General features: G+C 42.3%; 8 protein-coding genes and 1 non-coding gene across 14 annotated transcripts; 2 read left to right on the top strand and 7 right to left on the bottom strand.

Annotated features, from left to right (window-relative positions):
- Positions 1-3,103: 3,103 nt before the first annotated feature.
- Positions 3,104-10,135, bottom strand: si:rp71-39b20.4 (potassium voltage-gated channel subfamily V member 2). Its single transcript, XM_024412343.2, has 2 exons — positions 8,506-10,135; positions 3,104-5,433 (listed from the first exon to the last, which is right to left on the bottom strand). The coding sequence occupies exons 1-2, from the start codon at positions 9,835-9,837 to the stop codon at positions 5,104-5,106; spliced, it is 1,662 nt and encodes a 553-aa protein (XP_024268111.1). The 5' UTR covers positions 9,838-10,135; the 3' UTR covers positions 3,104-5,103.
- A 5,545-nt stretch (positions 10,136-15,680) lies between these two features.
- Positions 15,681-22,115, top strand: LOC112244617 (40S ribosomal protein S28). Its single transcript, XM_024412345.2, has 4 exons — positions 15,681-15,793; positions 16,076-16,123; positions 19,946-20,068; positions 21,994-22,115. The coding sequence occupies exons 1-3, from the start codon at positions 15,755-15,757 to the stop codon at positions 20,066-20,068; spliced, it is 210 nt and encodes a 69-aa protein (XP_024268113.1). The 5' UTR covers positions 15,681-15,754; the 3' UTR covers positions 21,994-22,115.
- Positions 22,116-40,918: 18,803 nt separating this feature from the next.
- Positions 40,919-59,464, top strand: LOC112244615 (angiopoietin-related protein 4). Of its 2 annotated transcripts, none has more exons than XM_042308276.1 (7): positions 40,919-41,539; positions 42,553-42,663; positions 42,774-42,864; positions 45,709-45,822; positions 45,970-46,065; positions 46,548-46,826; positions 58,548-59,464. In XM_042308276.1, the coding sequence occupies exons 1-7, from the start codon at positions 41,018-41,020 to the stop codon at positions 58,730-58,732; spliced, it is 1,398 nt and encodes a 465-aa protein (XP_042164210.1). In that variant the 5' UTR covers positions 40,919-41,017; the 3' UTR covers positions 58,733-59,464. The 2 variants fall into 2 exon arrangements, with proteins under 2 accessions (XP_042164210.1, XP_024268112.1); XM_024412344.2 differs by lacking the exon at positions 58,548-59,464 and adding an exon at positions 46,998-48,403.
- Positions 59,465-63,423: 3,959 nt separating this feature from the next.
- LOC112244641 (dipeptidyl peptidase 9) lies at positions 63,424-86,111 on the bottom strand. 4 transcript variants are annotated; one of them, XM_042307623.1, is made up of 21 exons: positions 85,917-86,110; positions 83,274-83,364; positions 82,835-83,073; positions 82,566-82,678; positions 80,489-80,662; positions 79,928-80,099; positions 79,688-79,798; positions 79,308-79,436; positions 78,552-78,613; positions 78,351-78,451; positions 77,837-78,014; positions 77,193-77,352; positions 74,996-75,075; positions 74,690-74,842; positions 73,748-73,883; positions 71,759-71,904; positions 70,831-70,977; positions 68,901-69,053; positions 65,829-65,971; positions 65,311-65,422; positions 63,424-65,000 (listed from the first exon to the last, which is right to left on the bottom strand). In XM_042307623.1, exons 2-21 carry the CDS (start codon positions 83,327-83,329, stop codon positions 64,908-64,910), a joined length of 2,658 nt encoding a protein of 885 aa, XP_042163557.1. In that variant the 5' UTR covers positions 83,330-83,364; positions 85,917-86,110; the 3' UTR covers positions 63,424-64,907. The 4 variants fall into 4 exon arrangements, with proteins under 4 accessions (XP_042163557.1, XP_042163559.1, XP_042163558.1 ...); XM_042307625.1 differs by having other exon boundaries at positions 79,928-80,096; XM_042307624.1 differs by lacking the exon at positions 85,917-86,110 and adding an exon at positions 84,818-84,908.
- A 660-nt stretch (positions 86,112-86,771) lies between these two features.
- LOC112244642 (40S ribosomal protein S15) lies at positions 86,772-91,869 on the bottom strand. Its single transcript, XM_024412370.1, has 4 exons — positions 91,780-91,869; positions 89,139-89,224; positions 88,474-88,708; positions 86,772-86,927 (listed from the first exon to the last, which is right to left on the bottom strand). The coding sequence occupies exons 1-4, from the start codon at positions 91,780-91,782 to the stop codon at positions 86,814-86,816; spliced, it is 438 nt and encodes a 145-aa protein (XP_024268138.1). The 5' UTR covers positions 91,783-91,869; the 3' UTR covers positions 86,772-86,813.
- LOC112244660 lies at positions 88,951-89,083 on the bottom strand. Its single transcript, XR_002952620.1, has one exon. It is a non-coding gene; the product is annotated as a small nucleolar RNA SNORA35 (small nucleolar RNA).
- Positions 91,870-93,029: 1,160 nt separating the features above from the next.
- Positions 93,030-99,698, bottom strand: LOC112244596 (calponin-2). The gene is made up of 7 exons (XM_042307972.1): positions 99,485-99,698; positions 96,501-96,622; positions 96,138-96,204; positions 95,638-95,775; positions 95,237-95,353; positions 94,638-94,784; positions 93,030-94,451 (listed from the first exon to the last, which is right to left on the bottom strand). The coding sequence occupies exons 1-7, from the start codon at positions 99,545-99,547 to the stop codon at positions 94,155-94,157; spliced, it is 951 nt and encodes a 316-aa protein (XP_042163906.1). The 5' UTR covers positions 99,548-99,698; the 3' UTR covers positions 93,030-94,154.
- A 4,265-nt stretch (positions 99,699-103,963) lies between these two features.
- On the bottom strand, positions 103,964-110,292 carry LOC112244611 (mediator of RNA polymerase II transcription subunit 26). 2 transcript variants are annotated; one of them, XM_024412340.2, is made up of 3 exons: positions 109,923-110,292; positions 107,545-107,622; positions 103,964-107,444 (listed from the first exon to the last, which is right to left on the bottom strand). In XM_024412340.2, the coding sequence occupies exons 1-3, from the start codon at positions 109,992-109,994 to the stop codon at positions 105,777-105,779; spliced, it is 1,818 nt and encodes a 605-aa protein (XP_024268108.1). In that variant the 5' UTR covers positions 109,995-110,292; the 3' UTR covers positions 103,964-105,776. The 2 variants fall into 2 exon arrangements, with proteins under 2 accessions (XP_024268108.1, XP_024268109.1); XM_024412341.2 differs by having other exon boundaries at positions 107,545-107,619.
- Positions 110,293-121,376: 11,084 nt separating this feature from the next.
- On the bottom strand, positions 121,377-142,050 carry LOC112244623 (CREB-regulated transcription coactivator 1). Its single transcript, XM_024412353.2, has 10 exons — positions 141,917-142,050; positions 141,299-141,387; positions 139,967-140,052; positions 135,402-135,436; positions 134,631-134,842; positions 134,296-134,414; positions 133,769-133,951; positions 130,028-130,111; positions 129,377-129,545; positions 121,377-122,732 (listed from the first exon to the last, which is right to left on the bottom strand). Exons 1-10 carry the CDS (start codon positions 142,048-142,050, stop codon positions 122,524-122,526), a joined length of 1,320 nt encoding a protein of 439 aa, XP_024268121.2. The 3' UTR covers positions 121,377-122,523.
- Positions 142,051-144,179: the final 2,129 nt, after the last annotated feature.

The following is a 144,179-nucleotide window of genomic DNA, read 5'->3' as shown; positions in this document are numbered from 1 at the left end:
GGGTGGACACGTTGTACCTCAGAGGGACAGTGGAAAGCTACATTTCCCCCTGGACCTGTGGAGGTGTGCTGGGGAACCCTAGATGGTTCTGCTGGTCTTCTGTTACTCTCTCTGTGGATTCCTGGTTGTCTCTCTGCCTCACCACATCTCTGCCAGTCTCTGTCTCTGAAGTCTTTAGGTTGGCAAACTGGTCCCTTTTCAGCCAATTCAGAATTGCCCTTGTAGAAGGAGAACTGAATAAGGCATCATTTACAGTTTAGGCAAATGTCAGTTAGCTTGGTTGAGAAAAGGATTCCATTCACCATAACCTCCATTCTCGTGCTTTTCAGTATAAAAATACATGTATGCCTTTCGGATTCAACTAAATTGAACTCACAAATGTACATTGTGAAAGCACAAACAACAGCATCATAAAACATGTGAAACAAGCTATTAGAGCAGGGCTCCCCAACCCTGTTGCTAGAGAGCTACCATCCGGGAGGTTCACTCCAACCCTGTTCCTTGAGAGCTACCATCCGGGAGGTTTTCACTCCAACCCTGTTCCTTGAGAGCTACCATTCGGGAGGTTTTCACTCCAACCCTGTTCCTTGAGAGCTACCATTCGGGAGGTTTTCACTCCAACCCTGTTCCTTGAGAGCTACCATTCGGGAGGTTTTCACTCCAACCCTGTTCCTTGAGAGCTACCATTCGGGAGGTTTTCACTCCAACCCTGTTCCTTGAGAGCTACCATTCGGGAGGTTTTCACTCCAACCCTGTTCCTTGAGAGCTACCATTCGGGAGGTTTTCACTCCAACCCTGTTCCTTGAGAGCTACCATTCGGGAGGTTTTCACTCCAACCCTGTTCCTTGAGAGCTACCATTCGGGAGGTTTTCACTCCAACCCCAATCTAGCGCACCTGACTCTAATGATTGATAAGCTGAATCAGGTTACTTACAAAAGGGGTTGGAGTGAGAACCTACAGGAGGGTTGCACTCCAGGAACAGGGTTGGATTGAAAACCTACAGGAGGGTAGTGCTCCAGGAACAGGGTTGGATTGAAAACCTACAGGAGGGACCCTTGAGAGTTGTACTCACTGTGGTATTGTCCAAGGTCTGGAGCTCTCACACGATGTGACCACCATACGGCTTCACCCTGACGTCCTGCCCCTGGGTCACATACATCGCAAACATGGGGAACCACCATGAGAGACACTTAGCATCCATGATGTTGATGATGTTTGCTCCCAAGTCAATGACACAAACAGCCAATAGACAGAGCAGGTACTGTATGATGAGGTGAGGATGTGTGGCTACTTGTGAGAGCTTCCTAGGGTTTTATATAATGCTCTACTGTCTATGCCCGGCGGGGATTCTCACAAGGAGCCATTCGACCTTGGCCAAGGAAAAGGATGTCCTGATCTTGAGATCACCACTGTAGTGTCAAAAAGAGTTCCCATCAAGGCTAGAACTCTCGTATGAGAGAAATACATGTCAACTAGTGATTTTAAATGTTGTTTTTTACATTTTAGTACTTTAGTAGACTTATCCAGAGCGACTTACAGGAGCAATTAGGGTTAAGTGCCTTGCTCAAGAGCACATCAACAGATTTTTCATAGTCAGGCTCAGGGATTTAAACCAGCAACCTTTCGATTACTGGCCCAACGCTCTTAACTGCTAGGCTACTTGCCGCCCAGGCATGGGGTTTACGAACTAAGTTAGTGGTGCAAGTATAGGCAAAATGATACTTCTACTATGAAAATGTGACACAAAGCTTCAGAAATCTCCACATTTATGGACTTTCCATTTAAAATGATTTGAAAATGTGATATGTATTCTCTGTAATTAGTTGGCATATTTTCTTGGAGGTGTTATTTACCAATTGTGGCAATGTGTCAGGACAAGGGCCATGCTTTTTGGGGCATTTTGTTTCCAGCATGATCCACCATATTGTTGCAGGTTGAAAATCCTAGGAAATGTTATTTAATTGACTCAAGCTGTCTCCAATCAATCAATTGTCTGGTTCTGTGTGTTTGTGTGTTTTGTGTGTGGGGGGGGGGGTCGCCTAAGCCAGGGTTTCCCAAACTCTTTGTTGGGGCCCCCCCTGGGTGCACATTTAGGTTTTTGCCCTAGCACTACACAGCTGATTCAAATAATCAAAGCTTGATGAGGAGTTGGCTATTTGAATCAGCTGTGTAGTGCTCGTGCAAAAGCCAAAACGTGCACCAGGGGTGCCCCAGGACCGAGTTTGGGAAACCCTGGCCTAAGCCAGGGAAAGTGTAGCTCTGTGAATCTTAATCGCACAAAGCCTATTATTTGTCAGGGAATACTATTTGTATATCAGGGATTCTACATCTCACTTTGCTCTAGCTGATCCTTTTCAACAGACTCAGAAGTTGTTGCTAAAAATGGGTAAATTAGGGGCAGTTAAAGGGGAGAGTCAATGAAACCAACCATGGAAGTTTATTGGACTGTCAAGCCAACATCTTAAAGGAAAGCTCCACCCAAAAAGCATCTTTTGGTATTTCTTTCATTAGTCCATTGTTGATATAGTCCCAAAATGTTTTGCATGTCAGCAATCAAGTTAAAGATATGTAACGTTCGGGCCTCCCGGGTGGCGCAGTGCCAGCAGCGCAGCGCCAGCTGTGCCATCAGAGACTCTGGGTTCGCGCCCAGGCTCTGTCGTAACCGGCCGCAACCGGGAGGTCCGTGGGGCGATGCACAATTGGCCTAGCGTCGTCCGGGTTAGGGAGGGCTTAGCCGGTAGGGATGTCCTTGTCTCATCGCGCACCAGTGACTCCTGTGGCGGGCCGGGCGCAGTGCGCGCTAACCAAGGTTGCCAGGTGCACGGTGTTTCCTCCGACACATTGGTGCGGCTGGCTTCCGGGTTGGATGCGCGCTGTGTTAAGAAGCAGTGCGGCTTGGTTGGGTTGTGTATCGGAGGACGCATGACTTTCAACCTTCGTCTCTCCCGAGCCCGGAAGGGAGTTGTAGCGATGAGACAAGATAGTAGCTACTAAAACAATGGATACCACAAAATTGGGGAGAAAAAGGGGTCAAATTCAACAACAAAAAAACAAAAAAAAGATATGTAACATATGATGCCCAGATGTCTTACGTATGATGCCCAGATGTCTTACGTATGATGCCCAGATGTCTTACGTATGATGCCCAGATGTCTTACGTATGATGCCCAGATGTCTTACGTATGATGCCCAGATGTCTTACGCCAACAGCTACAACTTCTGAGTCCGTTGGAGAGAATCAGCTTGCACAAAGTACTACTGATAGTATTCCCTTTGTGTGATTTTAAGATTTGCAGAGCTAGGCAAGCCCCACCAAACAGACACGCACAACCAGACAATGATTGATTGGAGAGAGCTTTCCTACTGTATGATTTTCTATCTGCAGCAAACCTAGTGGATCATGCTGGAAATACCAGTAAAAGCAAAGTGCCAACAACCAAATAGCACTAGACTCAGAAAAGCTAACAAAATCAGGATGCAAGTTCAAAACGGAGTCACCATGAGCATTCATACCACAGATTCATGCCACAGACATTACGCAGAACTTAGCATTGGGCTATTGGGCTTCAGTAACATCTTGTTTTGTTTGCATTTCAAGAAAATATGCAGACAATAAAATTCGAAGTGCGTCATAGCGAGAATAGCGTTACCAAGGAGTCCCATTGTGGCGTCAGTGAATACTATTTGTACTGATATAGCGTCACACAATCTCTTTTCAAAGCATGAATGTGTGTGTGGATAGCCTTGGGTCCGTTTCCTCTCTGGCCCCTCTCACTCCTTACTGTTACTGTCGTAATACAGCGCCATGGCCCCAGGTTAACACTAGAGGTCACTGCCAGGCGACTGTCAAAAGCCACTGCTGCTATCCTTTCAGTCGCCTTATCCCTAAATACTATTAGACAGTCAGCCTATCTGTGTCGTATCAAACTACTGCAATGCCTGGTTGCTTGTGGTCTTGATTTCTGTTTCAATACTCGATCTGTAGTTATTTGAGCGCAAGCCACACATTTCAACCTTGAAAATAGATTTTATTACAATCAAATATTTTTTATCAATGGAGAGCAGAACTGTTTTTGTTTGTTGTTATTTATATCAAACACTTATTATTATTTCCCAGAAAGCTTTGCAGTTGACTTTAGTTCAATGTATTTGGCTTCATCCTTCCATTTCACTGACTTACTGGTTGTGGTAAAATGTTATTGTTAATAGGACATGAGACATTCAACAAAACAAGAAATAAAACAGTTCAGATGAAATAACTTTTATTCTTTGACACCCATCGCATGGTCTATTTCAAATGAGTCCTGTATACAGTACTATATAGTACTGTCTAACTGTATACATTTTAAGGATATAGTGTAACTTGAACTGACTATTGCCCATAACATGGACATTTGGGTAGAAACGGAGTACCATGTCAGAGTTGGATTCAGTTCTACTAATGAATTAAAGATACCGTTTTAAAACTGTTTTTATAATATAATTTTTTCAATTAATTAGTTGAATGTTCATTTTCTGACCAAAACTGAGAAGTAATTGCCTACTGGAAGTATCATCCAACTGCAATAGTATCTTTTATCATGGTATAATAAACTAATTGGGCCTAATTGCATGTATTGATTTGAACATTTACATCCTGCACATGTTATAGATCTGAGGCCCCCTCCAAAAAAAAATTATATTAGCACTTCATCCCACGGAGCAGTCAAAGGCCTACTGGCTACCATCCCTCAGCTTCTGAAGTGGTTTGTGCAATATAGTCTAATAAACGTTGGTCGTTACTCTGTTATAGGCATGAATGCCTGGTAGAAAGTTAGTTCCACTCAGCTTAACTGCATCAGGTGCTATTCTTAGAAACCGATCCCGATGGGGGGTAATTCCTGTCCATTTGACTGAGGAGTCACCCTTAGCGTGCCACGTCTAAAGCTGTAGCTTACGGTTTATCTCCCCTTGGCTCAGCCTCAATCCCCCACCCCCACCACCCCCTTTGCCCAATGTTTACTTTCCTACACCCCGGCTTAGAATATAGTCAGAGGCAGATGGGGTGTTAGTCTCCAGCATGAAGGCGAGAAAGGCATTTAAGGGGCGTTGGCATTAGGGTCTCACTCGGCGCCCGCATGGCTCTGACTCCTGTTTGGATGGTATGTGGTGTCATAATCGTCATCAGAGTCGTCTGAAGGCTGTGGTTCGAAGCAGCCATCGAACTTGCGCCGCAGACGTTTCTTGAGCTGGAAGGTGCGTACACCCGGGCCTATAGTCTGGGTGTATTCCTGGGCCTTGAGCTTGGCGTAGTAGTCTGAGAACTTGTTGAAGAGGATTGAGATGGGCATGCCGTTGAGGATAATGCCAAAGGAGATGCAGCCAAATGCCACACAGCGACCCAGATAGGAGATGGGCACCACGTCACCATAGCCCACAGTGGAGATGCTCACCTGTAGGACGAAGAAGGAAATGGTCTTGTTGTATTCATCTCAAAGAACATTTTAGTCAAAGCCACATACTATACAGAACACCAGGGGTACTCAACTACTATTAGAGAAGGTCTGGTCACACAGATTTCTGAGATGGCAAAGGTCCGGATGGATATTGTCATTTATCATCATCGTAACAAACCCCCACATCGCAACCCAAGCTGTTTAAACTGTTCACACCCCTCTTGTTGGCAGAGAGAAAAAAAATTGCCGGCAATTCAACACATATTTTCATGTCTTATGTGTGTTCATGTGATAAATAAATTACTCAACTAAATCAATGTGGCCCCCTGGGGGTCGAGGCCCCTGGTCACGTTATCTGGCCATGATAACTAAGATTTTGATAGCTGGATAGCCTAACTATACCCACTTAGCTAACATGGCCGGTAGTTAATCAAATGGACATTTCTGACAGGTTAAAAATGGCACTCTAAGGCCTGTCAATGAATAACATTACAAGAGGAAAAATTCCCATGCACTAACAAATTAATTCCACCTTGTGCAGCCATTCTACTATTACAACTCTCAACAGCAGTAAGTTGAAAGCCTGATTGAGTTCCTAAAAAAAAATATTTATACATATAAGTCAGCACCCGCTGTCCTTATTGACGCTGTTTTAGTCAGGTCTGCCAGGTGAGTATGGCTGCGCTACAGCCTGGTTTCTTTTGCTGACAACGAAAAGACAGAACATACTGTATATTTTCACTTGAATCAGAATCCAACCAAGTGAAGGAGACAGCTCTTGAGAATAAGCGTGATACTAATCTAGGTAATTATGGTAGTTGATCATGATGTTAGTTACAGCACTAGTCATGTACAGTATGTCAGGTCCAGAAATACTTCTGGGAATAACAAGGACCAATTCAACCTCCAGGGATCCAGGAACCAATCCAACTTTTCTAATCAGTCTGTAAACCATGGCTTGAAACGAAAGGCATTACATGGCATTAGACGAGATTAGACACGTAAAAGTTAACAGCTGCCGGGAGATAAAGTCAATAATGTCCTCCACCAAAGAGGAAGACACACAGACTATGATGCATGAACACAATGTCATTGCCCCATGTTTGGAGTAGCAAATAAATCCAATGAAATGTGGCAGATTACATTATTATACTCTGAAATTCTAAAAAGTCAACAAAGTGTATTTGTCATCACTCGCAGTTGAAAAGCCTTGTTGAACTTGTTTCCTCGTGATGAATGTGAACCACAAATGTATCCTTTTTTTATACCGCCACATCAATTGAGTTAATATGAGGTAAAAGGCTGAAAAAAGCCATACGCAAATACAGTGCCTCATACCCTTTAACCTATTCCACATTTTGTTTTGTTACAGCCTAGATTTCTTCTCCTTCATCTACACACAATACCCCGTAATGACAGTGAAAACATGTTTTTAGACATTTTTGCAAATTTAATGAAAAGGAAATACAAAAATATCTAATTTACTTTGTAGAATTACCTTTGGCAGCGATTACAGCTGTGTGTCTTTCTGGGTAAATCTCTAAGATCTTTCCACACCTGGATGGTGCAACATTTGGCCATTTGATTATTTTCAAAAATCTTGGTCAAGTTGGGTGTTGATCAATGCTAGACAACCATTTTCAGGTCTTGCAGATTTAAAGCCAAACTGTAACTCGGCCACTCAGGAACATTCACTCTTCTTGGTAAACAACTCTAGTGTAGTTTGGCCTTATGTTTTACGTTATTGTCCTGCTGAAAGGAGAATTCATCTCCCAGTGTCTTTTGGGAAGCAGACTGAACCAGGTTTTCTTCTATGAGTTTGACTGTGCTTAGCACCATTCCATAAATAAATAAAAATAATTTTAAAATGCATCTTAAACTCCCCAGTCCATAAAGATTACAAGCATACCCATAACATGATGCAGCTACCACTATTCTTGAAAATATGGAGAGTGGTACTCAGTAATGTGTTGTATTAGATTTTCCCCAAACATAACACTTTGTATTCAGGACAGAAATTTTATTGCTTTGTCACATTTTTTTGCAGTATTACTTTAGTCCCTTGTTGCAAAGAGGATGCATGTTTTTGAATATTTATTATTTGTACAGGCTTCCTTTTCACTCTGTCAATTAGGATAGTATTGTGGAGTAACTACAATGTTGTTGATCCATCCTCAGTTTTCTACTATCACAGCCATTAAACTATAAATTGTATGTGTGGGGTACGAGATGAGGTAGTCATTCAAAAATCATGTTATACACTATTATTGCACACAGTGTGAGTCGATGCAACTTATTATGTGATTTGTTAAGCACATTTTTACTACTGCACATATTTAGGCTTGCCATAACAAAGGGTTTGAATACTAATTGACTCAGGTTTTAAAAATAATTATGAACATTTTGAAAACAGAATTCCACGTTGACATTATGGGGTATTGTGTAGGCCTGGTGACAAATGCATTTCAATTGAATCCATTTTAAATTCAGGCTGTAACACAACTAAATTTGGAAAAAGTGAATGGGTGTGAATACTTTCTGAAGGCACTGTACATTATCCAACTCAGAAATGAAAAACAAAAGTCAGGGAAGTATTTTTGTCATCCTTCCCCATTGGTCATAAAGCCTTGTTGGGCCTGTTTCCTCATGATTAAAGTGAAACACAAACAGGAAATGGATCCTTTATGTATACTGCCATTGGCACCATCAATTGAGAGAGTTCAAATAAGAGTTAAAAGGATGGAAAATCTATACTAGTTGTGTCAATGAACAGGAATGACATATTATACCATAGAAAAATAACTGAAATTTAGGGCATATTATACAGAACACAAAACATATAGAGCCCTCAAACTCAACTCTGCACTTTGAAGACAATTCCACTGCTTTTTTTCCATTGTTCCCCTCTCATCAAGCATTGATTTAATCCTGGGATACCCGGTGGGTGTAATTAATTATCAGGTCGAACAGAAAACCAACAGGATCCGGACCTCGTAGGTTAAGAGTTGAATACCCCCTGATATAGAGTTTATAAGTTGTTAATATGGAGTTGATAAGTTGTTTACTCACTGCGGCCCACCACCAGGCATCAGGGATGCTGCTGAAAGGGGTGCCTGGCTGGTCCAGCTCCACAGAGTGCATGAGGGCCGAGAAGGTGAAGATGCCCATGATAATGAACAGGAATAAGCAGCACACCTGCTCTCTGCACTGCCGGATGGTGAAGCCAAACGCCCGCATTCCAGTGGAATGCTTTGCCAGCTTGAGGATGCGAAAGATGCGCATGAGTTTGACCACCTTGAGCACCTTGCTGACTTTGCTGACCCTGGCCATGGTCTTCAGGTCCTCCTGGGCACCAGCATCATCAACATCTGTGAAAATCTCAAAGATGATCTGGATGAAGTAGGGCATGACGGCCAACAGGTCCACAAAGTTGAGGCCGCTTTTCACAAAGTGTTTGATGTCGCAGGTGGTGAGTAGCCGCAGGAAGTACTCAAAGGTGAAGAAGACGATGGAGACGATCTCCACACACTCCATGTAGGTCTTGCCGTAGATAGTGTACTTCCTCAGCTCCTTCACCGTGTTGAGGGTCATGGCCACGATGGAGATGAGGACGAAGAGGCTGGAGAACACGGCGAAGCCCTTGGCCGCTAAAGAGGAGTAGGGGTTCTCCATCAGGTCCCAGAGGGCCTTGCGGAACCCTCCCAGGAACATGGTCTTGAACATGGCCTCCTCATCCCTGTGGGCCGGCTTGATTTCGTCGATCAGCTCCTGGTTGACCTTCAGGCCATCTTTGATCTCATCCACCTTCTCCTCAAACAGCATGCGGCAACACCTCGGAGTGTCCCTCATGCGGAGACCCCAGAAGTTCATCTCCTCCTCGAAATTGAGCGGACACAGACTCTCCATCACCCACATGACGTTGCTGCAGTAAAAGTGGAAGATGTAGTGGAAGAAAGTGGGGTCCCGGTCAAAGAAGAACTCATTTTTGCGGACGGAGTAGTCATCGCAGAGTGTCATCCTCTTCACAGGATCGGTACAGAGGGCCAGAGAGCCAATCCTGGTTTTGGGGTAGCGGAGAACCAGATGGATAGGTATGTGAAAGACTCTCCCACCGACATTGATGGTGACTATGTTGGATTGTCTGGCGACACGTTTTTCTTTCTCCTCCCTTTTCTTCTCGGGCCCGTTCTCCTTCAGGACCACTGTCTGAGTTGCAGGGTTGTCCAGGTTGTCCATGGACGTCCATGCTTTCACAGAGCTCTCCTGTGCAAAGGGGAAGGTAGCGTCTGGTTCTTCAATGCTCTTGGATAAGCTGGTGTTCAGCTTCACGCTGGCAAACAAACTGGAGCGCCGTTTTTTCAGCTTTTTTAGGTGATGAGGGTTTTTTGAAGGTTGTTCCATTGTACGACCCCTCAGAGGGCAGGAAATTTTGAGAATTATCAATCCTGCTCACCTAGTGAAAGTTAAATCAGTAAAGACCTTACCAACAAATCCAATATGTCACTCGTTTCACATTCCTTGACACAAAGAGCAACAACGGCAAGACTTCTTCCTTTTCCTTTCCTTACAAATTCAGCAGGGAGAGAAAAAGCTACACCGTGTTTGGTTCAACGTGCAAGAAGATCAAGAGCATGAGTTGGGGATTCATCCTCCTCACTGATTCTCTAATCCCATTGCTGTTCTTTCTGTCCTAATGGAAGTTAAAAATACTGTCCGGGAGGATTAGTGTTGTGATTTAAGGATTTGGTGCTGGGAGGAGGGAAAGGCAGAGCAGAGACAGCAGTCACCCATTTGTGACAAGGCTATTAAAGGCTTACAGGTACATGCAGTTCAAACTGAAAAGGAATCCCAGTAAACGACAACTTCATCTATGCCTTCTCCAACCTCCACTTTTTTCATGTGAATCACAGGAGAAACCAAATTTGGTTGCAGTTTTATCATACAGATCACTTATTCCCCCCTTATTACACTGGCCTAGACAGTATTTATACCTTAAAGCAGCAAGCTGCAGTTGCTATATACATTTTTGGACTTAAAGCCCCATGCAGTCTTTGTAATTGTATTTTTAAATCATCACTGTATGTCTAATAAATCACTATTTATTTTATGAAAATAACTCCACATACTGTATGTACTTTTAAAATAATTTATTTCCCTAAGCCTTGTTTGGTCCTTGAAATGCTCAGTCTGATGGCGTTAGAATTTACATACACAGGCCTGATTGGCTGATAGGATGGTCTAGAGCCCACCCCCTTACCCAAATGAACAGTCATTGGTCTATAATAATCAGATCACATTGTGATCATGATGTGGGCCAAAAGTTCCATCCCGGCTAAACAGGCTGAAATTCCTTCATTATTAATTTTTTTAAACAGCTCTTCCACAAAAATAACATTATCATAATTTTCACAATTTCAGTGTTTTTTTGACCTAATAGTGTGGAAATGTATACAAAAAAATGTCAACTGGAATATCACACTTAACTGCAGACTGCCAATTTAAAAACATAGTGGAGAATATCATTTCTCAGAACTATGGTCATGACTGAATTGCAAGAAGCACACAGTTTAAAAATAGAGTTATAGTCGTGTAGGCCTACATAGTATGTTCATTATAGTCCGGCACAGTCTGCAAGCTCCACTCTGACATCTAGCTGACATTTTAAATGTACTCTAGGGGAGAATATTACAATGGTTTTATAATTCAAAATGTCCAAACATTCAAAACTTGATTGGCTACTGTAAGAAAATGACAAGAAAGTTGGTAAAGGGAATTAATATTTTATCCACCACAGCAGAGAGAGACAAACAGTCAGGTAGAGGCAGACCCAGAAAGACCAATAGCTTAGGACAAGGAAAATGAACTAGATTCAGCTGAGGGACAATTTCTTTCATGAGTGGAGGGTCAGGTTGTTGTGGTCAATTTGCTTCAATATATCCACAAACACAATTGCATTTTTTTTGTTGAATTTTACCCCTTTTTCTCCCCAATTTCATGGTATCCAATTGTTTAGTAGCTACTATCTTGTCTCATCGCTACAACTCCCGTACGGGCTCGGGAGAGACAAAGGTTGAAAGTCATGCGTCCTCCGATACACAACCCAACCAAGCCGCCCTGCTTCTTAACACAGCGCCATCCAACCCGGAAGCCAGCCGCACCAATGTGTCGGAGGAAACACTGTGCACCTGGCAACCTTGGTTAGCGCACACTGCGCCCGGCCCGCCACAGGAGTCACTGGTGCGCGATGAGACCAGGACATCCCTACCGACCAAACCCTCCCTAACCCGGACGACGCTAGGCCAATTGTGCATCGCCCCACGGACCTCCCGGTCACGGCCGGTTACGACAGAGCCTGGGTGCGAACCCAGAGTCTCTGGTGGCACAGCTGGCGCTGCAGTACAGCACTCTTACCACTGCGCCACCCGGGAGGCCCACAATTGCATTTGATCGATACCGTGACGAGATCCCTAGGTCCATGGCCGTGCCATTCTTCCGCCGCCATCACATGTTTCAGCATGATAATGCACGGCCCCATGTCGCAAGGATCTGTACGCAATTCCTGAAATTGGAAAATATCCCATTTCTTCCATGGCCTGCATACTCACAAGACATGTCACCCATAGAGCATGTTTGGGATACTCTGGATCGACGTATGACAGCGTGTTCCATTTCCCAACAATATCCAGCAACTTCACACAGCCTTTGAAGAGTGGGAAAACGTTCCACAGGCCTCAATTAACAGCCTGAACAACTCACTGCAAAGGAGATGTGTCGCGCTGCAGAGGCATATGATGGTCACACCAGATACTGACTGGTTTTCTGATCCATGCCCCTAAGGAATCTGTCACGAACAGATACATGACTGTATTCCCAGTCATGTAAAATCCATAGATTTATGGCTTAATTTATTTAAATTGACTGATTTCTGTTTCAGTATGATATGTTAGATAAAGGAATAATGACAGACACCAATGTCAGGTTCAATAGCCTTGTTTGTGCCTTGTACGAATGGCTACAGTCCGGGGAACAGTCCGGCTAGTCGATTGCCTATCAACTAGACTCCGTAACATCATCCTTTTCAATAGAAAGTGCAAACATAAAGGCATAACATTAAATTCTTAACAGTCAGGTCATAACAATAGAAAAAGCATTACATTTTCTTTTTTACTTCAGTTGTCATCTTCCTTTTTTAATTTCAATTTAATTATTTAAGAACAAATATAGATTTTAATTAACCGAGGGCAAGTTAACAGTCCCTTGCTTACAGAGTAAGCCTGTCCGGTGGCTTGCACAGCCGACCCACCCACGAGTAAGTATTGGCTCTGACAGGGGTAGGATTAGGGGCACGAGCTGGAGAGCTTGGTGGGGTAGAAGCCTCACCTTCAGTTGGCGCTCTGAACTGTGCAGTGAATTGTGGGCCATTGTCCGTGATTACCTTGTCAGGCTGACCTTGCCTTGCAAACTGCGCCTTGCAGCGCGGTTTATGACCGTCTCTGCAGACAAGTCAGGGGAGCAGTTCAATTTCCCAAAAGTCAGAGTAGTGTTCAACGATGAGAAGATAGTCCTTTTGTCTGTGGCTGAATAAGTCCATGCTGATGATTTGCCAGGCCCTTGTGGGCAGTTCGTCTCTGCAGACAAGTGACATCATGGTTTCCCATGCTGACGATTTGCCAGGCCCTTGTGGGCAGTTCGTGTTTTGCTGTTCATGAGCGTACTCGTTGCATGTGGTACAGTTGCTGACAAAGTCTTTAATTTCTGCTTGCATGTTTGGCCAGTATGATGTTTCACGAGCCTGGCGGTAGCATGCATCACCTCCAACGTGACTGGAGTGTATGCGGGTAAGCATCTCTGGACGTAGTGATTTGGGAATAATGACCTTCTGACCTCTGAACAAGACGCCATTTTGCACGCTGATCTCATCTCGAAAGGTCCAGTATTCTCTCACTGTGAAAGGTGTCTCCTCTTTCAGGTATGGCCAACCTGCGAGAGCCATGGACTCCAGTGACTGTAGGCGTTCGTCCTTGTCAGTGTGTTGCCTTATCTGGGCTAGGCGGTGATCTGTGACGTTTAAGTAGTCTGCCTGATTGATCTGTTGAACATCTTGTTGTTCCTGCTGTAGCGAACAGATGGCCTGCCACTGATAGACAGTGCCTCTGCCTGTACATTGTGTTGTTGCCCTGCTCAGTGTGTCGCTGATGTACATCTCTGGTGCTGGCTTGTAAATGACCTTCAGGCTGTAGTTTTGCAGAGTCAGGAGCATGCTTTGAAGCCTCTTGGGCGCGTTGAGGAGAGGTTTACTGAATATGGCAATGAGTGGTTTGTGGTCAGTTTCAGCGATGACCAGGTCTCGCCCATATAAGTAGTGATGGAATCGCTGGCAGGAGAAGACGATGCTGAGGCACTCTTTCTCAATTTGTGCATAGTTTTGTTCGGTGGGGGTGAGCGCTCTCGAGGCAAACGCAATGGGCTGGCCTTCCTGCATAAGGCAGCATCCAAGTCCCCTTTGGCTGGAGTCGCTCTGGATTGTGACAGGCTTCATGACGTCGTAGTAGCGCAACACTGGCATGGATGAAGCCAGAGATTTCATCTCCTGCACTGCGGCCTCGTGCTTGGGTAGCCAGTGCCATGGTGTGTCTTTGTCCAGCAACCGGCGCAGAGGCTCACAGACTGCTGATAGGTGTGGCATGAACTTTGCAAGATAGTTTGCAAAGCCGATGAGACGCTGTACTCCTTTTGCATCAGACGGGTTTGGCATGTCGAGGATAGCGCTGACCTTGTCTGGGTCCGGCTTCAGGCCTTTTGCCGAGAGAATGTGGCCATGGAAGTGGACGTCTTTCACCTTGAACTGCAGCTTCTTCAGGCCAAGGCGAAGCTTAACTGATCGGCAGCGCTCCATCAGTGCCAGGAGCTTCACATCGTGGTCGCGTACTGCTTCTTTTCGTCTGTGTCACCACGGCCTATGATCAGGACATCATCTGCGATGGGTTCAATGCCCTTGAGCCCAGCCAGTAACTCGTGCTGCTTACGTTGGTATATCTCAGGCGCCACCGAGACACCAAACGGGAGCTTGAGCCAGCGTTTCCGACCCCAGGGGGTCCAGAAGGTAGTCATGAGGCTGCTTTCTTCATCCAGCTTGCATTGAAGGAATGCATCTCGGGCATCCACCAAGGTGAAAATCCTGGCCTTGGGAAGCTTATAGAGGACATCCTCTAGTGTCGGCATGATGTAGTGGGATCGTTTCAGTGCTTGGTTCAGATGCTTTGGGTCGATGCAGACCCTCAGCTTCTCTGTTTTTTTCACTATGACCATATTGCTGATCCAGTCAGTTGGTTCAGTCACAGATGTCATGTGGCCATCGGCCTCATACTTGTCCAGCTGGGCCTTCACAGCCACTTTCATTGCAATGGGCACATTGCGAGGAGCACACTGGACTGGAGTGATGCTCTCATCCACTTCAAAGTGTACCTCCCCAGTGTATTTTTGTTCAGTGTATTTTTGCTCAGAAAACTTGGGCCACATAAAATCACTTGTGGGACAAATTTGGCCTGCGGGCCATCAATTGGGGAACCCTGGTTTAGGGTAATAATGGGCTTATGTACCGATTTACATTAGCATAACACAAGCCAATATAGGCTACTACTGTTGTCCTGTAGTAGCCTAAACATTTTTATTGATGTACTGTATATTTGTGTCATTACAAATGCATTTGTTATGTCTAGTCCTTTTGAAGTTCTACTTTCTATCAATGTCAAATACTCCACACAATGCTTTAATTAGTTTATCAGGCTTTGCTATTTTAAAATATACCTATAATATAAAATTTTATTATACAACTATCATTAGAAATTAAAAGCAGCACATTGATCATTCATATAATCAGAGATTGTGCTTCTCAGTTCCCCCACCCCCTATTTTACGGAGTGGAATGAAACAGAGATAATAAAATATTTATGTTGCCGCTTTCAAGTGCTAGTCAAAACTCGGAAATGGCCGACATGCTAACTGGCTGAACGCAGCACATGTATTACTATAAACATTTAACATGTAGGAAATGTCAGGGTTTCCTAGTTCAGTTTCATAGTAGAGCATGTGAATGCGGCATGAATGAACCAGTTTACCGGAACTGGAAATGTACACTTATTTTACATAGGCGATGTTTTTAATTCAGGGAGATTTGTTTTAAAACGCAGGTCAGGTACAATATAAATAAAATATAAAGTGTGTCGATTTATTAAGAGGTTAAAATATTTTGTATCACAGCTTGAATATATACTGTACTGCGCACCACGTGACTTCCTTTCCGGTCTAACCTGACAATATGGATGCCAGCCGCGTGCAGCCGATCAAGCTTGCTAGAGTAAGAAAAACCCAATCCTTTGTGAAATATCTTAAATACATTAATATTTAAATTCGTAAATACTAATTGTTTCATTTGAGCTAATTTTTTATAAGTTACTACCACGTTTATACTTGAACGGAGCATCGGTCCTCATTGCTCGGTGGCCTGCGCGTGCTGGGAGTGCTACAGCAGCCATTTGCTAGTTACTGTAGCTAACAACTCGATAGTTAGAACAGGCTCTTTAGTTTCCCCCTCTCGTTACCTCGGTTGTGTAATTATCTGTTTCAATTTCTTCTCCAGGTCACCAAGGTGCTCGGGAGAACGGGTTCCCAGGGACAGTGTACCCAGGTATGTTACTACATTCTGAAAAAGCGAACTTTAAGGTTTTGGCTAAAGTTAGCTAATGGTGACGTATTGTGCAGACAACTAGTCCTTGAGCGCTCACATTCTGTAGTTCTTCTGGCTATGCTACATGCTAATGTCTAAGATTGTCATGTATAGGTAGACTGTTGGTGGCATTTGAGGTCACTAGTCGGCCAGCTAGTTATGTAGCATTTCATGGAAAATCCAAAGTAATGACAGACGTTGTGCGTCTCATCCCTGAGACACTACACTGAACAAAAATATAAACTCAACATGTAAAGTGTTGGTTCCATGTTTCATGAGCTGAAATAAAATATCCCAGAAATGTTCCATGAGCACGAAAAGCTTACTTCTCTCAAATGTTGCGCACGCATTTGTTTACATCCCTGTTAGGGAGCATTTCTCCTTTGTCAAGATAATCCATCCACCTCACAGGTGTAGCATATCTAGAGGCTGATTAAACAGTATGATAATTACACAGGTGCACTTTGTGCTGGGGACAAAAGTCCACTCTAAGCCTCACAACCGCAGTCCGTGTAACCACGATAGCCCAGGACCTCCACATCTGGCTTCTTCACCTGCAGCATGGTCTGAGACCAGTCACCCGGCAGCTGATGAAACTGTGGTTTTGCACAACTGAAAAACTGTCCCAGGGAAGGTCATCTGCATGTTCCTCAAGCTCACCAGGATCTTGACTTCACTGCAGTTTGGCGTCGTAACCGACTTGAGTGGGGTAATGATCACCTTCGATGTCCACTGGCGCTGGAAGTGTGCTCTTCACAGATGAGACCTGGTTTCAACTCTACCGGGCAGATGGCAGATGCTGTGTATGGCATTGTGTGGGCGAGTGGTTTGCAAATGTGACCAGTGTCCCATGGTGGGGTTATGGTATGGGTATTGGAAGCTACGGACAACTAACAGAATTGCATTTTATCGGTGGCAATTTTGAATGCACAGAGATACCGTGATGAGATCCTGAGGCCCGTTGTCATGCCATTAATCCGCCGCCATCATGTTTCATAATACACAACCCTATGTCGCAAGGATCTGTACACCATTTATGGAAGCTGAAAAGGTACCAGTTCTTCCATGGCCTGCATACTCACCAGGCAATGTCACCCGTTGAGCATGTTTGGAATTTTCTGGATTACAGGTCGGCCGATTATGATTTTTCAATGCCGATACTGATTTATTGGAGGACCGAAAAAAGACGATACCGATTAATCGGACTTTAAATATATGTGTGTGTGTGTGTGTGTGTGTATATATATGTATGTATATATGTGTGTATATGTATGTATATATGTGTGTATATATATGTGTGTATATATATGTAATAATGACAATTGCAAAAATACTGAATGAACACTTAACATAATACATAAATAAAAAATCTTAATGAAACCTGTTCAATTAGTTTTAAATAATGCAAAAACTGTTGGCGAAGAAAGTAAGTGCAATATGTGCCATGTAAATAAAAAAAGCTTACGTTTAAGTTCCTTTCTCAGAACATATGAAAGCTGGTGGTTCCTTTAACATGAGTCTTCAATATTCCCAGTTAATACGTTTTAGGTTGTAGTTGTTATAGGACTATTTCTCTCTACCATTTGTATTTCATATACCTTTGACTATTGGATGTTATTATACACTATAGTATTGCCAACCTAATCTCGGGAGTTGATAGGCTTGAAGTCATAAACATCGCTGTGATTCAAGCATTGCGAAGAGCTGCTGTCAAACGCAGGAAAGTGCTGTTTGAGAACCTCCTGATGCCTACCACCGCTCAGACTGCTCTACCAAATATTAAATCAGACTTAATTATAATATAATAAACACACAGAAATACACGCCTTAGTTTCCAGATTAGACCATATTAAAGACTTATCATTTTGAAAACAAAACTTTTATTCTTTCAGTGAAATACACAACTGTTTATTTTATCGAGCGGGTGTCATCCATAAGTCTAAATATTGCTGTTATATTGCACAACCTTCAATGTTGTCAGAATTACGTAAAATTCTGGCAAATTAATTGCGGTCTTTGTTAGGAAGAAATGGTCTTCACTCAGTTCGCAACAAGCCTGGTGGCCCAAACTGCTGCATATACCCTGACTCTGCTTGCACAGAACGCAAGGGAAGTGACACTATTTTCCTAGTTAATATTGCCTGCTAACATGGATTTCTCTTAACTAAATAGGCAGGTTTAAAAAAAATATACATGTGTATTGATTCTAAGAAAGGCATTGATGTTTATGGTTAGGTACAACGACAGTGCTTTTTTCGCGAATGCGCTTGTTAAATCTTCAATCTTCACCCATTTGGCGAAGTAGGCTGTGATTCGAGGATAAGGCACCGCTTTGATAACTTGCAACGTTGGGACAAGCTAGTTAAACTAGTAATATCATCAACCATGTGTGGTTAACTAGTGATTATGTTAAGGTTTTTATAAGGTAAGTTTAATGCTAGCTAGCAACTTACCTAGGCTCCTTGCTACACGTGCGTAACAGGTGGTCAGCCTGCCATGCAGTCTCCTCGTGGAGTGCAATGTATTCGGCGTCCAAAAATGAAGATTACCAATTTGTTATGAAAATATCAAATCGTCCCTAATTAATCGGCCATGCTGATTAATCGGTCGACTTGTACGACAGAGCGTTCCAGTTCCCGCCAATATCCAGAAACTTCAAACAGCCATTGAAGAGGAGTGGGACAACATTCCACAGGCCACAATCAACGGTATGATCAAGTCTATGCAAAGGCTACGTCGCACTGCATGAGGCAAGTGGTCACAAGGTACTGACTGGTTTTCTGATCCACGCCTCTACCATTTCCCCCTTTTAAGGTATCCGTGAGTAACAGATGCATATCTGTTTTACCAGTGATGTGAAATCCATAGATTGGGGTCTAAATTGTGTTCGGTCTAGTTGGCAACTGGATTGATGGATTGATACAAATGCACCAGTTCACTAAACACTTTTCAGATGGGGATCTGATTTAAATAGTATTTAGGTCCCTGTCAAAGGTTGCAGACAGGTCTTTATGAAAGAAATTAAATTAAGATATTATTCAAATTATGCGGTACAAATACATTACAGTAATTTAAGCCCGGTAAGCTGTTCATGCTTTACAGTTTGTAACAATTTATGTATTGCAATGCAAATTAGATGCTTCACACTCACAGCCTCGGCAAACGGCGTTGGGCACTCGTCGTGGAAATGGGGGGTGGCGAAACGTGAATTTGAAAACATGTAAACGATTTATCACAGGTGACGCGACAAACGGTGGATGCTAACACCCTAGTTATGGTTTGAACTGTAAATCATGGACCCCAATGTTAATTTGATTTAAAAGTAATCAACAGTCCATGTTTACTCTTTTTGAGAGCTATGAGTCAATTACAAATCAGTCTGGCAACAGTATGGTGTAAAGTGACTGAAATGCATCGACGGTATTGGTGTCGGGCAATGTTGTATGATCTTCTGTGTAGAAAATAACATCTTTGTTTTCCGCCAGTCTGCTTTAGTGCCTGGTCTTGTCCACTCGGTTCTAAGGTCTTGTGGGCATAGTAGAGGGAAACGTTATGCACTCGTTCCAAAGTCTTTCCGTGATGGGTCATATTTTGTAGCTTAAACCGTTCAAAAGATGGAGCCACATTTTGTAGGAATAAAACTAAAACCACTTATTACGACCGCATCTAGCAGCTACCGGAGGTTACTGACTTAACCTCTGTTCTACGAACCAAGCGCAGATTCTCTTGCAATCCCTAGTTTGGTGAAACACTGTTCTAATGTATCCTGCCTTTCTCTTTCAGGTCCGTGTGGAGTTCATGGATGACAGCAACCGGTCCATCATCAGGAATGTGAAGGGGCCCGTCAGAGAAGGCGATGTCTTGACACTTCTGGAGTCTGAAAGGGAAGCCAGGAGGCTACGATAGGTGTGTTCATACAAAGCTGGAGCAGGCAACTAGATTAAGCCATGGGCCGATTTGTCAGAGCAGATAGTCGGGCGGCCTAAACATAATTATAATAATTTTTACACTGCAAATTGACCTCAAGTAAGCCCAAAACAAAATTGTATTTGGAATAATTTCATACCTTTTTATGTAGAAACCCTATTAAGTATTTTTTAAATTGGGGGAATACTTGAAAAAGATTGCAAAAAATGTTAAACTGAATTTTTTTATATTTTTAACCTGAATTTAGATTAAGTATAGTAAGGGCCTTCAAATGTACTCCTAGAAAGCAGTTGTGTGCACATGGTTTTGCTTTAACCTTAACACCTGGTTCAGTTAACCTGTAGTGACACCACATCCCGTGAACAGGACCGTTGTCATCTGACACTAATTAGCATAACGCAACGGCCATAAATCTTCCTAGAAAATCTTCCTATTCATGAAAATCACAAGTGAAATATATTGGAACACAGCTTAGCCTTTTGTTAATCACCCTGTCATCTCAGATTTTCAAAATATGCTTTACAGCCAACGCTAGACAAGCATTTGTATAAGTTTATCATAGCCTAGCATAGCATTATGCCTTGCTAGCAGCAGGCAACCTTGTCACGGAAATCAGAAAAGCAATCAAATTAAATCGTTTACCTTTGAACTTCGGATGTTTTCACTCACAGGACTCCCAGGTAGACAGCCAAAGATCATTTTTTCCCAAAAATATTATTTTTGTAGGCGAAATAGCTCCGTTCTTCACGTTTGGCTGAGAAATCGCCCAGAATTGCGGTCACCACAACGCCGAAAAATATTCAAAATTAGCTCCATAATATCGACAGAAACATGGCAAACATGGTTTAGAATCCATCCTCAAGGCGTTTTTCTAATATCTATTCGATAATATATCCGTCGGGACAATTCGTTTTTCACTAGGACCGATTGGAATAATGGCTACCTCTATTTTACGCGAGAATCTCTCTCGGGGCCAACATGTGACCACTTACGCAATGTGGCCGCCTGTGGCTATTCAACAGAAATGCGTAAAACTACATCACAATGCTGTAGACACCTTGGGGAATACGTAGAAAGCGTAAGCTCGTTGATGGTACATTCACAGCTGAATAGGGAATCATTGGAACGCAGTGCTTTTAAAACCTGGGGCACTTCCGGATTGGATTTTTCTCAGGCTTTCAGTTTCAGGCTTTTCAGTTCTGTTATACTCACAGACAATGTCTTTACAGTTTTGGAAACGTTAGTGTTTTCTATCCAAAGCTGTCAATTATATGCATTTTCTAGCATCTTGTCCTGACAAAATATCCTGTTTAAAACGGGAACGTTTTTTTCCCAAAAATGAAAATACTGCCCCCTAACACCAAGAGGTTTTTAATCATGGCACTGAGGCGCAGTTGTTTAATTTATTTTTTATTTAACTGTGCAAGTCAGTTAAGAACAAATTCTTATTTACAATGAAGGCTTACACCAGCCAAACCCGGATGACGCTGGGACAATTGTGCGCTGACCCTATGGGACTCCCAATCACGGCCGGTTGTGATACAGCCTAGAATTGAACCAGGGTGTCTGTAGTGACGCCTCTAACACAGATGCAGTACCTTGGACCACTGCATCACTCAGGAGCCCAAGTAGGGCTTTTAGACTGCCACCAGTGCAAGTAATGTTCTTGGCACCATGGCCCTTGAGGGAACTCAGAACGACTCACTACAACCACTAAAATTACTGCTTCATAGTATGTATAATAATGGTGTAGGTGGACTGGGAAATCATTCAGCTCTACTTCCATGTGTATCATCCCAGGGACAAGTTGAGGTCATGTTAGTATTGTGTCCTTGGTTCTGTTATTTAGCTTTTTCAAAGTGGTAGCTATGTGCATTAATTAATTCCCACCTCTTTTCTTGCAGTGACCGGGGATGTGAGATGCCAAACGAAAGCCTGTGGAGATCACACCCCATCAGTACACCTGAAAATGGCCCCACATCTCACTTGTGCAAAGTTAATGAAATAAAATGTTGTTCAAGTCGAAGATTTGTCATTTCTGTTCAATGGCCAACATGTGTAGACGTGTTCTGAGATCTGTACTTGGTAGTTTATTTTAATGTACTCTTTTCCAGAATATAGTATTAATGCCAACATGTGGTTTGGATTATCCTATTACGACATTCAATTCACACCTAGTACTGCAAAAAAAAAAAATACAGGTGCTGAATTTGAAGTGCAGGGAATGAAGTAGAAGCTGTCATCACTGGAACCATGTGATGTACTTTAAATTGTCTCTGGAATGTTCTGCTGCATTTGAATTTCAAACTGAAACATGCCCCCTGGGTAGATTTCAAAGAATTGGATTGGATGAAATCTTCACCATGTTGCTTACACCTATTAAGTTTCAGATCTACAGGGGCGGGTAGGTGAGGCATGGGTGAACTTCAGCCTGTACTTGGACTATAGGAGTACGCAGTGGACCAGTGCCACTGTAGAAATATTGTATGGTCATTAGATTGAAATATTTATTAATTGGAATGTGATCAGTTTGTACATCATGGAACACTTTGCTGTTTCAGATAGGCTGGGTTTTGTTGCCTGACTGAATCTTAACGTCCTTACTGCTCCAATATCTAGAATGATTGTAGAGCATTGTAGCCTCGCAAACCACCATGATCTCACACAATTGTTTCACTGGTCTCGTGCAGCGACCCATTCATGTAAGCTCGTGAGATCAGGGTGGCTTGCAAGGGTTCAATGATAGACTTCACCTATCCTTTTACATCATCAGGGTTGACTTCAGGTAAGGAAGGCTGTATGATGCTGTGGTAACAGGGTATTGGCCATACTAAAGTATCGTGCTGACATTGATGTATCCAATTTTGTTAGACTATCCTCAGTCTGTTTAGCAATTGTATCATAGTGTTAATGGCAAGTGCCAAACATTTCCTAAATTCCCTTGTTCAGGGTTTTCCAAACTGTCCTGGGCCCCCTCCATGGGTGCATGTTTTGGTTTTTGCCCTAGCACTACACAGCTGTTTCAAATAACACTGTTTGAAGCAGTTGTGTAGTGTAAGGCAAAAACTAAAAACGTGCACCCAGGGGTGGCACCAGGACAGTGGTAAACCCTGCCCTAATGTGTTGCTGTGTGGACTAGCTTTCTTCAGGGTAGATGTGTTCTATATTTTTTAGCTTGTCCTTATAGCCCTTAGCCATACCCTAATGGTAGAGTTTCAGTGCTCCAGAATCTTAAATCAAATACTTTATGCTCAAATCTTATTTGCTATAATTTCTGCAAACATTTAGCCTACCCTTTTATTTTTGAATGTTTATTGATAAACTATCATTGCGGAAGTTTAAACCATTTTCTGTCTGAGTTGCCATAGTTCTAACATGTCACACAACTACCCTGTTACTGCTGTTGGAGTTATTTGTAATGATGAAATGTCAAGTTCGTGTTGAGTTAGCTCATGTCCAGTAGAGGGAAGCATCGTTCCTAGTTTAATTCCAGGAGGACTATTTTCGGTGTGGTCTCCAGATGGAATTTTGTTTACTGCCAGTTATTTTTACACCAATTTGTTACATGAAAAATCACTACCATACAGAACTCAAACTCCCTGTTTGCAATATTTAGGGCCAGATACAAGCAAACATTCAAAAGACTGCAAAAAAAATACAACTTTTCATCAAAATGCAAGTGTGTTTTGGATTGTTTCACACTAAACAGTGACTTAAGTTGTGAAGTGCACTAGCAGTATTTTTCTGCAGTGCTGGTTTGAATTCCGGTCTCAGTGGGCAGTTTGAGTGAAAAGTATTCCTTTCGCTGTGTACCTTTTCAACACCTCTGGTTGGTTGTTGGTGAAACCACTGTCTATTCTGTAGCCTAACTCTTACGTCTGACCTATTTCCAACAACTACTGTAGATGGACGTACTGATTGTGCTATCGTCTTTTGAGACCAAAATGGTCATTTATGAATGTCATCTAAATTGATCTTGAGTGACATTATTATGCTTCCGGATACTGTGACAAATGTCATATATTCCTTTAAATCATTTATGTCTGAACTCCGTTGTCTGTCATTGCCTTTCATGCTTTTGAATGTCTCATTCTTCTTATCCGATCAAATGTGATTTGTTGACTTCTGGTAAATAAATGATTATCTGATTCATTATTTTCACAATGTGAGCTCTTATGTAACTTTATCACAATGCTGTGTCTTGTTCAAGAGAGGGCATTTGGCGAATGTGGAAACCATTTTGAAAAGTAGGTTAAAAGGATGACAAAGGACTTGTCTAGACTAGTACAGCAACGCACCTGTTCTGTGGATCAACAGCTCGACACAAATAACAATGACCTACACTACCGGTCAAAAGTTTTAGAACACCTACTCATTCAAGGGTTTTTCTTTACTTTGACTATTTTCTACATTGTAGAATAATAGTGAAGACATCAAAACTATGAAATAACACATGTAATCATGTAACCAAAAAAAGTGTTAAACAAATCCAAATATATTTTACATTTGACATTCTTCAAATAGCCACACTTTGCCTTGATGACAGCTTTGTATATTCTTGGCATTCTCTCAACCAGCTTCATGAGGTAGTCACCTGGAATTTCAATTAACAGCTGTTGTGCCTTCTTAAAAGTTCATTTGTGGAATTTCTTTCCTTATTGCGTTTGAGCCAGTCAGTTGTGTTGTGACAAGGTAGGGGGCTACAGAGAAGATATCCCTATATGGTAAAAGACCAAGTCCATATTATGGCAAGAACAACTCAAATAAGAGAAACAATAGATTACTTTAAGACATGAAGGTCAGTGTAACTGACAATTAAACTGTAAGTCTGTTTTTTGTTTGAATTGTTTCCGTGTTCGCAATGCGGTGGAAATGATAAGACAAGCGGAACTATGTGGCTAAGAACCTTTGTAATGGGGATTATTATTGTAGCAACACACCTTTGGAGTGAAGGCAATCCCGTGCTGTGTTAGCTAAGTTTTCATGTCTTCGGATGTAGTTTGAAAAGGTTGAAGTGTGTATGTTAGGATGGTAACGTTATAATAATTAAGGATGAAGTGTGAATGCATGCCAGGAATAATAAGTGTGAAGTTTGATTTCCCCCCTTCTGTAATAAGCAGCCAATGTATTTTTCCGTTATTCATATGTTTAATCTGATACTGTTATAGCTCCGGCTAAACTGTTTTATGTATGTAAGCACTTCAGTTATTTATTTTTATTTCACCTTTATTTAACCAGGTAGGCAAGATGAGAACAAGTTCTCATTTACAATTGCGACCTGGCCAAGATAAAGCAGTTCGACACATACAACAACACATGGAGTAAAACAAACATACAGTCAATAATACAGTAGAAAAAAAGTCTATATACAATGTGAGTAAGTGAGGTGAGATAAGGGAGGTAATGGCATAAAAAGGCCATGGTGGCGAAGGAAATACAATATAGCAAGTAAAACACGGGAATGGTTGATTTGCAGTGGAAGAATGTGCAAAGTAGAGAGAAATAATGGGGTGCAAAGGAGCAAAATAAATAAATACAGTAGGGAAAGAGGTAGTTGTTTGGGCTAAATTATAGATGGGCTATGTACAGGTGCAGTAATCTGTGAGCTGCTCTGACAGCTGGTGCTTAAAGCTAGTGAGGGAGATTAATGTTTCCAGTTTGAGATTTTTGTAGTTTGTTCCAGTCTTTGGCAGCAGAGAACTGGAAGGAGAGGCGGCCAAAGGAAGAATTGGTTTTGGGGGTGACCAGAGAGATATACCTGCTGGAGCACGTGCTACAGGTGGGTGCTGCTATGGTGACCAGCGAGCTGAGATAAGGGGGGATTTTACCTAGCAGGGTCTTGTAGATGACCTGGAGCCAGTGGGTTTGGCGACGAGTATGAAGCGAGGGCCAGCCAACGAGAGCGCACAGGTCGCAGTTGTGGGTAGTATATGGGGCTTTGGTGACAAAACGGATGGCACTGTGATAGACTGCATCCAATTTATTGAGTAGGGTATTGGAGGCTATTTTGTAAATGACATTGCCGAAGTCCAGGATCGGTAGGCAGGTCAGTTTTATGGGGGTATGTTTGGCAGCATGAGTGAAGGATGCTTTGTTGTGAAATAGGAAGCCGATTCTAGATTTAACTTTGGATTGGAGATGTTTGATGTGAGTCTGGAAGGAGAGTTTACAGTCTAACCAGACACCTAGGTATTTGTAGTTGTCCACATATTCTAAGTCAGAGCCGTCCAGAGTAGTGATGTTGGACAGGCGGGCAGGTGCAAGCAGCGATCGGTTGAAGAGCATGCATTTAGTTTTCCTTGTATTTAAGAGCAATTGGAGGCCACGGAAGGAGAGTTGTATGGCATTGAAGCTTGCCTGGAGGGTTGTTAACACAGTGTCCAAAGAAGGGCCAGAGGTATACAGAATGGTGTCGTCTGTGTAGAGGTGGATCAGACACTCACCAGCAGCAAGAGCGACATCATTGATGTATACAGACAAGAGAGTCGGTCCAAGAATTGAACCCTGTGGCACCCCCATAGAGACTGCCAGAGGCCCGGACAACAGACCCTCCGATTTGACACTGAACTCTATCAGAGAAGTAGTTGGTGAACCAGGCGAGGCAATCATTTGAGTAACCAAGGCTGTCGAGTCTGCCAATAAGAATGTTGTGATTGACAGAGTCAAAAGCCTTGGCCAGGTCAATGAATATGGCTGCACAGTATTGTTTCTTATCGATGGCGGTTAAGATATCGTTTAGGACCTTGAGCGTGGCTGACGTGCACCCATGACCAGCTCTGAAACCAGATTGCATAGCGGAGAAGGTATGGTGGGATTCGAAATGGTCGGTAATCTGTTTGTTGACTTGTCTTTCGAAGACGTTAGAAAAGGTAGGGTAGGATAGATATAGGTCTGTAGCAGTTTGGGTCAAGAGTGTCCCCCCCTTTGAAGAGGGGGATGACCGCAGCTGCTTTCCAATCTTTGGGAATCTCAGACGACACGAAAGAGAGGTTGAACAGGCTAGTAATAGGGGTGGCAACAATTTCGGCAGATAATTTTTAGAAAGAAAGGGTCCAGATTGTCTAGCCCGGCTGATTTGTAGGGGTCTAGATTTTGCAGCTCTTTCAGAACATCAGCTGACTGGATTTGGGAGAAGGAGAAATGGGGAAGGCTTGGTCGAGTTGCTGTGGGAGGTGCAGTGCGGTTGACTGGGATAGGGGTAGCCAGTTGGAAAGCAAGGCCAGCCGTAGAAAAATGCTTATTGAAATTCTCAATTATAGTGGATTTATTGGTGGTGACAGTGTTTCCTATCTTCAGTGCAGTGGGCAGCTGGGAGGAGGTGTTCTTATTCTCCATGGACTTTACAGTGTCCCAGAACCTTTTTGAGTTTGTGTTGCAGGAAGCAAATTTCTGCTTGAAAAAGCTAGCCTTGGCTTTTCTAACTGCCTGTATATATTGGTTTCTAGCTTCCCTGAAAAGTTGCATATCACGGGGGCTGTTCGATGCTAATGCAGATCGCCATAGGATGTTTTTGTGTTGGTTAAGGGCAGTCAGGTCTGGAGACAACCAAGGGCTATATCTGTTCCTGGTTCTAAATTTCTTGAATGGGGCATGCTAATTTAAGATGGTGAGGAAGGCATTTAAAAACAATAACCAGGCATCCTCTACTGACGGGATGAGATCAATATCCTTCCAGGATACCCAGGTCGATTAGAAAGGCCTGCTCGCTGAAGTGTTTCAGGGAACGTTTGACAGTGATGAGTGGAGGTCGTTTGACCGCTGACCCATTACGGATGCAGGCAATGACAAAGGTATGGTAGGATGTGAATACAGTGGAGGTAAACCTAGGTATTAAGTGATGATGAGAGATAGTGTCTCTAGAAACATCATTGAAACCAGGTGATGTCATCGCATGTGTGGGTGGTGGAACTGAAAGGTTGGATAAGGTATAGTGAGCAGGGCTAGAGGCTCTACAGTGAAATAAGCCAATAAACACTAACCAGAACCAGAATTAACCAGAACCATATCAAGCTAATAAGTCACTCATAAGACAAGAAAGTTGTAAGAGTGTGCTTAACTGTATTTTCATTTACTTTATAGTTCTCACAGGTGACAATTCTGACTAAAACTACAGAATAAAGCCGCCAGTTAAAATCAAGGAACGGTTGTGCTCGTGGTTACTGGAGGGAGCTACAGTCAGTCAATGCGGAAAGCACAGTCGCAAAAACCATCAAGTGCTATGATGAAACTGGCTCTCATGAGGACTGCCACAAGAATGGAAGACCCAGAGTTACCTCTGCTGCAGAGGATAAGTTCATTAGAGTTACCAGCCTCAGAAATTGCAGCCCAAATAAATGCTTCAGAGTTCAAGTAACAGACACATCTCAACATCAACTGTTCAGAGGAGACTGTGTCAATCAGGAAACAAAAGCAATGGACATTAGACCGGTGTAAATTTGTCCTCTAGTCTGGATTCCAAATTGGATATTTTTGGTTCCAACCACCGTGTCATTGTGAGACGTGGTGTGGGTGAACAGATGATCTCCGCATGTGTATTTCCCACCGAAAAGCATGGAGGAGGAGGTTTTATGGTGTGGGGTTGCTTTGCTGGTGACGCTGTCTGTGATTTATTTACAATTCAAGGCACACTTAACCAGAATGGCTACCACAGCATTCTGCAGCGGTATGCCATCCCATCTGGTTTGGGCTTAGTAAGACTATCATTGGTTTTCAACAGGAGAATGACCCAACACACCTCCAGGCTGTGTAAGGGCTATTTTACCAAGAAGGAGAGTGATGGATTGCTGTATCAGATGACCTGGCCTCCACAATCCCCCGACCTCAACCAAATTGAGATGGTTTGGGAAGAGTCGGACCGCAGAGTGAAGGAAAAGCAGCCAACAAGTGCTCAGCGTATGTGGGAACTCCTTCAAGACTGTTGGAAAAGCATTCCTCATGTAGCTGGTTGAGAGAATGCCAAGAATGTGCAAAGCTGTCATCAAGGCAAAGGGTGGCTATTATTCAACAATGTATTCTACAAAGTTGAAACCCAAAGTGATTTACTATTACGGCCCTTCTCACTGGCATACATTTACAAATGGACCGGATCAACTTTTGCCAAGCTATGCATGGACTTCAAAAACCGGGTCCAATAACACATGGTATCATCTGGCATCCTGTGCATGGTCATTTCCCAGAAGGCAGGCGGGTGGAATACATAGTATCATCTGGCATCCTGTGCATGGTCATTTCTCAGAAGGCAGGCGGGTGGAAGGCATAGGGCTAAATATTTGGTGTTCATTCTGAAATAATATTTAAACTTACAAAACAACTGGGTTGCGTGAGTTTACCCCACTTTTTAGGTTCATGGGTCTTGACCAGGAAAAAGAGCCCAAAGTTTTCCTGATCAGGTTATGATCAATAAAAAGCAGAGATGCTCCCCATCCAACCTGAAGAATGGGAGAAAATCGCTGCCAAAGGTGCTTCAACAAAGTACTGAGAAAAGGGTCTGAATATTTACATAAATGTGATATCGAAGTTTTTTATTTTTAATACATTTGCAAACATTTCTAAAAACCTGTTTTTGCTTTGTCATTGTGTGATATTGTGTGAAGATTGATGAGAATTTTTTTTAAATCAATTTTAGAATGAGGCTGTTGTAACGAGTGCGCTGAGAGTCGGGAAGCAAATACAGGGAGTGTTTTAATAAATAAAATAAACAATGAACACGAAACACAAACAATGCACCGACATGAAACAGAGTCAATAACACCTGGGGGAAGAACCAAGGGGAGTGACAGATATAGAGAAGATAATCAAGGAGGTGGTGGAGTCCAGGTGAGTGTTTTGAGGCACACGAGACGATGGTGACAGGTGTGCGTCAGCAGCCCGGTTACCTAGAGGCCGGAGAGTGAGTATACGTGACAGCTGTAACGTAACAAAATGTAGAAAAAGTCAAGCGGTCTGAATACTTTCAGAATGCACTATATATAGCTTAGGCAGGCTATGGCTGGAAAATTTGAGGAATTCAGATTTTGAGAGAAAATACAACTGTTTATCATGGATTTTCAAGACAATTATGCTGGCATATGTTAAACAGTGTATGTAAATTAACGCTTGCTACTCTCGCAGGCAAATTTCATGATTTTGACCGATGTCTTCAGGTTTGATTTGGGATTCAGTCAACAACATCATTTCCAAAAGGGGTGAAAACAAAAAGGTGTCAGCTAACTTCTCATCACACCACACCACTCCTAAGTGAACCATCTCGATCAGTGGGTGGCAGGTGTTTTTTTCCTCTCTCCATCTCCCCACCCCCCAAACAGCTCCATACCAAGGCCACTCCCTCTTTGTCTACAGGCCTTCAAGGCATCTACTTGTACAGAGCAGGGGGAAAAAAACAGCTGGGTGACTTGTCTTCAGGGTGTCATACTCAACAATACAATGCCGACCGCTGGAGCTGATGTTCTTGTTGAGACAAGTTATCTCGTGAAGTAATGTTTACTGTGCTCTCTGCACATGAGGTTTGTACATTCAGAGGTACAACTCCTATTCTTTTGTCCTTGGCAATTCATTAGATTTAATAGCAGTCCACAAAACTGGTTGCCCAAGCTTCAACGTAATTATAAGGCAATAGCAAACAAAAACAGCATAGGCCCACACTCTGGTCCTTGATTAACCAATGTTGAACACCCTATGCTATATCTAACTATTGTATCACAGACCTTGGAGACTTAATTAAAAGTCATGATGTACAATGACGATTGTCTAATGAAGATTGTCAAATGGAGATTCATTACAAAGACTAGCTTCATCCGACCAATAGATGGCCACTACGCTAGGGGTGATTATAAAAAGTCTCCATCAGACACTTGGCACGACAAACAGGTTGGCTTAAGGATAGCCCCCCCCCATGCTGTGGTTGGGTCAGGGGACCTCGTGGGGAAGAGGGGCCTCTGATTTACTGCCCTGACAGTGACCACGGTCAAGGTGCTCACATTTACTAATGGGGCCCTTGGGACCACAGAGAAAGGCCTTCAGACAATCACCTCCGAGGAAACTAACGGACATTCACTGCTTCTCTAAACTGCAGTGCACCCTTAAGCACAGAGCATCCATTTCCTGCCACTAATTGCAGCACAACCTGTTTAAATTAAGCTCCAAAATGGGGTGCAAGTTCACACAGATTGGGGCATAAGCAAAGCACATTAATTAATTCGAAAGACAAAAAGAAACAAAAACAGAGGCAGGAACACTAATTTCCATTGACGCCATTTCATGCACAGGAAATTCCAAATTAGGATGTGGTGAACTTTTACTAGCCCAATAACCTGAAAATAACTTCAGCCTAAAGCAGCCAACTTCGATCCTGTGTGCATGAGAAGGACATTAACAATGGGGAAGAGAACGTGTGTATGTCCTCAACATGTGTGACCATAATCTCTAGTGGACAGACATAACATAAATGTTACCGTAGATCTGTCATGACACAACGTGATGCATCAGACAACTAGCACCATTAGTTCCGTTGCTTTGGACAAATCACGATTTCACAGGTGTTAGTATCTTTCGAATTTCGGAAGGGGAGGGGACATTTTGCCCATAGACTTGTCCCTACCTTGCAAAGAGAGAGGCTGGATCTCTTCGTTCTGGTTCCAATCCGTGTTCACCCTCTTCTCTTAACAAGTATGGACCCAGAAATTAATTGAGTGTCTGACCAATTATGCAAGACTTTAGATCTGGGTTAACCGAGATTACTGTGACCATAGACAGTGGGAATGAGAAAGAGCGCTTTTGGACTACAACACCAGCCACAGAAACAAATAATTTCCTCATAGCACTCAGACTTTTCACTTTTCACTAGCTCATACAAATAGCACGAGGATAGGTCAATGAAATCTAGAACCATTTATTTTCAAAGGTGCAGTCCCCCACATCGCATATGTTGGATCAGTTTCCCACAATTCCCACTACTCAAAAAAGTGGCAGTGCAAATAGCAGGTGCAAAGAGCGACTGCCTGTTGGAGCCACAAGGCAGGGTCAGACATGTTGCTGTTAGACCTGTTTTTGTGCTATGGGGAGTGTAAAAAAGAGCCTCTCTTCTTTAGTAAACACTGCTGTGATGAAGCCAATGAACTGTGTCCTCTGTGCTGCCTGAAACCTAAAACCCCAAACAGCAAGCAATGCAGATGTAGAAGCACAGTGGCTAGAAAAAACTCCCTAGATCATATTCCTGTCTATAATAATGTTCGGAACAGCGCAAATGGAATGGCATCAACCACATGAAAACCATGCCATTACCACGAGCCCGTTCTCCCCAATTAAGGTGCCACTAACCTACTGTGCTGTCTATGTATATGTATGCAACCAGCAGAATCTTCATCTCTGATCTCTTTCTAAGAAGCTGGAACATGAAAAGACACCAACATTTACATTTTACAGTACATTTTTGTAATTTAGCACAGGTTTTGGGTTTTTGCCCTAGCACTAATAAAGGCTAATAATCAAAAGGCTTGATGATGAGTTAGTTATTTGAATCAGCTGTGTAGTGTTAGAGGGAAAAAATAAATATGCACCCAGGGGGGGCCCCAGGACCAAGTTTGGGAAACCCTGATTTGGCCAACACTCTTATCCAGAGCAACTAGGGTTAAATGCCTTGCTCAATGGTACATCAACAGATTTTTCATTTAGTCAACTCAGGGATTCGAACCAGCAGCCTTTCAGTCACTGGCCCAAAGCGGTTGACCGTTAGGCAACCTCTGAGCATGCAGGGTGCATGCTGAATTGGCCCATGCCATGTTCAGGCATACCAAACCTGTGTCATCCCTTAATGAATCAGCCAGTGACATTAGAGGTGACCCTGGGACAGAGCATCGCTGCTGTGCACACACAGCCATTGCATCCATTTGGCAGTCAAACATGACCTGTGCAAATACCACCAAGAGGGTCCCAGGGCCTCCCGAGAGGCACTGTCTCGCAGTGCTAGCTGTGCCACTAGAGATCCTGGTTCGAGTCCAGACTCTGTTGCATCCAGCTGCAACCGGGAGACTGCTGCACAATTGACCCAGGGTCATCCGGGTTAGGGAAGGGTTTGGCTGGCAGGGATGTCCTTGTCCCATCGCACTCTAGCGAATTCCTGTGGAGGGCCGGGCGCAGTACATGCTGACATGGTTGCCAGGTGTACAGTGTTTCTTCTGACACATTGGTGCGGCTAACTTCTGGGTTAAGCGGTGCGATTGGGTTGTGCTTCAGAGAAAGCATGGCTTTTGACCTTTGCCTCTCCAGGGTCTGTACGGGAGTTGCAGTGATGGGACAAGACTGTAACTACCAATTGGATACCACGAAATTGGGGAGAGAAAAAATGACTTTACCAGAAAACGCACTGTCTTTTTTTCAAAACCCTCCATAGATGCATTGGGACAAAAAGACAGGTCACTCAAAATGCACATGCAATGATTTCAGACTTTGTATGGCTTTTATACAAAGAATTGTAATCACTTATGAATCCTAATTATTCTTAGCTAAGGTGTGTGAGGTGATTGCATGTAAGGACAGAGAAGGGCAGGCTGACAGGCACATTCTGCTGAGGCACATGGCATAGTAAGCTGTGTGAAAGAAGGGTGTATGGTACTATATTATCCATATTAAGATGTTGCACCGTCTTGATATTTTGTCTCATCACGCACCAGCGGCTCCTGTGGCGGGCCAGGCGCAGTGCACACTAACCAAGGTTGCCAGGTGCACGGTGTTTCCTCTGACACATTGGTGCGGCTGGCTTCCGGGTTGGATGGTGCTTGCTGTGTTAAGTGCGGCTTGGTTGGGTTGTGTATCGAAGCACGCATGACTTTCAACCTTTCAAGTGACATCAATAAGGATTCATAGCTTTCACCTGAATCCACCTGGTCAGTCTATGTCATTGAAAGAGCAGGTGTTCTTAATGTTTTGTCCACTCAGTGCATGTACTGTACATATTCTGTGACCTAGGTTACATTTTTAAAGAACGGAGCATGTTACATGCCTCACATATGGACTTTAGTAGGAGGAGCACAAGAGGTTACAAAAGCAAAGCTGAGAGGAAGTTTGGCACAATGAACTCATAAAGAAGCAGCGGTCAAACGTTGAAGAGCCTCTGAGGTGGGTTCCTATACACCAGAGACCGTTCCCGTCCAAGATAGACAGCATCTGCTGAGCCCTCACAGGAAATCCTTTCTCTATCCACTGCTGCTTGGGAGGTGCCGAGTACCCAGCAGTCATTAAATATTTCTCGTCTCTTGGGATGAGGGGAAAACCAGTCCTGGCTTGAATGTGATGTGGTATTTAGACTGAGGATAGAGCAGTGGGACAACCACAGATGCGGCTCCTCGGCCTCTTGTATAGATTGGCATGGATTACTGCTACAAGAGGGCGGGAATGTGCTTTTCCTTGCATGACCCTCCAACTTACACTATGCAAATAATCAATTTACCGGTACTAAAATATCCCCAATTAGCTCTGCACATTTGTATCAGTAATAATAATTGATTGCATTTATATAGCTCCTTTCCACCTACAGTAGGTTCTGCATTGTAAGGTAGGAAACTCACTTCTTCCAACACCAATGTCTAGCACCCATTTGGGTGATGCACGGCAACCATTTTGTGCCAGACCCCTCACCACACATCAGCTATCATGGTGGAGAGAAGAGGAGTGATATATGCCAATAACTACAGCTGCGTTTACACAGGCAGCCCAATTCAGATTTTTTTCTTTCACTAATTGGTATTTTGACCAATCAGATCAGCTCTGAAAAAGGACTTACGTGAAAAGATCTAATGTGCTTGGTCAAAAGACCAATTAGGGGGGAAATGATCAGAATTGGGCTGCCTGTGTAAATGTTTTTGTATTCCCAGCACCACAAAATGAGCACTGACTCACCAGAACGTCCTGTGCCATTTGAACCTGAACAACAGTTTTGTAATCTTAGGATGTTTTTCATTTACAAAATGAGTCAATTACATCATCCATCGATCCTATACTAGACAAAAATAATAAAATTATTGGGTAGTTATCCCATCAACAATTATGTGTAGCGTCATCCATGAAATACACAGACAAAAATATAAACGCAACATGTAAAGTGTCGGTTCCATGTTTCATGAGCTGAAATAAAAAATCCCAGACATTTTCCGTACGCACAAAAAGCTTATTTAGCTCAAATTTGGTGCACAAATTTGTTTATATCCCTGTTAGTGAGCATTTCTCACTAAGATCTTCTCACAAATGGCCAAGATAATCCATCCACCTGACAGGAGTGACATATCAAGAAGCTGGTGAAACAGCATGCTCATTACACAGGTGCACAAGGCCAATAAAAGGCCACTTTAAATTGTGCAGTTCTGTCACACAACACAATGCCACAGATGTCAGGTTTTGAGGGAGCGTGCAACTGACACGCTGACTGCAGGAATGTCCACTTTTAAACAAATAAAGACAATCTCGTATTCATGGAAACCGGGGTCCACCATTTCAACATTCATTCTGAGCATGTGGTATCCATCCTTCCCTATATGTGAATGACTGTTGGACTTCAGTGGGCCATACAGATGTTCTGCATTTAGAATCTAGGTAAAAGGTCGTCATGCTGAGAGAGCGGCCATTTTGGAATTGAATAAGCAGCTGTAGGTGTGGTTCGGGTGATGATCAGTCACAGACGGCTGGAAGGCGCCAGATTCCCATAGCCTCCAGCATCATTGACTTTTCTTAGTTAAAACCCCTGTTTAGCCAGTCTCCTAGGAATGTCCTGCATATAACTATTGACAGAGAATATTGAGTCCTTCCTTCCTTGGTTTATATTGTATATGCTGGTTCTCTTCCTTAATGTAAATAATACTGAAATCAATTGAATCTTGTTTGGTTAGGTACAACAATGTTAAAGAGTAAGGTGATTCTTCATGGAAACAACTTAATCATTACACTCTGACAGTCACTTATGATAAAAGCAGGGCTTGAGGTATTAATTCAAAGTACATGTTTCATTGTGGAATGGTAATTCCACTGTAGTAACAAACTGACATTTCCAAGACAGGAAAGGTTGGCTTATTGCAGCTGTCTTTTGTGTCTCAATCACTGCCAAAAATATATTGTACCCATGGGAATTAAACATCCCCAAATAAGAAACTATCTAAAAATAGGCAATATAGTAACATCTGTAAAACATATTTAAAGCCAACATTTAACATTGACTGAATGATTATGTGATTAGAACATGCTGTGGTTTGTGACACAGTCCGTCAGTCACACTATCAGTGAAACACTAGCATAACTACATGTTCAAACAGTAAGTTGTGGGCAACTTCGTCTCCCATCTGGCTTCCAGAAAACCTGCCGTTTCTCAGACATCAGCAGGCCCAGTCATGGCTTGGTTTGCGTGCTCCAGCAGGAAGGGAGTGGAAGGCTTGGGGACCCTTCCAGTCCCCTAAAGCAACACTGTCTTTTACACCCCCAAATTCCAAGGACCCCTCCTCACTCCATCGGTAATGTCCCCAGAAGCACATGCACATTCCTTCCATTTGTAATCAGTAACCAGTGAGTATGTTAGTTCAATTTGTGTTAACATTATTCAATATTACTAGTCCTGAGATACAGTATGACGGCACGTTTGTGGACAGGCTACAATGTTCTTTCTTGCATGTTCCTGCCACAGACAAATAATTGTCAGCTTTTCCGGCTCTTCAAAAGCCTTCAGCAACACATCTGTTTCCATTCAACTAGTCTCTGTCAGTTACTCTGACCTTATGAATGTTATTCGATAACTCATTTGGCTTAGGCTAAGTCGTACAAAAAATTGTTTTACAAAGGTTCTTATTTAGAGTAAATCTATATCCTTCCTAAGATTGGGCAACAAAATATTATTTTTTGTATAAAAATGATTGTTCTTTGACTGTCTTCATAAACTCCCTGATCCTTAATCAAACTAACGGATGTTTGTTACATTTCAGCAGCGTTAGTAATGATTTATAGTTCAACTGCAGTGATTTTCCCTGCCAAGCACAGTAAGAAGTCTGCTGGTTACCTTTCACCTACTTAGCCTCCGGTGCAGACAAGAGGGGGTTAACTCCTTTTCTTTGTGGTCTAGCCCCAGGTCATGAATCGCCTACGTGCTCCCCGTGCTCTCCGTGCTGGGGTGTTACATCTGAATGTTGGGAATTGCCTTAACTTGGACATTTTCTATGCGTGAACTTTCCCCTAATTCTCACACTGCTCCTACCTCACAGCAAGTCTAACAGAGGACTACCTCAGGCCAAATCATACAGCGCGTTCTTCCTGACGTCCAACACAGTGCCAGTGACCTCACACATCCACAACCGGCTTCAATTTATCCCAGCCATACAATTAGGCTGCCTCAAATAGCTGTTTCTCCGATTGGGTTTTCTCTGTACTGGCTTCAAAACAAATCTAGACTTGAAATGATATTCAGTTTATTAAGAAGTACAGTCAGGTACATAATTATTGGCAAAACCTTAACAAGGGCCCCAGGACCAGTGGAAGCAAAATAGCCCCATAACATCAATAATCCAACACCATATTTTACCATATGAGGTACGCTGCATATGCTTCTGTTTTTCAACACCAAACCCACCACTGGTGTGCGTGGCCAAAGTTATCTATTTTCATGTCATTTGAACACAGCACTGCCTGGAGTTTGATAAGCGGCATTGGCACCGGTACTATGGTCAGATTACATGAAAAAAAAATTTTATTTTTATATATATATATATATAGCATACAATATAGCTCAGTATTTTTATTATAAATGTTTTGTTCATCTTTATCAAGGGGCCAATAATTATAGACCTGGCTGGACTTCCTTTAACTAAGTATAATCAGTCATTTGTCTTTATGGAGGACGCAAGACAGAATGTTTATTCACACACTGGATATATTTTGTCAAATTATTATCTATGCACATTTATATGTAATGTAACATTTTGAGCTATTAAAGCCTTGTTTATCAAAAACCCGTTATCATGCTGAGACCAAGGTCTCTTTTACAGAAGAGTGCTGTAATTAAAGAAATATTCACCAAAATATACACATCAATGCGCTACGAAAAACAAAACAAAGATGCAAAACACAATCATAGAAAACAAACACATTCTTCAGTAAAAAAGATCCTCAATCGGCCATAATAAATATTTGGGCATCTGGATTGACAAAAAGCTGTTTCATATTATGAATTGCCCTCGAGGCAACAAATCATCCAGTTTTAGATTATTCCACAAGGTGCTAAAAAACTAAAAGCAAAATTAACTAACTCTTTGGAGATAAAAGGAATCTCCTGAGTCAGTCATCCCTGACTCAGTGGAGATCGAAGGGATCTCTAGAGTTATCCTTCCCTGAGATCGGGTCTTGATAGCTCACACTTCTGTAAGTTAACAATGAAGTGAGGTACGGTGGAAGTTTGTGTAAGAAGGCTTTATAAACAAAAATAGCTCAATTCTTCGATCTACGAGACTTCAAAGACGGACAGCTTAATTTCTGATACAGAAAGCATGGATGTGTACTGTGTGCTATTATTAACTGCGTCCACTGGCTTCAATTGCAGTGGCAGCTGCATTCATTCGACGATATCGACATAATCTATAACGAGCATAAATGTCGACTGAATTGTTTGTTTTCTGCCATTTAATGAAAGCCATGCCCTATTCCTTTAAAGCTTATTCGGGATTGGTGGGTCCCCTGTGGGACAGTTGAGCTAACGTAGGCTAATGTGATTAGCATGAGGTTGTAAGTAACAAGAACATTTCCCAGGACAAAGACATTTCTGATATTGGCAGAAAGCTTAAATTCTTGTTAATCTAACTGCACTGTCCAATTTACAGTAGCTATTACAGTGAAAGAATACCATTCTATTGTTTGAGGAAAGTGCACAATTCTTTTCACATTTCCACAAACTTCAAAGTGTTTCCCTTCAAATGGTATCAAGAATATGCATATCCTTGCTTCAGGGCCTGAGCTACAGACAGTTAGATTTGGGTATGTCATTTTAGGCAAAAATTGAATAAAAGCCAATCCTTATTCTTTAATTCTTAACTTCGTAACTAACTCATCAATATGCTTTTTGAAACATAGCTTTTCGTCAATCCTGATGCCAAAATATTTATAAGCGGGGGCACGATCAATGTGGGCACCATCCAATGTACATACATGTAACCGATGTGAAATGTCTAGCTAGTTAGCGGTGGTGCGCGCTAATAGCGTTTCAATCGGTGACGTCACTCGCTTTGAGACCTTGAAGTAGTGGTTCCCCTTGCCCTGCAAGGGCCGCGGCTTTTGTGGAGCGATGGGTAACGATGCTTCGTGGGTGACTGTTGTTGATGTGTGCAGAGGGTCCCTGGTTCGAGCGAGGGGACGGACTAAAGTTATGTTACATTGATGCTGTTGACCCGGATCACTGGTTGCTGCGGAAAAGGAGGAGGTCAAAAGAGGGGTGAGTGTAACCGATGTGAAATAGCTAGCTAGTTAGCGGTGGTGCGCGCTAATAGCGTTTCAATCGGTGACGTCACTCGCTTTGAGACCTTGAAGTAGTGGTTCCCCTTGCCCTGCAAGGGCCGCGGCTTTTGTGGAGCGATGGGTAACGATGCTTCGTGGGTGACTGTTGTTGATGTGTGCAGAGGGTCCCTGGTTCGAGCGAGGGGACGGACTAAAGTTATGTTACATTGATGCTGTTGACCCGGATCACTGGTTGCTGCGGAAAAGGAGGAGGTCAAAAGAGGGGTGAGTGTAACCGATGTGAAATAGCTAGCTAGTTAGCGGTGGTGCGCGCTAATAGCGTTTCAATCGGTGACGTCACTCGCTTTGAGACCTTGAAGTAGTGGTTCCCCTTGCCCTGCAAGGGCCGCGGCTTTTGTGGAGCGATGGGTAATGATGCTTCGTGGGTGACTGTTGTTGATGTGTGCAGAGGGTCCCTGGTTCGGGCGAGGGGACGGACTAAAGTTATACTGTTACATACACATAAATAATCCGATTTTTAAGCGTTTCAGAAAATAACATACACTTAGCTTTACCTGTAATAACTACCTAACCTCTTTATAGAAAGTAATGGTAACTTGTCATTTTTATATTATGTTCAAGTCACACAATAACATTGTCATAACATTATCACACCATAACATTATCACAGCATTATCCCACTGTACCATTATCCTACCATTATCGCAACGTTATCCCACCATAGCGTTGTCGTAACATTATCGCACCGTGCCGTTATCGCAACATAATTGCACCGTAACGTTATCATAGCATTGTCACGCCATAGCATTATCACACCATAACAATAACATTATCAACAGCAAAGTAACCGGTGTAAAGTATCAATCAGCATAGGCTTTCCTCTTGTTTGAAGCGATATCAACCATTTCTTTGTTACGTCATCAAGTTTATTACGCAAAGTGAGTTCATCTATCCTTTACCATACAGCTGTGTGATTGTCAATGTAAGTGCACTGACATGTCTGAACCCCTTTTCTGGGTACTGAATGATAGAGACAGTATAGTGATAGTAGAAACATTATGAGTAGTTGGATGCGTTTGCACATAAAGCTGTCTTTTATTATACAGCTGTGCATGTCAATGTGCAATAATTTGACTGAAATCTCTTTGTTTACTGTATTTTACAGGTAGTGATGAAATTGGCTTCATTGTTACATCCCTTGCTCCCCTCTCACACCATCGCTTGACATAAAGAGTTAACTGAGCGGGGGAGAAACCTGAGAGCAGCTCTCCCCCCTCTGCTCGGCCAGCCAATCAGATCAGCCAGCTAGCTGGAGTTGAAGGGCTCTGAAAGTATAAAACCAAAGTGCTCTGCACAGAGAGGTAGGATCTTGAGCTCAAGCAACAAACTGGAAAGAGAAGGGGTGCTTCTGCAAACCACCTGACAAAAAAACTACCAAGCAAAGGAAATCAGGCAACAATGAAGACAACACTAGCAACCCTGACTCATTGCCTGGTTATTCTGATGGCCACCGGCAACCCCTTCGAAAGGAGAGGAGGCTCGGCCACCAGCGGGAAGGAGAAGAAGATGCAGTATGCAGCGTGGGACGACGTGAATGTGATCGCTCATGGCCTGCTCCAGCTAGGCCAAGGCCTCAAGGAGCATGTGGACAAAACCAAGGGCCAGATGAGGGACATCACTGCCAAGCTGAAGGTCTTCAACGGCACTGCAGCGGACCTGGGCAAGGAGAGCCAGAGGCTGCAGGAGGAGGGCGAGGTGTTGAAGGCCAAGGCCCGGGGGCTGGAGGACAGGGAGGTCCAGGTGCTCAACGAGACGGCCGAGCTGAGGGAGAAGACAGCGGAAATGCAGCAGGAGAGGAAGCGGGTGGATGAGAGGATGAACAAGCTGGAAGAGAAGATGGATGACATGCTGCAGGGAGAGGGGCTGCCCGACATGAACATGGGCAACACAGGCAACTACAGCGATGCACGCATCATTCAGGTAAGGAGGGAATCCATGACTCTATTTGGTCATTCATTGTGTTCGGAAAATAAGCTATGATACAATTGTGCATTTGGTGAAAAGGGAATCAAATGACTTGAGATAAAAATGGATTACTAACAAGACAGACTGTAAGCTAACTGCTGCATGTCTCCCCCTTTGAGTTTACTTCTCTGTAGTTTCCATTCATTTCTGATCACTTCAATTCAGATTGCTTCAGTTGAATGAAGGCATTACCATACAATGCTTTTTGCAGTGAGCAGCCTGGCATATTAATTTACTATTAATTTACTGCGATAACATAACAAAACACCACAGAAAATAGATGAATTGATTAACATTAAGTAATGCATAATACAGTAGTCTACTAGTATTATACTTTCTCCTACATTAGTCATGCATAATAGTTTGGCAAATGGCCTATTTACTGATGTTCAGAGGAACAACTGGAGGGGGACAATAGATGCACTTTGATGGACAATAACAATTGGTCTGGGATTATTTACATTGACTCAAAGGGACTTATAGATATTCAGCCTGAAGCAATGTCTGAAGGCATGCCAGTGGGTGTGTTTATTGTGCTGGAGTGCGTGGACTACGTGCTAAACGTTGGCCAGACAAAGGAACTGCACGCATTCGTTTCAGAATGTGTGAATGATATTTAAACCATGATATTTGGAACATAGCCCAGTAGAGGAAAATGTCACTCTTGATTTAAAGATCACGTGGAGCTGCTATAAGACCTGACATTGACTTTTTTTGTGGGATGGAAACCCCCGCGTTATTATGTGACCAGACTACCTGGTTGGAAATTACAAAAACTGTTGAATGTGCTCGGATCGGCTATATGAAATGCGCCCCCATTCAAAGTACAAGCACATAGTTATAGTCTAAAAACACAGATCACAATATCGGCTTTGTGGTGGGCTATTCCTATGTTACAAGAAACCTAGGCTACTTAAAATTATGTCACAGGAGAAAGACTAACAGGGTACCTGTCTGTTTTCTTTCAGTGGATGCTGGAAGCTCAGAATAAACGTATTGATGACCTGGTCAACAGAATCCAACTCCAGCAAGATAAACTTGAAAAGCAGAACGTGCGCATCAGGACGCTGCAACACCAGGTATGAAACATTCGGTGAATATCACTGACCCATGTATAATTATTTAAACAATTCATGAGGCTATTATGTATTATGAATTATTTAAAACGTCGTTTTCCTTGCTCACTCAGATTCAGCTGAAAAAAGAGAGACCAGCATTCAGGCGTAAACCAGAAGAGACCGTTCAAAATGGCAGCATTGAGCAGCGCGACTCACCCATCGGTAAGTAAAGCCAAGCTTCATGTCAAATCCGTTGTTTAAATTGACGCCCAGACAAATATTGACCTCCCATGCCATCTGCTTTGAGGCAATACGAGGCTTAAAACATTAAGTTTAACTGGAGTTCCCTCTAAATGACGTGAAGGTTAGACAGTAATTAGCAGATAATTGCCTGCGCGTATCTATCTGCCCCAAGCCCGCGAAAAATGACGCACAGGTGATTGGCCATGCCAATTAATGCACCTACCAATGACTGAAAAAGTACATTGCTTGTCTGAAGGAACGTTTTCATTGGGTTCACAGTAAATATAATATATTCACAGTATAAAGAAAAAGATCACAGTAGGAAGTGTCAATGGAGTTAGCTTACACACTTAATACAGTAGTACAGTAATTGTAAAAGTGATCATGATGTCCTCAACCTACACCCAAACCAGACAGCTGTTAACATCTGAACTGTACTTCTGTGACCAGCTCATAATGTGGGCTTTCATCAGTGCTATATGGAGCTTGATCATGGCCAAGTAGGGAAAAGTTCAGACACTAGTTCCAGGATTTCTGGCAATGTAACAATGATTAACTCATGGCAAGTTCCTGTTTAGTGCTCTAGCTGGGGTCTGGTCTCACTAAAAAGTCAGCATTGAGGGATATGAATGAATCAATAGGCCTATACAGGATATGTGAGTCATGATTTAACTCTGAATGTGACCTATGCGAACAATGTCACTTTATGGATGTTGGTCAGATATGTGATTCACCTACTCAGAGTTGATTGAAAAAGAAAGTAACATTATCATACATACCATTTCAGTATATTGCCTGTTAAAACAAGTAAATTATCACTCTCTCAGTCAAAGCAACGTGACTTGTGGTTCTATCTAAATAGTGGGTTTTACACTATTTCCCACTGTCTGATAGCCACTGAGGAAAGTAGGTGAAAGGTGAACCCACAGGCCCAGAATTGTGAGATGCAGTCACCCAGCAGAACACAATGAGTCGTCTCACAGCAAATTCTGAAGTCAGCAGGATTTCAGGAATTCTATGAAAGAAACAAGTCATCTGGCTGGACTCCAATTGGGGGATAGTTCAGCTGTCTCGGACAGTGTTAACTCAGGGTCACATCCCCATCACAGATGGATAACTCACAAATCTGATGGAGTTTGGGACGGAGGAGGGGGACTTTTTGCAAATTTAGAACCTAAAAGGGTTCTTTGGCTATCCCCATAGGAGAACCCTCTGAAGAACACTTTTTGGTTCTAGGGAGAACCCTTTTGGTTCCAGGTAGAACCCTTTTGAATTCCATGTAGAACCCTTCACACAAAGGGTTCTACATAGAACCCAAAAGAGTTCTACCTGGAACATTAAAGGTTTCTTTATAGGGATAGCCCGAAGAACCGTTTTGGAACCCTTTTTATTAAGAGTGTATGTTCCTCAGATTAGGTCATTTGGCCCAGAGCCAGAAAAGTCATGAAAGAAGGCAAGGAAAAGGAGGCGGTTTAATTTAGTCTGGTGAACTTTGTACATACATCCTTTGTTGTTTTGAAGGCACTGACTGCATACCTCCTTGCTCCCTCTTTCCAGCCCTCCCATTTTTCCCTCTCACCATAAAACAGTGATACATCCCTCAAGAATGTGCAACCTTTCCCCCAGATCTATCAGAGTAGTCAAAAGTCCCTCTTTCCCCTCCTCCATCCCTCCTTCCCCTCTCCCCATCCCCGTAGACCCCTGCTTCTCCGGCCGTAGATGAATGAGAAGTGTGTCAAAGTTGAGAGGAAACCCTGACCCCAAGGCAAACCGCGACCACAACCACGTACCCGTTAACCAATAGAGTTCATGCTTTGGCCTAAAAGGGTTATTCCAGAAGAGTGATGCATTGGGGTCCCGTGGTCTGCTCTTATGTTTGTTCAATAGCAACCAAGTCAAATCAATATCAATCAAACCAAAACCAATATCGATTGATTGGCTCCAATTCAATTAAAATATTTATTTAGACAATTGGTGCTGATAAAGAGCATCATAGCCGATGAACGTATGCAGTATCTATAAAGTCGGCATTATATAAACTTGAACTCTTTTCTGGAAAACATTAAGGGTGTGCACCAACTCATGCCTCATCAGGCACATGACAGCCACTGGGCCCCCCATACCTTTTGTTGATGCTGCCTGGCTGTCTCTATCTCATTCTACCTCATGTTCACAGCAACCAATCGCTACTAAGCTCTCTTTTGTTCCGGGCAGGTCAGACTAGGGCACAGCACATTAACTCTTGAGCTTTGTTAGGTTTACAATTACTAATAAACCCACTTCACGATAAGGCCTCTTTATGGGCCATTCAGCATTCACAGACCTGGAGAGCTACAATGAAGAAGCCAATGATAGGGATCCCAGATAGGGAAACCAGATGTATCCTGATTCCTGAACATCTAACCTAGTTATTAAGTGAAAGGTAAACATCCCTACAAAATAATATTTTAAAAACAGTAATATTTGACTTAAGTGACTACTTCTGCTTGGACCCACCAAACCCCCACTTCCATACACACAGGTGTGAATTCCCTCAGTAGAAAACAAGTGGAGTTGTCAGAGGCAGAGAAGACTTTTGCCCCATAGCTCACAAACAAGTTCTATGTTGGCTGCTGTTCAAGGCGCTCAAGATAAGAAACTAGAGTTTTTGTTTTCTAGCTGAATGAGTCATTTATAAATAGAATATTTGTGCCAGCGAAGGGGAAAGGCCAAGGCACTGTTAGAACACAGACCTTGACGATGTGTACTGATACTGTCTTGAGATACGAAGTGTGGGAGAACAGTTGGTGAACCGTGTTGTGTTTTTGTCTTTGTTTTTTTCAGAGATGGCCTCAGACTGCCATGAGCTGTTCCTGAGAGGCGAGCCGGCCAGTGGAGTGTACACCATTCAGCCATTAAACTCCCAATCCTTTGAAGTCTTCTGCGAAATGACAACTGGTAAGTGGAGTTAGCCAGGATTTTGGCTCACCGTATAAGGTTACCCTATAGCTTAGTTTATGAACATATTGTATCCGTACATGTATGACAGTTGGCAGTAGTAAAAAAAAGACTAATCCCACTGCTCTTTTTCTTTCCTCTCTACAGAAGGTGGCTGGACCGTGATCCAGAGGCGCCAGGATGGCTCAGTTGACTTTGACCAGCTATGGCAGGCCTACCAGAGCGGCTTTGGCAGTCTGAATGGTAAATATATCCTCTGTTGTCTTTTATTATCTCCCTCAATACTTTCCTCTGGAGCTAGCTAGCGAGGTCACACCGAGGGTCGGACAGTACCACCCACATCCACAGCATAGAACAGTACAACACAGAGCTCTTGACCCGAAACCTCCCGGTTCAGTTTGATTAACAAGCAGTGATACTAACACTGATACAGGATTGTAGATATCAAGATCGAGGGATCAAATGGATTTTGATATGGTAGGTTTGGCATAAACAACCCTCTAATCTCCAGCTTTAATGTCCCTGGTGGCTTTAGGTGCCAGAAGTGACCAAATCGCATGGTCTATTCCTGTTAAATTAGATTAAGTGATTACCAGCCCTGTTACGATCAGATCCTTTAAATTAACGAAGACACTGAGATATCTGGACACATGTATGGAGACTTTGCACATGCTACCACAGCCACGGATCAGGTTTTAACTCCTTTGATCTCTCTCTCTCTCTAGGTGAGTTCTGGCTTGGTCTTGACAAGATGAGCGCCGTGGTCAAAGACACAGACTACATCCTCAAGGTTAAGTTCTCAGACTGGAGGGACGATTCTGAGAGCATCCAGTACCCCATCCGTCTCGGCGGGGAGGAGAGCCACTACGCCCTCCACATCCAAGAGACCTCCAACGGCAATCTGGAGAGCGCCCTGGCTACCGAGGCCTCCGGCCTGCCCTTCTCCACCCGCGACCAAGACAATGACCAGAAGAGCGACACCAACTGCGCCAAACACCTCTCTGGTACGTCTCTTCTTTTTCAAAGTTCAAAGTTACTATTTTGCTGAATTCTATCTAAGATTGATTTAGTCTACGATTTAAGATGTATTTAGTCTAAGGTTTATCTCTCTATGACTCAAATTGGGAATGTAGCAGCAATGCCAATCTAACCAGATGTTTGTTCTCTTTCTCCAGGTGGCTGGTGGTTCAGCAACTGTGGACGTTCCAACCTGAACGGCCGGTACTTCATGAGCCCTCCTCCCAAGCAGAGGCATCAGAGGAAGCAGGGGGTCTTCTGGAAGACCTGGCGTGGCCACTACTATCCCCTGAAGACCACCGTCATGATGATCGCCCCCGCTGTGATCGAGAACAAGTCATAGAGGAAAGACGCTTAGCATTCTGACACATTTTCTCCTCTTGAACTGAAACACTGTTAGAGGTGGTTAGCTGATGACTTGGGTTGCTACCCAGTCAGTCCTGGCTTCACCCAGTGAGACTTCCAACAAAGACAAGGCCATTATAAAAAACTAAATAACTCATACTTGAATGTGCTCCATGTTTCCAATTCTCTGTTTTTCAAAAGTCTTAAAGTCTCTCAGCTAGATTCACAACCGAACAATGCATAAATGTATCTTTAAGATGTTAAAAAGTACATGTGCATGTGAATCTAGCAGTGGAAAGTTAGCAAGGGTGTTTCACCACAGCTGTGGTATGAGTTCACTCTTAATCACTGTTTAAAGCAACCTTGGGCCTCTCAGACTGCATCACTGAATGGAGCAGAATGAGGCGAGTTCCAACATGTGTTTTGTGTTGCAAGAAACCAAGCATTATCCACGTTAAGACCTATCTGACAGTGGTTTCTGAATGCAAGAGCTCTCCCAGAGTTTTAACAGTGATTTCTAGCTAGAGCAAAGTTTTGTCAGCATGAACACTGTAGTTGTACAAGTGGGGCAGCTCTAGAGAGTTTCTTAATCCGATTGTATGGACCAAATGGTGACTGAAACAATTTGTTGTTTTTCCACATGAAAGTAATGCCATTAGATTTCCAAAGGCATTATATAAAGAAATAATCACTGTAATCTAGAATTACAGAATTACAGGATGTAATGAGACAGAACGTGTGTAAAGTATTTTTCAACAATGGTGGTTTCATTGTCTAAATTTAAAGTTATTCTATGGAGCAAACACCATTCCAGCTTCTGTACAATGTAAACCTACTTCTCCTGCAGTTTTATTTTGAATCAAAGTAAGCTCACGATCCACTGTTGTGTTCTCGTGGAGATTTTTTATCTTTCAGTCACATTGACTGTTCTTAAAATGACCAGAGTCATCTATTTCTGTCTAGTGTATGATGAATGAATGTCGACTGTCTCTTCAGAACCTTGACTGTAACTTGTAAAATTCTCTAGTGTTCTTGTCGATGACTTGAGGTTTTTTGTGCCTTCTTTATTTATAAATTGTAAAGAATCTTTATATATTTCTGCTATCACCTGTTTATAATTTATATGGTCTAGTTCAAGTTTTCCAGTTGTGTAAAATTGCTGTTGTTTTTTTAAGAGAAAATAAACTGATCTTTGGCATGAACCAGCCAATGAAATTGATCTTTGGCATGAACCAGCCAATGAAATTGATCTTTGGCATGAAACAGCCAATTCTCTGTCTGATCTCTGATCAAACACACTGATGCAGCTGGAAACACAATCCAGAAGTGAGCCAATGACCAGAATTGAGTATCAAAAAAAGACCACATGAAGAAATCACGTGGTTGTCGGACACGTGAAATATATAAATATATATATTTTTTTATGTGTGAAGATTCACATGTAGTGTTTTTCCCTTGTGAAAAAATACATTCCCATGTGACATTTTTTTCCACATGTTTATCTATCACCACTTCCAGCTACAATTTAGTCTCCCATCCCGGGACCGACTTTGCAATATGTTACTTTTGAGTTTGTGTTTTGCTTTTAATATAATTATTTTTGTTTGCTATAAGAATTTTGTTCTTGACTGCAGAAGTTTTGCTTGATATTAATGCAACAAAAGCAGCTCACACACTAAAGGATTGCACCATATAATAACACTATTACTCTATTCAAGGGGCAATAAGCAGTTGCTACATCAATTTTTGGACTCATAAATTAATGATTTGTACCCATTGATTCTTGAAGAATATAACTTATAAAACAAATGCCTCATGAGCTAGTATCCCATCAGAACCCAGAATATAAGCTTGTTTTATTCCAACGTTAGTAAACAAAGTAAATGTAAACAAACACTATTATGCCTCAAAACATGGTTACAACTATAGTTGTGATATAATGGATGGTCAGTTGTTACATCCATAGCTCTGTCTATTAATCTGAGGTTACATTTCTCATTCATAGGACTATGGATGCTAAGACTGACCATCCATGATATAGAAATTATACTGTTAATCATGTTTTTAGGCTATACAGTGGTTGTTTAAATGTACTTTGTTTACAAACATTGGAGTTAAACAAGCTTATATTTTGGCTTCTGATGGAATACAACAGTTGAACTAAGCACATGAGGCATTTATACGTTTTATTCTGCAAGAATTAATGGGTCCATATCATTCATTTATGTTCAAAAATGGATGTAGCAACTAAAGATTGCCTCCTCATCCCCTGTCATACTTCAGGCTGTGTCGTTCTGGATAAATTGCAGGGGTATGATGGCACAAGAAGGGAGCCCAGCCAAGTCCAGACGGGAGACGACAAGTGGATTAGGACCTGCTCCGCTTCCTGTGTGGGGTAGGGTCACATTGGATGGATGTTGTAGACGATGACCCTGCAGGAGCAAGTCACTGCTTTGATGTTTGCAGAGAACGTTTGCAGAGAAGGGTGTTGTCCAGGGTCACGCCAAGGTTATTTTCACTCTGGGAGGGGGACACCGTGTAGTTGTCAACCGTGATGGAGAGGTCTTGGAGCGGGAGGAAGAGCAGCTCCGTCTTGACGAGGTTGAGCTTGAGGTGGTGGGCCGACATCCAAGCTGAGATATCTGCCAGGCACGCAGAGACGTGTGACACCAACTGGATGTCAGAAGGGAGGAAGGAGAAAAGGAGCTGAGTGTCATCTGTATAGCAGTGATAGGAGAGACCATGTGAGGATATGACGACGCAGAGTGACTTTGTGTATAGAGAGAAGAGGAGAGGGCCTAGAACCGAGCCCTAGGGGACACCAGTAGGGAGAGCACGTGGTGCAGACACAGATCCTCTCCTCGTCACCTGGTAGGAGCGGTCTGCCAGGCAGGATCCAATCCAAGAGTGTGCAGAGCCTGAGACACCCAGCCCCTGAGAGGGTGCAGAGAAGGAGGAGAGTTATTTAGTATACACTACATGGCCAAAAGTCAAACATCTCATTCCAAAATCATGGGCATTAATATGGATTTGGTCCTCCCTTTGCTGCTATAACAGCCTCCACTCTTCCACTCTTCTGGGAAGGCTTTCCACTAGAAGTTGGAACATTGCCGTGGGGACTTACTTCCATTCAGCCACAAGAGCACTAGTGAGGTCAGGCATTGATGTTGGGCGATTAGGATTGGCTCACAGTCGGCGTTCCAACTCATCCCAAAGGTGTTCGATGGGGTTGAGGTCAGGGCTCTGTGCAGGCCAGTCAAGTTCTTCCACACCGATCTCTACAAACCATTTATGCATGGACCTCGCTTTGTGCACAGGGGCATTGTAATGCTGAATCAGGTAAGGGCCTTCCACAAACTGTTGCCACAAAGTTGGAAGCACAGAATCATCTAGAATGTAATTGTATGCTGTAGTGTTAAGATGTACCTTTACTGGAACTAAGGGGCCTAGCCTGAACCATGAAAAACAGCCCCAGACCATTATTCCTCCTCCACCAAACTTTACAGTTGACACTATGCATTAGGGGCAGATAGTGTTATCCTGGCATCTGCCAAACCCAGATTAATCCGTCGGACTGCCAGATGATGAAGTGTGATTCATCACACCAGAGAACTCGTTTCCACTTCTCCAGAGTACAATGGTGGCAAGCTTTACACCACTCCAACCGACGCTTGGCATTGCGCATGTTGATTTTACACTTGTGTGCGGCTGCTCGGCCATTGAAACCCATTTCATGAAGCTCACAACGAACACTTCTTGTGCTGACGTTGCTTCCAGAGGTGGTTTGGAATTCGGTAGTGAGTGTTGCAATCAAAGACGGACATAATTTGTATTCGCTTCAGCAATCGGCGGTCCCGTTCTGTGACCTTGTGTGGCCTACCACTTTGCAGCTAAGCCGTTGCTGCTCTTAGACACTTCACAACAGCACTTATAGTTGACCGTGGCAGCTCTAGCAGGGCAGACATTTGATGAACTGGCTTATTGAAAAGTTGGGATCCTATGATGGTGCCACATTGAAAGTCACTGAGCTCTTCAGTTCGGGCCATTCTGCTGCCAATGCTTGTCTATTGAGATTGCATGGCTGTGTGCTTGATTTTATACACCTGTCTGTAACGGGTGTGGCAGAAATAGCCAAATCCACAAACTTGAAGGGATGTCCACATACTTACCATGTGTACATTGTGTACATACCATGCAGTGTACTCTTCAAAGAGGTTGGGGGAAATTTGTTCCACCATTTAGGTGCAAGGACAAAGAAGAGCTTTGACTGGGCTGAGCGGGAGCTGCCCTCCCGCAGGGTTGGGAGGGCCAAGAGACCAGAGGTAGTGGAACGGTTGGGATGTCTTGAAGTCTGTCTGGTTAGGGTCAAGAAGATCGTTCTGAGAGCGATAGGGAGAAAGTTGGTCAGAAACAGCACACTCAAGTGTTGTGGTCACCCTAATTCCACATTTGGAAACATTTCTACTGCAACATGTTAACATTTTTTCACGTGAGGAGAATAACATTATTTCAACCCCACATTTTAATCTGCAATTCTACATGTGAAATTGATATTTTCACACGTGGAGTTTTGTTATAATGGAAATTACAAATGAGATTTTCACATGTGGAATTACAAGTTCATGTGAAAAAAAATTATGTAAAAACATCTAATTTGCAGTTTCACGTGAAAATCTCACTTTCACATGGGGAATTGCATATCCGATGTTCACATGTGAACATTTTTAACATGTGAAACCTCAAATGTTACATGTGAAACTGCAATTCACGTGAGGTGAAAACGTATTATTCTTTAATAAATGTGAAAATATGGTTTCATGTGTGAAATTGAAGCTCCACATGTGTAAACAGCTATTTTACCTGTGTTTTTTTTAATGAGCCTGCTGTTCCTATAGTACTCTCTGAGCATTCCTTGTGCATGCAGTGGCCATGCATTCCTACGTCACTGACTGGCTGCTTTGCACGTGTGGGAGGTATGTCAAACAGGAGGGGAGGAGGAGGGGAGAGAAAACGTGAAGGCAGGAGTGGAGGGGGTAGTGGAATTTGAGGAGAGGCACATGTAATCAGTAGACCAGGCAGCAGAGGGGGAAGTCTGCTTGGGAACTGGGAGAAAGGTCATGTTTACTACTAAGCAAGGAGCTCTCTTTTGTTCCGGGCAGGTCAGACTAGGGCACAAGATTAACTCTTTATCTTTCTTAGGTTTACAACTACTGATAAACCCATTTCACAATAAGGCCCCTTTATTTGCAAACATTCAGCATTCACAGACCTGGAGAGCTGGGTGATTCTGCAACTTCGGGCACTTTGTCCCAGCAAGCTTTCAGAAATTAAAATGTATTGGAACACCATTTTACCAGTATTATAATCGTCTTTGATTTGTCTAGAAATAATATCTGATAATGGATGCGATCGTACTATTCAGGAATATATATATTTTGGTCATTTTCCTCAGACAGCCATAGACAAATGTAATTTCCATCACATCATTAAACATCAATTGTTGTTGAAAATGAAATTATCATACAATTATTTTATAACACATTTCTTATACATTTGTACATTAACTTGCATTGAATATTATTTTAAGTGCTTTTTAAGATTTTCCTAAAAATTAATCATTCAACACAACGCCTGAATGTATAAACTTGCCTTTGTGACAGCTGAATTTTTTATTTATCATTAAAAAAATATATATTTCCACCCAACCTTTTTGTGAGATTATGATAACAACCATATGATTTCCCTATGTAAAACAAATCAATCAATGTAAATTATACATAATATACTAATTTACCTAAAAATATGGATGTGGTGGAAATGACAAGGTGTGGTGGAAATGACATCTATGTCAAATGAAAACAATATTTTATTGCAAACATTTTGAACAACAACCATTGTAGAACATTTAATTAATTTAAGAAAAAGTAAGATTCCAAAATTGGCCAGAGCTCAAGGAAGTAGGCCAGTGTTTTTGAGGGATGAGCCCAGATTACAGAGGGGTCATCCGTATAGAAGAACTCAGTGAGCAAAGTGAAACGGTATCATTTGTGGTATGTCCAACACAGGTGTGGAGGGTCACCTGCATGTGAGAATCACTAAAGTGAACTGCCTGGATTTCACTGGTGTATTTACACAGGTAGTTTTCTCAGTGGCACAACTTTGGTTTTAGAAGTGGGGGGGAAATAAATATTATAATTTGTTTTATCCAGTCGGATAAACACTCTAAACAGCCTACCCGACCGCTCTGAGGTGTCTGCATTGTGCTAAAGCACACCGTTGCCTCATTTTGTATCACATTCAAATTATAAAACTGGAGGGGACTAAAATGCAATTTCAGAATGTGAGGGGGACATGTCCCCCCGTCTCCAGTGAAAGTTGCGCCCCTGAGTTCTATGCAAAGTCAATATGCACGATGATCTCCTCTTTCTGCAGATTCCCTTTTAATTCTCTCAGTTTGGAGTATTGGTGTCGAATGTTGTACATGTGTTTCCCCAACTTCTCTTTCAATCCTTTGGAGAAGTCCTCCAATAGAATATGCAGTGTGCCACACACCTTTTCTTATACTGTCAAATGTACAGTGAACTTCTCCATGTTTCCCTCTTTGTTTTTCTTCTCTCTCTCTTCAGCTTAGTTTTTCCACTCAAACCACAATGTCTGCTCACCAGTATCAAAGTCAGATGTTTATGCTCTTTGGCTTGGCAAAGGGAGAACTCTGTCTACATGCACTCTTTCTTCAGGTTCTCACAGCACAAAGACTCAATAAGGTTGTCATTGTTGCTGCAGCTGACCACTTTGTGATACTGTAGTTTGTCCACCAGGTACTGGAGGTTGGTGTGGGTTTTGCAGAGGCATGTGTCCCTATCCTGGACTGTTGGCTTGGCAACCCCAAAATATGTCTTTAAAAGAATTCATAGTAGGACATTTTAATCTCTGAATATTCCCTCTTAAAATCCTGATACAGGTTCTGAATATTCCCTCTTAAAATCCTGATACAGGTTCTGAATATTCCCTCTTAAAATCCTGATACAGGTTCTGAATATTCCCTCTTAAAATCCTGATACAGGTTCTGAATATTCCCTCTTAAAATCCTGATGCAGGTTCTGAATATTCCCTCTTAAAATCCTGATACAGGTTCTGAATATTCCCTCTTAAAATCCTGATACAGGTTCTGAAATTCCCTCTTAAAATCCTGATACAGGTTCTGAATATTCCCTCTTAAACTCCTGATACAGGTTCTGAATATTCCCTCTTAAAATCCTGATACAGGTTCTGAATATTCCCTCTTAAAATCCTGATACAGGTTCTGAATATTCCCTCTTAAAATCCTGATACAGGTTCTGAATATTCCCTCTTAAAATCCTGATACAGGTTCTGAATATTCCCTCTTAAAATCCTGATACAGGTTCTGAATATTCCCTCTTAAAATCCTGATACAGGTTCTGAATATTCCCTCTTAAAATCCTGATGCAGGTTCTGAATATTCCCTCTTAAAATCCTGATACAGGTTCTGAATATTCCCTCTTAAAATCCTGATACAGGTTCTGAATATTCCCTCTTAAAATCCTGATACAGGTTCTGAATATTCCCTCTTAAACTCCTGATACAGGTTCTGAATATTCCCTCTTAAAATCCTGATACAGGTTCTGAATATTCCCTCTTAAAATCCTGATACAGGTTCTGAATATTCCCTCTTAAAATCCTGATACAGGTTCTGAATATTCCCTCTTAAAATCCTGATACAGGTTCTGAATATTCCCTCTTAAAATCCTGATACAGGTTCTGAATATTCCCTCTTAAAATCCTGATACAGGTTCTGAATATTCCCTCTTAAAATCCTGATACAGGTTCTGAATATTCCCTCTTAAAATCCTGATACAGGTTCTGAATATTCCCTCTTAAAATCCTGATACAGGTTTCTGATACAGGTTCTGAATATTCCCTCTTAAAATCCTGATACAGGTTCTGAATATTCCCTCTTAAACTCCTGATACAGGTTCTGAATATTCCCTCTTAAAATCCTGATACAGGTTCTGAATATTCCCTCTTAAAATCCTGATACAGGTTCTGAATATTCCCTCTTAAAATCCTGATACAGGTTCTGAATATTCCCTCTTAAAATCCTGATACAGGTTCTGAATATTCCCTCTTAAAATCCTGATACAGGTTCTGAATATTCCCTCTTAAACTCCTGATACAGGTTCTGAATATTCCCTCTTAAAATCCTGATACAGGTTCTGAATATTCCCTCTTAAAATCCTGATACAGGTTCTGAATGGTTCCATTCAATAAGCGCTTCTGCTTTTTCTTCTTGTTCCTCATTAGTGTGTCCTTTTCCCCTGTTGTTGCTCTACTGTTGTTGCTCTACTGTTGTTGCTCTACTGTTGTTGCTCTACTGTTGTTGTTGCTCTACTGTTGTTGCTCTACTGTTGTTGCTCTACTGTTGTTGCTCTACTATTGTTGTTGCTCTACTGTTGTTGCTCTACTGTTGTTGCTCTACTGTTGTTGTTGCTCTACTGTTGTTGCTCTACTGTTGTTGCTCTGCTGTTGTTCCTCTACTGTTGTTGCTCTACTGTTGTTGCTCTACTGTTGTTCCTCTACTGTTGTTGCTCTACTGTTGTTGCTCTACTATTGTTGTTGCTCTACTGTTGTTGCTCTACTGTTGTTGCTCTACTGTTGTTGTTGCTCTACTGTTGTTGCTCTACTGTTGTTGCTCTGCTGTTGTTGCTCTGCTGTTGTTGCTCTACTGTTGTTGCTCTACTGTTGTTGTTGCTCTACTGTTGTTGCTCTGCTGTTGCTCTGCTGTTGTTGCTCTACTGTTGTTGCTCTACTGTTGTTGCTCTACTGTTGTCATCACGTTCATAGAATCTAGTGATTTTCTCTTCTGTGTCTGTGCTAATTATGTTACACTGCTTTTTTCCTGTAGTATTGAAGACTAGTTATCCTGTTTTCATTTTCCCTCATTGCTTTTGCTGAAAATCCAAATTCTCTGTTTGCAGCTTTGACCAGGCCGTACTTTCTCAGGATGTTTCCTCTGAGCATTTTTTGAAGCCACTTGTTTGTCCTTGGCACTGCACATTTTTGATACTTTTGTTTTAACTCCGCAATGATGACATTTTGAAACAAGAAAATCCTTCTCAAGTTCTTTGGAGTTCCCTTCATTTTCTGTTTTGTCTTTGTCTTTGGGAAATCTTGTCTCCATTTTCTTCATCAGATGATCATATCTTTTTTTGTATTTCTCAGTTTTCCGTTAAGCTTTATCAAGTTTGACATTTGTCATGCAAAGATCTCTATGTTTTTGAGCGACCTCTTTCCAACCTTTTTCCTTCCAGCAAGTATTAGACTTTTCACTCCTGTTGCAGACCATGAGGAAGGGGTATCAGGGTGTGTATCAGGGGCAGGTAAGTTAGGGGCAGGTATGATGTCCTCATGTTCTGGCTGCAGGTCATCTGGTGACTGAGGTGGTGTCACTTATGACTGAGGTGGTGTCACTGAGATATCACTTCTCTCTTCTCTTTTTTCCCCCAGTATCTCTCTGTCTTTTTGCAGATGTTCCTGGTATCGTATAGGATCATTATTTATTTTGTTTCTATGTCTGTGCTGTTTTATGTGGCATCTTCTAAAAACAAAGAAAAATACTACTTATGCTTTCCAATTGTGCACGCCTTGGAGCAATTTCTAGATTCAAGTCATTTACATGATTAAATAAACATAAATAAAATAAAAAAACTAAGTAAAAAAAATAACATAATGGATTTTTGTAATTTCCACCACATTCTGTCATTTCCATCACAGTTAAGTTTGTGATGGAAATGACTGTGGTGGAAATGACGCTTCTGCTGTTTTTGGTGAAAAATGACAGACTGCTTAGAATGCTTTGGCCAGTATTACAGCTAGCATATGGTTTACACTAAATACATCAAATATATTTTAAAAATCAAAATTCTACCACAAATTAAAGAAATTGTAGCCTGTTTGGAAATTAATAACAATAAAATGTGCCCTCAGTGGTGGAAATGACACCACTACCAAAGGACAGGTATATTTTGTGTAAATAGCAATATAAAGGGCATACTCACAATAAATATTGATATAGATTGTATTTAATTTACTCTTTCTCTAGGAGATAACATTACATAAATGTGTAATTATGTTTTCTCATAGAAAAACATAGTAGAAGCTCATAAGTATGAGTCAGGGACAAGGGCAAAACAGTGAAATTGAGGTATAAAATCTGAAAGGTAGTTAAAATACTTTATAGAGAGGTGTTGAACAAAAATATGGGGTGAATGTAGTGTGAACTTAACATATAAAAAATAAAAAAATTGACCCTGAGGACATCAAAGTTCCCGTAGTTGCAGAATTAACCAGCTACAATGAAGAAGCCAATGATAGGGAACCCAGATAGGGAACCCAGATAGGGAAACCAGATGTATCCTGATTCCTGAACATCTGACCTAGTTATTAAGTGGAAGGTAAACATGTTATGCAATTATGTCCCTACAGAACAATATTATAAAAACAGTCATATTTGACTACTTCTGCTTGGACCCACCAAACCCCCACTTCCATACACACAGGTGTGAATTCCCTCAGTAGAAAACAAGTGGAGTTGTCAGAGGCAGAGAGGACTTTTGCCCCATAGCTCACAAACAAGTTCTATGTTGGCTGCTGGCCAACATAACAGTTTGAAGTTCAAGGCTTTAGAGATATGAAACTGGAGGCTCTTGTTCTAGTTGAATGAGTCATTTATAAATAGGATATTTGTGCCAGCGAAAGGGAAAGGCCAAAGCACTGTTAGAACACAGACCTTGATGACGTGTACTGATACTGACTATCTGAGGTACGGAGTCTGGACAAAAGAGTTTGTGAACCGTGTTGTGTTTTTGTCTTTATTTTGATCTCTCTCTCTCTAGGTGAGTTCTGGCTTGGTCTTGAGAAGATACGCGCTGTGGCCAAAGATGCAGACTACATCCTCAACGTCATGTTCTCCGACTGGAGGGGTGATTCTGAGACCATCCAGTACCCCATCCGTCTGAGCGGGGAGGAGAGCCACTATGCCCTCCACATCCAAGAGACCTCCAACAGCAGCCTGGAGGGCACCCTGGCTACCGAGGCCTCCGGCCTGCACTTCTCCATCCACAGCCAAGACAATGACCAGAACAATGACATCAGCTGCGCCAAACACCTCTCTGGTACGTCTCCTCTTTTTCAAAGTTCAAAGTTACTATTTTGCTGAATTCTATCTAAGATTGATTTAGTCTACGATTTAAGATGTATTTAGTCTAAGGTTTATCTCTCTATGACTCAAATTGGGAATGTAGCAGCAATGCCAATCTAACCAGATGTTTGTTCTCTTTCTCCAGGTGGCTGGTGGTTCAGCAACTGTGGACGTTCCAACCTGAACGGCCGCTACTTCATGAGCCCTCCTCCCAAGCAGAGGCATCAGAGGAAGCAGGGGGTCTTCTGGAAGACCTGGCGTGGCCACTACTATCCCCTGAAGACCACCGTCATGATGATCGCCCCCGCTGTGATCGAGAACAAGTCATAGAGGAAAGACGCTTAGCATTCTGACACATTTTCTCCTCTTGAACTGAAACACTGTTAGAGGTGGTTAGCTGATGACTTGGGTTGCTACCCAGTCAGTCCTGGCTTCACCCAGTGAGACTTCCAACAAAGACAAGGCCATTATAAAAAACGAAATAACTCATACTTTTCAAAAGTCTTAGAGTCTCTCAGTTGGAGACAAAACCAAACAATGTTTAAAAAGTTAAGAAGTACATGAACATGTGAATCTAGCAGTGGAAAGATAGCAAGAATGTTTCACCAAAGCTGTGGCACGAGCTCACTCTTAATCACTGTTTAAAGCAACGCTCAGCCTTGGGACTAATGAATGGAACAGAACGAGGTGAGTTCAAACATGTTTTGTGTCGCAAGAAACCAAGCATTTTCCACAAAAAACAGTAAAATTAACATAGTATTCAACTCAAAAACAGTAAAATTAACATCCCAGTGGACACAAACTGGTTTAATCAACTTTTGTTTCAACTTAGTTCTCAACGTATTGTGACATGGAATCTACGTGGAAAATACATTGGATTTGAAAAAGTCATCAACTGTTGTTTTGAGGGTGAAATTTCAACGACAGTATTATCTTTTCACGGTAACCAAATTTAAACCAAGCCAAACCTTGTATAAAATATGTTGAATTTGTACCTTTAAAACAGATCTTCAGAACTTTAATGTTATATCCATTAATCCAAAATAAAAACTATAGGCTGGACAGCACCTCCTACTGGGTGATTGATCTATAGCTACCCTTTTGTCTCCCATCCAGGGTTTTAACCAAGCCCTGCCTAGCTATGATATTTCTCACTGAATATTACCAATGTGCTATTGTGAGAATGACTGTTAAAATGTCCACTTAAAAATGAAATAGATTCACTGTTGCCATCGAAGTCATTCCAAAGGGTAGGTTTAACCGAGTAGATGAAACGTGACGATACTATATCACTCATATATTTAGGATTTGCAAATTCATCAATGCTGAGTTGAGTTTGTTTGTGAAAGCAACCAAATATCAACATTTGAAGTATATGTATCTTCTGCTTGGATAGTTCCATTTTTGCCACTGACTAAGTCTGGCTTTAATTCCAGTTTGTCTATAAATTAATAATTGATATGTTGGATTCACATCTCCATCTCAACCAAAGATCTAAATTAAAGATTAGGACTATGACTAAATCAAATCAAACTTTATTTAAAGTGCTTTTACAGTTTGATTTGATTTAGTCCTATTCTTTAACTTAGATTTTTGGTTGAGATGGAGACGTGAATCGCACATATCAATTATTAATTTAATTGATAGATTTTTGGGGAAAAAAACTATTTTCACTTTGTCATTATGGGATATTGTTTGTAGATTGATGAGGAAAAAATGTAATTTAATCCTTTTTAAAATAAGGCTGTAACGTAACAAAATGTAGAAAAAGTTGAGGGGTCTGAATACTTTCCAAATGCACCGTGTGTCTGTTTGAAGTGTATGCAAATACATTATACAAGTGGTTATGCCTTTTCAACACACAAATGTTTCATTAAAAGACTAGATGAGAAGTGGTCAGAGCCCACTGCCTGCCATCCGGAACATCTACAGCACCTGGTGTCACAGGAAGTCCAAGAAGATCATCAAGGACCTCAGCTACCTGAGCCACGACCTGTTCACCCTGCTACCATGCAGAAGGCGAGGTCAGTGCAGGTGCATCAAATCTGGGACCAAGAGACTGAAAAACAGTTTCTATCTCAAGGCCAACAGACAGTTAAATAGTCACCACTATCCGGCCTCCACCCACTACTTTAGTCACTGTCACTAGACGGTTACCACCCGTGTACTCTTCCATGAACCTTAGTGGCTGCTGCCCTATGTACGTAGTCATGGAACACTGGTCACTTTAATAATGGAACACTGGTCACTTTAATAATGGAACACTGGTCACTTTAAATTATGTTTACATACTGTTTTACCCACTTCACATGTATATAGTGTATTCTAGTCAAGGCCTATCCAATTTAACTATTGTTGTACATATACTATTCTTCATATATACTACATATTCTATTCATATACTGTCCATATTGTCTATACATCCCATCACTCACACACATATATACACACACTGGGGCCAAGCTTCCTGCCATCCAGGACCTATATACTAGGTGATGTAAGAGGAAGGCCCAACAAATTGTCAAAGAGTCCAGACACCCCAGTCCTGGACTGTTCCCTCTGCTACCACACGGCAAGCGGTACCGGAGCGTCAAGTCTAGGTCCGAAAGGCTCCTTAACAGTTTCTACCCCCAAGCCATAAGACTGCTGAACAATGAATCAAATGGCCACCCAGACTATTTGCATTGACCCCCCCCACCCTTTGTTTTTACACTGCTGCTACTCTCTGTTTATTATCTCTGTATAGTCCCTTTACCTCTACCTTCATGTATAAATTACCTCCACTAACCTGTGCCCCCTCACATTGACTCTGTAACCCCTGTATATAGCCTTGTTATTGTTATGTAATTTTATTGTGTTATTTTTGATTTTATTTAGAAAATATTTTCTTAAATCTATTTCTTGAACTGCATTGTTGGTTAAGGGCTTGTAAGTAAACATTTCACTGTAAGGTCTACTACACCTGTTGTATTCGGCGCATGTAACAAATACAATTTGGTTTGACACTCCGGACTACGACATTGCTTGTCCTAATATTTCTATATTTCTTAATTCTCTTCTTTTACTTTTTAGATTTGTGTGTATTGTTGTATATTGTTAGATATTACTGCACTGTTGGAGCTGGGAACACAAGCATTTCACTACACCCACAATAACATCTACTAAATACGTGTATGCGACCAATACAATTTGATTTGATGAAAGACTATCATTCATGTTGTTGATGTTAGTTCTGTGTGTGCAGTTCAGGGCAAGGCCTTCTGCGTTGTTTCAAACCAGCTGCAGCTTTGCTAGGTCTTTCTAGAACACAGAACATATTTTTAATGTGTAGATGTGTGAGAATTATACTTTTTTTTACAAATTAATTTTGAATTCAGGCTGTAACATAATTTTGTTGATATAAGTCAAGGGGTATGAATACTTTCTGAATCCACTGTTTCTGTTTGATGTCGTATAGTATGGCTGAGGAAGGGTTCTTCCATTTAATTGTATTGACCGGAAATTTGCTGATACAACTGAGTTCGAACATGATTATCAAATCAATGTGTGCCATTTGTCCCCATTTCAATGATTTGCATATTACCAAGTTATATATTTTTTCATGTTATCAAGCCTTCAGTACTGAAGCCAATCCATCATGGTGAAAAGTAATGACACGCCCTGGCTCTTGATTTGCATTTCCCATTTTTCCACCACAGCGACGAAACATAATATTTCACCAATTCACTTTACAGGAATACCTGAGGGATGCAAACTCTCCCTAGGCAGGCCAGGGTTGAGACTGAGTCATGTTTTAAAGCAGCAGTTACTTGGAGGCACCATGCACGTGGACCTCTCATATTCCCCAGAATCAGAAGTTAAGTCATCTTACAGCGAGCTGGGGTCCAGCTTCAATTACTCACACCAAGAAATCTGGTCAGCCTTACTGCTAATGTGTTTCAGAACACCTTCAGAGAGAGTGAGGGACAGGAAGGAACATCCAATGTCCTACTGTTTGTGATCGACCTATATCAAATGCTCAGTTTTCCTTATTCAATCTTGTTCTGAGGGCGAATGACATACTGCCTAGGTGCCTGTGTGATTTGAGCCAATTGATCATTATCTTCCTGTGACACTCAGGCTATTATGCTGACTTTGAAAGGTCATAATCCACTTTCTGTAGGGTCTACACACACATGGAAAAGACAGTGAGGTGCATTTTTCATAGAGGATGTCAAATGAAATATGTTGTGGTTTTTATCAATAAAAAGGTAGCTAAAGGGTTACTTTGATTTGATTTTTTTTTAAATGATACAATTCAACTTCACTAATAAAGGTTGAGTTTCCATTTCCAGCTGCATCACTAACATGTGCTCAAAATGGCAGAGCCTACAGAGGCAGAGCCTACAGAGGCTCCTCGGTAACATCAATCACTTCCAAGCACCCTTGCTTCCAGCGAGCTCCTCTATGAAATGGCAGCATCACATCGTTGGTATCCATGGCAACCGTTCCCCCAAAGGGAAGGTGGATAGCATAGAGCAGAGTAATATATTGACATATGGCTCTGGCATAGAGACCCTATTAAATTCTATGGTGGATAGCATATCAACCCTCTGCACCTGCTGGAGGACTCAATGAGTAGAGGAACAGAGGCCTCGTTTAGACAGGTAGCACAATTCTGATCTTTTTTTCTTCACAAATTGGTCAGATCAGCTTTGAAAAAGATCTGATGTGATTGGTCAAAAGGGACATGAGATGTCTCCCCATCTCCAAAAAGAACCAGGAGGGTCATAGAGAAATATCAATTCACATGGAAAGATTACTAGACCTGAGATTGCACACATAGGATATTCCCTGTGTTAACATGTGAATCACATTGTATCTGACCATGACACTGATCTTGTACATCATGTACAATTTGAGACATTGAAACAGTCTCAACATCTTGGTTCATCATTATGGTCTATCCATCCATGTATGCATAGATCCATCCATCCATCCTTGTTCATGTTAATCTGTGATAAATTATCAAATTAAAGAGATTTCATCATACATGTATTTATTCTTCATCATCACAAACACATTTTATTCAGGTGGTACAACGCTGTTTAAGACTTGGCTGCTCGTACTCGTATCGTAATTGCCGTAAAAAAGGAAATACCAGCACGATCAAGTCAAGAAGTACTTTGGCATACATGGTATGTCTTCAGAAGGCAAGCCGACACCGTGAGCACTGCAATGTGAGGAGAGAAAATGACTTTAGTATGTCAATGAGCGACTTCATTTGACACTCATTATAAAAGAATAAGAATCCATAAAAATATTTTCTTTTTTTAACAATACACACTTAAAATAGTTAATGAATGCAGGTAAAGGCAGCATTTCTTCCTCTAGCCATTACACCAACTCCAATATGCTGCGTGTGTGTGTGTGTGTATAGATTCCATTTAGTTTGAGGAACCCCAATCCTACCACTGACTAGAGTGAATAAAATGGAGGAAAAAGAAAAACATTTGGCAAAACAGTCCAGAGAAAGGGAAGACAATTAGAGAGAGATTGAGACAGCCTCCAGATAATGTCCCCTTTCACTCCACGGTCCGAGGTGGAGAGGGAGAGAGATTGAGACAGCCTCCAGATAATGTCTTCTTTCACTCCACGGTCCGAGGTGGAGAGGGAGAGAGATTGAGACAGCCTCCAGATAATGTCCTCTTTCACTCCACGGTCCGAGGTGGAGAGGGAGAGAGATTGAGACAGCCTTCAGATAATGTCCCCTTTCACTCCACGGTCCGAGGTGGAGAGGGAGAGAGATTGAGACAGCCTCCAGATAATGTCCCCTTTCACTCCACGGTCCGAGGTGGAGAGGGAGAGAGATTGAGACAGCCTCCAGATAATGTCCCCTTTCACTCCACGGTCCGAGGTGGAGAGGGAGAGAGATTGAGACAGCCTCCAGATAATGTCCCCTTTCACTCCACGGTCCGAGGTGGAGAGGGAGAGAGATTGAGACAGCCTCCAGATAATGTCCCCTTTCACTCCACGGTCCGAGGTGGAGAGGGAGAGAGATTGAGACAGCCTCCAGATAATGTCCCCTTTCACTCCACGGTCCGAGGTGGAGAGGGAGAGAGATTGAGACAGCCTCCAGATAATGTCCAATTTCACTCCACGGTTCGAGGTGGAGAGGGAGAGAGATTGAGACAGCCTCCAGATAATGTCCCCTTTCACTCCACGGTCCGAGGTGGAGAGGGAGAGAGATTGAGACAGCCTCCAGATAATGTCCCCTTTCACTCCACGGTCCGAGGTGAAACTTGACAACCCTGCCTTGGATCTCCTTAGGTGCAGGGACGAGAGAACAGAGAGAGAGAAAGAGAGAACACCGAGACAGGTGGAGGTATAATTGAGTGGGATCACCAGTTCATGGTAAAGATGGGAGTAGTTGGGTGTGGCTGCAGAGAGGTCTTTATGCCTGGGTTGAGGAGGTTTCGGGGGAGGTATACAGTTGGTTTCAGAATGGGGTAGAGGGGGGTGACTTTCAGAGGTATTGTTGTAGAAAGTGCAGCAGCATGATCTCATAGTGTTCTCCTGACTCAGGGCAGCGAATACTGTGTCGCTCATTGGGGTAGACCTGCAAAACAACAGAGGAAAATCAACCACACTATATGGTACATGTGACTACAATTTGCAATTTTCTGAAAACAATATTCCCTGAAACCCATTCAAATGAAAGCGTTGTCCATTAAAGTCTTGGCTAAGATAGCAGCCCCCTTCTGGGTCCCACTGACACCACACGGGACAGACTGTAGCAGTGCTTCTCTCTAATTGTACCACAATGTCCATGTTAGGGAAACAATATATATCAATAGATGGGACATTGTTACCCATAACATGCCTTCAACACAGATTTAGAAATGTCAACAACACATAAATATACTAGCCTGTAGCTGATATGGCTTCCCAGCGCGGATTATTTGTGACACCAGGAAGTTGGTGTGGAAAAAGTGAACATTCTCATCAAGGAATCCGTGTAAAATCAGCAAGCGGTTTGGCCTGGTGGAGAGGGTTTCAAAGGGACGGAAACAGACATAGAAACCACATGAAAATAAAAACAGGTTCAATTTTCATATTCGTCCCTTTAAAAAAAAAAAAAAATACTACACTACAGTAAGCATATCCTGTTTATTATACATATAGAAATGTTTATGGTGAAACTCAATAACGTTCCATCTGTCCTTGAAATTTGAGCTGAGAAACATCCAAAATACAAATAAGTAGTATTTTTGTTGCTCAAAACCAATGCCTGTTTTTATTCAACAATGATCAATAAAATGGAATGGAACTGACCACAACATTGTTACCTTCATCTACAGTACAATATATAAATATAGAAGTTGGCCATTCTTATTTCTTAGATTGGTTCAAGTGTATAGAGTGCAGTAAACAGTATGGGACTGACTCGCTGGGCAGCTTGTCCACATGCAGCGCCACGGAGCCCTCCTCGTAGCCCTGTTGGTTGTTATCAGGTGTATCCATGTAACGCTCTGTGTAACCCGTGTCGTACGCCATCCACACCGTCACGGGAGCGCCCGCTATGGCCACCTGAAAAGGAACAACATTGCTATTTTTTTGGGGGGGGGGGGCAACTGATTTATTTTTTCAGTAAGGATAGCATTAAAATAAGCCTGTCCTGCCATTTCTCCCTCCACCAGCCTCCACTGGGACAGACAATTAAGACATTTCAGATGCATTGTACAATCACACTTCAGCAGGTGTTCATTTTCTACATTTTAGCACGACATGACAGGTCAAACTGCTTTTCAGAAGATGGATGCCTGTGGGAATTTGTTCAGTATAGCAGGGTGGTGGCAGACATTGATTGTGTGGCATGTCTAAACTTCTGCTATTTAAATGGTTCAATGAAGCCCTGTTTCTGTCAAGCAGTACTATACATACTGAATACGCCCCCTGGTACCTCTGCTGCTGGTCAGAGATATACTGGTGAGAGATATGCTGGTATATATATGATGCTGGTGAGAGATATGCTGGTATATATATGATGCTGGTGAGAGATATGCTGGTATATATATATATATATGATGCTGGTGAGAGATATGCTGGTATATATATATATATATATATGATGCTGGTGAGAGATATGCTGGTATATATATATATATATATATGATGCTGGTGAGAGATATGCTGGTATATATATATATATATATATATATATATATATATATATATATATGATGCTGGTGAGAGATATGCTGGTATATATATATATATATATATGATGCTGGTGAGAGATATGCTGGTATATATATATATATATATATATGATGCTGGTGAGAGATATGCTGGTATATATATATATATATATATATATATATATGATGCTGGTGAGAGATATGCTGGTATATATATATATGATGCTGGTGAGAGATATGCTGGTATATATATATATGATGCTGGTGAGAGATATGCTGGTATATATATATATGATGCTGGTGAGAGATATGCTGGTATATATATATATGATGCTGGTGAGAGATATGCTGGTATATATATATATATGATGCTGGTGAGAGATATGCTGGTATATATATATGATGCTGGTGAGAGATATGCTGGTATATATGATGCTGGTGAGAGATATGCTGGTGAGAGATATGCTGGTGAGAGATATGCTGGTGAGAGATATGCTGGTATATATATATATATATATATATATATGATGCTGGTGAGAGATATGCTGGTATATATATATATATATGATGCTGGTGAGAGATATGCTGGTATATATATATATGATGCTGGTGAGAGATATGCTGGTATATATGATGCTGGTGAGAGATATGCTGGTATATATATATATATATATGATGCTGGTGAGAGATATGCTGGTATATATGATGCTGGTGAGAGATATGCTGGTATATATATATATATATATGATGCTGGTGAGAGATATGCTGGTATATATATATATGATGCTGGTGAGAGATATGCTGGTATATATATATATATGATGCTGGTGAGAGATATGCTGGTATATATATATATATGATGCTGGTGAGAGATATGCTGGTATATATATGATGCTGGTGAGATATATGCTGGTATATATATGATGCTGGTGAGAGATATGCTGGTGAGAGATATGCTGGTATATATATGATGCTGGTGAGAGATATGCTGGTATATATATGATGCTGGTGAGAGATATGCTGGTATATATATGATGCTGGTGAGAGATATGCTGGTATATATATGATGCTGGTGAGAGATATGCTGGTATATATATGATGCTGGTGAGAGATATGCTGGTATATATATGATGCTGGTGAGAGATATGCTGGTATATATATGATGCTGGTGAGAGATATGCTGGTATATATATGATGCTGGTGAGAGATATGCTGGTATATATATATATATATGATGCTGGTGAGAGATATGCTGGTATATATATATGATGCTGGTGAGAGATATGCTGGTATATATATGATGCTGGTGAGAGATATGCTGGTGAGAGATATGCTGGTACATATTATGCTGGTATATATGATGCTGTTGAGAGATATGCTGGTGAGAGATATGCTGGTATATATATGATGCTGGTGAGAGATATGCTGGTGAGAGATATGCTGGTGAGAGATATGCTGGTGAGAGATATGCTGGTGAGAGATATGCTGGTATATATATGATGCTGGTGAGAGATATGCTGGTGAGAGATATGCTGGTGAGAGATATGCTGGTGAGAGATATGCTGGTGAGAGATATGCTGGTGAGAGATATGCTGGTGAGAGATATGCTGGTATATATATGATGCTGGTGAGAGATATGCTGGTGAGAGATATGCTGGTGAGAGATATGCTGGTGAGAGATATGCTGGTGAGAGATATGCTGGTGAGAGGGGGCAGGTAGTCTAGCGGTTAGAGCATTGAGCCAGTAACCAAAAGGTTGATGTTTGAATACCCAAGCGGACAAGGGGAGAAAAAAAACAAATCTGTTGACGTGCCCTTGAGCATGACACATAACCCTAAAATGCTCCATAGATGGTTTAAAAAATAATACATTTGTTGATCTTTGCCAGTGTGCTTTGTAGAGCAGTACAACTAAGGACAGGCACTATGAGAACTGCAGTGTGGAATGACGTGTGACCCAACATCAACAACATGAGGCCTAATGGGAAAACTACATCCATACAGAATGTCATATCTGATGAGCTTCAAATAAATCAAAGCTATACTCACCAATAGGCCAATCTATAATCAACTACATTCAGTCTAATCTCCATTGTAAATGAGATGTGATTACACTTTCTAGAATAAAACGCAATCCAAGATGGTTCTAGTCCAATGAAGTCTCTTCAGATCCCTACCCACTCCTGGAGATCTGAAATGTTTAAATAGGTCTAAGCAATATGGGAAAATCTCCCCTAGCCAATCAGAGGGCAATGTGGTAACGAATCTACTCAGATCATCAAGTGATTTGAACTGTGTATTTTAGTAGTTCCTCTCACCTTGAAGACGTTGGGTCTCTGGATGATGCCCATGAGGGAGAGGAAGCCTCCGTAGGACCAGCCGTGGATGGCCACGCGACTCAGGTCCACAAAGTTGAACCTCTCTGACACGTACTGCAGCCCCTCCACCTGGTCTTCAATCTCCACCTGGCCCTGGTAACACAGAGAGAGAGGAGGGCATTAGTCTCCACCTGGCCCTGGTAACACAGAGAGAGAGGAGGGCATTAGTCTCCACCTGGCCCTGGTAACACACAGAGAGAGAGGAGGGCATTAGTCTCCACCTGGCCCTGGTAACACACAGAGAGAGAGGAGGGCATTCCACCTGGCCCTGGTCCCCACCTGGCCCTGGTAACACACAGAGAGAGAGGAGGGCATTAGTCTCCACCTGGCCCTGGTAACACACAGAGAGAGGAGGGACATTAGTCTCCACCTGGCCCTGGTAACACACAGAGAGAGGAGGACATTAGTCTCCACCTGGCCCTGGTAACACACAGAGAGAGAGGGTCTCCACCTGGCCCTGGTAACACATTAGTCCCCACCTGGCCCTGGTAACACACAGAGAGAGAGAGGAGGGCATTAGTCCCCACCTGGCCCTGGTAACACACAGAGAGAGGAGGGCATTAGTCTCCACCTGGCCCTGGTAACACACAGAGAGAGGAGGGCATTAGTCCCCACCTGGCCCACACAGAGAGAGGAGGGCATTAGTCCCCACCTGGCCCTGGTAACACACAGAGAGAGGAGGGCATTAGTCCCCACCTGGCCCTGGTAACACACAGAGAGAGGAGGGCATTAGTCCCCACCTGGCCCTGGTAACACACAGAGAGAGAGGAGGGCCACCTGGCCCTGGTAACACACAGAGAGAGAGGAGGGCATTAGTCTCCACCTGGCCCTGGTAACACACAGAGAGAGAGGAGGGCATTAGTCTCCACCTGGCCCTGGTAACACACATTAGTCTCCACCTGGCCCTGGAGAGAGGAGGGCATTAGTCTCCACCTGGCCCTGGTAACACACAGAGAGAGAGGAGGGCATTAGTCCCCACCTGGCCCTGGTAACACACAGAGAGAGAGGAGGGCATTAGTCCCCACCTGGCCCTGGTAACACACAGAGAGAGGAGGGTCTCCACCTGGCCCTGGTAACACACAGAGAGAGAGGAGGGCATTAGTCTCCACCTGGCCCTGGTAACACACAGAGAGAGGAGGGCATTAGTCTCCACCTGGCCCTGGTAACACACAGAGAGAGGAGGGCATTAGTCACCGTGACAAACCCAGATGGGTCAAATTCACATTTTTATGAGAATACATCTTTAATCACACATTTTCTTCTTAATTTGGGTCACGGGAGGACGATCAATTTCTCATTTGGGTCTCAAGCTGAAAAAGTTCAAGAACACCTGGTCTAGATGAAAGATGCGTGAGAGAGTCACACAGGTGCTGTTCCATTAATAAATTCCAGAAGGTAATATAAACAGGAAAAAGGGTGCCTGCACACGGTATATGGTGATCCAATGTGATTTAATGAACCTGCACAGCAAGAACAGCCTTTGTTGGCACAGTACAATTTGCCATGTCTGCGTCTACAGTAGAACACGGGTACCTTAAAGATTGAATCCGCAGCATGGGGACACAGCGCCCCTGGCCGCCCGACCACCGTTATTGTTTTTGTTGCCGAGCTGAAGAGCGTGGTGCAGCAGGGTAAAATAAATAAATAAAATGCCAGTACATATTGTGCTCTTTATCATGCGTGCGATGACATCCGATGGTTGTTTACACTAACTTTCTTGTTGCTGTAATATCATAAACGTACGTTGCAGTTTCACCATTAAGGATTACAGCTTTAATGTTTGTACACAACAATATGGAACAATTTGGATTGGAACCATTTATATAAATTTAAAAAAGCACGATATGGGTTGGCTTTTGACCAATCCTACCATTTTGTTTTTCAGAGCCCCTTCAAACTTCAGGCCTCTCTGACAGGAGCCTCTCCCGTCGATGACCACCACAGCGTATCCCAGAGAGGCCAGGGTGTTGAGACGCAGGTACTTCATCCCCTTGAAGGTGTTATTCACCAACTGGACCTGTGGGCACACACATACCCTTTTCACACCACTGAGCCGAGCCTTGGCAGAGCCTAGCAGGGCAGAGCCTAGCAGGGCAGAGCCTAGCAGGGCAGAGCCTAGCAGGGCAGAGCCGAGCCTTGGCAGAGCCTAGCAGGGCAGAGCCTAGCAGGGCAGAGCCTAGCAGGGCAGAGCCTAGCAGGGCAGAGCCTAGCCTTGGCAGAGCCTAGCCTTGGCAGAGCCTAGCCTTGGCAGAGCCTAGCAGGGCAGAGCCTGATTATGCATACACCACAGTTGTTGGAACAATCCTGGAAAGGATCATTTAAAAAAATAGATATATATTTTAGACATCACCGTACGGTTTGTGTCAGCCCTATAGAGACTACAGGACTTCAGCATTGTACACATCTTGCTACTGTACGTGAAAAACAACAAGGTGACAGAACTTGGTATGGTTATTTCTAGGGAAAGTATTGGCTATGATTGCTAGCTACAAACAGGTCATACAGGACCAATTCCATTTCAGCCCCTGGCAATATCTAAATTTTAGCTAACCCTAACCCTTTTCCTGACCTTAATTAAAGTAGTAAGTTAAGAGCATTAGGTTATCATAACCTGCAGCATAAGTTTTCCTAACCTGCGATGAAAAGTCAGTTTTGACAAATGCTGTATCCCTTCAAGACAAAACCCAGACTCCTTCCCCTTAGTTCCTACCCCTTCGGCACTCACAGATCTGATTGGATTTCTATAAGGAATTCCTGATCAAATAACAAAATTTTAATGTCTGAGAGAAGCCACAAACCTGCGGGCCACCGTAGACAAAGAGGACTGTGGGATGCTTCCTGCCAGGCTGGAGGTTGTGAGGCTTGTACACCATTCCATAGAGCTGGAAGCCTGACTTTCCCGGGAAGTCAAAGATCTCCGGAGATTTGTAGTCTCCTGGGCAACCTGGAGTACACAAAGATACACACAGAAAAACAAGATTAGGGCACTCCAACCGTGTTCCTGTAGAGCGATCGCCTTGTAGGTTTTCACTCCAACCATGTTCCTGTAGGATATAGGCTACATAGACCTATATATCTGAAGGATATAGGCTACATAGACCTATATATCTGAATGATATATAAATACATTTCATGTTACTTAATTCAATTGGGTTTTAATTAGCTATTTGTACGCTACTATCTGTAATTTTTGCCTCAATATATTTCCTGATGTGTAACGTCCGCAATGAATATTTTATTTATGGTGCGCCGTAAAAGTTCAAATAATTTCCAATTGCTTATTAAGCAAACCACAAGGCACAACTTTCTTGTTGCAAATTGTTTACTGATAGCCAGAGGTACGGGTGCAATTTCAAAATGTTGCAAGTCCCCCATCCCCAATGAAAGTTGTGCCCCTCCAACACTCACACATAATTTACAAATGAAGCATGTGTTTAGTGAGTCCACCAGATCAGAGGCAGTAGAGATGACCAGGGATGTTCTCTTGACAAGTGCGTGAATTAGACAATTTCCCTGTTCTGCTAAGCATTCAAAACGTAACAAGTACTTTTGGGTGTCACGGAAAATGTATGGAGTAAAAAGTACATTATTTCCTTTCCGGTATGCAGTGAAGTAAAAGTTGTCAAAAATATTAATAGTAAAGTGGAACCCCAGTACAGATACCAAGCTGCCAAACTAACCCTGTTTCAGGTGACCATCCTACCCCATGCTAGACTATAGAGACGTCATTTATAGATTGGCAGGTAAGGGTGCTCTCGAGCAGCTAGATGTTCTTTACCATTCGGCCATCAGATTTACCACCAATGCTCCTTATAGGACACATCACTGCACTCTATACTCCTCTGTAAACTGGTCATCTCAGTAAACCTGTCACAAGGCCCACTGGTTGATGCTTATTTATAAAACCTTCTTAGGCCTCACTCCCCCCTATCATCCACATACAACACTGGTTCTGCCAGTCACATTCTGTTAAAGGTTCCCGAAGCGCACACATCCCTGGGTCGCTCCTCTTTTCAGTTTGCTGCATCTAGCGACTGGAATGAGCTGCAATAAACACTCAAACTGGACAGTTTTATCTCAGTCTCTTCATTCAAAAACTCAGTCATGGACACTGACTGACAGTTATGGCTGCTTTGTGTGATGCATTGTTGTCTCTACCTTCTTGCCCTTTGTACTGTTGTCTGTGCCCAATAATGTTTGTACCATGTTGTGCTGCTGCCATCTTGTGCTGCTACCATGTTGTGTTGCTACCATGCTGTGTTTTCATGTGTTGCTGTCACGCTGTTGTTGTTGTCTTATGTCTCTATGTGGTGTTGTGGTGTCTCTCTTGTCGTGATGTGTGTTTTGTCCATATTTGTAATTTATTTTTAATCCCAGCCTCCATCCCCGCAGGAGGCCTTTTGCCTTTTGGTAGGCAGTCATTGCAAATAAGAATTTGTTCTTTAACTAGGCAATTCAGTTAAAAGGTTAAATAAATAATAAACAAAAAATACTTAAGTAGTACTTTAAAGTATTTTACTTAAGTACTTTACACCACTGGAAACGCATGTTACATCTTCAGCCGTTGTAGCAAAGATGCATGGTTAAAACTCTCAAAGCCTAAATTCCATTGCTATCAGGAAACCTGGCCCTGGAATGAGTAATTGAGAGTCCCGTGGTACAGTTTACACCTATACAGCGATTGCCTCAAGGAAGAAAGGATGCATCTTTAAAGGGGTCATCTGTGATTCCCAAAAATGTATGTGGCACTTTTAAAGTAATGATATAAACCCTCCTCTCTTCCTTACCTGGGGCTTCCATCATGCTGGCCCAGAACTCAGGCACCATGTGGAGAGGGTCTCCCTCGGGGCCAGTCAGCTTGTAGACGTGGAGACAGGGGGGAGTGCTCACGTTACTGTAATGGCTGACAAACATATCAAAGTTCTGTGGAGAGAGAAAAAGAGAGGGAGAGTAAAGAATATAGAGAGAGAAAGAGGGATAGAAAGGGGAGATACAATGATAAGGGGTGAGAGAAGGAGACAGAGATGAACAGCTGTGAATTAATCTTCACATCGGAGACAGAATGTCACGGGGCCCTGATTTCAAGCCAGCTTTGTCTCTCACCGTACAATGTTAAAGGTATACCTGAAAAATCACAACAGATCTGAGACCATCAGGTTTAGAAACACCTCCCTGGATAACTCCACATCACAGAGGGCCCAGATGCCCACACAACAGGCCATGTCTACTCTGCCCAATCTGTTAACAGCTAAGGCAAGTCCCTGTAACATTGTAGTAACATCCATCAATATCCTCTCACACAGGCACACTGTGACGCTGAATGACCAGATGGTTAAACAGCATGACATGGGCAGAGTTCCACAACACTGCCTGATGTAACCAGGCTTCTCATAGGGAAGAGATCAGCTGTACCTCCCTAAGGTACTTATGTGGTGTGGTCTCATGAAGCGTGGGGAGGGGATGATTGAGTGCAGTGTGTCTAACAGAGCAGAATGCCAGGATGTTACAGTGTTAGTTGGTACTACCTACTGCAGTCATGTTGTTTGGCAAAATGGCCACCGGAGAGCTTGTGAATGCAATGACAGGTGACAGAGGGCCATATATATATATTCAATCAATCCCTGTAGCCCGATTACAAGAATACATTTTTGGGGTAAGATTTGGAATTACAGGGGTGCAAGAGGGGGGCTTGGCAGCCAGGCAATCCTATTTGTTGAGTGAGTCCATACCTTGCTTACAGAGCAGCTGTGGGAGAAGCCAGGCTTGCTGAGTCTGACCACGTCCCCTGGGGACTGATAGCTGACCACATAGAGGTGGTGCTCCAGGGGAGTGTCTCTAGTGCCCTGGAAGTACACCAGCTTAGAGGCCTCATTCACCCAGATCTACAGAGAGAATCACATATTATATTTATATTGATGGCAGAACATGCATTATAAACTTACAATAGCGTAAGCAAACACAAAAGTCTATTATAAAGATATTTTATAATGCACTGTGACAATAAGGGTTTTAATCTGACTGACTGAATATCCTACCTTGGAGCCATGTCTGGCCAAAACCTCCCACTCCCCACTGGTCAGAGTCACCTCCTCCTTGATTGCACATTTAAAGTCTCCTGCAGAGGAAAATACCATAGAGATTAGAGATGATATTTGGACTTTTATTACATTAGCCAGACTTACAGTGCAGTAATGTGACGCCCGGATGGAAACTACAGATTGTTCAAAGTTTAATCAATATCTCACCTTCATTAAATCACGACACATACAGATCAGTGATTAGCTCAAGGAAGGAAGGACAAAGCCTGAATCCCAGATCTGTTTGTGCTGTCACACAAAACATGACGATAGCCAGGTTTCCATCCAATTTGCAACAGAATTTCATGTGAATATTCTAAAATCCCCAGAGGTGTTTCCATCAAATTGACTGGCTGTGGATAAAAAGCTGTGTGGGATGATGTAATGCACATAAAAAGCACTTAAAATGTCCATGTACCCCGGGCCTCTCGAGTGTCGCAGTGTTGAGGCGTTACTACAGCCTGGGGTTGTAGTGTCATAACCGGCCGTGACCAGGAGTCCCATGGGGCGGCGCACAATTGGCCCAGCATCATCCGGGTTGGGGCTCTGTCACCACCGGGTTGGGGCTCTGTCACGACCGGGTTGGGGCTCTGTCACGACCGGGTTGGGGCTCTGTCACGACCGGGTTGGGGCTCTGTCACGACCGGGTTGGGGCTCTGTCACGACCGGGTTGGGGCTCTGTCACGACCGGGTTGGGGCTCTGTCACGACCGGGTTGGGGCTCTGTCACGACCGGGTTGGGGCTCTGTCACGACCGGGTTAGGGGTCCTTGTCCCATCGCGCACTAGTGACCCCTGTGGCGGGCTTGGGCGCAGTGCACACTGACATGGTCGCACGGTGTTTCCTCCGACACATTGGTGCGGCTGGCTTCTGGGTTAAGTTGGCATTGTGTCAAGAATCAGTGCGGCTTGGTTGGGTTGTGTTTCGGAGGACGCACAGCTCTTGACCTTCGCCTCTCCTAAGTCCGTACGGGAGTTGCAGCGATGAGACAAGATCGTAATCAAGAAATTGGTGAGAAAACGGGGGCAAAAAAAAACAAAGTTGAAAATGCGATGGAAACCAATTTAAGTCTAACGATGGTTTTGTCACTCCAACGTTCTCCATCTGGTTTTGGAGCATGTGCTCTAGACAACAGTTCACTGATAAAGTGGACAGGGTAGGTTGTATGATGAGATTATAGATAACAGCAAGATCATTATTATTTGATAATGGCATGTCACCAGAATTCAAATAATACCCTCTATATCACTCAAACTCAATTCTGGACCTGGAAGCTAGTTCCACTGCTTTGTTTCATTGTTCCCCTCTAATCAGGGACTGATTTAGACCTGGGACATCAGATATGTGCAATTAATTATTGCCAGCAGCATACCACTGCTGGTTTGCTAATGAAGCTAAGCAGGGTTGGTCCTGGTCAGTCCCTGGATGGGAGACCAGATGCTGCAGGAAGTGGTGTTGGAGGGCCAGTAGGAAGCACTCTTGCCTCTGGTCTAAAAAATATCCTAATCCCCCAGGGCAGTGATTGGGGACACTGCCCTGTGTAGGGTGCCGTCTTTCGGCAGGGACGTTAAACTGGTGTCCTGACTCTCTGAGGTCATTAAAGATCCCATGACACTTATTGTAAGAGTAGGGGTGTTAACCCTGGTGTCCTGGCTAAATTCCCAATCTGACCCTCAAACCATCACGGTCACCTAATAATCCCCAGTTTACAATTGGCTCATTCATCCCCCTCCTCTCCCCTGTAACTATTCCCCAGGTCGTTGCTGTAAATGAGAACGTGTTCTTAGTCAACTTACCTGGTGAAAAAATAAAAAAAGAATCAGGTTGAGCAGAAAACCATCAGGCTCCTGACCTCGTAGGTTAAGAGTTGAGTACCACTGCTCTGTATTTATTGTACATTTGCATAAAGTTCATCATAACTAGTTTTGTCTGTGGTAGTAGGCATATCATCACGTGACTCTTACTGGCTATTATATCAAAAGTTGCTCATAACTGTGTCTCAACCGCAATTGTCACAATCTATTTAACCAATAAACTTATCCCGCCTTGTGAAGTGTATTTTTGGGGGGACCGAGATTTAGCAAATTTGCTTTTTCCATCAGGCCCGACGTGGGTTTTATTATGCAAAACCTGGTTAATGACAGTAACGGAATTACCCTCTGTGTATTTGTAGCTTCCTGACCATTGGTAGCAGTCTGGTTGCAATGCTGATGTGATTTTGTACAGATGGCTGAAGCCCGTTTTGGATTCATTCACCCATATGAAAGAGAACTCGTCCTCTGAAGTTTGAACGAATGGATAGAAAATATCATGAACCTGTGGACAACAGAAAAACATGGTTGTTAGTTTGTTGTGGCCTGATTCTTCCATGCAAATACATATGTCAACATACATACACACTGTCAACATACATACACACTGTCAACATACATACACACTGTCAACATACATACACACTGTCAATATATCGCCCTTCAAATCACTATTACACTAGAGTGACTGTGAGATGAGAGGGAATTCAACAACCAAACTGTACATGCAGCTAAATATTAGAGTAATTCCCAAGAAGCATTAAATCTTCTATTTTTGACAGGGCACTGATAGCCAAATCTACAGTCTGACGATTAATTCTACATAATACTAAGCACATATCTGGTAACTACAATTCTCTCATAAGGTACAGATGGATGAAAGACCGAGGCTCCAGAGTTTAAAATGAGGAATGACAAGTCAGTGCCCCTCCTTTCCCTAACCCGAAGTCATTTTCCATGTTATCCCCACCCTGCCCTGCCCATCTCACATTGATCCAGATGTCGGTGGTCTCCTCGTAGACGATGTAGGGCTGGACGTCATGGGGCACGGCCTCCAGGTTCTTCTGCCTCTGGGCCAGGTCATCTGTGACGGGGATGAAGAGGGCCGGGGGCAGCAGCACCAGCTGGAGCCTCCTCTGACTGCGGTCCAGCAGCACTGCCCAACCACTTGGGGGAGACCGAAACACACATTCCCTCACTGACTGGATCATACGCACAGTACAAGAATGACAGGTCCAACATCACAAATGCCTTGTCCTTTCCGCAAGCTCAGAGGACACCAACCCAGGTCCTAGAGCGCTACAGAGTATGCAGGCCTGTGTTGGAGCTCAACACTAGCAAAACTGATTCAATCAATCAACTAACAACTAATCAACCAAGATTTCTGCGGAATTGGAGGATGCCTTTTCCCGTCCCCCAGCCCTAACCATCACCAATGTAAGTAGCATCAGAGACAGGTCAAAAGCAGTGTTTCCTGGGGAAACATTATGTCGTAACACTCACTATTTGCCATCAGTCGTCCATCCTGCGCGGGAGATGTACTCCGTCCCAGGGAACAGGGTGGTGAAGGGGAGAACTAGCTCCTTGTCTTGAATGCTCACGATCTGGAGACACACACACACACACACGTCTCCTTGTAAACACTACAGTGAGCAGCAAGAGCAAAATAAGAGAATAAATGGAGAGCAGTCAAAAGCAGCTTACTTTTCCTTGTATGTCAGTCTTTATCTCAGCCAGTTTCAGGGTGGTTTGAGGATTTTTACTGCCTACAAAAAATAATAATATTTTTGTTAATTCTAGTGGTCTACTCTTGAAATGAATTCATTAGGTCATTGCTAATACTGTATATTTGCCTAGCTTCCCAAACTCCTTGCTCCGGCCAAACTCTACACCACGACCACGGATGTTAGTTTCTTCTCTGCAATGAGTCTGGATCTGAGTACCTCCCCAACGATTTCTAGAACACAAACACATTCCTGACGTTCTGATTGGTCCCAGGAATGGATGGGTTGGGCCAGAACCAGAACACGCGTGGGTAAAGCGGCGCCTTGTTTTCTACAACACCCCTCATTTTGACGCAACCATAAACAACTTCAATGATGGCAGTCATAGAGCAGAGGAAGAATTCAGTTTGAGTCGTCAGGCAAAACACGTGTCACTACAACCATACAACCCTACCCGAGTAGGCCTCAACCTGCGTTTGGGGGACTCGACCCGACCAGCGCCAGGGGGACTCGACCCAACCAGCGCCAGGGGGACTCGACCCAACCAGCGCCAGGGGGACTCGACTCAACCAGCGCCAGGGGGACTCAACCAGCGCCAGGGGGACTCGACCCAACCAGCGCCAGGGGACTCAACCAGCGCCAGCGGGGGACTCAACCAGCGCCAGCGGGGGACTCAACCAGCGCCAGGGGGACTCAACCAGCGCCAGGGGACTCAACCAGCGCCAGGGGGACTCACCTGTGCGGGGGTATCTGTAGGCGTCGGCCTTCCGCTCCTCCAAGGCTGGAGAGGGAACATGAATGATCTCTACCTCCGTCTCATCCACCTCTTCATACAGCAGGTACAGAGTTTTGCCCCCATCTGAGTCTAACAGAGGAGAAGAGCAGGTTAGACAGACGGAACTGATAACATGCTCTTGAAAATGCATACAGAAACAGCTAGCATTCATAACAGACACAGCTTCATGATGACAGTGTGTCTGGGGCAAGTTAAAGCCTGTACGACGTTCATCAAAGCATGACTGACTGACGGTTTGATTAAGGAAGAGCCCAATTTCTCACATGAAAATGGTTCCTTCTCTAGTCATAAGGAAGGCGTGACAGAAGGTGCCTACTCACCCTCTACGGCAGAGGGACTCCACCAGTAGCCAGTGAAGCGGTCAAACTCCTCCTGTATCACAAACGTGGCCACGCCCGCAGACTTGGGATCCTCCTTCACATTATCCAGACCTGACCCAGGGAGAGGAGATTAATTTATTTCATTAAATCCATGCAGTGTCAGCAACATGGCATAGAGAGTGTAAACAATTCCATAAAACTACAGTACACAAACTTCCAAAAGTCCCTGACCCTTCTGACCTTTGTGACAGAAGGTGAGTCTCCTCTCCTCCCCAGACTTGATGTTAGCCAGCCACAGGTCGTTGTTGTTGATGAAAGCAATGAAGTTGGGCTGTCCTGGGGAGATCTTGGGGTCCATCCGGGTCCCTGAGCACTGTGTCTTAATCTCCACCGGCTTAATGGGCGCAGACTGCTTTTAAACCAGGAAACACACTCTTAGTGTACAGGGTCGTATTCATTAGGCACTAAATTGAACAAAACAGACAAACAGGGACGACCTCAACTTGTCCAATAGAACTGCTTGTTTTCGTTTTCCATTGATAAACATTTTTTTTGCTACAGTGTGCCTTAATGAATGCAACCCTGAAGACACAACCATACACACAGCAACAGCCATTCATTGCTGTGGCGTTGGGTGCTGTGCAGTTCATGCACCAATGCTCATATCAACTATACGATGTTAAAATGACATTCAATAACGCAGCTACTAATCAAAGTTACTGTAACTCACTTAGTGGCAATTGCAGATGTAGGAAAGGCTTTCTAAGTTCATTTAATGAATAAAGGGGGGGTAAGACTCACGATGAAGCCATTGTTTCCCCCGTCCTGACAATAGAAGAGGCTGTTGCTGGCCTGGAAGAGGAACAGGCCGGTCTGTGCGTGGTAGTCATAGGAAGTGATCCCAAACGCTCCCAGGCGCTTCCGCTCCCGAAGGAGCTCCTCTTCCCGGGAATAGGCCCCCTGGTGCGGCGTGGCCTGGTAGTGAGGGGAAAGTCATTTTGCTGTCATCATAATGATTTAAAGGTAGACTCAGCGATATGACGTTGGTGCACAAAGTAAACAGCATAGTGGGTCAATTTCAGCAACAACTAAGAACGTTGACGCGCGAGGCTAAAAACTTCACAGCTGTTTTGGTCCCGTACCTGAAATCAAATTAAATGAAATTGTATTTGTCACATGCTTCGTAGGCAACAGGTGTAGACTAACAGTGAAATGCTTACTTACTGGTCCATTTACATTGCTACCAGACTGACTGACTTGTTGAACGTGTTCAACAGTGACGATGTGACAGTTAGGCAGTTCTCCATAGGTCCAGAAGGAGGGAGGCTCTGGCTGAGGAAGGTTCCACTGGCCAGGGACACTGAGGACAACTTCTTGGGCTTCAGGAGGAAGGCCAATGGAAAATTGGACACTCGTGCTGCTGCAGGCTTTGGAGTCGGGTGAGACTGTCAGGACCTCAACGACCTGAGCAACCGGACGGACTAATATGTAAACTGAGCCAGTGACGGCCTCTGATGCAGCTTTGGCAGATCGCAGTGTTGTTGTGGAGGCTTCTGTCACCCATGATGGAACATCTCATCCTACATCCAGGAAGACACTCCTTGGTATCAGACGGATGTCGCTATTGCAATGCTGGACTGGCCTGAGGCTGCAGGAGAAACTCCCTGCTCTGGACTGTGCTGACCACTCTGTCTCCCATTCCATCCTGCCATTGGCAAGGACATTCCCACCTTTATTGTTAAGGTGAGGCTGCAAGTTGTACCAACAAAATATAATATTGCACTCTGGTACCCTGCAAACCATGACCCATTTTGTATTCTACATGAGTCAAATGTAATGGAGTCCATTGCCCATGTGAATGGCTGCTGTTCTTACAAGGATTTGTACATTGCTAGTCATGATGGCGTTGTTGATCTGATAGCCAGAGAGGTGAGACAAGTGGTCTCACCAACAGCACACATGCATAAACATTTTTGTGTAACAGGAAGCTGGTTTGATGTTGATGATGTGATTTCCTGTGGGCCAAATACACCAGATATTGTTGTTGTGGGGGAGGCGTTCATTTTGGAAGTGGGCTGCTCAGTGGACGGCTACATGGAGCAAACCTTTGCTGAGAGGCTTTTTAAATACCAGCCTCTCATGGCATGCTGGGACAGCCTCGGGTGGAGGTGCAAGCTGGTGGCGCTGATATTTGGCACATACACAGACTTGGTGTGGCCTCCAGATTGCGGGCCTGACAAAAACTAGGGCGAAGCAATTGACGAGATACTGCTCTGTTTCAGCTGTCGTGGGCAGCCTAGCTGTTTGGAGAAGGAGGTGCTTTCTGTACCCTGGAGGGCCATGCATACAGGGACCTTTGAAATGTTTGGATCCTTTTTTTGTACATTTGATTGGTGGATTTGGATAAATTATTTAAAATGTGTGGCGTCAGTATGCATGTGTGTGCCTGTTATCTGAGAGAGTGAAGCGAACCCATGCACATGCGAAGATACTGTGTGTGACTGTGTGCGAGCGAAGTCTGCATCTCAGTCATCGCAAAATCTGCGGTGATGATCGTGGCAGCGTCATTTCGCTGAGTCTACCTTTAATGATTATTCAACTGTTAATTTAATTGTTGCTGTCTGGAGACTGTGGGTATCTCTGAATGAATGTCTGTGAATATGTGAGAAATGATCGTTCCACTTTCCTATTACGCATCTCCTGGCTTCAGGTCTTATTATGAACATTTGACAAACCACGGTAAAAAAAAAGTTAGAGAGCTTGAGATCTTCATCTTATGAGGATAATAACTATAACATATTTTATTAGGATTTCCTTGGCACCAGGTTCGGAGGTCATTAGGTTTCAGTGACGCACAGAGAATTCAAGGGGTATTCACCTGGAAGTGATCCAGCATCTGTTTCCACGACAACACCAAGAGGGCCTCTTTCCGGATCTTCTTGGGGATTTCCGAGTAGAGCAGTGAGTTCTCTCTACTTCCGTAAGGCATTCCTGATCGATAGAGAGAGATGGTCGGAAGTGAAAATGAGTTAAGAGGCCAAGGTACAACTTGCAAAACAGTGTTGCAACTTGAGAAACGTGAGTAACTCAATGAAGCACTGAGTAAGCCAGTGTGACGATCATCAGTGGCAGATGGCCTTGGCTCACCGAGGTAGTACAGTCGATGGGAGTGGGGGCCTGACTCATCGTTTTTCTGCACAAACTGGAAGTCATGGGGCGCTTTGTTGGCGATCATTCCTGAGTACTTCCTGCTGCTGTGGATGATGTCACGCAGGCCGCCCCACGAGTGCTTCTCCACATAGAACTGAGATGGACCGTCCTCCATCTCCACCACCTCTGTGCTGTTTGTTAGCCCGTCCACCGCCGTCATATTCCCTCCTAAACAACTGAGAGGGAGAACAGAAAAAACAGAGACAACCCGCTGGTCATCTACATGCTCACGAACAATGGCACTTGCATCTAGTATGGAAACGCACACAGACAGATAGACAGCCACACATGTATTGGCCTATACAATGGGTTATCTAGCACTCCTATCCGCAGAGAAGGTACACACAGGTAATTGGAACGCACAGGGACACCATACCTTTTCCAGTAACCTTCTGTTTTGTCTCCAAGTTTGACCTTCTTCACTCTATGCATTCACTGGCCAACAAGCCTCAACCAGAGTCTGCAATCTAAAGTTAAACGTTCAAATAAAAGGGTTAATCAATCTTATATATACATTGAATAAAACGCCTACATATAAAATCTCTCTCATTCAATCCTGCATGCGGTAAAGGTTTGGTATTTAGGTCAGCAGGTAGCCTAGTGGTTAAGGGCGTTGGTCCAGTAACCGAAAGTTCGCTGGTTTGAATTCCTGAGCCGATTCTTAGGAGAACAATCTGTTGATGTGCCCTTGAGCAAGGCATGGAACCCTAGTCACTCTGGATAAGAGCGTCTGCTAAAGGACTAAAATGTGTCTAAGCTGTGATAGAAGATAGCAAAGGCATGAGGAATGGTCCACATTCGATTGCTTGTATAGTTTGATGCTACAGGAATGCATGAAACCTTAGCCAACATAGTGATAGTAAAAACAAAGTGCTTGTATAGTTTGATGCTACAGGAATGCATGAAACCTTAGCCAACATAGTGATAGTAAAAACAAAGTGCTTGTATAGTTTGATGCTACAGGAATGCATGAAACCTTAGCCAACATAGTGACAGTAAAAACAAAGTGCTTGTATAGTTTGATGCTACAGGAATGCATGAAACCTTAGCCAACATAGTGACAGTAAAAACAAAGTGCTTGTATAGTTTGATGCTACAGGAATGCATGAAACCTTAGCCAACATAGTGACAGTAAAAACAAAGTGCTTGTATAGTTTGATGCTACAGGAATGCATGAAACCTTAGCCAACATAGTGACAGTAAAAACAAAGTGCTTGTATAGTTTGATGCTACAGGAATGCATGAAACCTTAGCCAACATAGTGACAGTAAAAACAAAGTGCTTGTATAGTTTGATGCTACAGGAATGCATGAAACCTTAGCCAACATAGTGACAGTAAAAACAAAGTTTGCCCTCTATATGGAGTGGGCAGGCGTAAAGGCGGTTGCCAAGGACCCCATTGACGTTCTTTGTGTTGGTGGAATTTCAGAGAACTCATTTGCTTTCAGATGATGTGAAGAAAACATTCAAGCACTGGATTTAAAGGGAATCTGATCACCAATAGCCTGCTCGGTGCCCATTGTCCAAACAAACCTATGGGCCGTGACCCTTCAACCTGGCCTTTACAATGTCACACTGAAGCTCCAGAAGGAGTGGATGGGTGTGTAAACATTATGACAATAGCTCCAAAACAGACCTCTGGGAGACTAGGGTGAAGATGCAAATTGTTCATAGCTCTATACTGAACAGAAATATAAAAGCAACAATTTCAAATATTTTACTGAGTTACAATTTATATGAGAAAATCTGTCAATTTAAACAAAAAATGAATTTGGCCCTCATTTATATGCATCTGTTGGTCACAGATACTTTAAAAGAAATGGGCCTCTCGTCACGGTATCTCTGTGCATTGAAATTGCCAACGATAAAATGCAATTGTTTGTTGTCTGTAGCTTATGCCTGCCTATACCATAACTCTACCTCCACCATGGGCATTCTGTTCTCAATGTTGACATTAGCAAACTGCTCTCCCAAACGATGCCATACACGTGGTCGGCGGTTGTGAGGCCGGTTGGATGTACTGCCAAATTCTCTAAAACGACGTTGGTAGAGAAATTGACATAAAATTCTCTGGCAACAGCTCTGGTGGAAATTCCTGCAGTCAGCATGCCAATTGCCCCCTCCCTCAAAACTTGGAGATATCTGTGACGTTGTGTTATAAAACTGCACATTTTAGAATGGCCTTTTATTGTCCCCAGCACAAGATCCATCCGTGTAATGATCGCCCTGTTTAATCAGCTGCTTCATATGCCACACCTGTCAGGAGGATGGATTATCTTGACAACTGAGAAATGTTCACTAAACAGGGGCTGTAAACAAATTTGAGAGAAATAAGCTTTTTGTGTGTATGGAACACTTCGCATTTTATTTCAGCTCATGAAACCAACACGTCGCATTTCTATTTTTGATCAGTAGTGGGGGGGTTGGAAGGCCTAAACTGCACCATACAGAAAAGGTATGAAGAAGTATCACTTCTGCGTCTGGAAAGCAGGAAGTGATAGCTGACAAACTCTTTTTTGTCATCCACACGTTGCCTGCATTGACTACAGACTAATCTAAGTCACTGACATTTTCTATTCCATTCATAACCTTTGATGAAAAAAAATGAACTGATATTCCACCATTATAAATATCAGATAGGTTGGTAGCTAGAAAGAATTGGGAAAGGAAACCAGGGATAGGGGAAATAATTTAATGACCGGTACGTACGACATAGCGATCTTTGTTCTCATCAAGGGGTCACAACTGTAGCTGGATATAGTTTAGCTAGCTAACAGTACAAGTTGGCAACAGTGTCGTGATTAGCTTAATTGTATATCTAATATAGCGTAAGTGTTACATTGCGGCAATCTAACTACATATTACCTCAACGTTTGCCAGCTAGGATACACTGTAACATGACAGCTCTCTCGTGACAGTTGTCGGGTACAGCAGCTTGGCCACTATGAGCTAGCTGGGTCCTTAGCAAGCCTGTCACTGGAGTCGACTATCAGAATCGAGTTCAGAAACGTATACTTACCAATCCAGCCACTTATTTTCCAAACGATTCTTTGCTTTACTAGGTAGGTATTAAAAAACTAATATTATTACTGCTAAAGGTTGTGTCCATGGCCCAGAATGTAGGCAGACATAAACGTAGATCACGAAGGAGAACACCCAGGAACCTTCTAACCCGGGGATAATGCTTCGGCGCTTTTACAGGGCCGCACCGCTCCTCTTCGGCTGTGTTCGCAAGGATGATGCTGCGCTAGCGACTGCGCATTGATTAATCATAACCAGAAATTAGTGTTTGATACGAGGCAATTTATGAATATAAAGAATTGTACACATTATACTGTAAACATGTACTGACAGGAAAGGTTGCCAAAACTGTAAATGATTCAAGATTATTGCATTGGAAAATATGCAGTCCGTCCATAACCCCCCCTTCAACCAAAACAGTAGATGCAATGTTCAATTAAACACAATATCAATGACCGTCAAGTCTTAATTGATTTAATGAAATGTCCCAGTTTACTAGACATTCACGATTCAGGTGGCGAAGCAATCTAGGGTGTTTGTTCGTTTATTACACGTGACTGTTTGGCAGTAATTTTATCTGAATAAACGTGATAGATGACCTCACATATGAGCTTACCCTTGTGGTAGTCATGTATATGCAAATTTAGGCAACGTGTTGAGACACGTGCAACATACCATACTGCCAGTAAACGGATTATTTCTTTTAAATACCCCCCCAAAATGTTAACACATTGGCACATATGTACCCAGACCTTGAAAACGAAATTAATTCAGTGTCATTAGACCCCTTTCAATGGATACAAATTCAGGCAAACAGAACAAAACATATTTAAATTAAAAGCCAACAGAAAAGTGTGGGGACCTCATTTTTATTTATACAAAGACAGCAGCCCTTCTATTTCAGTGGGATGAAACGGGAAGAATGTGTAGCTCCGATACCGGGGCGACCGTGCTTGACTGGTTTGTAGGTAATAGAGAACTCCCCCAGGTAGTGGCCGCACATCTCAGGCTGGAGAGAGAAATGTAAAATTGTTAGTACGGAGCAGGACAATCCTGTTACTAGACAACTAGAATACACCTGTACCACAACTACCACAGTACATTGTGCACTGACAGCTTCAGACATAAAACTTTTAAGGCCAAGACTGATGCAGGACCAAAACATTTATGGACAACACAAAAATCTGTGATTGTTAACAAAGGCTATGGACCTCGCTTTCTGCACAGGGGTATTGTCATGCTGAAACAGGAAAGGGCCTTCCCCAAAAAAGGCCTTCCTTGTGTGAGGCTGCTCGGCCATGGAAACCCATTTCATGAAGCTCCAGACGGACAGCTCTTGTGCTGAAGTTGCTTCCAGGGGCAGTTTAGAACTTGGTAGTGAGTGTTGCAACCGAGGACAAACCATTTTTATGTGCTACACGTTTCAGCACTTGGCGGTCTTGTTCTGTGAGCTCGTGGGTGCAGGTAGCCTAGTGGTTAGAGCGTTGGACTATTAACCGGAAGGTTGCAAGATCGAATCCCCAAATTGACAAGGTAAAAATCTGTTATTCTGCCCCTGAACAAGGCAGTTAACCCACAGTTCCTAGGCCTTCATTGAAAATAATAATTTGTTCTTAATAACCGACTTGCCTAGTTAAATAAATAAACTTGTGTGGCCTACCACTTTGCGGCTGAGCCGTTGTTGCTCCTAGACGTTTCCACTTCATAATAACAGCACTTACAGTTGACCGGGGCAGCTCTAGCAGGGCAGAAAATAGACGAACTGACTTGTTGGATGACGGTGCCACGTTGAGTCACTGAGCTCTTCAGTTCAGGCTATTCTACTGCCAATGTTTGTCTATGAAGATTGCATGGCAGTGTGCTTGATTTTAAACACCTGTCTGAAACGGGTGTGGCTGAAATAGTTGAATCCAATAAGGGGGTGTCCACATACTTTTGGCCATAGTGTATCTTATTACTATTACATTAACTGTCTGAAATGTGCTAACTGCTATGCAGTTGTGCATTTGGTTTCGTTCTACCTGATTAGCTCTCGCAAAACCAAACCTCTCTTGGTAACAGCAGAGACTCTCCTTTTGGATCAAAAGCCTTGCTGTCTAAAAATGTTTTGTGAGTGCAGCAAACTGAGTAGTATTTTTTAGGTCCTTGTATAACTGAGCTGGGATGTCTGTACTGTAAATAGTTAATGTCAGAGACTATAAAATGTTCACAATGCACTATTTAGCATTTAGCTAGCATTCAATATGGAATTTTACATTAACCTATTAGCATTGCTAACCTTTGGATTAGAGGCTCAGTGAGGTTAGACAGATTTTATTTAACTAGGCAAATCAGTTAAGAACAAATTCTTATTTACAATGCCAGACCAAACCTGGAAGACGCTGGGCCAAATTGTGCGCCGCCAGACCGCTGCCCCACCTGGAGCCCCCAAAATAATACCCCTTGTGTTCAGTGTCAGTATTACCAAATCTCCCAGGACAGCACAAGGTTGGTATGAAGGTATGACAATCTGGAAACCGCCCAAGCCTACCCATAGATCTTTCCCATAACCTCACCTTGATTTCAACCTGGTTGAAGGTCTTTCCGTTGTACACTCCGACCATGGAGCCAACCATCTCAGGCAGGATGACCATGTCCCTAAGGTGAGTCTTCACCACCTCGGGCTTCTCCATGGGGGGAGCCTCCTTCTTGGCCTTACGCAGGCGCTTCAGGAGGGACTGCTGCTTGCGGCGAAGGCCACGGTTAAGTCTCCTCCTCTGGCGAGCGCAGTACAGTTGCATCAGCTGTTCACTGGAGGAGAGGAGGTATGATGCAGTCAGGCATACTTTCAGATTAACATTCAGCATCAGGTCCAAATAGCAGACATCTACAGGGAAGTTAATTAAACATTTAAATCCGGACTGTACCAAAATAGCCTCTAGAATTTCACATACTTAGTCATAGTCCAAGTAATTATGTAATGATATGTATTTTATTACATGCAAAATTGAGAAAACAAATGAAAATGGAACACAGCATACCAGTTGCCATAATAATGTACCCAACTTTCGAAAGAGAGAACGCCACTGTCAGACCTCACCCTTCTGCAAGATGGGGTTCATCTAGCATTGTTATGATGGTTACACTCAGAAAGGGTTGAGCTTTCACCGAAATACCACAATGCAAACAGCAATATTGCCAAATGTAGTGGCGCATTTACTGGATGAATTGATTTACTCACTAGGACATGTCCAGAAGCTGGTCCAGGTCCACACCTCTGTAGGTGAACTTCCTGAAGGTACGCTTCTTCTTGATCTCGACATCCGCCTAGAGAAATCACGCAAACTACTTTAACACAGTGGATATTGACGGCCAACGAAAATGAGTGTTAAAACGAGAAGTTCATTAGGAATAGAATTAATAATAGTTATAGCCACTATGTGTTAGTAGAGTGCTGTCGTGCTTACTTCGGAATCCCCTGTGATATGCAACTTTTCAGGGAAGTTAGGAACCAATAGACACAGGCAGTTAGGAAAGCTAAGGCTAGCTTTTTGAAACAGAAATGTGCATCCTGTAGCACTAACTCAAAAAAGTTCTGGGACACTAAAGTCCATAGAGAATAAGAGCACCTCCCCCCAGCTGCCCACTGCACTGAGGCTGGGACTGTCACCACCGATAAATCCACTATAATTGAGAATTTTTATAAGCGTTTTTCTACGGCTACCCCCTACCTCAGTCAACTGCCCTGCACCACCAACAGCAACTTGCCCAAGCCTCCCCATTTCTCCTTTACCCAAATCCAGATAGCTGATGTTCTGAAAGATCTGCAAAATCAGGACCCCTACAAATCAGCCGGGCTAGACAATCTGGACCCTCTCTAAAATTATCTGCCGAAATTGTTGAAACCCCTATTACTAGCCTGTTCAACCTCTCTTCGTATCGTCTGAGGTTCCCAAAGATTGGAAAGCTGCCGCGATCATCCCCCTCTTCAAAGGGGGAGACACTCTAGACCCAAACTGCTACAGACCTATGTCTATTCTACACTGCCTCTCTAAGGTCTTCGAAAGCCAAGTTAAACAGACGACCATTTTGAATCCTGTACCTTCTCCGTTATGCAATCTGGTTTCAGAGCTGGTCATGGGTGCACCTCAGCCAAGCTCAAGGTCCCAAACGATATCATAACCGCCATCTATAAAATACATTACTGTGCAGCCGTCTTCATCGACCTGGCCAAGGCTTTCGACTCTTGTCAATCACCGCATTCTTATAGGCAGACTCAACAGCCTTGGTTTCTCAAATGACTGCCTCGCCTGGTACACCAACTACTTCTCTGATTGAGCTCAGTGTTAAATCAGAGGGCCTGTTGCCCGGGCCTCTGGCAGCCTCTATGGGGGTACAACAGGGTTTAATTCTCAGGCCGACTCTCTTCTCGGTATACATCAATGATGTTGCTCTTGCTGCTGGTGATTCTCTGATCCATCTCTACGTAGACGACACCATTCCGTATACCTCTGGCCCTTCTTTGGACACTGTTAACTAACCTCCAGACGAGCTTCAATGCCACACAACTCTCCTTCCGTGGCCCCCAACTGCTCTTAAATGCAAGTCAAACTAAATGCACGCTCTTCAACTGATCGCTGCCCGCACCTGCCGGCCCGACCAGCATCACTACTCTGGACAGTTCTGACTTAGAATATGTGGACAACTACCTAGGTGTCTGGCTAGACTGTAAACTCTCCTTCCAGACACACATTAAGCATCTCCAATCCAAAATTGAATCTAGAATCGGCTTCCTATTTCACAACAAAGCATCCTTCACTCATGCCGCCAAACATACCCTCGTAAAACTGACCTTCCTACCGATCCTGGACTTCGGCGATGTCATTTACAAAATAGCCTCCAACACGCTACTCAACAAATTGGATGCAGTCTATCACAGTGCCATCCGTTTTGTCACCAAAGCCCCATATACTACCCACCACTGCGACCTGTACTCTCGTTGGCTGGCCCTCGCTTCATACTCGTCGCCTAACCCTTCGCTCCCAGGTCATCTACAAGTCTTTGCTAGGTAAAGCTCCACCTTATCTCAGCTCACTGGTCACCATAGCAGCACGCGCTCCAGCAGGTATATCTCACAGGTCATCCCCCAAAGCCAATTCCTCCATTGGCCACCTTTCCTTACAGCTCTCTGCTGCCAATGACTGGAACGAACTGCAAAAATCACTGAAGGTGGACTTATATCTCCCGCACTAGCTTTAAGCACCAGCTGTCTGAGCTTCTCACAGATCACTGCACCTGTACATAGCCCATTATTTATGTATCTTGCTCCTTTGCACCCAAGTATCTCTACTTGCACATTCATCTTCTGCACATCTATCACTCCAGTGTTTAGTTGGTATATTGTAATTAGCCACCATGGTCTATTTATTGCCATACCTCCCTTATCTTACCTCATTTACACACACTGTATATAGACTTTTACTGTATTATTGACTGTATGTTTGTTTAATCCGAGGGTAACTCCGTGTTGTGGTTTGTGTCGAACTGCTGTGCTTTATCTTGGCCAGGTCGCGGTTGTAAATGAGAACTTGTTCTCAACTAACCTACCTGGTTAAATAATTAAAAATGTCTCTAAATGACTAAACCTGACTCGGTAAATAAACAGAAAGCTAGCATTAGCACTGCAGGCAACCGTATGAGCTTAACATGCATCCCAAGCTTTGTGGTAGCGTCAATAGTGTTTCATCCTAAAATTCACCAATGTATTAATTGATACGTAGTGATGCATTGCACTGTATGGTTTAATAAATCAAATGTATTATAACTTAGCTAAGATTGACATAGATGGTCAAATTCAGGTTCTTGTAAAATCGGGGCCCTACCATTTTGCCTGATGTTCCGGTGAAAAGAATGTTCCGAAGTCTCGTTTGTGCTAATATCGCGCGACTCGTAGGGACATCCGGCTATCTATTTCCGGCCAGGCAAAATATTTGTATATTTCACTGGACCAGTAGGTGGAGGTATTGTACAATAACTTTTATCTTCATCAAACATCAAACAGTGCAACTTCCATTCAAGTTGAAGTCACTCACCATAGTCGGGATACTTCTAGAGGAGATGAAATGAAATGAAAACAAACAGCTAAACAATTTGTGTCATCTTTTTTTACAGCTGTCACACAAAAATATATCTAACATGGAATAAAACAAAGGCAGGTGGTAAGAGAAAACACATTTTATTAAAGACACCCAGCCCACCACACCTGATAATGTTCATACAGAGTACAATGTTATCCTGATTATGTGCCGTATAAAGTCAATCACCATCTAAAAAGAGGTCCTGATTTCGGTACCAGATCTTAATTTTCTTCTCCCACGTGATCTCCTTCTGAAACTGCAAAGTGCCATACAACAGAGCTTCTGCTGTGGGTGGACAACCTAGAAACAAACATGTGCAAGAACAAGACATGCAATACCCGTATGTATGTATGAAAATTGCTAAGAAATTCTGTGATATCAACCCACCTTACCTGGTACCAGAGGAGGCTGGTGGGAGGAGCTATTGGAGGATGGGTTCATTGTAATGGCTGGAATCTAGACAATTTTGTGCTTCCAACTTTGTGGCAACAGTTTGGGGAAGGCCCTTACCTGTTTCAGCATGACAATGCCCCTAGGGCACAAAGCGGTGTGGAAGAACTTGACTGACCTGCACAGAGCCCTTACCTCAACCCCATGAAACGAATTGGAAGCATGCTCGTGGCTGAATGGAAGCAAGTCCCCGCAGCAATGTTCCAACATCTAGTGGAAAGTCTTCCCAGAAGAGTGGAGGCTGTTATAGCAGCAAAGGTGGGACAAACTCCATATTAATGCCCATGCTTTTGGAATGAGATGTTTGTCAAACAGGTGTCCACATACACTAAATTACCAAAAGTACTTCTCTATTCCATCAGTGACCCAAAATCCCATGCCGACTACACTGCATTTTTCACATACCATGCAATTAGTATGTTAGGCTATGGAACGCAGACATTGTTTATGTCCTAATTAAAGCCACATGATCGTAGCCTAATTTATGATAACCATGTAACTAATGAGACACTCTATAGTTGTAACTAATTGGCACATCAGGCTGGTTTGTATACAATGTATGTCTTTATTCACACATATTTCCCAACATCCATAAATGTTTCTATTCATAATGAAAATATGGATCGAAAGGAAAGCCCAAAGAATATATATAAAACCAAAAAGGTAGTAAAAGCACATTTCCCTTCAGAGTCGGTACAAAACAAAAACACTTAACAAAACTATATATAAATAATCACATTGAATGACAGAGTTCAAAATCAAAAAATATGTTTGATCCTCTTATCAGTGAATCCATTAAAAACATTATACAATGAAGAAAATTGACAAAATGAATCCAGTATCCAGCTTGGAATGTTGAAAGCCTGAATGTTTTTTTCCCCCCAAGATACTCTAAGCCAAAGAAAACAATCTTGGCTCCAGTTGCTCTGGTTATGCAAACAAAGGAATTATTTCCTCCAAAGAAAGTATACAGTTGGCATACATAAAAAACGTGGACGGTGGTTTGTTTTGAAGGTCCAAACAGATACATCTTGTTGTCTTTTACATTACCAAGTAAAAATACTGAATGGATACAAATAATTACCACAAATTCACATCAATTATGGTAATATAAATGTATATAGGTTACATTAACAATATGACCTTTGGTACAAGGATAGGTAAATTACAATTATAGAACAGTCCATTTTTGAACTGGGGATTTTTAATAATTGAATTCTATTGGGTCCTTTCAAAGATGGATTCCAGGCAATATTTGCCTGAAAAAAAAAAAATGGAAAAAAAAAAAAATTGGCATAAACATTTAAATGTACCAATGGCAAACAGTTGTTGAGGGGGAAACTGGCAAGAGGGCTTTGGTACTTTACTAAAAGCTAATCATTGGGATATAAAAGCTAATCACAGCCCAGACACCAGTACTGGCTTTAGTGGTTACACTTTAAAAACACATAAGCATAGCCATTTCAACAGGAATATAAAAACCTACTAATGCATAGTACATGTGAGATATGTCTAACATTGGTCCTAACCGGTGCTTAAATGAGGGCAAGAGGGCACTATTGTCCAATACCAAAAGGAGATCAACCAAAAGGCGGAAAATCCTATGTAACAAATAACTTTGAAAAAGCCTTTCTTGATGTTTCTTGTTTTCAACCAGCACAACCCCCCTTTTAATAATCCGTCCCCTCTTGCTGGTACACCGGCACCGCTTCATCTTTGAATTCTTGGTAACCCTCGTCTTGGTAGTCAGGGACATATTCGGCTCCGGCCCCATTCTGCTCCTCCTCCTCGTTCTTGGGGCAGTACTTGGCGTTGTAGATCTGACGACCCAGGCCAAAGTTCTGCCCGCTCTGATTGGCACCTGCATTGGAGCCCATCTGCAGTGACATGGTGCTGTTGTCACATTTGTCTGTGCCCAGCTTCTGGTCATAGATGGCACGGCGGGTTCCTGGAGCTGTCATGCCAGCCTGAGTAGAGGAAGATAACTAATTCATATGTAGCAGTGAATTAAAATAAGCAAGAATCCATTAGTAAAAGCCAAAGTTTACTAGTGCAGTTATGTCCCCCATTGACAATATTGATACCTTGATTGAGTTAAGACATGGTGAAATTAATGAGAACTTGCATTTGCTTTTCTACACATGGACTTCTACCTGACTGGCCCCCTTGTTGGTACCCATTTGCAGACTGATGGTGGAGTTGTCCATGGGGGGCAGGATGTGAGCCTTGGGATCGTAGAGGTGCCTCCTGGTGCCGTATGCATTCATGCCCGCCTGGCTGGCACACTTATTCGTCCCCATCTGCAGAGACAGACAGGTATCAGTTATAAAAGGAAAACAGCAAAGGATGAATGGAAAATTACAACCCCCCTAGATGGAGACTTTCAGACAGACTGAGAATGCCTGAGTAGATATCATCAAATCAACAATATTGTTCTTGGCTGAAATAGAAGTCATGCCAAAGGGCATATAAAAGTTAGGAATCATTGATGTAAACCTACATGCAACCCGTCAATAAGAAATATCCAAAACAAATAGAAGTTATGAAAAGATTAAATAAAATATGAGTTTTATAAGAACAATAGCATGGATGTCTGTCTCTGCCTTAGCCTGTTATAAAGGCTGTTAGCAATATGTATTGGTTAGCTTTGCTACTGATGTTTTTTTGTTTGGCAAGACGGCAACAGAGCTGGCAACAGCAAAAAGAACAACATGTTCTTCAGTGGTATCACTGTCAACACATTCCCTCTTGCCTGCAGTCCAATGACACACTGTCCGGCCTTCATCTTCTCCTCGTCGAATAGCCTCTCCTGTTTGTCTGCGTACTTCACCCCAATGTCCACTCGGGACTGGCAGCCCTTGGTCTTGGCCTGCAGGGGAAAGTGTACAGAAATCCAGTCACTGTTTAATTCCCCAAGATTTTACTGGACACAATTCTATGAGTTTATTCAGGAGGGGGTTGTATTTACATCCCGCTTCTGACACCATATGTTGATGAAGACGAGACACCATTATTTTAGCGACAAAACCTGACATGCAGTAATGCTCTGTTCAACAAGGTCAAGTGATTTAATGCAAGTGGCAATTACACATTTCAAATACAGAAGATTCTCATTAGGGATGCAACCATAAAAATGAGAGTTTGAAAAGTTACCGTGCCAGCGAGAGACAGCAGTGTGCTCTGGACCTGGGTCATGTTCCCACTCTCAAACAGGTCGTTGGCCTCAAAGATATCATGGGGCTTCAGGCCGTACATTTGGATAGATTTGATGAAGTTGGTGATGTTCTCCAGCTAGAACCAGACAAGTGCATAAGAAGAAAAGATGAGTAAAGAGCTTCTCAATAATTGCATGAAGGTAGATTTTAGGAAGTCACACCTATAACGAGGCCATCACAAGCCATTGAGCTAAAAGGCTCTCTCTGGCACACTGAGGTCTCACTATATTTCATATTCTAACCCAAATTCTATTTCAGTAAACTCACTGGTCCAGAGAGTTGCACCTCTAATAATAACAATCTACCTCTGCTTTTAAGCTAGTAAAAAAAACAGGCTTGGTCAGCACAACAGCTCAGATATATTCTCTAGCTGTAAAACCAGCTGGTAAAGTACAGTTCAAGTCTGTTCACGTAGAGAGAACAATCCAAGCAGCTCACCTGATGCCAGTTCATGGTGGACGAGTTGATCTTTTTCACGGAGCCAGGTTGAAGTTTGTTGATCAGTCTAGGGGAGGAAGAGAGTTTGCTTACTTAGACTGCAGCACCTCATAGGCAACAGAAGGAATCAGAGGAGAAACGGGTCTATATTGCAGTAAAACCCACAGCAAGGAGGACAGACAGGACATATGCAATGGATTGTATGATTTGATGTATAATGTTGTAGCTAGCAGAACGTTTATGAGTGATGTCTTTGGTTGAATGCATTGGCTGGTGCCATAAAATGTGTAGCTTTATGGGTCAATAAAGCCACATTGTACATAGGGACGTGATGACGGATCCTGGCCCTATTCAGAAACATACTTGCACAAGATGACACCATTTTTCAGGCCTTTCTGGAAGTCTTCCCCGATGTCACATCCGGTCGTATCCTCGATCCAGACCTTTAGCTCCTCCTCTCTCTGAGGGTCGTACTTTCCGGCAATCTGGGGAAGGTCAAAAGTCCATTATAGGAGACCTTTACATCTTGGAAAAAGTTGCACAACATGTAGGTTACACTTTATTTTACAGTAATGTTTCCACTGGTATTTAGGAGAAAAATGTCCAATGGGTACTTCAAATAGTTACCAATTGTGTAGAATTATCTGGTACCTAATGGTGGCCATTGCTGCTTGTTTGAATGGATCCCAAAGAAACAAATAAGTAATTCATAGATTATTACAGTGTAATTACTATTTTACCAGGTACTTCCTGTATTAAAAAAAAAAAAAAAGTGCTACTAACGTATGTGTGGAAGTACTCATCAATTGATGACTTGGTAGTGGGCGTTTGCATTTCCAGAACCACAGCAGAAATAAAGAACATTATAGTTTGTGCGTGTTAAAATTCTCTCAAGAGTTTATTATGGGCGGCCCAAAAACCATGATTCACTGTGTCAACCAATTGGGATAACTTTGTGTGTTATTCTTGCTGTTTAACTGTCCTTACAGAGCCAACACTGACATTAGCTCAAACACAAAACGCGCACGCATCCTGTTTGGTTAACCACTTAAATCTCCTTGAAGCACAGGAAGGCAGCTGCATGGTATAGGGGAGAGTTAAACTACGCAATTTGACGCTGCATTCCTTGTTGAGGGTGTTATCCTGATTTGTAAATACTTTGGTTGAGTAAATAATCAAAAGAAAGTGTGAAGATGGAAACTGGCACTAAAAGCAATGTTTAGAAAACGTCATATATCTGTAGTGTCGATCTTACTATAAAAATGCTACTACAAATAGAAATGCAAAAACACTGCAATGTTTGTACAGAAAGTTATATTTTTTTAAAAGGTCTCTATATCTCTCAACAATACATTTTGAGGTTGAAGTTACAAATACATACCAAAGAATAGTAAGACTGAGGAATAGAGTCAAAATATTCTCCACAAATTTCCCTCCACGGCTAAAAGGTGAAGCGGAATTTTAAGTACAACCGAATAAAGGACTTTCTGGGCAAACCGGTCCTGTCATTATATATTTGCTTCATTTGATTATCCCCAAATTAAAACAACATTGACTGCTTTAATTGCCCACAGGACATTTGAAAGATGTAATTTCGAGAGGCATGGTTAACTCAAGGAATTCATTCCGCGGCGCAATTTAGATCATGGGGAATGAGACTGTTAAGACGCTGAGTTGAAGGAGTTTAAATCAAATGGATTGAACATGGACCACTATTACGTTCTCAAAAAACATATTTGATAGTCTTGTCTAGTGGATCAGTTCCAACATCTGGGTTAACCATCATTTCACCTACCATCTAGAATTGTTAAGGGGCCTAGTCAAGGAGGAAAAACTCCTTGAATAACAACACTTCACATTGCATTGCTACATCATTAACGGCAGGAAATACCAGAGACAATGGACATCATTCATTGGTATGAGAGGAAACCACCAGCTTTACATCCACTTGGCTACCCGTACACTGTTCTGAGGACCAATGGAAAACCCTCGCCAATATAAGGACTCAGCCAAGGAATGCAAACAATAAATCAGCCGGTGGTCTAAAAGACACATTGCTAGGTCTCAGACACAGAAGAACATAATGCACATGCATCTGCTGTGTGTAATCTGCAGTTAAATGGATCAGGGTAGTAACATGGGGACCGGAGTATTCCTTTGTATAACATAACTTGGAACATGATGGGTAAAGTTTGTTGTTTATGAAAGATAAACAAAAATAATATTATATTAGTCATTATTCTCTATTTACATAAGTGAAGAGCCAGGTTGGCAAACTTTGCAAAGCATTTCAATTTCATTTCTCCCATTACACTGCAAAAGTGTAACACACGATTACAAAACATAATAAGTACAGGAACACAAACGCTCTAAATCTTCACTGTAAATTTGTGATAAAATAGTTATATTTGGCCCGAGGGATACAGTAGTAGGTTAACTCCTGGTTGTGCCATGTCATTGATGTTTTGGATGAAGGGCATTTGCAGATAAACTTAATTGGTCAAGTACACACATGGTCCAACCGATTTGGTAGAAGCAAACCTCCGGTTGCCTGCTCACTTCCCGACAAATTTTTCCAGTCGGACAGGGATTCGAACTGGCAACCCTCTCTAACAGCTATACTACCTGCCACCAGAAAACACTGGCACTGTCTCCTGTCAACGTTTACTTTTGAAAGTGCACATGTTCAAAAAGAGAACATATTTCTATTTGGATTGTTTTGCGATGCCAATTGTCAAATTACGCACTACAATAGCCATTCACCAAGGCCCCAATCCACCACAGCGCAGGATGCAGCAGTTGTTCTCGTGATAGGACTGTGTGACCTCTGGATGGGTGACAAACTCAGGGACATGGATGGATGGATGCATGAAAGACCTACAGTGTTGTACTGACCAGTTTCTCTATGTAAATGGGACTGTATAGGGATTTTTAACTTGCCACAAGAAAATATACATTGCCAACACGGGCAACGCCCATGCCTTTTTAAGCGCTTCCCAAAAGTAAACCAACTACTTAAACCAAACTAAAGTTTTTTTAAATTAGCATGTTGTCATATTAATGAACAGTGTTATCAAACATATGTGCGTAGCCGGTAAAGCTTGTAATTTGATAAAAGTTTCCCGCTTTATCTAGGTCATTCCAAAAGTATAGTAGCTTTGCCCGTTCCACGTAATTATCTTTACACTCAGTCTCTACATCATAGCCTATGTAACCTAAAATACCTAGGCATACACATTTTTCAATAAATAAATCAAGTTTTCCGTAATAAACCTCACTAACGCTATAGGTTACTACCATTAGGCAAAGGATTCATTCGCACTTTACTCTCTTCCGTGAACACTTACCTTGCTTTTGACTTCTGCAGAAAACCCATAAGCGGGACCTCTGTTAAATGATGAGCCAGACATTATTATAAACGAGTTACTTTGTTTTTCGTATAGATACTTTGTATCAGTTTCTTTGTGCAAATACTTTTATTTTCGTTTTTCTTCCAGTTAAACTCCGGAGTGAACTAAACACTTCCTTTCTTTTTTCTTGCAACCAATAAAAATGCTTACACGAATTTGTACGCTTCGTTAATCGATTTTAGGCTCCACCTTCCCCTTTCTGAGTCTAGGTAGTGACTCGTGATTGATATAAAAAAGTCCTTATATGGAAGGAAAGTCCCACATTCCTGAATGGTGGGAGTATCCTATGGTCCAACCAGCAGTCATGGAGTCTTGAATCACCGTTGGGAAAAGTTTGAGTAGAGGAACTACCAAAACGAGCTACTGAATGACGTAATGATACTACTCTTGAGACACATTTTTTTAAGTGTAAAGGACCCCCTTTGCTCGTTCAAGGGGTTTGGAATTCTGAGAATGTTAATATCTCTAGTAGGCTACATCCAAAGGAGAACACGACATGAAACATTTAACCGAATATTTTAGTTTAGCCTACATTAGACAAATTATCATGATTTATGTGTTATTACATTGTTATAAACCACAGTTAGTTTTGTCTACAATAACATCATAAAACACTGATAAAAAAAGTAAAGTCAATACAGTGTCCATTTATATCACTTCAGTGACAGAAAGGCAGATCAATTCTGTTTTTTTCCCCCCACTAATTAGTCTTTTGACCAATCACATCAGATCTTTTCACATCAGCTCTTTTTCAGAGCTGATTTGATTAGTGGGTGAAAAAAAAATCATAATTGTGCTGGCTGTCTAAACGCAGCCTTAGTGTCGTTGTCAATTCAATTCGAGTCTTTGGAATATTATCTTGATAATCCATGACATTATACTTCTTAGTCTCAAATGAAAATGGCATACTGAACTCATTTGGATACCTACCAACAACGTCATCCAACATTTTTAGCCCAATTCAGTATCATAAGCTATTTCCTATTATTCTGTGAGTTCCACTGATGAGACAAGACTGTTACTACCAATTGGATACCACGAAATTGGGGAGAAAAGGGGGTAAAAAAATACAAACATTTATAGGTTACACTTCTTTTTTTTTATTAGTCTCGGGCTGTTGTCGGTAGGTGCACCGATTCAGCTGCACTGTGGCCTGGTCGGCCAACTGTTGGCATTTTTAACCATTTTATGTGTCTGAAGGTACAAACTCTACCTTCACTGCAGGCCCATACAGCAAATGAAGTGCAGTATAGGCCTATAGTTGATACTGTGAGATTTCAAAACGTTGAAAACCATGACTAGAGAGAAACTGTCAATGAATACAGCAAAGAGATGCTGTTTTTGTTAGTGAGTTGATGTGTAAGTTCTTACTCACAACTGTCGACACTTTTTATTCAACACTTTCAATAGCCATAAAATGCATGTTTTTCCTATTTCACTCAGCACTACAACAGTGCATTTTGACTCAAAGTGATCTTGACTCAGAAAAGGTTGGTGACCACTGTTTGTCCTTTTAACACTATCAACATTTCCCTTTACTTTGCCAATTGTGATCGAATCAATGCAAAATTAGCCACTTTCAATGCAACATACTGAAACCAAACAAACTATGCAAATCTTGGTTCTAGTCAGAACTAGAAGCACAAGCATTTCACTACACTCACATTAACATCTGCTAACCATGTGTATGTGACAAATACAATTTTATTTGATTTGATTTGAATTTCACAAAGTTCAAGTTTGCACTCAGCAGACCTGAAATTTGCTCAGTGCCGAAAAAAATTAGAGGGAACTTTGGTTGCAAAGTAGCTAATAAGTAGTAAGTAGTTGAAATGTCGCTAATTAGCTAAAATGTTAAATTTGTCCCTGATGAGATTCAAACTAGCAACCTTTCAGCTGCTAGACATTAGCGTTATATGCACGACAAACCACCATACTTTGTTTTTGCCTTAAGTAACCATCTGTCTTATGTAACCATGCCAAACCTAACATACAGTATCATGCTAATTTGAGTGTGTCGGATTTACATTCACTATGTTACTATGTTAGTCTATGAGACCAGGCTGGGAGTTTGGCTGCTGCTGTATCCTTGCAGGTGGTGTGGGTGTCTGGCAGAAGTACAGTTGAAGTCAGAACTTTACATACATCTTAGCCAAATACATTTAAACTCAGTTTTTCACAATTCCTGACATTTAATCCTAGTAAAAATTCCCTGCCTTAGGTCAGTTAGGATCACCACTTTATTTTAAGAATGTCAGGATAATAGTAGATAGAATGATTTATTTCAGCCTTTATTTATTTCTTCACATTCCCAGTGGGTCAGAAGTTTACATACACTCAATTAGTATTTGGTAGGATTGCCTTTAAATTGGGCCTCTAACTTGGGTCAAACCTTTTGGGTAGCCTTCCACAAACTTCCCACAAGTTGGGTGAATTTTGGCCCATTCCTCCTGACAGAGCTGGTGGAACTGAGTCATGTTTGTAGGCCTCCTTGCTCGCACACATGTTTTTTCAGTTCTTCCCACAAATTTTCTATAGGATTGAGGTCAGGGCTTTGTGATGGCCACTCCAATACCTTGACTTTGTAGTCCTTAAGCCATTTTGCCAGAACTTTGGAAGTATGCTTGGGGTCATTGTCCATTTGGAAGACCCATTTGCAACCAAGCTTTAACTTCCTGACTGATGTCTTGAGATGTTGCTTCAATTTATCCACATAATTTTCTTACCTCATGATGCCATCTATTTTGTGAAGTGCACCAGCTCTCCTGCAGCAAAGCACCCCCACAACATGATGCTGCCACCCCCGTGCTTTACGGTTGGGATGGTGTTCTTTGGCTTGCAAGCCTCCCCCTTTTTCCTCCAAACATTACGATGGTCATTATGGCCAAACAGTTATATTTTTGTTTCATCAGAGCAGAGGACATTTCTCCAAAAAGTATGATCTTTGTCCCCATGTGCAGTTGCAAACCGTAGTCTGGCTTTTATGGCGGTTTTGGAGCAGTGGCTTCTTCCTTGCTGAGCGGCCTTTCAGGTTGTCGATATTGGACTAGTTTTACTGTGGACATAGATACTTTTGTACCTGTTTCCCCCAGCATTTTCACAAGGTCCTTTGCTGTTGTTCTGGGATTGATTTTCACTTTTGTGAAAAAAAGTGCATCTCCTTCCTGAGCAGTATGACGGCTGCTTGGTCCCATGGTGTTTATACTTGCGTACTATTGTTTGTACAGATGAACGTGGTACCTTCAGGCGTTTGGAAATTGCTCCCAAGGATGAACCAGACTTGTGGAGGTCTGCATTTTTTTATGATGTCTTGGCTGATTTCTTTTGATTTTCCCATGATGTCAAGCAAAGAGGCACTGAGTTTGAAGATACACCTCCAATTGACTCAAATGATGTCAATTAGCCTATCAGAAGCTTTTAAAGCCTTGACATCATTTTCTGGAAGCTGTTTAAAAAAGGCAGTCAACTTAGTGTATGTACACCTCTGACCCACTGGAATTGTGATACAGTGAATTATAAGTGAAATAATCTGTCTGTAAACAATTGATGGAAAAATTACTTGTGTCATGCACAAAGTAATATCCTAACCGACTTGCCAAAACTATAGTTTGTTAACAAGAGATTTGTGGAGTGATTGAAAAAACAAGTTTTAATGACTGCAACCTAAGTGTATGTAAACTTTTGACTTCAACTGTATATCGTTTGATCATTGCCTGAAGGCAAGGGGTAGGGAAGCAACAGGTTCATGAATCCGATATGAACAGCCACCAACCACCAGAGAATGACGAGGAGAAGTGGGGTCACAAGTGAGAACTTAGAGGGCCCAAAGACCCAACAGGCAACAGAGCTCTGACCTGGTCCTCAGTGACATGTTTCCAGACAGTCACAGGAGTGCAGCTGGTTGTCAGAGAGGTGACGCCATGGATGTGTAATGATAATTCACAAGTCTAAAGAGGAGTCTTCTAGAAGGAGCAGCAGTTCACTGACTACCACTCGGGTGAGGTAAAAGTGCACTGAGCAGCTTAGTCATGGGTTGATTGGAGTGATTCAGCACAGAGGTGTTCTGAAATGCATGTAGAGACTCGGTTATGCTATCAGAAGGAAGGGAGTTGAGTTATTGCGGTTTATCATAACAATGATGACAGCTACAGAACCTAATTCAAAAATATATAAAGCTATGATATACATTTGTTTAACCATAGAACTTGTCATTGCCCATTCTACTCCATGCTTAAAACCAACCGAAGTGCTCCATGAGGACACTCAGAATACACAACGGGAAAAAAACGAAGTAGTTATAAACCCATAAACATACGCATTTACTTCATTGAACGTACCATATTAATACCAACAAACAGTTAACCCCAACCTGACTACAGGTTGGGTTTATATTGTCAGAATTAAGAAAACAGAGCAGAGGGTTTAGAATGTCACTTTATTTTTCAAACTATTGAGAGATGTTAAACACTGAACAAATAAAGATGTCCCAGTCAAAACTGACCAGATCCACATCAATCATCTTTAACATTTCTTTATTGCGAGCTGTGTTTGAGTGATATCGCAGTCTGCAATTTACCCATACTGGACCAGTGTTCACTAAGGACCATTGCTTCGGGAAAAAAAATGGTGCATATTCCAGCATTATCGGACATAGAATTTGGAATTGTCCCTGACATAAACCTAGCTCCAAGGACAGGAGTATTTTGCGGAGCAAATACAGATTCAAAGGCACATTGGTAGGGATGGATTTAGCGGCACACAGTCTGATCTTCGCCTATCTAAAGTCATGTTATATGTGGAGAACAGTGGCAATGCAAGATGAGAAAAGGGAAAAGAAACTACCATGTTTGTTACATGGAAATAGTTTTTAGAATGTGTAATGGTACCACAGCACTCTAGGTTTATGTAGTTAACAAAAAAAGCTAAAAGAAACTATGCTTGTTCATTCACCATCATGCATGCTTCTCAATGAGTAGAACATTCCTGCAAAAAAAACGCTTAAAAGATCTGAGGGAATTTTGACATGGATGTCAAAACTATGTACAAAATTTGAACTTGCAGGTGTGTTGTATTTTTATCTACACGTAACTTTGTGTCAATTATGGAATTACAAAAGTTATCTACCACTGTATAACTAAATACAAAAGGTCTCATTTCTGTACATTCACGAAGGCTGTTCAACTTTAAAAATCTTGTGATGAAATTCCATAAGGCAAAATGATAGCTAAAGGAATGGTGACAAGTATAGTTTGCGCATACAAACACTTCCGTATTTTCTTGTCCTCACAATTGTTTACAGTTTTAATGCATTAGCGCCCTCGGTTTTGACATTTTTGCTCACAGTTCTGCCTGGGTGAGGATTGCTAGGGGATATGGGAGGAAATACAAAAATGTACATTTAACAAATAATTAATTGAAAAAGTAAACAGATTAAAAAAAAATAATAATAATAATACTTTTTGAATTGAACACATTCAAAAACAGGCTAAATTTGTTTTAGTATTTCCTCCCGGTAATAATTGTATGATGGCATGGGTACATTAGAACAGAGCGAGGAGAGAGATGTGAGGAGTATGGAATGTTGGATAGCTAACGCGCATTGGCCAATAAAAAGAAAAGACTGTGCAAAACAATGGTATGCCTCATTTGCATTGCAGAACAGGTCAACATTATGTGATGCAAACAGAAAAGCTCTACAGGTTTTGTACATCTGTTTCGATAAACCTCCCAAAAAAACAGAAAAGGTCAAATAAATAGATGCATACATGATAAGACATTTTATAATTTATTTTTTTATATATATGTCACATAAAGCTTCTTGTAACTGCCAAATTGGTGCCAGTATTCCACTTGCTGGACACATTCGGCTTTACCTGTGCTAGATGAACTCTTTCAACCCCTTCTGAGCATAACTGTGCCTCGACTGGACACCTAAACCCCAGCCAACCCGCAACTAGAACCTTAGTTTGCAATTCCTTGTTAGTAGCAGCACTGCAAACAGGGGCACATCTTTTCTGCAACTTTTTTTTAAATCTTAGAAAGAAAAGAGAACTGAAACAGCAGCCCTTTGACAAACCAACTTTTTTTTTTTTTTTTTACCAAAACCTCATTCGATTATCTCTGAGGGAGGCACGGAGGGAGTTTTGCAGTTCTGGCTTTCCACAACTCAGTGGCTAAAAAAATAGTTTTCCTTCCTCTGTCAAGTGACAGAGAGAGACACTCCATCTACTCAGTCTAGGCAGACATATGGCAGGATGTTTAGTTTGCTCTCATCCCCGTGCGGATCCAAAGATATGCACTCCGTCCAGTCGTACCAAGTGCCCTTGGTGTCGCAACAACCGTTTACCCCTTGCCAGTGCTCCATATGTACTCTGTGGAGGTCCTCGTCAGTCACCTCCCGGCTCACCCCCGGTGTGTCCGTTACCGAGCTGTCCAGCTGCAAGACGTGGACTCCTCGCCTCGCCTCCCTAACATCGCTCTCCTCCCGTTTCAGGTATTCTGACATGAAAAAGTGTGCGCCGGGGGCCTGGACCCCCGAGGATGTGAGCACGTTGCTCTGAAGGTTTAGGTAGGACTGGATGATGTCGTTTCGGGACAGCTCTTTCCAGTTAGTCTGTTGGAAGGGGCTGGGGGTGGGAGCGGGATGCTGCTGCAGGGGCAGGTGAGTCCTCTGCTGGGGCTCAGGGGGAGGTGGCCTTGGAGGTTCTTCCACCTGAGAGGGTTCTTTATGTACCATGGACTTGATCTGCCCCGTCACAGGGTCAAACGTTAGCCTGCGCTCTTTTAACCGCACAGGCCTCGTTTGGTCCTCTGTGTCCTGCCCCTGCAGGTTGACAGAGTAGTCCCTGGACCTGTACTTCTTCCTCTTTTTGCGGTCCGAGCTGGAGGCAGCGACTTCTGCCTCAGCCTTGATCACCACTACAGAGGAGGAGGGGGTGGGTCTATGTAGTTCTGAGCACTCAGAGTTGGTTGGGGCGGGCTGGGAGGTGGGAGGGAACACCGGCGGGGGTTCCAGTGTTGCAGCGTTGCGTGGGGGATGGGTGGTGACCTCTGAGGAGCCGGGCCAGTGCAGTGAGGCCCTATGGGCAGGGGGTGGCAGCCCATCCACATGAGACACTTCGGCTGGGGGCTTTAAAGACTGGGACGACAGCAAGCGAGGGCTCCGGGCCGGGCTTGGGATAGTCCCTTTTGGTGCATATGTTGAAGAGCGCTTGGACATAGTCTCTTGCTTCATAGTTCGCGGACTCCGCAGACTTGATGAGAGACAGTGGGGGCTTTTGGCCTGATACTGTCCACCGCCTCCTTCGTCCAGCCTTGCCTGCTGCTGCAACACAGCAGTCTTGAGTAAAGAAGAAGTGCTAGGTAGTTTGGTGAGGCCCGGTGAGCTTGGGTGAGGCTTGACAGCATTGACAGGGATTCTACTATGTTTGTCATTCTCTAGGGGCTCTGTACGGGCCCTGTCCGGTGATGGGGGAGCCTCAGGGCTACCTGCAATCCCATTTGTGGGTGGTGGGGTGTTGTACATCTGCTCGTAGGAGGACAAGTTGGAGATTTTGGCCACTAAGTGCACACTGTCCCTTTGCTCCCCTCTACGCTTTCTGCTGCTCGACTTCTCTGCTTTTGGCGAGTGGGTGTTGTGGACGTCATTTCTGGTTTTCACCTCTGGGACACCCTTGCTTGCCATTGAGACATCAGGGGGTGGAATGTCAGTCCGAAGGGGGTGGGCACTGCCATTTGCAGAGCCCGGGACACACATGGCCCCCCGAGATGGAGTCTCATTTTGCCCTGGCTCGATCAATTTCTGCCAGCTCCGCAAAAGCTTCTTGGCACGCTTGGCAAGGTCTTCATCCTTGGTCTGCTTCCTCACATCATTGATCAGTTTCCCTAAGCGAGTTTCCTAAGTTGGTAATAAAAAATAATAAAAAATGGTTAAGAACACCAGAATCATTGTCACTGGGAACAATACTTTTTTTTTTACTTAAAGCTTTGGGTCTTACCTCAAGAGCTTCTTTGGTGATAGGGAACTTCTCCAAATATGTGATAACTTCTAATACTGCCACCATATTGCAAATCTGCTGGAAGGAGCAAAAGTGGTGATCAGAACACAGAATTTCTGACAATATCGCTCAACAGTCAAGTCATTTAAAAAGATGGTGTCAAGCAACTGCAGTTACTAGCTAGCTGATACTTCTAAATAAACAACAGTTGGCTTGCGAGCTGGCCTATTACCTAGCTAGAGCTAAACGCTATGCTGGTTATCAACTGGCTAACAAGCAATCTGGCCAATTACTAGTGATGTTGAACATTCAGGCTGCTGCACAGACACTATGGAAGTTCTAGTCTAGAGAGCCAGGTTAAATTGTGTTTGAGTGCATAATAATGAGTGAGAAATAGGTGCAATAGCTTGGTGAGTGGGCAGAATATTTTATCATCCTAAATTTACATGTTGAATTATTTTGTCATAAAATTATTTTATATGTGCTAACTTCCCTAATGTGTACAGTTTGTGTTACACAAGCTTGTATTTTCACCACAAATGGAGTGTAATTACACTTATTTATATATATATTTTTTTTTTACCTCAGATTGGTAATATAAAAGTTAGTCATCAAGATTAAAAGAAAGCTGTCTGGTAAATGTAAAGACAGCTAAGTGAGACAACCACATTTTCTCTCTCTCAATGATACTATAAATCGATTGCTTTAAACAGAGTCATATTTTTGGTTTGTAGAACTACCGGAGGTGATGATTCAATAAAATGATGCAGTCAAAAAAAAAGTGTTGGGTTTTCTTTGGCTATCCACGGCAAAAACATTGTGGCAGAAGGAGATGAGCTAATAAATGGCTACTACAGGTTCACATCTATCGACAGGTAGGCTATATGTAGTATACCCAAGATCATTATGGGTTGTCCATTAGAAGAGCGCAAATAGTACATGTTGCCGTGGTTATTTTCCAAGATCCGTGGATTAATATACAATATCAATGTGAACGATTTGTGCGCACTACTGATTACAGTACAAACCACTTGGTAAATGTTGGTGTGAGTAGTTTATACGGTAGTAATTTAGCAAAATATGTTCTCAACACATGTATGACATGTATGTGTACAGAGAAATTTTTTGTTTTATCTTCAAAATAGCACAACCTATTTCTGCATGTTATGAATTTGGACATTTAAAATTGATATTTTGACAGTGGACTATGAATCAAAAATCGATGACAACCGGAAGCAGCAACAGTACCATTTTCAATTGATGTTTTAGGAATATCAACAGGATTCTACTTAATCACGTAAAAACTACTGAATGAGCCCAAAACGTGCTTTGATGTATTGATTTTGGTGATACAACTTGAAGTCGTGAAAATACGTTTATTTTTCCTACAATTATTTAAAGCATGATATAGTAGCTTGTTGCACATAACTAGCTAAATTATACCTAAATTATCTTATCCATAGCAGGAAACACTGAATAAGATAGCCTGACAACTAGGTAACGTTACATGACATGAGGCTAGCCATGTTAACCTGATGCTACTTATAATCTTAGCTAGGCAACTAGTTTGCAGGTTGCAATGAGGAGTCAACTGTATAGCCATTGCAGCTAAGGTAGCTTATATTGTAGCCAGGTAGCTTTCTACGAGTTAAGTTAACTAAGCTACCTAAACCTTGGCCAACAAAACCACTACAGGTGTTTAGATAGGTATTGGATAACACATGTCATGTGATTAGCTAGCCAACTACTTTTAACTAGCTAGAATTTAACAGATAAACACTTGTTTGAAACAGAGGTTTCATTCGCTGGCTCATTGGCTAACTAGCCAAAGTTAGTTAACTAGTTCGGTGAAGGAATTAGAAACGAAGCTTGCCAATAAATACCAAAACAAGTTCGACCTCACTCATTTTGACAAGTTAGCTAGCCAACCAACTAACGTTAGTTGGGTACTTGGTAGCTATTAGCTTGCTATGTACTGTTAGCTACGCAACAACGTGTATTTCGACGCGGACGAGGAATGGGAGAAAAATCAAGTGGGCTAGATAGTTAGCTAACTAACGTTAGGCTGACGCTATTTTGTCTGATATCCATTTAGTGTATCAAGAGTTAAGCTAACTTGTTTTCAACATAGCTGGCTAAACATTACCCTGTTGGCCAGGCTAGCAACGAAGTTAGCTACGTTAGCGTAGCAAGCTGGCTAGTTTTAACTACCTACAGTAGATAAGTCAGTAGCTAACTTAAGCTAGCAAGCAAGGTGTCAACTCACAAGCTTGTATTATTAGCTATAATTTATCAGTGGATATTGGGAATATTATTTTTAAATAAATATAACGGCAAGTATTCGTCCTGATAGCCACATCGTGTTGCTTGCTACTCACATTGCTGTGACTATCGATGGCCTGCAGCAGCCGGTCTCTCATCTGCTGCGGAGTTGCTGAGGCCGTTGTCATTGCCTGTTTGGTGCGATCCGGCGGACGGGGGAGGAATCCTCCAAAACGAATACTGTGGTACTTGTCGACACTCACGGGCCTTTATGGAGATATGCTAGATACTTGAGCCGCATATTTATCTAATGCATGTACGCTTAAACGTTCGTATAATGTCACATTGATTCGGAGACGTTTATCGCCTGCTGCTGCCTCTTCGGCGCTCTGGAAACTCACCACCAGCTGCTGACTGCTGGATCATTCACAACGGCCTATTGCATTATGGGATGCAATGGACGCACACTTGACCCGCGCACGTAGCTAAACCTAAACACACCTAGGGTAAGTGCAGGCCTAGTGGGAAGGCCCAACTACTGTGTTTTCAATAACATTTGCTTACAATACCTACTGTGAAATTAATTGTAGCTTATATTAAACACTACAAAATCAAGTGTTCAGTTCTAGCTGTTATTTTTTTCAATAGGAAGTTATTCCTACTGATGGTGCCTTTTGTGTATGACCCTGCATTGTATTGTTCTTATGCAATAAAAAGCTAAATTAGGTGAACATATGGTCCTATGGAAACCTCACTGGACTTGATTAGGTCAATGATTCTTTGTAGTCTAATAGTGTGGACTATTTACTGGCCCAAGCAGTTAAAATAGTTATTGTTAGCATTGCTTTCCTCCAAACTGTTGCTGAAATGTTCATTTGCTGGGTCTATACAGGATGTGACTAGAGGGGCCAGGGGAACCAGGTGAATAAGGTTCTTTCCAGCGACTCACCTGGGAAACTCCCAAAGATGTGGAAAAAAAATGCCAATTGATGGCATTATCTTTCTGAAAAGTTGATAAGTAGTTATTATATTTTAGCTGACAAAATTTGAATGTGACCGCTTCAGGTACAATGGCTCTACAAATATTATTATTATTATTATCATCATCATCATCTTAGTGTGTGAACATAATATTTGTGCTCTCTACAGCCATTCTACCTCTCATGATCACCAGATGGAGACATTGTACAACAATAAAACCATGGGCCAACAACATTCAGTGGGGTCAGTCACATGAATATGCTTATTTAGATTTTATTTAATCTAATTTCATTTACAAATAGTAATGCAAAGATACAAAGACTGAAGCCTTCACACAAGAAAAATACATTAGGTATGATTCGAATAGAAGCTTAACATCCGTTTTCAGTTATTTAGCACACATTTAATACAGCCCACATGGATTTTTTGGTCTGTTTTTTCCCGTTTTATATAAAAGCACAATTTAAAAAGAACAAGATTTGATCCATTCATTTTAAAGGGTCAGCTCAACAAAAGTACAGGATTGCCAAGCTGTTCTGCTGAATGCTAGGATTTGCATATTCGATGAGCATAACTGTCCTGTTGCTGTGAGTACAGTAGGTATAGTATCCAGACATTGCAGTTAAATACATTTGCAACATTTGAGTAATAGTACTGAAAAGAAAATACATTATATTACAATTTAGCTGCCGTTGTATGAGAAAGGGACCACTAGAGTGGGCCATCCCCCATTAAATGCACATATCAGAGGATTTCTAGTTTTTTTGTTGTTGTGGTAACTATTCTGAATGATCAAACAATGATTATCTCCATTTCATCTGTCTGGTTGATTTTCCCTTTTTACATGTATTGCCACTATAATAAATGAAAACATTTACAGAATTATATTGAGATCTGCATTTTATCCTACTGGAGATGCTTTGGGTGAGCAGGTTTTAGTCACACAGAGTGTTTGCACATGGTTAACCTAACCTAGTCAGAGCTAAATACTTGCTAAAAGCAAAAAATATCACATCAAGACTTTTTTTTTTTTACATCATAAGGAGATATTTACAAATTTGGTACCATGTAGAAAGAGTTACCTCAAGGTATCAAGCTGAAAATGTCAGTCACATGTCAGTCTTAATGCAGTAGGTTATGCAGTGAGAAATAAACTTAAGATAAAGACGATTTATATTTTCCTCAAATATTTTCCTTTTCTAAATGTAAACAATTCATAGACAAGTGTATAGTTTTAAGTTTATGTAATTCTCAGTCTAACAAAATAAAAACATAACTTTTGAGATGCAGTGGGAAATTAGAGTATTTGAAGACTATTTCAACATTGACAGAAACACATTTTTAGTGAAGGACAGATAACAATGTGCTCCAAAATAAGTGCATTACTGGAACTATAAATAAGAGTTAAAGGGACAATTTATGAACGTAATACTTGGAAATACAGTTATTTATTTAGCAGCTATACAGCCTGGATCTGTCGGTTTCAGCATTGGACAGCTCCATTGTCACAGTCATGACATTAAGGGAAGCTGTCAACTGCTGATTCAGTCAGGCAGCCAGGCTAGTATGTCAAAACGTTGAGATGGCCATGTTTGGCTATGTAATACTTAAATATTGCCCAGATTACCTGTCTGGTGTCACGGGGAAGTTGATGGGTTTACAGCAGGGTTATTCAACCGGGGGTCCGTGAAGGTACTGCAGGGGGTCACCGAAAATGTTTATTTACGTCACTAGCAACAGAATAAACTGATTTTAAATGACATACCTACAGTATAAAATATGGTTAGCTTTCTTGACTTGGACATACATTTTTGCCAAAACACAACTAAACTTTGTTTAACCAGCTGCCCTTAGCGAAAATGGGTTTCTAGCTAATAGGCTATATTAGAGTTTATACTTCCTCTTCTAATTAGAATGTGGGGTGGTGGAAAGCTTCTATCAAATCTATTTATTTTAAATTGTTGATTACTTCTTGCTCTTATCAGTCACCTAATGATAAGACAAGACGTGAAAACATTTATTTTTGCTAACATATGATGGGGGTCCCTGGGTCGCCGATTTGTCTGGGAGCTAGTCTCTGGGCATGAAAAGGTTGAAGACCCCTGGTTTACAGTATCCTGTGTGGATGGCAAGGGTCCATTTCATATTAAAACAACATCTTTCCCCTTATTGTGGCAGTAATAATAGATCTTTCAAATCAGTCAGATTTACTACATAAACACAGATTTTTTTTTTTTTAAAGAAAAGACAACTGATTGTAAAAACACAGTTAAGCAACACGGAGTTTGGATCAGTCTGAAAACATTTGGTAATCCGATACTAAGTCAGAAAAACAGAACAGAAGAACAATGGCAAACTGCAGCACATTAATTCTCAGTGCATGTAACACACATTTTCACTATTGACATATCACATAAAGCACAAAAACATTTATACCGAAAAGCAATAAACACAGTTAATCTATACACTCGGCAAACAGAATACACTTCAGTGGGCATCTAGCGCATAAACACATAGAAGATCAAATGTATAAGTACAAACACCAGATAATTGCATCTCCATGTGAATAAAAGGCTGATAAAACATGTATTTTTGTTGCTTTTGGACATAGCAGTTCAGTTTGTGTGAGGCCTTGCCACTGTTCGAATCGAAGATGGACAATTGACCATACAAGGAAAACGTAACAGAACATTAAACCACATTTAAGTCTATTCCACCTTTCTTCCAATATAATCTTTTGCATGACATTGTGCTTGATAGAAAAAAAGAACATACAAAATAAAACCAAGCTAAAAATAAGAAAAAAGCTCATCTTGAAACTCATGCAAAGTAATCAGAAAAAAGGAAAAGAAAACATTTCCACACACAAAAAGTACAAATCAAGCGCTAAAGATTAGAAATCCGGACTGCTTCTGATTCAGAACCACTCTGGCAGCCAAAACGGTTCTGACATTCACATCTGTAACCAATAATATACATGCATATAAAATATTGGTTTTCAGGAGAAACTCTTAAAATCAATGATCGAGGAAAACAACAAAACCTGAATGCGAATATTCTAAGATATTATATTTCATTAATCTCTTAAATTTAGGTTAATATAGGGAAAATACTACATTTCCCAGAATGCATTAGTGTTGGCCCTAAAGCCTTCAACATAAGCCAAACAAATGAAATAGTTGGTGGAAATATAATTGGCTATTCTATGCACTAAAATAGAATATGAACATTGATTCCAGAGAAAAGTCGTATATTCTTTGGTATCTGGAAGTGTGACCCGTCAGATTCAGTGAAAAACTGTTCTATGTCTGAGTGGAATTTCTTTGAATTGCACAGAATTTAATTCTACTTTCTGTCAATCAAACTCTAATTCTACATCCTGTGGGGTGTGGCCAATTCAATTCAAATTTGAACTCATGAATTGAACGGGAGTCAATTCTAAAATTCTGATTTGAGCACATACCTGACTGATATAAATCACATAACTAGTGGTATTTCTTCAAGGTGAATTTACTCACACAGTACTGAAGTATAGATAGCAAATGACACAGTTAAATGCATATTATATGATAATAGTGGGTTTTGTTTATAGACTCTATGCACAACAAGATGACTGTTCTCACTCCTGTCTATGACATTTTAGTACATATTTTAATATTAACCATTAAAGTGGTTTCTCACAGCACTCATTGATGCATAAATTGTTACATCTAATTGCTTCCCAATTACATGATTACTTCACCCTGCTTGTATTGTACTTGTAGCTACGCTTGAAGCACAACAGGAGCATGACCAGCTGTATCTGTTCTGCAGTGAGAAATCTATCCAAAAATACAAAGTTTATAATATCGGCTTCCAAAATTGGAGCATTTCAAAGTCACAATATCAGACGCCTCACAAAAAATACTAGCTGATTAAGTTAAAAAAAAAAAAAAAAAAGATTTTTATACAGACTATAAACATATGCTTTTAAAAAATACACTTTCTTTTTTTAACAAGAAGTCAAGTTTGACCAAACACATGGGGAAACAGGTCCAGTGCACATAACAGTCGCTCAGAGGGGGGTGAAAAAGTCCCAGGGCTCAATGCTTTAATGTTGTGAGGAAAGTGCAAAGTAAAATGCAGGATAATGTCATGGGTACATCCAATGAAATTACTCACCCAAAGCAAGCTCACTTGACATGAACTATTAACGGGTAAACTGTAAAGCCTACAACCGCAACAATACTGACATTCTGACACTATGCATCCACAAAAGCCTGAAGCGCTAATGACAATGAGGGGAAAACATGTGACACACACACACAAGACAAATGAAGGTGTCAAGATTATGATAATACTGTATGAAGGAAGATGTGATTAAATACATTCTGGTTGCAGCAATGCTGTTCTAATATTGAGGCAGTTGAATCTTCTTGTCAGAAAATAATCAAATTTTAGCAGTAAAATCTACCTCCGACACATCCATGAGAATCACACAAAGGGGTCAATTTTCTAATATATGCAGTATTTGTCTTTTGTAATGCTTTTTAACTTTTTCTTCCAAAGCCAACGTGCAGAATATATCATTTGAATTCTCCTCCGTGAAGTGTAAAAACAAAGTAAAATGTAAATTAAAATGTAGCAAATGAAACATGCCAACATGCTCATTTCTTTGCTGAGAAAAAGCAATCAAAATGGTACTGTACAATTCAACAAGGTCATTTAGTTTAGGTACTTTGTTATGTCTATTAGATCGCTAATAACGCTCAGTCCTCAATCAATCAATTTAATTTGTTTGGCATAGATATCATAAGCAAGATCCAATTTAGAAATGACAACTAATGGAAGCAAAGCATCTAATTCACAAGTAACAACTTTAAGGGCACAAGAAATGTGATACCTCGGCTCAATTAGGCTGACATGGGTCAATTAGACCAATTAGGCTGACATGGGCCAATTAGACCAATTAGGCTGACATGGGTCAATTAGACCAATTAGGCTGACATGGGCCAATTAGACCAATTAGGTTGACATGGGTCAATTAGACCAATTAGGCCGACATGGGCCAATTAGACCAATTAGGCTGACATGGGCCAATTAGACCAATTAGGCTGACATGGGCCAATTAGACCAATTAGGCTGACATGGGCCAATTAGACCAATTAGGCTGACATGGGCCAATTAGACCAATTAGGCTGACATGAGCCAATTAAGCAAATTAGGCTGACATGGGACAAATCTGGACAATTAGGCTGACATGGGACAAATCTGGACAATTAAGCTGACATGGGACAAATCTGGACAATTAGGCTGACATGGGACAAATCTGGACAATTAGGCTGACATGGGACAAATCTGGACAATTAGGCTGACATGGGACAAATCTGGACAATTAGGCTGACATGGGACAAATCTGGACAATTAGGCTGACATGGGACAAATCTGGACAATTAGGCTGACATGGGACAAATCTGGACAATTAGGCTGACATGGGGACAAATGGGACTAATCTGGACAATTAGGCTGACATGGGACTAATCTGGACAATTAGGCTGACATGGGACAAATCTGGACAATTAGGCTGACATGGGACAAATCTGGACAATTAGGCTGACATGGGACAAATCTGGACAATTAGGCTGACATGGGACAAATCTGGACAATTAGGCTGACATGGGACAAATCTGGACAATTAGGCTGACATGGGACTAATCTGGACAATTAGGCTGACATGGGACTAATCTGGACAATTAGGCTGACATGGGACAAATCTGGACAATTAGGCTGACATGGGACAAATCTGGACAATTAGGCTGACATGGGACAAATCTGGACAATTAGGCTGACATGGGACAAATCTGGACAATTAGGCTAACATGGGACTAATCTGGACAATTAGGCTGACATGGGACTAATCTGGACAATTAGGCTGACATGGGACAAATCTGGACAATTAGGCTGACATGGGACTAATCTGGACAATTAGGCTGACATGGGACAAATCTGGACAATTAGGCTGACATGGGAAATACAGTACCACTTCACAAAATGTGTGAATATAAATATGAAAAGCAAAATGGTAACTAGTGAAAAGCAGTGGGTAACAACTTAAGCAGTGATACACCTCCCTGTTCAACTTGGTCATATTCTCCTCCCTAGAGCAAATTTCAGTCCGGTGTTGGTCATATTTTCACACTAGCGGCATTTTGAATGAGGCCTACCTCATATTCTCATACTAGTGCCAATCTAAGTCAGGCCTAGGCATTGGAAAACAATGGGGGATGATAAAGGTTTGCACTTCACTGCTTGTCTCAACAAGTTGCACAATTACAACAAAAAAATGAATGGAGAGATTGGCGATCTTAGCTTTCCATATCATGTAATCTTATAAGGCAGAATCTGGTTATCACAGTGATTCATTCAGATTTCATGTCTATCTTGTTTGCATCTCCAAACCAGCTACCATAGTAAATATTAAATGTAATTTCAGGAATAAAGTGCCAAAATGACCCTATGACAGCCCTTTTTTTGAAAACTCTACAAACGGAGTTGTAAGTGATTTTTCAAGGATTGTTTAACTTGAATTTAGGCCTTACTTTGGTTGCTGTGGCCAATCACAAGCTAAAGATGAGGGTTAGCACTCCTAGTTGTTCAACAAAGGAAACCACTGAACTGTTTACCTGACGGGTATACTACGAAGCAGCATAAATGAGTTAGCCAGGTACCTTTGATAAACAACCAGAAATAACTATTTATTTTTTCTGGGTCATGAAGAAAGTTATACTTAGATATACATTTTTGGTCGTTGAGTCAATTAGACCTTGCCCATTTCAAGTTTATCTTCACAAAAAATGACAAGTTACTTCTGAATATTTAGGCAAGTTAGCTGGCTAACTCATTGAACCTGCTTTGTAGTATACCCTTCAGCACTAAAACATGTTGTGCAACCCTGAAACGCTGACAGAATTTATGGACTGAAAGTGCAACGTCAAGTTTGGAAAGAAACCAAAAGTAAAATACTGGTCAAAAAAACTGCACCAATAAATACAACTACCGTGCCTTCAGAAAGTATTCACACCCCTAGACTTTTTCCACATTTTGTTGTGTTACAGCCTCAATTTAAAATGGATTACATTTAGATTTTGTGTCACTAACCTACACACAATACCCTATAACGTCAAAGTGGAATTATGTTTTTAGAAATGCTTACAAATGAATGAAAAAGGAAAAGCTGAAATGTCTTGAGTCAATAAGTATTCAACTCTTTTGTTATGGCCTAAATAAGTTCAGGAGTAAACAGTCACATAAAAAGTCACATAATAAGCTGCATGGACTCACTCTCTGAGCAATAGTATTGTTTAACACGATTTTTAAATGACTACCTCATCTCTGTACCCCAAACATACAATTGCACTATATATACAAAAGGATGTGGACACACCATCAAATGAGTGGATTCGGGTATTTCAGCCACACCCGTCACTGACAGGTGTATAAAATCGAGCACACAGCCATGCAATATCCATAGACAACCATTGGCAGTAGAATGGCCTGTACTGAAGTGCTCAGTAACTTTCAATGTGGTACCGTCATAGGATGGCACCTTTCCAACAAGTACATTTGTCAAATTTCTGCCCTGCTAGAGCTGCCCTGGTCAACTGTAAATGCTGTTATTGTGAAGTGGAAACGTCTAGGAGCAGCAACGGCTCCCCCGCGAAGTGGTAGGCCACACAAGCTCGCAGACAGGACCACCGACTGTTGAAGCGCACAGCGCGTATAAATCGTCTGTCCTAGGTTGCAACACTCACTACAGAGTTTCAAACTGCCTCTGGAAGCAACGACAGCACATTAACTGTTTGTTGGGAGCTTCATGAAATGGGTTTCCATGGCTGAGCAGCCTCACACAAGCCTAAGATCACCATGCGCAATGCCAAGTGTCGACTGGAGTGGTGTAAAGCTCACCGCCATTGGACTCTGGAGCCGTGGAAACACGTTCTCTGGAGTGATGAATTACGCTTCACTATCTGGCAGGCCGATGGATGAATCTGGGTTTGGCGGATGCCAGGAGACACTACCTGCCCCAATGCATAGGACCAACTGTAAAGTTTGGTAGAAGAGGAATAATGGCCTGGGTCTGTTTTTCATGGTTCGGGCTAGGCCCCTTAGTTTCAGTTAAGGGAGATCTTAATGCTACAGCATACAATGACATGCAAGACGATTCTGTGCTTCCAACTGTGATGCAACAGTTTGGGGAAGGCCCTTTCCTGTTTCAGCATGAAAATTCCCCCGTGCATGAATTGAAACGCCAACTGCGAGTCAGGCCTAATCGCCCAACATCAATGCCCAACATCACTAATGCTCTTGTGGCTGAATGGAAGCAAGTCCCGGCAGCAATGTTCCAACATCTAGTGGAAAGCCTTCCCAGAAGAGTGGAGGCTGTTATAGCAGCAAAGGGGGGACCTACTCCATATTAATGCCCATGATTTTGGAATGAGATGTTCGACGAGCAGGTGTCTACATACTTTTGGTCATGTACAGTGCCTTGCAAAAGTATTCATCCCCCTTGGCGTTTTTCCTATTTTGTTGCATTACAACCTGTAATTTAAATGGATTATTAGAATGTCATGTAATGGAAATAGACAAAATCGTCCAAATTGGTGAAGTGAAATGAAAAAAATAACTTGTTTAAAAAACAACAACATATGTATTCACCCCCTTTGCTATGAAGCCCCTAAATAAATCTGGTGCAACCAATTACCTTCAGAAGTCATTTTATTAGTTCGATCACACACAGGTGGACTTTATTTAAGTGTCACATGATCTGTCACATGATCTCAGTATATATACACACCTGTTCTGAAAGGCATCAGAGTCTGCAACACCGCCCAAGCAAGGGGCACCACCAAGCAAGGGGCACCATAAAGACCAAGGAGCTCTCCAAACAGGTCAAGGACAAAGTTGTGGAGAAGTTCAGGTCAGGGTTGGGTTATAAAAAAATATCTGAAACTTTGAACACCCCATGGAACACCATTAAATCCATTATAAATAAATAGGAAAGAATATGGCACCACAACAATTCTGCCAAGAGAGGGCCACCCACCAAAACTCACAGACCAGGCAAGGAGGGCATTAATCAGAGAGGCAACCAAGAGACCAAAGATAACCCTGAATGAGCTGCAAAGCTCCACAGCAGAGATCTGGTCAGATGAGACTAAAATGTAGCTTTTAGGCCATCAAGGAAAACGTTATGTCTGGCACAAACCCAACACCTCTCATCACCCCGAGATGACCATCCCCACAGTGAAGCATGGTGGTGGCAGCATCATGCTGTGGGGATGTTTTTAAATGGGCAGGAACTGGGAAACTGGTCAGAACTGAACGAATGATGGATGGTGCTAAATATAGGGAAATTCTTGAGGGAAACCTGTTTCAGTCTTCCAGAGATTTGAGACTGGGACAGAGATTCACCTTCCAGCAGGACAATGACCATAAGCATACTGCTAAAGCAACATTTCAGTGGTTTAAGTGGAAACATTTAAATGTCTTGGAATGGCCTACTCAAAGCCCAGACCTCAATCCAATTGAGAATCTGTGGTATGACTTAAATATTGCTGTACACCAGTGGAACCTATCCAACTTGGACCTGGTGCAGTTTTGCCTTGAAGAATGGGAAAAATCCCAGTGGCTAGATGTGCCAAGCTTATAGAGACATACCCCAAGAGACTTGCAGCTGTAATTGCTGCAAAAGGTGGCTCTACAAAGTTATTTCTTGTTTGTTTCACAAGAAAATATATTTTGCATCTTCAAAGTGGTAGGTATGTTGTGTAAATCATAATATACAAGCACCACCAAAATCTATTTTAATTACAGGTTTTAAGGCAACAAAATAGGAAAAATGCCAAGGGGGGGGTGAATACTTTCACAAGCCACTGTAGTTTATCTGTAAGGTCCCTCTGTCAAGCAGTGAATGTCATGCACAGATTCAACCACAAAGACAAGGGAGTTTTTCCAATGGTTCCCAAATAAGGGCACCTATTGGTAGATGGTTAAAAAAAAGAAAAGGAGCCATTGAATATCCCTTTGAGTATGGTGTAGTTATTATTTACACTTTGGATGGTGTGTCAATAGTCCCAGTCACTAAAAAGATACAGGCGTCCTTCCTAACTCAGTTGCCAGAGAGGAAGGAAACCGCTCAAATTTCACCATGAGGCCAATAGTGACTTTAAAACAGTTACAGAGTTTAATGGCTGTGATAGGAGAAAACTGAAGATGGATCAACAACATTGTAGTTGCTCCACAATACTAACCTAAATGACAGAGTGAAAAGAAGGACGCCTGTACAGAATAAAAATATTCCAAAACATGCATCCTGTTTTCAATAAGAAACTAAAGTAATACTGTAAACAATTAACTTTTAGTCCTAAATACAAAGCGTTATGTTTGGGGCGAATCCAACACATCACTGTGTACCACTCAAACATGGTGGTGGTTGCATCATGTTATGGGTATGTTTGTCATAAGCAAGGACTAGGGAGCTTTAAAAAGAAAAAAGAAAAATCAATGTAATAGAGCTAAGCACAGGCAAAATCCTTGATGAAAACTTGGTTCAGTCTGCTTTCCAACAGACACTGGCAGACAAATTCAGCTTTCGGCAGGACAATAACCTAAAACACAAGGCCATATACACTGGAGTTGCATACAGTGATGACATAGAATGGCTTAGTTATAGTTTTTACTTGAAATTGGCTTGAAAATCTACGGCAAGACTTGAAAATGGCTGTATAGCAATGATCAACACCCAACTTGACAGAATATGAATAATCTTTTCAAGAATAATGGGCAAATATTGTACAATCCAGGTGCGCAAATCTCATAGATTTACCCAGAGAAACTCACAGCTGTAATTGCTGCCGAAGGTGATTCTAACCTGTATTGACTCAGGGGGTTGAATATTTATCTAATCAAGATAGTGTTTAATTTTCCATAAAGTTTTTTAAAAAATGTTAGAATTTTTCTTCCACTTTGACATTAGAGCATTTGGTGTATATCATTGACAAAAAAAGGACATTTTAATCCCACCTCGTAACAGAACAAAATGTGGAAAAAGTAAAGGGGTATGAATACTTTCTGAAGTCACCGTATAGTGTGAATTAATGACAGCGCGGTTAAGTGCACTGATGAAAATGTGAGACTGGCAAGATTAGCCAATAGAGGGGCGGTTGTGAAAAAGCAGATGGGTGATAATGAGACATGCTAATCTAGTATGGCAGGTGAGAGAAAGATAAGCAGTTTCCACTGCAGACATGATTTTAAATCAATTGAATGTCTTCAAATGGAAGTCAAGACCAATGTAGTTTGTATCTTATTTTGTTTTCCTTTACAAAAACCAAAGCATCCAACAGAAAGGCTGGCAGGAGGCATATAATAAAATAAATAAATAAACAAGTTAAGGGATGTATGTGGTTAGCACAGACTGGTCACAGGCAGAACCTTAAGCGCAATATCCACCAAACATGACAATGTCGCCCTTCCATCTTTTCCATCAGGAAGTGAGAAAGCATACTCTGCCGACCATTTCCCTACTAGCTCATCTTACCATGGCTCTTAGAAAGGGGTGGCTGGTGAAGGGAGGTGGGAGTGTGGGATGAATACACTGCACAGCTGGGGCCTAGCCACGAGCTACCACACTCCCAAAATATCCCTCTCCCCTCAGGCCGGGTTCCTCCGAGACAGTCAGTCAACTTGGCAGCGGCTCTAAAGCCGGTCCATCCGAAAGGCGTCTTCCGTGGCGGGGTCAGTGAGGACCATGTCAGGATCGTTGAGCATGTACAGCCCATCCAGGGTCAGAGGGTCGATCTTCAGCTCATCCAAGGGAAACTGAGAGTCCGCGTCGAAGCTGATGTCAGCCGACAGAGAGCTGTAAGACAACCCCTTCGACAGTCTGGGTGGTGACTCTCCGGTGGCTAAAACATACATGAGTAAAGAGAGATGAGGAGAGGTCAGGGTCTTCCTGTTGTGTTTACCCCAAAGAATAGCATCTCATTAAATATTTCAAGGAACAGCCAATAAATGTAGTTTACGAATGTTCAAATCAGGAAGGCTGGTCTGAATGCTTGTTTAACTTTATCCATTAAGCGTAACATAATTCACTTAGTTTGCTTTTCTATGGGCATTGTGGGAATGAATACAAACTTATTATCATCAGCATGGCACAATAATGCACATTACTCACATTTGCTGTTCAATCTATGGGCTCACTCTTGCAATTATCACCTTCCTCTCTCTCAACCAATGGGCATAAATCTTGGGATGTATGTCAATTTACCCATGCACTCTCACTTGCTGTTTCTCAGCAACAGTTTTCGACAATCATCCACCTCCCCAACACCACCAGCTATAATAACCTTAAGCCCTGTCCATGGAACTCCTTTCCCCCAGCGGGGGGTTTCGATGCCAGCAGTCCCGCATTGGGCTACCTGCCATCACCCTGGAGAGACCTGTGACAGGGCCATTCCCCAAACTATTTAATAAAATGTCATATTGCATTCGGTCTTTGTTGTTCATTCAGTTAAGCCTGTACTAGATTAAACTACAATTGAGTGTCAAGTAAAGTAAAATTAAAATAAATACAGAAAACCTCAACTTAATTAATTTAGCTAGTGTTAGGAATGAACTGCTTAGGCACACAGGTAAACATTACACTTCCACTTCCCACCGCTAGGGGGCATCAGAAACCAGGCCAGGTGCCGAGAGAGCAGGTGGATTGATAAGTAATTGCTCACAGGTGCAAGTGATAGGCAGGTGATCAGTGAGAAGAGAGGTATCATGGATTGAATAGCCTGTCAGCCCGGCAACCACGTTCCCAATTCCCCAGTTAGGGTAAAGGAGTATATACAGCATGTCTCCTACACGGAAGGTCAGGGCTATACAGCAGGTCTCCTGCACGGAGGGTCAGGGCTATATAGCAGGTCTCCTACATGGAGGGTCAGGGCTATACAGCAGGTCTCCTAAACGGAGGGAGGGTCAGGTCTCCTGCATGGAGGGTCAGGGCTACACAGCAGGTCTCCTACACGGAGGGTCAGGGCTATACAGCAGGTCTCCTGCATGGAGGGTCAGGGCTATACAGCAGGTCTCCTAAACGGAGGGTCAGGGCTATATAGCAGGTCTCCTGCATGGAGGGTCAGGGCTATACAGCAGGTCTCCTACACGGAGGGTCAGGGCTATATAGCAGGTCTCCTACACGGAGGGTCAGGGCTATATAGCAGGTCTCCTGCATGGAGGGTCAGGGCTATACAGCAGGTCTCCTACACGGAGGGTCAGGGCTATATAGCAGGTCTCCTACACGGAGGGTCAGGGCTATACAGCAGGTCTCCTACACGGAGGGTCAGGGCTATATAGCAGGTCTCCTGCATGGAGGGTCAGGGCTATACAGCAGGTCTCCTACACGGAGGGTCAGGGCTATATAGCAGGTCTCCTACACGGAGGGTCAGGGCTATATAGCAGGTCTCCTACACGGAGGCAAGTGAAATAGTTGAAGGAGAGAGGGGAGCTGAAGATATGGCGGTGGATGCTCCACTGAATCTTTAGATTGTTAAACAGTTGAGGGAAACTGAAATGCTAATTGTGGAGAAGGTGAATTTTATGGTGTTTATTGTGCATGTGATTAATTGTAATGCACAAAGGAATGAAAAGTCCAAGAAACTGGACATAATAGTATATCTGTACAGCACTTTGTGACATCAGCTGATGTAAGAAGGGCTTTATAAATACATCCATTTGATTTGATTTATCTGCTGCTGAAAGGTTTTTGGGTTTCCAGGATTTCACTGCCGAAACATTGTAAAGAATACTGTCTGAAGATGCTCCTCCTTCTCAGGCTCCAGTGCCTGTAGGGATGGGCGTTGGCAGTATGCACATATAGCATTTGCGGACAGCGATAATATCAAAGAACACACCGCACATACAGTGCATTCAAACCCCTTGACTTTATTATTTATTACTTAAGTTATTTTTTGCCCCTCATCAATACCCCATAATGCCAAAGTGAAAACAGATTTATAGAAATGTTTGCAAATGTATAAAATATAAAAAACAGAAATACCTTATTCAGACCCTTTGCTATGAAACTCGAAATTGAGCTCAGGTGCATCCTGTTTCCATATATCATCCTTGAGATGTTTCTACAAATTGTTTCTACAAACTGTGGTAAATTCAATTGATTGGACATGATTTGGAAAGGCACACACCTGTCTATATAAGGTCCCACAGTTGACAGTGTATGTCAGAGCAAAAACAAAGCCACGAGGTCGAAGGAATTGTCTGTAGCGCTCCGGGACAGGATTGTGTCGAGGCACAGATCTGGAAAAGGTTAACGAAAAATGTCTGCAGCATTGAAGGTCCCCAAGGTCATTCTTAAATGGAGGAACATTGGAACCACCAAGACCCTTCCTAGAGCTGGCCTTCCGGCCAAACTGAGCAATCAGGGGAGAACGGCCTTGGACAGGGAGTTGACCAAGAACCCAATGGTCACTCTGATAGAGCTCCAGAGATCCTCTGTAGAGATGGGATAACCTTCCAGAAGGACAACCATCTCTGCAGCACCCCACCAATCAGGCCTTTATGGTAGAGTGGCCAGTCGGAAGCCACTCCTCAGTAAAGGGCACATGACAGCCCGCTTGGAGTTTGCCAAAAAGCACCAAAAGACTCTCAGACCATGAGAAACAAGATTCTCTGGTCTCATGAAATCAATATCGACCTCTTTGGCCTGAATGCCAAGCGTCACTTCTGGAGGAAACCTGGCACTATCCCTACGGTGAAGAATGGTGGTGGCAGCATCATGCTGTGGGTATGTTTTTCAGTGGCAGGGACTGGGAGACTAGTCAGGATTGAGGCAAAGATGAACGGAGCAAAGTACAGAGAGATCCTTGATGAAAACCTTCTCCATAGCGCTCAGGACCTCAGACTGGAAGGTTCACCTTCCAACAGGACAACGACCCTAAGCACACAGCCAAGACAACGCAGGAGTAACTGCGGGACAAGTCTCTGACTGTCCTTGAGTGGCCCAGCCAGAGCTCGGACTTGAACCTTATCTAACATCTCTGGAGAGACCTGAAAATAGCTGTGCAGCATCGCTCCCCATCCAAACTGACAGAGCTTGAGAGGATCTGCAGAGAAGAATGGGAGAAGCTCCCCAAATACAGGTGTGCCAAGCTTGTAGTGTCATACCCAAGAAGTCTCAAGGCTGTAATTGCTGCCAAAGGTGCTTCAACAAAGTATTCAGAGTAAAGGGTCTGAATAACTATGTACAATTTCTAAAAACCTGTTTATGGTTTTTCATTATGTGGTATGGTGTGTAGATTGATGAGGGAAAAAAACAATCTAATCAATTTTAGAACAAGGCTGTAATGTAACAAAATGTGGAAAAAGTGAAGGGATCTGAATACTTTCCAAATGCTCTATATGAATGAAATGAAAGAATGACATTTTATGTTTGTGTCAAATCGCCAATTGGTAACCCATCCCTTATGGGATTAATTGACACATAAACAAACATTACAATAATTCACTGTGGTAATTCAATGATAATTCTTCTTCCGGTGTTCTCTGCATTGTGCATCGCATAAAGAGTGAAAAAATGTAAGGTAAAAATCTACATAATAGTAAACAATAATTATATCTCCAGAGCAGTAAAATAATATACACATATACAGTACCAGTCAAAGTTTGGACACACCTACTCATTCAAGGGTTTTCTTTCTGTTTACTATTTTCTACAATAGTCATTGACAACATTACACTGTATTTCTGATCAATTTGATGTTATTTTAATGGACAAAAAATGTGCTTTTCTTTTATAAAACAAGGACATTTCTAAGTGACCCCAAACTTTTGAACGGTAGTGTATGTATGTACAGTACCAGTCAAAGGTTTGGACACACCTACTCATTCAAGGGGTTTTCTTTCTTTCTTTTTTTACTATTTTCTACATTGTAGAATAATAGTGAAGTCATCAAAACTATGAAATAATACATATGGAATCAAGTAGTAACCAAAAAAAAGTTCAATCAAAATATAGTTTAGATTTTAGATTCTTCAAAGTAGCCACCCTTTGCCTTGATGACAGCTTTGTACACTCTTGGCATTCTCTCAACCAACTTCATCGGGAATGCTTTTCCAACCGTCTTGAAGGAGTTCCCACATATACTGAGAACTTGTTGGCTGCTTTTCCTACATTCTGCGGTCCAACTCATCCCAAACCATCTTAATTGGGTTGAGGGCGGGTGATTGTGGAGGCCAGGTAATCTGATGCAGCACTCCATCACTCTCCTTCTTGGTCAAATAGCCCTCACACAGTCTGGAGGTGTTTTGGGTCATTGTCTTGTTGAAAAACAAATTATAGTTCCACTAAGCGCAAATCAGATGGGATAGCGTATCGCTGCAGAATGCTGTGGTAGCCATGCTGGTTAAGTGTGCATTGAATTCTAAATAAATCACTGACAGTGTCACCAGCAAAGCACCCCCACACCTCCTCCTCCATGCTTCATGGTGGGAACCACACATGTGGAGATCATCCGTTCACCTACAATGCGTCTCACAAAGACACGACGGTTGGAACCAAAAATGTCATATTTGGACTCATCAGACCAAAGAACAGATTTCCACCGGTCTAATGTCCATTGCTCATGTTTCGTGGCCCAAGCAAGTCTCTTCTTCTTATTGTTGTCCTTTAGTACTGGTTTCTTTGCAGCAATTCGACCATGAAGACCTGATTCACGCAGTCTTCTTTGAACAGTTGATGTTGAGATGTGTCTGTTACTTGAACTCTGTGAAGCATTTATTTGGTCTGCAATCTGAGGTTCAGTTAACTCTAATTACCTTATCATCTGCAGCAGAGGTAACTCTGGGTCTTCCATTACGGTGGCAGTCCTCATGAGAGCCAGTTTCATCCTTGCACTTGATGATTTGCAACTGCACGTTCAAAATTCTTGAAATGTTCCGGATCGACTGACGTTCGTGTCTTTTTTGCTTATTTGAGCTGTTCTTGCCATAATAGGGACTTGGTCTTTTACCAAATAGGGCTATTTTCTGTATACCACCCCTACCTTGTCACAACACAATTGATTGGTTTAAACACATTAAAAAGGAAAGAAGTTCCACAAATTAACTTTTAACAAGGCACACCTGTTAATTGAAATGCATTCCAGGTGACTAGCTCATCAAGCTGGTTGAGAGAATGCCTAGAGTGTGCAAAAATGTCATCAAGGCAAAGGGTGGCTACTTTGAAGAATCTCAAATATAAAATATATTTTGGTTGTTTAATACTTTTTTGGTTGCTTTATGACTCCATGTGTTATTTCATATTTTGATGTCTTGACTATTAATCTACAATGTAGAAAATAGTACATAATAATAAAGAAAACCCCTTGAATGAGTAGGTGTGTCCAAACCTTGGACTGGTACTGTACATACATACACTACCGTTCAAAAGTTTGGGGTCACTTATTAATGTCCCTGTTTTTTAAAAGAAAAGCACATTTTTTTGTCCATTAAAATAACATACATAGGTGTAGAGAGGCCCATTATCAGCAACCATCACTCATGTTTTCCAATGGCACGTGGTGTTAGCTAATCCAAGTTTATCATTTTAAAAGGCTAATTGATCATTAGAAAATCCTTTTGCAGTTATGTTAGCACAGCTGGAAACTGTTGTTCTGATTAAAGAAGCAATACAGCGGACCTTATTTAGACTAGTTGAGGATCTGGAGCATCAGCATTTGTGGGTTAGATTACAGGCTCAAAATGGCCAGAAACAAAGTACTTTCTTCTGAAACTCGTCAGTCTATTCTTGTTCTGAAAAATGAAGGCTATTCCATGCGAGAAATTGCCAAGAAACTGAAGATCTCGTACAAAGCTGTGTACTACTCCCTCCACAGAACAGCGCTGGTCTCCAACCAGAATAGAAAGAGGAGTGGGAGGCCCCAGTGCACAACTGAGCAAGAGGACAAGTACATTAGAGTGTCTAGTTTGAGAAACAGATGCCTCACAAGTCCTCAACTGGCAGCTTCATTAAATAGTACACACAAAACACCAGTCTCAACGTCAACAATGAAGAGGCGACTCCGGGATGCTGGCCTTCTAGGCAGATTTGCAAAGATAAAACCATATCTCAGACTGACCAATAAAAAGAAAAGATTAAGATTGGCAAAAGAACGCAGACACTGGACAGAGGAACTCTGCCTAGAAGGCCAGCATCCCTGAGTCGCCTCTTCACTGTTGACGTTGAGACTGGCGTTTTGCCGGGACTATTTAATAAAGCTGCCCTTTGAGGAAACTAGACACTCTTAATGTACTTGTCCTCTTGCTCAGTTGTGCACTGGGGCCCCACACTCCTCTTTCTATTCTGGTTAGAGCCAGTCTGCTTACACTCACTTTCATGCTAAATGCAAACATTCAGACAGCTTATGGTAGAGCAAGGCATGCATTAGACCCCTAGATATAACAAAAGTTAGATCTTTGTATTGAGAGAGTATTTACATTAAGTGAGCTCTATTTCACTGCCTAGCCTTGCAGAGGCTTGAGTGAGCTACCTGGTGTGGCAGAATAGTACCTGTGAGAATGATGTTGGGGATGTTGCCATGGCTACTGTAGCCCAGCTGCTGGGAGTCTTGCAGGTTGCCGTGGCTACCCATCAAACCTATCATGGCTGCTTGGGAGTAGTTGAGGGTGGAGCCCTGGCCGTACAGACTGTTGTTGTCTGTCATGTTGAACTGCTCCAGCTGTTCGAGGAACAGAGAAAACAGTACATGAGGCTAGCCAACACAGTACATGAGGCTAGCCAACACAGTACATGAGGTTAGCCAACACTCAATGACAAGAGCTCATTTCTCTACTATTAACAGGTGCCAAATGGTCAATATAAAGATTCAGTACAACGGGTAAAAATGGAAACCTATTAATCCAGCATTTCCTAAACTTGGTCCTGGGGACCCCAAGGGGTGCACGTTTTGGTTTTTGCCCTATCATTACACAGCTTGTTCAAATGATCAAAGCTTGATGATTAGTTGATTATTTAAATCAGCTGTGTAGTGTTAGGGCAAAAACCAAAACGTGCACCCACTGGGGTCCTGAGGACTGAGTTTGGGAAACCCTGTATTAATATACTGTGCTTTGATACTAAGATATTGGCATATAATGCCATATCAAAAGTAACTAATATTAGCTTGCATAATTAGTTCTGAGGTAGGATGTTAAACCTTACCTGTTGGGAGAGAGCACTGGTCTGTCTGGATGTGAGTTGCTGGTCATAGAAATCAGCAAATACACTACCCAATATGGAGTGGTGCTAGAACACAAGCATATCCCCTTGTTAAAAACAATCCCATGATAGTAATGTACAGGGACAACACAGGAAAGGAAGAGCAGATAGAGAGCACAATCACACCACAACTGTAACTGAATTGTCACAATTCACAAGACATTCACATCAAACCACTGGGTTCAGGCAACACCAAAATCACCGCACACATCTGCAATCCTGAAAACAAACAATAACATACTGCTGCCTAGACAATAGATAAAGCATGACACATTACAAACACAGCAGGAATCATGTTTCGCAAGCCTATCAATTAATTTGCTGTGCAATCAACCTCAATCGCATCCATTAGTTGATTAATTAAGTCATCATAGTAACCTGCCCATCTCACCTTTAAAGATGATTCGACAGATGTTGCTGTTATGTGCCCAACCAGCCAATGTTAACATGCACTGAATACTACTCAAAAGAACTTCATAAATGTCATCAACCCACAACCAACAATGTTGTATGGAGTTGGTTACCATGCATGTCTTGTACTAAGAATTCTTAATTAACTTAGATCAAATAAAATCATGAAATAGAATGAAATCAATATGGAAATCCCTTTTGTGGGTAAAGCTAGAATTTCAAAAACATTCAAATCATCCAGTAATCCTCTTGATGTTTTAATTTCATGTTCTTATAAAAGCTGAAAATGTTTCCGCTTTCATCGTCTGCCTTAATGTATAAATAATTGGATTATATTCACAGGCAGACTCAGTAAGGCAGCCTTCGCCATGCCCCTTTCAGTTCAGAACCACATTATCTGTGCCCTGCCAAAAGAACAGCAGGCAAGGGCATGATAACGGCACATGGACTGTCTGTTGCACCCCATGTAACCCACAACACTGTAGGTTAGCCGTCTAGGTGACAGAAAGAAGCGATGGGCAAAGCCAACCAAAGCATTTAGCTAGTAGCCTAGATACTGAGTGAAAGCTTTTATGATTCCTCTAACAAGCGATGACTTAGTTGTTCAATGTTATGTTCAGTTCGATTCGTTTGTTTATATTATAAACTTATATAGAACTTACAGCGTACATCTAGTCTACAGGGCCTTGTGGAGGGACCCTGTTCCTTCTTGTTTTTTCACAATACACAAGGGATTCAAAACTCTAGGCTAAAAGGGATTCAAAACTCTAGGCTAAAAGGGATTCAAAACTCTAGGCTAAAAGGGATTCAAAACTCTAGGCTAAAAGGGATTCAAAACTCAAGGCTAAAAGTCATCTCTGGTTGCTAAATGTTAACTACCAAGTACATTTTCCTAACTCAACCAACTGGCTAACGTGTGTCATTTTGGTGCCTATGCTACGAGGCCACTTAGGATGCAGACACAGAGAAGCAGCAAGGAGAACGGGATCAGTGACCCTGCGAGACACGACGATGGGGGTGGCAGGGGGTTGGTGGCACAAGAGCAGCCGAAAGGGGCAGCCAAAGGGCCCAGCCGGCGACGAAAACAGAACCACGATGGAAAAACAGTGTATACAGTCAGTGGGTTTTGCTCACACGCCCTTACTTGAGGCGAGCCTCCAGGTGAGAAGCCTTGATTGGAGACTGGAGATGTTGGAGACTGATTGGCCGAAGACCCAGCCCTACTGCGGTACTGTTGGGGGAAAGAGCCCTAATACAGGATCATATTTTAATTAGACTCACTGACTGGCTAATTGTCTGACTGGCTGGCTGACTTACTGGGTTACTGGCTAGGTTACTGGCTGGCTGAATCAATGGCCGGCTGACCTGCTGGGTAACTGACTGCCTGGCTGACCTGCTGGGTTACTGACTAGCTGACTAACTGGCTGGCTGACCTGCTGGGTTACTGGCTGACTGACCTGCTGGGTTACTGGCTGGCTGTCCTGCTGGTTTACTGGCTGGCTGTCCTGCTGGGTTACTGGCTGGCTGTCCTGCTGGGTTACTGGCTGGCTGACCTGCTGGGTAACTGACTGACTGACTGGCTGACCTGCTGGATTACTGACTAGCTGACTGACTGGCTGGCTGACCTGCTGGGTTACTGGCTGACTGACCTGCTGGGTTACTGGCTGGCTGTCCTGCTGGGTTACTGGCTGGCTGTCCTGCTGGGTTACTGGCTGGCTGTCCTGCTGGGTTACTGGCTGGCTGTCCTGCTGGGTTACTGGCTGGCCGTACCTGCTGGGTTACTGGCTGGCTGATCTGCTGGGTTACTGGCTGGCTGATCTGCTGGGTTACTGGCTGGCTGACCTGCTGGGTTACTGGCTGGCTGACCTGCTGGGTTACTGGCTGGCTGACCTGCTGGGTTACTGGCTGGCTGATCTGCTGGGTTACTGGCTGGCTGACCTGCTGGGTTACTGACTAGCTGACTGACTGGCTGGCTGATCTGCTGGGTTACTGGCTGGCTGATCTGCTGGGTTACTGGCTGGCTGACCTGCTGGGTTACTGACTAGCTGACTGACTGGCTGGCTGATCTGCTGGGTTACTGGCTGGCTGATCTGCTGGGTTACTGGCTGGCTGATCTGCTGGGTTACTGGCTGGGTTTCTGGTTGGCTGACTGACTGGCTCCTTTCTGAAAATGTATGCTCCACTATATTGTTGATTATAGTTGACTCGGCTATTGCAGCCACACCCATCACTGACAGGTGTATAAAACACAGCCATGCAATCTCAATAGACACGCATTGGCAGCAGAATGGCCTGTACTGAAGAGCTCAGTGACTTTCAACGTGGCACTGTCATAACATGCCACCTTTCCAACAAGTCAGTTCGTAAAATTTCTGCCCTGCTAGAGCTGTCCCGGTCAACTGTAAGTGTGGTTATTGTGAAGTGGAAACGTCTTGGAGCAACAATGTCTCAGCCGCGAAGTGGTAGGCCACACAAGCACACAGAACGGGACCGCCGAGTGATGAAGAGTGTATCGCGTAAAAATCGTCTGTCCTCGGTTGCAACACTCACTACTGAGCTCCAACCTGCCTCTGGAAGCAATGTCGGCACAAGAACTGTTCGTCGGGAGCTTCATAAAATGGGTTTCCATGGCCGAGCAGCCGCACACAAGCCTACGATCACCATTCGCAATGCCAAGCATCGGCTGGAGTGTTGTAAAACTTGCCACCATTGGACAGTGGAAACGTTCTCTGTGATGAATCACGCTTCAACATCTGGCAGTCCGACGGACGATTCTTGGTTTGGCGGATGCCAGGAGAACACTACCTGCCCCAATGTATAGTGCCAACTAAAGTTTGTTGGAGGAGGAATAATGGTTTGGGGCTGTTTTTCCATGGTCCATGCCTCTTAGTTCCAGTGAAGGGAAATCTTAACGTTACAGAGTTTAATGACATTGCAGATAATTCTGTGCTTCCAATTTTGTTGCAACAGTTTGGGGAAAGCCCTTTCCTGTTTCAGCATGACAATGCCCCCGTGCAAAGCGAGGTCCATACAGAAATGGTTTGTCGAGATCAGTGTGGAAGAACTTGACTGGCCTGCACAGAGCCATCTTGCTTATAGAAGACTAGTCCCTTCGACTTCAAGATCAAACCAAAGATAGCTTAACAGGAAAAACTACATTTTGTTAAATAGGGTTGGAACACTAAGTCGGTTTCAGCACTATCTTTTCCTATGGACAGGAGTGTAGGATAAGGAAAGTTCTGAAGAGGGAAGGGTTTGAGAAAGTAAGCTTACCGAGTTCATATCCATGGAGTTCTGTGTCTGGCTGGAAGAGGTGTTCAGAGGGGAGGGGAGCTGGACCAGCCTGGTCAGTCCTTGAGTGGTCTGCTGCTGCTGTTGTTGTTGAGAAGAGGGCTGGCTGAAGAACGTGTACTGAGACAACTGTGCCTCCAGTGTCATGGCGTCTATGGTCTCCGCCTGAGACAGATACACATAGGAGTTCTAAATTAGTCAGTGGGGAAAAACTGAAAATGATGTCCACAGAAATGTGATAGAAAGTGTGATCGAAAGTAGAGCGATGGCTAAACTTAGTACAATCCCCAATTTCAGAAACACTCTTGGATGTTCAGAATCTCTGAAGGCTCCTGGTATATTACCTTCTAATCATTCGACTGGTGCTCCAATTATCCATAGCAACTTACTTTAAATACATTCAAAGAGGGGGGGAAACCACTACAGAGTACAATCATTGTAAATACACTAGAAAAGTAATTCAGAAATGTAACAATCGCAATAATAGAAGGGAAGAGTACGGTACGTACTACCTGGGCGAGGGTGAGGGGTGGCGACAGGGTGGGGGAGAGCTGTAGGGACTGGTGCGGTTGGGAGTCCTGGTTGACCATGTTGTTGTCCTGCCTGCCCTGCTGGGCTGTGGTCTGTCCTGCTGGGACACAAAACAACAAACATATCTTTCAGAATCCCAACTGTCATAGAAAGTTAGAGACAGAGAGACGTATATAAGATATAAGCCAACTGTCTGCCATGTGGTGACATCATCTCCCAACTTCTGGTGCCAACATGAAAATTCAGAATTTCTAACTGTGTTTCCAAACTCTATACATCTATGGTTCTGGAAGGTGGAGGACTGAGAGGTCACCTTGGATGGTGGAACTGAAGCTGTATGAGTGGCTGGTGGCCAGGTTTCCCGTGCTATTGTAGGCGCTGAGGGTAGAGTCCTCGGGGTCCAGGGGGGTGGGCAGCGGAGGGGGGAACTGGATGTTGGTCAGATCAGGCAGGGAGCCGCCGCCCGTGTTTTGGGCTGAAGGCATCAGTGACACGGTCAGCTCCTGATCTGGAGACGGGAATATGCTGAAAATAGAAAAAACATATGATTGGTATCCCCATAATGACAGTAGCGGTATTATATGCACAGTCAGCAGATTTCACAGGCTGCTGCAGTGTATGTAAAATAACATAGGAAGATAAATGAGAATACGCCCCTCCCCGACTTCAGCAATATTTCCACTGTGGGTTTTCACACGGTCCTTCGAGCTGGACAGGAAGTTGTGCATAAAGCGTTACCAGCAAATGCTTTCCAGATATACACTTCTCTTCATGTTTTCAACATGACCCCAAAGGAAATGAAGGGAAATTGCCTCCAATTGTTTTCTAATAAGCCCAGTATTCAAATTTCTGCAAGGGACCCTGTTCACATTCTCAAAATAACAATAACAATAACATCCCAGACAGCCAGAACTCACTAGCTCCACAACACTTCTTGAAGTATGTCAATGATGTCCCAAAACATCAGTTGGAAAAACATATAATCATCGCTAAACTGCCAACTGTCGTGGGCTGTCGTAATCAGCCTTTCACAAAGCTATACTGAAGTCAGGATGGTTCGATTTTAGTCTGTGGAAGTACTCACTTGATTCCTGGGACCTTGGACCTTGATGAGACATTCTGAGGGAAAAATAAAAATGACAACTCAGTAACAATACAATATAACTCAGTGCTGTATAACAATACAATATAACTCAGTGCTGTATAACAATACAATAGAACCCTGAGCTGTATAACAATACAATAGAATCCAGTGCTGTATAACAATACAATAGAACCCAGAGCTGTATAACAATACAATAGAACCCAGAGCTGTATAACAATACAATATAACTCAGTGCTGTATAACAATACAATAGAACCCAGAGCTGTATAACAATACAATAGAACCCAGAGCTGTATAACAATACAATAGGACCCAGAGCTGTATAACAATACAATAGAACCCAGAGCTGTATAACAATACAATAGAACCCAGAGCTGTATAACAATACAAAGTAACCCTGAGCTGTATAACAATACAATAGAACCCTGAGCTGTATAACAATACAATATAACTCAGTGCTGTATAACAATACAATAGAACCCAGAGCTGTATAACAATACAATAGAACCCTGAACTGTATAACAATACAATAGAACTCAGTGCTGTATAACAATACAATAGAACCCAGAGCTGTATAACAATACAATAGAACCAGAGCTGTATAACAATACAATATAACAATACAATATAACTCAGTGCTGTATAACAATACAATATAACTCAGTGCTGTATAACAATACAATATAACTCAGAGCTGTATAACAATACAATATAACTCAGTGCTGTATAACAATACAATATAACTCAGAGCTGTATAACAATACAATAGAATCCAGTGCTGTATAACAATACAATAGAACCCAGAGCTGTATAACAATACAATAGAACCCAGTGCTGTATAACAATACAATAGAACCCTGAGCTGTATAACAATACAATAGAACCCTGAGCTGTAGAACAATACAATAGAACCCAGAGCTGTATAACAATACAATAGAACCCTGAGCTGTAGAACAATACAATATAACTCAGTGCTGTATAACAATACAGTATAATCCAGTGCTGTATAACAATACAATAGAACCCAGAGCTGTATAACAATACAATAGAACCCTGAGCTGTAGAACAATACAATAGAACCCTGAGCTGTAGAAAAATACAATATAACTCAGTGCTGTAGAACAATACAATATAACTCAGTGCTGTAGAACAATACAGTATAATCCAGAGCTGTATAACAATACAATAGAACCCTGAGCTGTATAACAATACAATATAACTCAGTGCTGTATAACAATACAGTATAATCCAGTGCTGTATAAGAACAATACAATAGAACCCAGAGCTGTATAACAATACAATAGAATAACCAGAGCTGTATAACAATACAATATAACCCAGAGCTGTATAACAATACAATAGAACAATAGAACCCCAGAGCTGTAGAACAATACAATATAACTCAGTGCTGTATAACAATACAGTATAATCCAGTGCTGTATAACAATACAGTATAATCCAGTGCTGTATAACAAACATATAATCCAGTGCTGTATAACAATACAATAGAACCCAGAGCTGTATAACAATACAATAGAATCCAGAGCTGTATAACAATACAATAGAACCCTGAGCTGTAGAACAATACAATATAACTCAGTGCTGTATAACAATACAGTATAATCCAGTGCTGTATATACAATAGAAATACAATAGCTGTATAACAATACAATAGAACCCAGAGCTGTATAACAATACAATATAACAAACCCAGAGCTGTATAACAATACAATAGAATCCAGAGCTGTATAACAATACAATAGAACCCTGAGCTGTAGAACAATACAATATAACTCAGTGCTGTATAACAATACAGTATAATCCAGTGCTGTATAACAATACAATAGAACCCAGAGCTGTATAACAATACAATAGAACCCAGAGCTGTATAACAATACAATAGAACAGAGCTGTATAACAGCTGTAGAACAATACAATATAACTCAGTGCTGTATAACAATACATATAATCAGTGCTGTATAACAAACAATATAACTCAGTGCTGTATAACAATACAATAGAACCCTCAGAGCTGTATAACAATACAATATACAAATAACCAGTGCTGTATAACAATACAATAGAACCCAGAGCTGTATAACAATACAATAGAACCCAGAGCTGTATAACAATACAATATAACTCAGTGCTGTATAACAATACAATAGAACCCTGAGCTGTATAACAATACAATAGAATCCAGTGCTGTATAACAATACAATAGAACTCAGAGCTGTAGAACAATACAATAGAACTCAGAGCTATAGAACAATACAATATAACTTAGAGCTGTAGAACAATACAATAGAACTCAGAGCTGTAGAACAATCAAATCAAATCAAATTTTATTTGTCACATACACATGGTTAGCAGATGTTAATGCGAGTGTAGCGAAATGCTTGTGCTTCTAGTTCCGACAATGCAGTAATAACGAACAAGTAATCTAACTAACAATTCCAAAAAACTACTGTCTTATACACAGTGTAAGGGGATAAAGAATATGTACATAAGGATATATGAATGAGTGATGGTACAGAGCAGCATAGGCAAGATACAGTAGATGATATCGAGTACAGTATATACATATGAGATGAGTATGTAAACCAAGTGGCATAGTTAAAGTGGCTAGTGATACATGTATTACATAAGGATGCAGTCGATGATATAGAGTACAGTATATACGTATGCATATGAGATGAATAATGTAGGGTAAGTAACATTATATAAGGTAGCATTGTTTAAAGTGGCTAGTGATATATTTACATCATTTCCCATCAATTCCCATTATTAAAGTGGCTGGAGTTGAGTCAGTGTCATTGACAGTGTGTTGGCAGCAGCCACTCAATGTTAGTGGTGGCTGTTTAACAGTCTGATGGCCTTGAGATAGAAGCTGTTTTTCAGTCTCTCGGTCCCAGCTTTGATGCACCTGTACTGACCTCGCCTTCTGGATGACAGCGGGGTGAACAGGCAGTGGCCTGGGTGGTTGATGTCCTTGATGATCTTTATGGCCTTCCTGTAGCATCGGGTGGTGTAGGTGTCCTGGAGGGCAGGTAGTTTGCCCCCGGTGATGCGTTGTGCAGACCTCACTACCCTCTGGAGAGCCTTACGGTTGAGGGCGGTGCAGTTGCCATACCAGGCGGTGATACAGCCCGCCAGGATGCTCTCGATTGTGCATCTGTAGAAGTTTGTGAGTGCTTTTGGTGACAAGCCAAATTTCTTCAGCCTCCTGAGGTTGAAGAGGCGCTGCTGCGCCTTCTTCACGATGCTGTCTGTGTGAGTGGACCAATTCAGTTTGTCTGTGATGTGTATGCCGAGGAACTTAAAACTTGCTACCCTCTCCACTACTGTTCCATCGATGTGGATGGGGGTGTTCCCTCTGCTGTTTCCTGAAGTCCACAATCATCTCCTTAGTTTTGTTGACGTTGAGTGTGAGGTTATTTTCCTGACACCACACCCGAGGGCCCTCACCTCCTCCCTGTAGGCCGTCTCGTCGTTGTTGGTAATCAAGCCTACCACTGTTGTGTTGTCTGCAAACTTGATGATTGAGTTGGAGGCGTGCGTGGCCACGCAGTCGTGGGTGAACAGGGAGTACAGGAGAGGGCTCAGAACGCACCCTTGTGGGGCCCCAGTGTTGAGGATCAGCGGGGAGGAGATGTTGTTGCCTACCCTCACCACCTGGGGGCGGCCCGTCAGGAAGTCCAGTACCCAGTTGCACAGGGCGGGGTCAAGACCCAGGGTCTCGAGCTTGATGACGAGCTTGGAGGGTACTATGGTGTTGAATGCCGAGCTGTAGTCGATGAACAGCATTCTCACATAGGTATTCCTCTTGTCCAGATGGGTTAGGGCAGTGTGCAGTGTGGTTGAGATTGCATCGTCTGTGGACCTATTTGGGCGGTAAGCAAATTGGAGTGGGTCTAGGGTGTCAGGTAGGGTGGAGGTGATATGGTCCTTGACTAGTCTCTCAAAGCACTTCATGATGACGGATGTGAGTGCTACGGGGCGGTAGTCGTTTAGCTCAGTTACCTTAGCTTTCTTGGGAACAGGAACAATGGTGGACCTCTTGAAGCATGTGGGAACAGCAGACTGGTATAGGGATTGATTGAATATGTCCGTAAACACACCGGCCAGCTGGTCTGCGCATGCTCTGAGGGCGCGGCTGGGGATGTCGTCTGGGCCTGCAGCCTTGCGAGGGTTAACACGTTTAAATGTCTTACTCACCTCGGCTGCAGTGAAGGAGAGACCGCATGTTTTCGTTGCAGGCCGTGTCAGTGGCACTGTATTGTCCTCAAAGCGGGCAAAAAAGTTACAATACAATAGAACTCAGAGCTGTAGAACAATACAATAGAACTCAGAGCTGTAGAACAATACAATAGAACTCAGAGCTATAGAACAATACAATATAACTTAGAGCTGTAGAACAATACAATAGAACTCAGAGCTGTAGAACAATACAATAGAACTTAGAGCTGTAGAACAATACAATAGAACTCAGAGCTGTAGAACAATGGAGTTAAGATATATCACCAGATCTGAGTGCACTTCACCTTTTTGCCATCCCAGTTCTGTTTTTGTTCATCTTTGTCCATATCTGATTCTGTGTCTTCTGGCCCTGGTACATGAAGCAGAAGCACTGGAGAGGAAAAGAAAGGACGAGAGGGAGAAAGAGAGAGAAAATGAGAGGGAGTTCAATTAATCTAATTGTCACTTATCTAGAATTTTAAAAAGCAAAAAAAATACATATTGAAATACCCTTATTTTCATCTTGCCATAACAGTGAAAGGAAAATTAAATCAATACATGAAGGAATTTGATATTAAGTTTCTCAATAAAAGGAATACGCGTCAGACAGCCATTAGTATGTCACATTGAGAATCACTTGGATATTCATATTCATCCTATGAGTAATGTCTACAGCCTTTAAAGACAAGGGCTGAAGTATTTTATCATGTACACCAGAGTATTTAATAGTACAATAAACGGTAGCCGGCAAAGCCATGAAGAAATATTTCATCATCAATACGTCGTATATCACCTTCCTCATAATGACAGAGATAATTACATTTGCGCCTGATTAAAAAATCATTATTAAACCTACAAACTGGAAACAGAGCACTGGGGCATTGTAGGGCCAAGAGTTTTTGTTGTGTGGGCGAGCTGTTTGCGGATGTCAACATTGTGAACAGAGCGCCCCATGGTGGCGGTGGGGTCATGGTATGGGCAGGCATAAACTACAGACAATGAACACAATTGCATTTTAATGATGGCGATTTGAATGCACAGAGATACCGTGACGAGATCCTGAGGCCCATTGTCGTGCCATTCATCCACCGCCATCACCTCATGTTTCAGCAAGATAATGCACGGCCCCATGTCGCAAGGATCTGTACACAATTCCTGGAAGCTAAAAAAGTCCCAGATCTTCCATGGCCTGCATACTCACCAGACATGTTACTGATTGAGTATGTTTGGGATGCCCTTGATCGACATGTTCCAGTTCCCGCTAATATCCAGCAACTACGCACAGCCATTGAAGAGGAGTGGGACAACATTCCGCAGGCCACAATCAACAGCCTGATCAATTCTATGTGAAGGAGATGTCACACTGCATAAGGCAAATGGTGGTCACACCAGATACCAACTGGTTTTCTGATCCAAGCACCTACTTTTTTTTTTAAAGGTATCTGTGACCAACGGATGCATATCTGTATTCCCAGTCATGTGAAATCCATAGATTAGGGCCTAATTTATTTATTTGAATTGACTGATTTCCTTCCACGAACTCAGTAAAATATTTGAAATTGTTGCATGTTGCGTTTTATATTTTTGTTCAGTTTATAAAACTCATATAAAGTATATTAAGTTCAAATCCGACGCACCTCGTTTAAGCTGCAAGTCCTGTGAGCCTCCTGCAAAAATATCCTGCGGGTTCAAAGTGCTCTGATGCAATGCAGAGTCCGAGTTTGTCCTATAGCACAGGGAAAGAGACATACACCACCTAGTTTGTCCTATAGCACAGGGAAAGAGACATACACCACCTAGTTTGTCCTATAGCACAGGGAAAGAGACATACACCACCTAGTCTGTCCTATAGCACAGGGAAAGAGACATACAACACCTAGTTTGTCCTATAGCACAGGGAAAGAGACATACACCACCTAGTTTGTCCTATAGCACAGGGAAAGAGACATACACCACCTAGTCTGTCCTATAGCACAGGAAAAGAGACATACACCACTTAGTTTGTCCTATAGCACAGGGAAAGAGACATACACCACCTAGTTTGTCCTATAGCACAGGGAAAGAGACTTACACCACCTAGTTTGTCCTATAGCACAGGGAAAGAGACTTACACCACCTAGTTTGTCCTATAGCACAGGGAAAGAGACTTACACCACTTAGGGGTGACTAAATGTATCAGTTGTGAAAAGTCAAGGGACATTTCACAAAGAAATCGAAACAGTATCACATGCCACAATATAGTTGGATTATCTTACCTCCTCCAGCTGGTGTCGGGTGGGGGTGACAGATACACCGAGCCATACGGACAGCTATCAATGTGAGACCCCTGGTTAAGGGCAATACAAATCTGTAGCATCGCACAACTGAAGTCAATGATGTAAAACACCATGGCGCCTTAGAGTACAGTCTATGCTATTGAAGTACATTGGTGAAAGATGTTACAAAGTGAAACTCGCTTCAATAAATAGGTAATTACCAGATAATTACTATATTATTAGTGTAATTACCATATTACCATGTCATTCGTAATCAAATTTCCGTTGCATAAGAGACTGTAAAATTAAGTGTAATAAAAATACCGTCACGTAAATCGACAGTAAAGGATATTTGGCGTCCATGTTTGTCGAGGGGCCTTCCGTGTGGAGATGTGATGCGGTTTCTGTCCCGGTAAACTCTGTCAACCAATCCATGATGCCGTGTTGTCCTGCTGGTGTCACCTGAACCTTGAAAGGGAGTCTGCAGACCCCAACAAAACAAACCAGTCACAAGCTACATAGATACAGTTGAAGTCGGAAGTTTACATACACTTAGGTTGGAGTCATTAAAACTCGTTTTTCAACCACTCCACAAATTTCTTGTTAAAAAACTATAGTTTTGGCAAGTCGGTTAGGACATCTACTTTGTGATTACACAAGTTATTTTTCCAACAATTATTTACAGACAGAATATTTCACTTATAATTAATTCACTGTATCACAATTCCAGTAGGTCAGAAGTTTACATACACTAAGTTGACTGTGCCTTTAGACAACTTGAAAAATTCCAGAAAATTATGTCATGGCTTTAGAAGCTTCTGATAGGCTAATTGACATCATTTGAGTCAATTGGAGGTGTACCTGTGGATGTATTTCAAGGCCTACCTTCAAACTCAGTGCCTCTTTGCTTGACATCATGGGAAAATCAAAAGAAAAAGACCCCAGAAAAAGAATTGTAGACCTCCACAAGTCTGGTTCATCCTTGGCAGCAATTTCCAAACGCCTGAAGGTACCATGTTCATCTGTACAAACAATAGTACGCAAATATAAACACCACCAACACCACCACATCAATATAACCTGAAAGGCCGTTCAGCAAGGAAGAAGCCACTGCTCCAAAACCGCCCTTAAAAAAGCCAGACTACGGTTTGCAATTGCGCATGGGGACAAAGATCGTACTTTTTGGAGAAATGTCCTCTGTTCTGATGAAACAAAAATATAACTGTTTGGCCATAATGACCATCGTTATGTTTGGAGGAAAAAGGGGGAGGCTTGCAAGCCGAAGAACACCATCCCAACCGTGACGCACGGGGGTGGCAGCATCATGTTGTGGGGGTGCTTTGCTGCAGGAGGGACTGGTGCATGTCGCAAAATATATGGCACCACGAGGGAGGAAAATTATGTGGATATATTGAAGCAACATCTCAAGACATCAGTCAGGAAGTTTAAGGTTGGTTTTATTTTATTTTTTAAATTGTACCTTTATTTAACTAGGCAAGCCTAGGAACAGTGGGTTAACTGCCTTGTTCAGGGGCAGAACGACAGATTTGTACCTTGTCAGCTCGGGGATTCAAACTTGCAACCTTTCGGTTACTAGTCCAAAGCTCTAACCACTAGGCTGGGTCTTCCAAATGGACAATGACCTCAAGCATACTTCCAAAGTTGTGGCAAAATGCTTAAGGACAACAAAGTCAAGGTATTGGAGTGGCCATCACAAAGCCCTGACCTCAATCCTATAGAAAATTTGTGGGCAGAACTGAAAAGGCATGTGCGAGCTAGGAGGCCTACAAACCTGACTCCAGCTCTGTCAGAAGAAATGGGCCGAAATTCACCCAACTTATTGTGGGAAGCTTGTGGAAGGCTACCCAAAAGTTTGATCCAAGTTAAACAATTTAAAGGCAATGCTACCAAATACTAATTGACTGTATGTAAACTTCTGACCCACTGGGAATGTGATGAAAGAAATAAAAGCTGAAATAAATAATTCACTCTACTATTATTCTGACATTTCACATTCTTAAAATAAAGTAGTGATCCTAACTGACCTAAGACAGGGGATTTTTACTAGGATTAAATGTCAGGAATTGTGAAAAACTGAGTTTAAATGTATTTGGCTAAGGTGTCTGTAAACTTCAACTGTAAATTATAGCCAAATATATGTCAACAAAAGAGTAAACGTGTTCAATTTAGGGTAAGACCACAAATATTTCAAATCAGAGTCCGACAAACACACTTACCTGAAAAGGCATGTCAATGGTGCCAT

The sequence above is a fragment of the Oncorhynchus tshawytscha genome, linkage group LG28 (genome assembly GCF_018296145.1).
Source record: "Oncorhynchus tshawytscha isolate Ot180627B linkage group LG28, Otsh_v2.0, whole genome shotgun sequence".
Classification (NCBI taxonomy): domain Eukaryota; kingdom Metazoa; phylum Chordata; class Actinopteri; order Salmoniformes; family Salmonidae; genus Oncorhynchus; species Oncorhynchus tshawytscha.
This window is presented reverse-complemented; position numbering and strand designations above follow the sequence as displayed.

Bases quoted from the DNA above. Each gene is read 5' to 3' on its own strand.
- si:rp71-39b20.4 (XM_024412343.2), bottom strand. From the start codon at position 9,837: ATGGAACAACCTTCAAAAAACCCTCATCACCTAAAAAAGCTGAAAAAA. The intron at 5,434-8,505 runs GTGAGTAAACAA...TTCGTCCTACAG, and splicing joins ATGCCTGGTGGTGGGCCGCA to GTGAGCATCTCCACTGTGGG.
- LOC112244617 (XM_024412345.2), top strand. From the start codon at position 15,755: ATGGATGCCAGCCGCGTGCAGCCGATCAAGCTTGCTAGA. The intron at 15,794-16,075 runs GTAAGAAAAACC...TTTCTTCTCCAG, and splicing joins AGCCGATCAAGCTTGCTAGA to GTCACCAAGGTGCTCGGGAG. The intron at 16,124-19,945 runs GTATGTTACTAC...TTTCTCTTTCAG, and splicing joins CCCAGGGACAGTGTACCCAG to GTCCGTGTGGAGTTCATGGA.
- LOC112244615 (XM_042308276.1), top strand. From the start codon at position 41,018: ATGAAGACAACACTAGCAACCCTGACTCATTGCCTGGTTATTCTGATG. The intron at 45,823-45,969 runs GTAAGTGGAGTT...TCCTCTCTACAG, and splicing joins CTTCTGCGAAATGACAACTG to AAGGTGGCTGGACCGTGATC. The intron at 46,066-46,547 runs GTAAATATATCC...CTCTCTCTCTAG, and splicing joins CGGCTTTGGCAGTCTGAATG to GTGAGTTCTGGCTTGGTCTT.
- LOC112244641 (XM_042307623.1), bottom strand. From the start codon at position 83,329: ATGCATAGAGTGAAGAAGGTCAAACTTGGAGACAAAACAGAAGGTTAC. The intron at 83,074-83,273 runs GTATGGTGTCCC...TCTCCCTCTCAG, and splicing joins ACAGAAGGTTACTGGAAAAG to TTGTTTAGGAGGGAATATGA. The intron at 70,978-71,758 runs GTTTGTGGCTTC...GTGTGCCCACAG, and splicing joins TTGTCTACGGTGGCCCGCAG to GTCCAGTTGGTGAATAACAC.
- LOC112244642 (XM_024412370.1), bottom strand. The intron at 88,709-89,138 runs GTGAGTAAATCA...CCTCTCCTCCAG, and splicing joins CAGCTTCTGGACATGTCCTA to TGAACAGCTGATGCAACTGT. The intron at 86,928-88,473 runs GTGAGGTTATGG...TTCTCTCTCCAG, and splicing joins TCAACCAGGTTGAAATCAAG to CCTGAGATGTGCGGCCACTA.
- LOC112244596 (XM_042307972.1), bottom strand. From the start codon at position 99,547: ATGTCTGGCTCATCATTTAACAGAGGTCCCGCTTATGGGTTTTCTGCA. The intron at 95,776-96,137 runs GTGAGCTGCTTG...GTCTGGTTCTAG, and splicing joins CCACCATGAACTGGCATCAG to CTGGAGAACATCACCAACTT. The intron at 94,452-94,637 runs GTAGAAGTCCAT...TCCTCTACTCAG, and splicing joins CCAACAAGGGGGCCAGTCAG to GCTGGCATGACAGCTCCAGG.
- LOC112244611 (XM_024412340.2), bottom strand. From the start codon at position 109,994: ATGACAACGGCCTCAGCAACTCCGCAGCAGATGAGAGACCGGCTGCTG. The intron at 107,623-109,922 runs GTGAGTAGCAAG...TGCTCCTTCCAG, and splicing joins CCATCGATAGTCACAGCAAT to CAGATTTGCAATATGGTGGC. The intron at 107,445-107,544 runs GTAAGACCCAAA...TTACCAACTTAG, and splicing joins TCACCAAAGAAGCTCTTGAG to GAAACTCGCTTAGGGAAACT.
- LOC112244623 (XM_024412353.2), bottom strand. From the start codon at position 142,050: ATGGTGTTTTACATCATTGACTTCAGTTGTGCGATGCTACAGATTTGT. The intron at 141,388-141,916 runs GTAAGATAATCC...CCTGTGCTATAG, and splicing joins CCCGACACCAGCTGGAGGAG to GACAAACTCGGACTCTGCAT. The intron at 122,733-129,376 runs GTACTATTCTGC...TGTATGTTTTAG, and splicing joins CCCCAACATCATTCTCACAG to CCACCGGAGAGTCACCACCC.